Source organism: Sparus aurata, chromosome 9, assembly GCF_900880675.1.
Source record: "Sparus aurata chromosome 9, fSpaAur1.1, whole genome shotgun sequence".
Taxonomy (NCBI): domain Eukaryota; kingdom Metazoa; phylum Chordata; class Actinopteri; order Spariformes; family Sparidae; genus Sparus; species Sparus aurata.
In genome coordinates this window covers 4,466,204-4,610,382 of record NC_044195.1, presented here as the reverse complement: position 1 = coordinate 4,610,382, position 144,179 = coordinate 4,466,204, and the positions used below count along the sequence as shown (strand labels likewise).

Here is a 144,179-nt window from a genome sequence, read left to right as displayed (position 1 = left end):
TTTTCCGCCGTGGTATCGTTTCAGTATCGGTTTCGAGATATTTTAGGGAGGTATCGTACCAAAGTCATATTTTTGGTATCATGACAACACTATACACAATATTGCATTTGGTCACTTTGGGAATGCTGTTGATATCCCTGTTGACTGTGCGTGCTTGCATCTGTCCTCATTTAAAGGACAAACTACTGTTCGGAAAAGAGGAATGTGTAAACAAATGAGGGAATGAAAGAATGAAAAGTGTTCCATCAGAGGAAGTGGTACATACAAAGGACTGAGATGCAGTTGAAGTGGCTGTGTTGTCGTGTTCCTAAGCTCCACCATGTGAATGACAGCCCTTTCATTCACACACTGTACCCTGTCAGTGGAAATGACTAGTACCAGTTCACACAACAAACAAGGGAAATGATTCTGTTGCTAAAGTTCAGTCCCTCTGTTTAACCTCAAACTTGTGTCTTCTTTTCTTTGTTTCAGACTCCAAAAGACCCTGCCAGCTGGGAGATCCTTCGTTGCCATGGACACCAAGCAGATCCCCCAAATACTGCAGCAGATCTTTACATCTACAATGCTGTCCAATGCCTGAGACTGACACAAACAAAAACACACATGTGCACACAGAAACACATATACTCACTTCTTGTCTCACACAGTCCGATCCTCCAAATGACTTCTGTAAGTTCTGAGATTTATCACGATGTGATAACCTTTTTTTTTGTATCAGATTATAAAACTTTATCTGACTGTACCAGGTCTGAAGACTCACCTCTGTACAAGCCTGAAGGGCAAAGACGGTTATGTTTACTATTCAACAGAAGCCTTCAGTCAAAATGTGACAGTGTTGTGTTAGCGTGGCAGAGTTAAATAATATCTAGCTGCGTTGTACCGTCCCTCTGGGAATAGGAACTGTACAGTGTGGTCTAATATCTAGCTGCGTTGTACCGTCCCTCTGGGAATAGGAACTGTACAGTGTGGTCTGTGATTATGTGCACAATGACTGCATTACTGTGAAATGACAGGCACTGCATTGATAACTGCAGTGACATTCTGAATGCCTGGAGCCTGTCTCAACCCCATGTTGGGATCAAGCACATAGTCCAACCTATTGTTGTTTTGTGTTTTGGGCTGATAGTGTGCTGACGCACGCACACGTAAGTTCTTGTCCTGTTTTGGGTTGTGAGCAACTTTACTTAGAAAGGAAGGGTCATGAACTTAAAACAGCCTCACTTATTTGGACTTCCTCCTCATTTCTCATCTGTCACACAGAAAAGCGCACAGACACATGCATGAGGAGCAACACCAACACACTACCTGTGCGACACTTGGATGTGGCTAGCAGCAGTAACTTGGCTCTTTTGGAATGCTGTGACTGTGACCAGGGAATTTCCCACCTGACTGCACACGCTCTTTAAAGGCAGCCGCTGTTGCCCAAGCCCCTGCCGTGTGTGAGTGTGTGTGTGTTCTCCCACAGCATCTATGTCAACACGCTCAAGCCCTTTCCTTCCTGACTGCTGGACCTTGTGACGCCACATGCTTGTCTCAGTCCAGCAAGGAATCTGAGATCGCCTTTCATTGCCAGATCTCAATCTCTCAAACATACTCATGACCACCTTCGCCACTACAAGGCAAATTAGCAGAAAATATTTTGACTTAGTGTGTCTGTGTGCATAGTTGTGTGTGTTTGTGTACATAATTTTTACAGTATGTATTTGAATCAAGCTGTGCAGTCGGATTAATTCTCCCTGTCTGTGCCAACTCCCTGTCATGTGTGTCCAACTGCATATCAGTTTGGCCCCTGGTTGTGATACTTGGTGTTCACGCCTCACTATGCGTCACTGACTGGATCAATAGGACAGCTGTTCTAACTATGAGTCTCCATTGATCCCTCTCTGATAGAGGTCCTGTCAGTGTTTTTATTAAACCACTTCTGTCTCCCTTTGACCCTCCCTCTTACTTGTTTTCCAATTCTGCTGATTAGTAGGATGTAGTAAAATGACCCCATAGTAAAGACTGGAGACATGTTGCCTTCATGAAAAGATTGCCTGTTGAAACTTCATGTTTGGGTTTAATTTAAAGTGTGCATAGAAGCATTTTAATATTATATATAGAGAGATAGATTTTCCATCTCTTTAGTCTTAGCTAATTGTACATTATTTTATGTGATTACTGTGTGAAAAAAAATGTATAAGTATTATAAGAAATTGTAATAAATTCATACTAATATTGCTCGATTGATTCCCACAGTTTTTGTCTTGTAGCTTTTGTTTAGGTTTGCCACAGAATGAGATTCTCATGGTACAATAACCAGGTCAGAAAATATCCCAATTTCAAAGTATTCCTGTATTACACAATTATTACCACCAACAAGAAGACTGTTTTCACCCGTGTCTGTTATTTTTTCTTAGTTGGGTTGGTTGGTTTGTTAGCAGGATTACACAAAAACTACTGAACGGAAACTTGGATGGAGGGTTTAAAATTGTGGGACATTTTTCAACATTTCAGTTTATTTCTCAGGGAATAATGCATGTACCCTGATGAAAATAATTAGGCGTATTGAGGTTGCTGTATCTATGTTTGAGAATTATGCTTTAACGTTTCCATTCGTAGCAATCAGCCCCCGCTGTCACAAGGAAAACTGTAGATTGTGTTATTTTGAATATACTAGACCAGGGGTGTCCAAACTTTTTCTCTAAAAATGGATACCAGGTTCTCTAAATTGACTTCCTGTGTAAAGTGTTTCTTTGCCCGCCATGCTCAAATGATGAAAAAATATTTGATAACAATTAAGGATACAAAGCAGTTGTACCTCACAAAAACTATAACAGCATTTAATTTCACAAGATTTATTTATTTAGTTTTTCATTGGACATCTGGCAGCTGGAACGCTATGGTGCTATGGCCCACTGGCCCCGCTTCAGGAAGTCCTGAAGACAAACTAAAGGATGACCTAGGTCTTTATAGGTTGATAGAATTCTCTGACCTGATGAACCATAAAAAAAAACAACGGATTATCCGAGAAATGCTTTGGTACAAAGCAGTAATCAGGGCTGCTTCTTCTGAGCTCATAAAAAAGTGTTTTTGGATCGATTTGGTTTCCACATGGGAGTAAATTGCCATGTAGTGTGTCATTTTACATCAAATTCCTGAATCATAAATGCACAGTTCTATCAGAAAGAGTTGGTGAGAACACATTTTCAAGTGGTAGTAGAAGTATTCAGTAACACTGATAAGAAAAAAAGGTAATAGATAAAGCTTTGCACTGTGTGTTATGTTATTGTTTTGCATACCAGAGGATCTTAATTCTGAGGAACTAAGTGACGTCTTAGAATCACAGATATTGTGTGTATGCATTACTGAATGTATTGGGGACATAGTGTGTGGATAGATTATTAAGGCAAAATTCATGTTAACTTCTTACTCTTGTTATTTCCTTTTCATTGGGACCACTGACCTTCCATCTTATTTCCTCGGTGATTACTTTTTCCCTGTGTTGTTAATGATCTGTTCTTTGACTATGATCACACAGCCCACCCTCACTGTTTTGACTGACCAAAACAACTCATCACATGTTTTGCAGCGCTTTACAATTTAGATTTAATGATTTGTAGGCAGATACTATCCTCTGTGCCCCTCTCCAACTGAAGCTTCCTCTGCACAATCCTCAACACCACGTCTAATCCGACCCTTTCAATTTAAGGATAACAGAGAGTTATGTCGATTGCTTCAATGTCTTTTTCCTTCAGTGTTCTAGAAGGGAGGGTTTAAAGATTTACGTGTTAAGTCACTGGCTACTTAAGCTCTTGAAAAATGCCCACGGCTGTGTCTGTTCTTTTAGGCAAGAGGATTTTATTCCAGGAAACGTATGTATGACTTATTATTGTTAAGAGTGTCAAAATGTACAATACCAAAAAAAACCTTGCAATTAATTTGTAGTTAGGTCAGTATATCACTTGGAAAAACATTTACATTTGTAATTTATGAGAAATGGTCAGGTTTCGCCCTTGAATAATGGCCATTTCTCACAAATGACACCTGTAAATGCTAGATTAGCTCCAAAACTACAGAGGACAGCATTACCTACTCCTGCTCACTGTACTGGGTTTTTGCTACTCCTTGCTGTTGCAATCTTTGGCTGTAGTGACTAGCTACTTTCTTTTTTTATGTTGTGTGTTTTGTACGACGAGTTAAAGAGGCTTGTCTTAGTTCAGTAAAATACAGTTGTACAGTTGTATTTTTCTGTTCAGTGAGGAAAATGGGTCGAAAAATGACATTTTGAGTTGATATTGTTTACAGTAGCCACCTCGCTGCTTTTGCATCTCCCAGCTTGAACTGCAGGTGCTATCATACTCTCACTTCTTGAGATACAAAGTGGTATTGGGAAACAAGATGGGCCAGCACTGGCTAGTTAGCAGGTCAAGACTTTGCTGTCCTCTTACATCTGAAGGACAACAATCATTCCTTTGAGGACAACAATGACCATCTTGGCCAAAGAAGAATCCATCTTTGTCAAACTGGAACAGCCGTCTTTGAACAGATTAGGTGGCCTACGACAGTATTTATCACCCACCTACAATGCAGTACTGAATTCCCTCCCCAGACAGCTTAACAACCATTCACACCTGGGCTCACCTAGCCCTGGCAACCCACATGAAGGCTGGTTGGACCCACAAGTGGCCCTAATCGCTCTGAAACTCAGAGCTCACATGTGCCCTAACGACTCTGTAAGGACACTCCCACACTGACTTTAGAAAGCCGGCAACTCCCCATCAGTTAGTTTGAACTGAAGAAGCCTTTTGGATAAAACCTGAAACATCTTCAAGAAACTGAAACACGTCCAGTTGCCTACGATACAGCATTTCACACTCTGTTGATGGTATTAAATTTTTTGATTAGTTTTTTTGTTTGGTTTTCATATTATTCACAGTCTCAGCTGTGGCCCTGTCTAGCAGTGTGGTGAGAGTTACTGTCTGCACCACTTTCTTGCCCTGCTTCCTGTACTACACTGTTTTATTGAAACAGTTTATCGCCTTGATTTGAAAAGACAAATTGACTCTTAGAATGACTTTGGCACTTAATAACACACACAGTTCCATAGTGCACACCTGGTGTTCCTACTCTAAAAAGCCTTGTATGATGACAACAAGGAGATAAGACGTCTAGACTAACAGGGTAGCACATGCATTAGTCAGTTTGTGTGTATTTGTTTTGTGACCCCCCCTTTCATCACATGCTCACATACAGTATGAGTCAGTCACATTTGCAAAATCGCGTTGGTGATTCATAAAGTTTAAACTTGAAGCAAGCTATTTTTGGGTACTTTTGGCTGATTACATCACATTTTAGTCAGGACCCTGTGTTTAACACTCACACACAAACACATAATGAGTGTGACCATCTCGTGTTGACTGGGGGCTAAGCTGCACCAGGATTGATCTCCATACAGCCCACAGAGGGACACCACAGTGAGAAACTGACAGGTCAATGTGATTGATTGCTGATCTCGTGCCAACGCCACAGAACAGACAGGGGAGAGTGACTGTCCAAGTGTTTGTCAGAACAGTAGAAACAGGAGCATGTGTTCTTAGTTGACCTGTGTGTGTGTGCATGTGTGTGTGTGTGTTTGAGTGTTCTCTGGTAAAGTGAAAGAGTGAAATCAAGGGTGCAGGAAGCTTTGAAAATGGATAATTGAATAATGTCAGACACAAAGTCAACCCAATACCGTTATGTTTATGGATAGTTACACACAAATGAGGGCGTCAATCCCCTGTGGTGCTTTATGGCAGATTAATTAGGGAGTTATAACAGTACATAGTCAATAGTGCTGTTAATCACCATGTGGTTAGTGAGTGTATAATAAGACTGGCTGGACATTAGTATCAGTCTGTGCCTGAGTCTGTGGAGAGAAATAGTGTGTGGTAAGAAAAAAGAGAGACACTGCCCTATTTGTACTAAAAGATATCCCTCATGGGTCTGGCAGACAACCACACTTTGGACTCTCTCTCTCAAACATGCACACACACATGCCAAATTACCACCTGACACCTGCCCCTGTCAAGTCCTAATTGAATTGTATTGACTCTTGAGAGGAGCCTTATGAGTTGTGCTGCTGACAGACCCAAAGACAGAGTGGCGGAACACCTGACACACAGATATGCTGATCCGCAGATGTACGGGCAGCCAGTCAGACAGGCAGTGTGGTGATGAAAAACAAACTGCTGTAAAGAGAGGATTACAAGGCTGTGTTTCAGCACATCATCCAAGTTCACCTAGAGCTGAGGATGCCGTTTGGCTCTCACAGTTTGTCTGTAGGATGATTTAGGATAAACAAGGGCAAACCTGCAGACAATCTACATCTTAGTAGTGTCAGTGTTATATGTTATAAAATATTACTTGAATGTGTTGTTACACAATGTTTGTAGGAGTGTCTCAATAAAACTTTTGTTTTTCATTTTGCCCAATACACTCTTTTACCTTTAGTATATATTATATAGGTTATTATATGTCACCCTGTGAGAATTTCCACCCTATTTTGGTGGTGGTGGGGGATGCATGCCCCCACAACCCTTGGAGCTGTGTTGTCAGAGGCAACAGCTTCTTTTATTGTCTCCTAAGGCAATTTGGTCTGAGGTGAGGGGCCGGAGTGTTTCAAAGATTTCTTTGGATCAGTTTCTTCAGGAAAGAGCACCTTCCAAATCAAGGGACACCAAGGCCTCTTCTGGATCACAGCCTGGGAGGAGATCTTGCTGCCAACTGGATGGCAGTCAGATATGGAGTCTTGTTATACTGATCCCTGGCTCCACAAACAAATCTTGGCACATGTAATGTCACCTCTATAGTGGGGAAGGAGCCAGAGCTTGTATGGTAGATGGAAGCTGTCATCTGGATATAGCCATGCTCTCTACTGGATACTGTGGCTTTGCAGCTTGTTATTTGTTCCTATGTGCTGCACATCAGTTATGGTAAATGGTAAATGTACCTGCATTAAATTTAGCTTTTCAGGTATACGGACTACTCAAAGTGCTTAAAAAACACTTTCAGTGACTTTTCAGCCATTCATTTAGAGGCTGCCATGCTAGTGCCACCTGCTCATCAACTTCCTATTCAATGCTCAGCCATTCACACACACGTGCACACCAATGGAATTGGCCATCATGAGCAATTTGGGGTATGTGTGAGGATACTTTGTCATGCAGCCAGGAGGCCGGGATTGAACCTACAAGCTAATGTTTAGAGTATGACCCACTCCAACTCCTGAGCCACAGCCGCCTCAAGGGTTTTTGGAGTCTTTATGTGGTGTTCATCAGGACTTCACTGATGAACACCACATCTGAACAGATGTACTGGTTACCTGTATTGGTTGTTAGTCAAATATCATAAAGCAATTTCAGTTAATAGTTGTACTTATAACCTTTTGGTCAAATATCATTGGTTGACTTTGTAATTATATCATCCATTCTATGCTACAGCCATATGTCTTATGGCAAGGGGTCCGCCCCATGATGTGTCTATGCGCAGCCTTGCACACACACTCATACACCGATGTAACAGCCATCAGGAGCTATTCGGGCTTCAGTATCTTGTCTGACGTTTCAATTAAAGGTTTACCCACTCTACCACCTGAGCAAGTAATGAATTAGGGTAGTCACTTTTCTTGGTTGGTCTCAACAATTTTGGCAAGACAACAAGGCCTCATTTGCCTTCTCTGGTCAAGATCAAAACAGCTGGAACTCTCTGAGGAGCTTAAGCCGACACCCTCCCGTTGGAGAAGAAGTAGAGTCATAGGAATCAGGAAGCCTTGCCCATCTCCCTTGCGGAAAGCAATGCTGCAGCCAAAAAGTTGCCTGTCACTGAGCTTGCATGTAGTTGTCATGGACACTAGTTCTAGACACAGCAAGAGTGTGAATAGCGTCCGATTTTGCAGCCTATGAAGTTAATCAGTTTTTTCCTCTGATGTCATTTAGAGCTTTTTCAGTAGTGTTGCATCACAAATAATGAAATGACAAATGCAAAGTGGACAAAAATAACTTCCTTTGCAGGGTGTCTGTGTTTATCCTTTTGGGTCAGGAGCAGGGACACCAGGAGATGGAGTTGAAAGGAACCAGATGAGTGAGTTCCAGCATCTGATCAGTTCACTCCTTGAGATTACATATTCCACCTGTCCTGGGAACACAAACATGAAATGAGTGTGAACTTAACACATTTTATGGTTAACAAAGTTGATCTTCAATTGTTGTTGTAAGAGTATGCTTGTAGTTTAGGTAGAGTTTAATGAACACACACAAAGCCAACTTGATTGGCTCTTATCTTTATTCCCGTTCCACTTTGGCCAGGCTAGGCTTACATGAGCTAATCAGCAACTAAGCACATGGTTTCAGTTGACAAAATGACTTTTCCATTGAGGCTCTGTGTGTTAATCTGCTGAAACTTTAACTGCCTGGCAATGACAAGGACAAACGCAGACAGAGTGGAGTGTGTGTTTGTGAGTGTGTGTATGTGTGTGTGTGTGTGTGTGGCCATGAATATAATTTACTAATGGAAACGGAGGCACAAGGATAGGAAACCTTTCCACTAGGGAATTGGCATTGTCCACTTTCTAGCCACTTACAACTTCCTTGCAGCCGCAGACACCGATTTGAACTTTCCACGTCTGCCTCTAGTCTTCCATTCAAGTCATATTCATAGACTGCTGTTTCATTTTACAAACTGAAAAAATGCAATGAAATGTTAAAAAAAGTGTAAACTGACAAGCCGTCAGTTTCTCTAAAGCCATCTTTCACCGTTATACTCCCTGTGAAATCAGACATCAGCACAGTGAATGCTTCATTACTAATGCTTCCCATTCAGATAGTTGGAGCTTTTATTGTCATGTGATGAGTCTTGCATCATGCAGAGGATGTGGTATTGCAGACTGTTGTTGTGATCAGCTCTCAGAACAGATATGATAATGCTGTTGTTCCTTGACAACTGGTAAACATTGTTTTGTTTATGTGCTTTGTGACTGTGTTGTTAGTTACACTAACTTTTTTTTTACAAACATGTGATATGGGGATTTTTTTTTGTCAGGATCAGTATTATCCCATGATCAAATTTCAAAGAATGCATGATGCAAATGAATATCAAGAAAGTGCATGTGCCCTGCCATGACATTTATAAATGTAATCACATTAAGAAAAAAAAACGATCCACAAGCTAATTCAAAAGACAGCAATTCTGTCTACTTTAAGAGTCTGCTGCATTTTTTATGTGCTCTGTTTTCAACCCTTGTGTGGATATGTGTGTGTCTTATAACAAATGTTGATTTATGGGGCAGGCAGAGAGACTTCCCCTCTGACAGGCTGTTTGTTGAGCAGACGCACAGAGAGGACACGCCTGGAGCTGTAGGGGGAACAACAGAGCTCTTTTAGATTCTTGGACCTTCTCTGAGGGGCTAACATCCTCTTCCTTTGCATCAGACTCCTTTTGCTGTTGAACCAAAGTTAAAATCAAGACAAGTCGATTGTATTCATATTTGATCTTTACACCAATGATTGAGATAAAGTAAAACTCCATAGAAAAATGATTGGTGGGACAGGCTACCCACTTGGCACTGGAGCTTCAACCAATTATTATTACCAATAATTATTAAAGTATTTATGATACTAATGACAAATGCATGTCTCACAATGCACAAATGAAAACAGGATTTACAGATATGTGTGACAGTGAGTAATTTATGGTCTTCACAAATGTGTTTTTCCAATGCACAGAAAAATAAGAGTCAGCTGTCCCACTCTGAAAATCCACATGAATGTGCTGGAAATCCAGGCGTCCATGTTTCCCACCTGCACTGAAACACAACATGTATGTGTGAATCAGGGCTGTGAAAAGGGTCTCAAAACTACCACATAAATGTAACCCAAAATACATTTGTAGAGCATGGCTACTAGACCAGAACCAGCCTGGTAGGCCAGGCCAGGTTTTGACAGATTTTGAAATGATGTCAGCGACTTGGTGATTCCAATTTCTTTTAGTGAAAAGAAGTTGCAAGCATAATGGTGTTTATGTTATTTCTTGTTTTATATCTGTGCATAAAACATTGCCTTTTCATGGCCATCTACAGGGTACATGTAATCAGGGTGAACAGACAAGCTGTAACCATTGTATCATCTGGGTGGTAGGGTAAAGACCTTTTCACAGCAAATCTGATTTTTTTGCGAGTTTTTTTTCATCTGTCTTAAACACAAAAACAAAAACCCACAAACTCCCCACAGTTACCTTGCACACTGAGTCCAATAGGCTTATTATTGCGTTCATTGGGAAACTTCACAATACGAGACAAAACAGGAGTGGTCAAGCAGTGAAGATGATGTTGTTTTCCCCTCACTTCTTGAACAAATAAAAAGGAAATACTGTGTCTATCCAATCCTGCAAACAAGAGCGAGGAGAGTATCACCCGCTGATGAAGGCGCTGTGGAGTTAACACATCCAGGTGTATTTCACAATGTCAGCATGTCCACTTTGATATGTTGCTAGCTACACTGGAACCACATATGTATCCTTGTTTGCTCAAGGTGTTCACTTGCAAATTCAGCCAATTGTGTTTAAAGTCAAAATTTGTGAATACTTCACTGCTCAAAGGCACAGGAGTTGAGTCCAGTAGTTTAAACAATTGACCAGTTCATGGCCACATGAGAATTAAATTAAATCGCACACTTGCTGACTGTGCCTCCATGTTTGCACATGTTGGACAGTGATGTGTTGTCCTGGATACAGGCTGTGACTGACAGCAGAAACCTTTATTCGTTGTTCATTGCTGATTGCAAGTTGTTCCACTTGGAGCATGTGTGTGTGGGTGTGCAACAGATGCGGCGCTGATTTGTTTTGCAGATTTCTCTCTTTTCCTTCTCCTCCCTCTCTCTGTCCCTCCTCCACTCTGTCATTCTTTCCTTCCTGCTTCTTTCTAACATGCCACCATGTCAAAACAAGCTGTTCTGGTAAGACCTGAAACAGCCCTCCATCTTTCTCTTTTCGTCTCTATATCTCTCTTCCGATGCATGTCAGAGATAACATGCAATCATTCTGCTAGATCAGACCAATGCCAATGAATTACTATCATGATGAATGATGTAGGAAGGGATTGTGCTCTCAGACACAGACTGCTTCACTCAGCCTACATGCTGCATATTTGTGTTCTTGTACGTTCATGCTTCATTTGCCTTTCTTTTATTTTTCTCCCCACACGCACAAAACAAGGGTGGAGCTGTGGCTGTTGACCTCAGAACTGTAGTGTCCTGCAGACTGTCTAAGTCAGAGCTTATCCCCCAACAACCACCCTGAGGAGACAAGCAGTAATGATCATAATGATGATGAATGGTGCAGTGAAATGGTGACAGGTGGATTTCTGAAATTTGTTTGAGAGACAAAGGTCAAATGGTCCAGTTTTCCTCAAGTTAGGCTTACCTATAAGCCTTTATCCTGATCTAAATGAAAACAACATTCAGTTTACCACACACCCATACCCAGGCCTGCATTCCTTCCAAGACTATACATCTTAAAGTAAGCACTGCAACAGTGGAGGATTGTGTGTGTGTATATGTGTCTTTCCTGACCTTTACTCCAGAAAGGCCAGGAAGTTCACCAACGTCAAATCTGTTTTGGAATAACAAGAGACGCTTTTTTTTCCTGCCCTGTCCTCTCCCTGCTTCCCTGCATTTATCATGACCACAATGGCTCCTACTGATTATTACTTCTCATCTAATAATAGTCACTAATATTAATTTATTGCCTAATGAGAAGGGGAATTAAAAGCATTGGAGTGACACTCATTTGCTTCCTGTTAACCCCATTTACCAAATAGATGTAGGCAACCTGCAATTCTTCAAAGAGAGGGAGAGAGATAGAGTGGATAAAAGAGGTCTAATTAGCAGCGCCACAGTTAAACTTGGTGAATCCTGTGTGTCTTGATGCTCCTAATTACCTCAACAGTCAGGAAATGCCTCTCTGAACGAGTTTCCTTCTCTGTCAACTGACACAGCCTGAGCAAAGCCCCTGGTTTTCAATCCTAAAGGCCACTCAACACAAGATCACACTGCAGACTCACTGGCTGTTGATGGGCAGAATTTTTCAATAATGGTGCACTTTGTAGTTTTGGAAGAAATTTCAATCAGAAAAGAAAGATAACCCTTCCCTGACTGATATTTTCTGGCTAAACAAACTAAATTAACAAGGAAATTCTCTGTTCATCATGACTGAATAAACAAACTGATCTTAAAGGACAACACAATTTTAAAGGTTTGACTGTGTTCATATGTGTGTATGACCTTTTTGTCCTCTGAGAACAGCTTGTTTACTCAGTTATGGAAAGAATACATATTTCTGTGTTTCTATTAGTAATAATAGAAACTCAGAAATATGTATTTTTGATACTGTAGATATGAAAATTCAGAGTTAGATATTACATTACACTACACTTTACAAAGCAACTCTACTGTGAAATACAAATATTGTGTATAAAAACTGCATTTTAGGTTGACCTTCTCTGCAGTAAGTGCCTGAGCATCACCAGCTGCAACAGCGTCGGCTAGTAAAGTTTCAGTTTGTAAGTCTGTGTCTGTGTGTGTGTCATCATGGCAAAATATGTTCCTGGAGACAACATTTATAGTGGAGACTAACACAGAAAGCATTTTGAATAATTTATGGGCAGATGCTTTAAACCCGACACTTCACAGGTGTGTAGTTAGGATCAGAAAGAAGACTGAGTTCAAAGATGGATGTGGTCTGAAGTTTAACATGAAATAAGTCTTTCACTAGTTCAAATGTTACAATTCAGTAGGGAGGTAAGAATTTAACAGTGCTGTTGTAACTAAGCCAACACTGTTCATCAGGAATTAGTGACTTCCAGCCACGAGTTGACTACAGCTCTCTGAGTTGAACTCTACAGAACTTACCGTCGATGATAAATGTGTTCAGCAGAGCTCGGGAGGACGGGAGGCATGCAGTGTCTTGTTAAGGCATCTTGTAAAACTTTCTCTGTCTGTTTATTTATGGTGTAAGGGAGGACAAAATGATGGAGATCTCAGCTTTCACAGGAAGGATAATCAAATTTTTAATTTGACAGCCATTTATCATCCTTCAAATACAAAGATTCAGCTGATGACCGCTATATTTTTATAAGGAAAACTAATGGATTTTGGGACAAATCCTGGTTTCTTCTCTATTGTATTATTAAGGGGTTTGGGGTTTTTTGGGGGGAATATGTTTAATTATGAATGAAGCTTTGGCTCACACACCTATAATCCTCCTGATTAAGGCTGATTCACATTTTTAAGGCTCATCCTTCTCGGATTTATTGTCCCACTCTTGCTCAAATTTATGGGCAATGGACAACATGGTGATAGAAAGCATTAAACAATATCTTCTTCACTTTCTTATTTTCTGTCAAACACACACACACTGGGGGGCTAAAACAAATGAGTTTGAACACCCCTGTCTTTTGTCAGAGAGAGGACAGTGTTTGACTTGTTTTCACAGCCTGTACTGGGCAGTAATTATGCAAGGAGATTTCACTGATGCCCTGCAGGCTCAGCTGAAAATGAAACAGATTCTTTTAGGTTCTGCTGTCTAAGATAAAAGGGGAGACTTTGTCTTGAGGTGGCACTTGTGGTAGTAGCTCTGTCTAAATGCAAAGTGCTTTAAAAATGCCCACCTCTCTTGAAATGAATGCTGTCATTTAAAACTGTTCATAGCAAATAGTTTGTGGAACACATAATGGTTCCGTATTACCAAATAAACCAAAATTAACTGTAACTAGTCAAATGTAATGTAGAAGGCACTTTCACATTGATTAAACTGCAACAAATCATCAGCTAAATCTGCAGCTGTACAGTGTTTTCAGACAATTCCAGCACATTGTTTCTGCTCAGCGCATTTTCCATATTGTTCAGTCTTACCACTGTCATCAACTCATGTCACAAGCAGCAGAACCAAACAAACCTGGTTTGCCAAAAAAATGTCCAATGGTGAATGAAAGTCAAGGTTTGTCATATTAAAATACAACCTCAATATTTTTTCTCTGCTGCCACTGTGTCTGTCTTTGTAATCTACTGATGAAAGCCTGAATCAGTTTCTGTAATAAACATCTGGAGTCACATCAAATTAACCAACAGGAGGAGAGCTTAATTTAAGACATCTTTACTCCTGTTTATCAACCTGACTGCAGCAGCCAGCCACAGAGGTGACTCCACTGTTAGATGTTTATGTAATTGGAAATGTATTTTACTTCATGAATGTAGAGAGGAGAGGGGAGAAATAAGAGAGAGAACCGCAGTCTCTGGTGAGTGCTGAATTCAGTGAGGTGTTGAACTGGTGTGTGCCACGGCTTAGTAGTTTACAGCTAATGTAAAATGATCTGGCTGTTTGAGGCAAATAAACTCCCTTTGCTTGTAACAACAACCACTGCTGATGAAATTCTGCCATGACAAATGTTCACAGAGGAAATGTTTTAAAGAGTTATACACGTTACGTTTGGGCTCATTTGCTGACTTCCCCCTTCTCTCCCGACTCTCTCCTGGAAATTATAGTAACAGGTAACTAAATGAAAAGTACCTTTTTTGGTCTTGTTGTTGCTTTTGGACATGTTCATGAAGAATCTTTACATACTACATCTATTAAAATGCTCATGTGTATTTACAGAACAGTCATTTCAACGGGAATCTTGAATGTTCAGATGCGCCGAATCAGTGTATTATTTGTCACTTTTTTGTCTTTTTAGTTTGAATGTGATTTAATGTCAGGAAATCGAGGGAGAAAGATGTGAAATGACTTGGCTACCAGGATGAACATAAACTGGGGGCAATGCTATTTATGGTCAACACCATAGCCTCCATGCTACTGGGACACCCTGAATGTTGTATTGTAAGTGTGAGTGTCTGACTAAACTTCAGTCAGTGAAACAAAAGAAAAACTCCGAACTTATACTGGATTTAACTGTGAATTACATTGACTTGGCTTTACATTATTTTCTCTGATGATCCCATTTTAAGGTTGCAGCCCTGTTTAAATCATCATGTGTGAATAATCACAGGAATGAAAAAGCGGTTTGCAAGCAATGTTCCAAACCCTCGTGCAGCTTTCTCAAGGGACATAAAATATGGCTGAGTTATTTATATTGTACAAATGAAATACTGCAACTTATGCAAATGTAATAGCTGAGCTATAAGAGGAGGGGGCAGTGCAGGTTGAGATTTCCCCCATACCTGTACACGATCCATAACACATGTTGGAAACAATAACTACTGTGTGATTGCACATGAGTAAGAAAATTAAATGAAAAAGAAAGTTCTCACCATCAAGTAGGTGAGCTGAGGTGAGGTTTCCCCCTTCAGGCTCTAGTTCCCATGAAAAGTATGGTCACATGTAAACTCAGCCTTAATGACAGGGTGCTGTTGCTGGCCTAAAGCTAAACCCTGACCCACCTTTATAACCTGGCCTTGAGGCAGGCTACACTGAGGGAGGAGGAGACAAACATAGAAAGGGGGTCAAGAGAAGCAGAAAAAGTAAGCCAGCGCTCTGTAAAAAATGCCAGGGGTCGTGAGGAGTGTAGACTAGAAAGATAGACAATAGACAGTTTATTTCTGAAGAGGAGACACGCTTAGACAAAGGAAGAGGGTGGAGAAGAAGAGCTTATTAGGGGGAGGATGAAAGCTAAAACAAGAGGATGGGAGGAGAAGTGAAAGCAGGAGGAGGCCTGACAGAAGTCAACATCTGTTGGAGCTTAATTATTAACAATGGCCAGTGTCTGCTAAAATAATGTCAACTCACTCAAATGGATCAGGATTTACACAGCAGCTGTCGATTAATATTTCATAATAATGCATTTAGAATACTGGATACTGGAACTTCAATAAAGCTGAACCCTCATTCTTGAACCCATTATGACAAATTATTTTCTTAAGCATAACTCCAGGTCAGGACAGTATGATAATCAACTTGCAGTAACATGTAATTGTTTTAATCTTTCATTAACATTGCAATAAAAGTTGTGGCATGGCAGTAGTTCCTGTCAGGCACTGCTGTGTTTGAGGATTCATTTTTTCTTTTTCTTTTTTGTCCTCTTTATTTGTTTCTTTTCAACAGTTTTACAAAAAAAAAAAATCATTGATGATAACACTGAAATAAAGCATACATTAACAAAGAAGTGCTAAATAATCATTATGAAGAAGTTTTAAATGACTGCAGGTAGGGGTGCACCGATACGATATTAAGGTTGGATATCGGCCCCGATATTGACAAAATCCAGTTTTGTTTTGTTTTTTTCTCCGTCGCAGCACATCCTACGTTATTCGTCAGCGTCAGTGTGTCGCATGCTGGAAGAGCACAAGTTGTTGTTTGACCAACTCTTTATTAGTTTATTCTCAGGTTCAGCTGCTATGTTTCATTTTGTATTCTTGTTTGCAGGACATTACACTTACTCACGTCACATTTCTCCGCTGATTAGCTAGTAGCCCCGCCATCAGTTGTTAGCCTCACCGATCAGCTGTTAGCCTAGCAACGCTAACTTTCAAACCGACGTACTCAATACTATGTGGGCTGTCCATCGTTGCTCCGTTCGTCGTCCCTCCACCAGAACCTCAGGGTTATTCACCACCGGGCTGCTTTGTCTCTTCCTCTGCAGCTGCAGTCTCCCCGGCTCGCAGCGATGTTGGATGGTCGCTACTTCGCTGTTGCTGGGGGTGTCTTCAGGTGTTCAGCACAGGAGCACCTGGACCTCTGCTGTCACTTCACCACAGGCTTCATCGCTTGGATTGGATCTCTTGGTCTCCTGCGTCGCCCCCGCTGTGTGCACGGAGCCTCCAGACGCTAGTTTGTACACTGACTTCAGTGCCAATGTTCCCTCCGTGCTGACTGACAGGCGCTCCATTTATTCTTTGTTTTGTTTGTTCCACTTTGTTACGTGTGTCCTTGGGTACCCTACGGTGACAGGCACTATATAAATTAAATGTATTATTATTATTATTATTATTATTATTATAATGTTACACATGTTTACAATGTTCGGTAACTGTTTGATTATTTATTCTTAGTTAGGAAAGTCTGGTGCCTTTAGTCCCTTTCACATGGTGGAAGGTATACAGTTTATTAATTCAATACTAATTCAACAACGGTATCGGATCGGTATCGGGTATCGGCCGATACACTCAGCCCAGGTATCGGTATCGGGATTGGATCGGAAAAAACTGGATCGGTGCATCTCTAACTGCAGGCTACCTGGACATCAAACACTAATTGAAAATGTTTTGCATGTGAAATAAATGATATCCACATGGAAGTAAACATTGTACATTTTTACTCAGTACATTTATTTGACAACTTTAGTTACTAGTTACTTTGCATATTACATGCTGCATCAGAGCCAAAGGGTGACCCTTTTTAAAAATCATTTATCTAATTAACAATCTGATGAAAATAAAAACACTGATTCTGATAATCAGAAATGCTAAATATCAGATCCAATGATCAGCCAGGCAAATAACTGGTCATAGTATTGTGCCATTGATACATTTTTACATTCCATATCAGACTTTTACTGAGGTATTATTTATATGGGTTTCACTTTTACGAAGTAAAACACTCATAGGATATCTTTACTTTGATTCAAGTAAGACTTTTGGGTACCTTTTACACTGCATGGGTATTCAGTATGAGCTGGCTTTCATATTAGGAAGAGGAGCTGATGGTGGTAGAGTTCAGCTCAGTGAGAAGGCTGCTGGGCCAGTGACTGCAGTTTGAGACGGTGTGACTCATTTTTTAAGAAGACCTCTGACAACTCCAGCCGTGTTTTGTGGCGACAAAAATAGGTTTTGTAAACCAAAACATGATCTTTCCCTAACCCTAACCAAGTGGATTTTAGTGCCTCAACCTAACCAAGCACCCTAACCGCAGCATTTCCACAACTTGTGACTGAAAATCAAACCTAAAGAAATGTTAAATTGCAACAATGGTTTGCAGAAACACACATTGACAGCATTTATTCTGGCTGTTTAGGTCAGATACTAGCCTCAGCTGTGCAGAACATGTGTTTGGTCATTTAAAGCTTCATGCAGTGTGGCTCTGAATCAGACTAAGCTGACAGCAGATTCCCCTCTGCTCTTTTTTCAAAGTAGAAAGATGTTGTAGATTATGTCAGACTTGCACAGCATTTCCACAGCATCAACAGCTGTGAATGAAGAGCTCTGTGAGATTGAGTTGTTTATCAGCACTGTGAGAGACTCAGTGTCTTCCCAGAGATTGTGGTTTGAGTGTAATTAAACGAAACTGTGGAGGACAGCTTGTCTTTCACTGCTTCAGCGGTACGTCACAACCCACAAAACCTACAATATCCGATATCCAAATATTATATATTGATACTGATCTAGTTAAAACCATTGAAGAAAATCACTACCATGATGTTAGAACTAGTATGTTCCAAAAGCAGGGCAGGGATTTTGGAAGTTGGAACTCACTGTGGCTGTACACAGGGCCATTTAGGAAATTACTACAAGTCTACAAGACTATGAAACTATGAGAGGACAAATTGCTTCACTGGATAACATTCCTTGAGAGAGTGTGTCACACAGCATGTTAATCTTACTGAGGCTACAGTATGGAATGCTCAGACCTTATCAAGTACATTAAGAATACTTCCAGAATGGCTATCATCCCTCACTGTGCAGGAAAACTCTGTGCACGCTCAACCCCAGCTGTGCAAACTTTAAACCAGGATGTTGTTCTATTAACTGTATAAGTATAGCTAGCTATAGTTTGTCTAAAATCTGCCTGATCTACAATCTGCCTGATTATCTGACTGATAATGTTTCTTCAGCCATATGACTTACTGTATCTCCCAGACCCCAGCAATTAACTTGACAAGTTCATTCTGTGAATGTATCATAGACCTTGATACGATGCTTTTGCTCAGCCTTGCTTCCAATCTTGCCCAGTGGCCATTCATAATTTTGCAGCTTTGATCCCCTTTTCCCCCCCTTCTCAAGCCGAGGAAAGTGATTTAAAAGTCGGAGGCATCCTCACAAGGTAAACTCAATGGGCAGAGGGCGGAGCCAGTGGGAGAAACTCTGCTGCCTATATGCTGTGTATGCTTTGTATCTCTTCTTTCATGTTTGTTGATTCTGGTGGCCCCTATGGACATAACAAGGATGAAACAAAGTCAACTTTGTTTTAATGCCATACCACTACTGGGCAGCTTCTTTCCACGGGTTGGGAGGCTCTTCAGTTATCCTCAACACGCCACCATGAAAAATAGTTCACATTTTTCTTTTTACTCATTCAAGTAGGATACCTCCAAAAAATGTCCCTATGACAGGCAGGAATTACTATAATAATTACACAGAAATAGACAGTTTCTTGCTGGTGGTCTCGCTTGCTTATGCTGGTCATATAGAGCCCTAAGTATTAAACTGATATTCATTACCATTTAGAAATTCCTTGTAGTATGTTTGAAGTTGTGCTCAGATAAACTAGGTCAGTTCCCTTCAGTGTCTTTTTTTCTCTGCAAAAGTGCCAGCTCACAGCACTGAGACAGATTAAAAGCATGCTGGTGGAACACCTCCAGTGATCAAATATGAAAGATGGGTTCCCAGGGACAGCCTGGAGGGTCAGTTTTTGGCTCACAGTACTTTAAAAGAAGCAGCAGAGAGATTTGGAGGAGAAGGAGGGGGGAGTGCAAAGATAGAGGGATGTATTGAACACTGGACATTATAGAGCTGTTTATCAGGAGTAATGAAAAAGCACAGAGGGATAAATGGGAGGAACCAGAGTGAGCAACAGATGGGAGCCAGACAGAGCAATCTGACAACAGCAAGGAGAACCATGACAGCAGAGAGCCATCTGGGACCTGCCTGGTCCAACACACACACTCACACACACACACACATACACAAACACACACACACACCTACACACACACACACACACACACACACACACACACACACACAGTCAGTGTGTTTATATGACACTCAAGAAAACCGAATTACTGTGTTAGTCTGACTATGATCGGATTTTTAAGATGCATGTATACACCTTAGTCTGACTAAAATCGGACTGGATTGGATTTCTCATAGTCGAATTAAAGCACCCAGATTATTTGATTGATAGTCACATTACTCCTGCATGTATACGTTCCATCAGATCAGATTGGATTTTGCATTGTGTGCAGGCGCGAGATTTTTTCCCCGGGGCTGTGAGCTGGAAGTAGATGGACCGCGGCGTCATCTTTCCTCCAAAATAAATGCAAGCAAGAGCGCCATTGTGCATCTAGTTTGTGTAATTATCATGTACACCATATACGAAATGTACAAAGATGAAGCTTCGTCTCGCTCTTCGTACACCATCTTTCTGGAATGCAGAGGCAGCTGGTGACGTAAAGAGGTCAGCCGGAGGTGGCTCTGTTACCACTAGTTGAAATGGGTACATCGCCACCTAGCGTACCGGAGTGTGACATGCTTCGACCCTATAATCCCATTTTCTCACCGGCATGTATACTCGGACAATTGCGGTTGTCTGATTGAGTAGCATAGTCGAACTATGGCTGTAATCCGACTAAGCTGTGCATGTAAACGCACTAAGTGAGAGAGGGATGGTGTAGGTCTGAGGGATTATACTGTGTGGCACTTTGAACTATCACACAGAAGAAGTTAAGTGGGCCGTTTCATTCACTCTGCTTCACAACAACTCCTGGATAAAGATGTCTGTTGTTTTACTTACTTACTCATTACTTTTTGACTTTTTAATGATCTGTCTATATTTTTACAAATGACCTCTGTGTGAAATCTATGTCTGATGAATGCACAAGATGAATGTTTGCTAACAGACAAACTGATTGCACTCTCCACATTTCCTCGTGGGGCTACCACATTTATCATATGTGCAGCACTGCAGTGACTCATTGAGTTGGAAACACAGGGTCACACTCCCCTTTATTCTAATGGACTGTGCACTCTGACTCAGAGTTTGTCTGCAAACTAGTCACTGCCACGTAGATGTCCTGCATGATTCACAAGAATGAAGATTGTCTGGTTTTTATCAAAGCCAACAATGGATTTACTGTACATGTTCGGGTGCATAATAGCAGAATTGCCTACTTGTGGTTATCTGTGACCATGCAGATGACAACCCCCTCCCTTCTCCAGGTGTTTCCCACTCGACTGTTAACTGGCCAGTAAATCCGGTACGTTCAACAATTTTTCTATCAAACTTAAAGTTGTATTAGAGCACACCACTGTTCCAGTTTCTCCTCTTTGAAACTCTTCCAGTGTGAGTCAGCCAAGCTCAGAGGAAGTCAATGCTGGGTTGAGAGTAGCCAAGGGAGACAGCTGTTTCCAAACACTGGCTGGGGAGGCAGCAGGATTAAAGCGAAACTCTTGCCAAAAAGCAACCGAGGCTTTATTTGGGATTGAATATGAGTCAAACCTTCGTGTGTAAGCATAATTAAGACTAAAGAGGCACTTTTAAGATTTACCGTAGTTTCGGTTTTGGGCACGTTAATTTTGAACGAGAGTGCATGGAGCAAGACATGCTAGCATCAAAATGGCTATTTTTAGAACACTAAGAAGGCTCGACACAACATGAAACTTTGCTCGTAGCATCACTAGGGTCTCTATTCATGAGCAAGAGCATTGAGAACATTGTTTGTGTACACAGAGTTTATGAAAAAGAAGGTTTTTGAACTACTCACATTTGCTGCTGCGCTCCTGCGCGTCGCCGTCATGCCAGACAAAAAGTGCGACCTGACAGGCAGGAGAGTAATGCTGAACCGCTCCTTAAGCGTGCCTGTCAGGTCGCACTCAGGGATCGACACTTTTTGCCTGCCATGACGGCAACGCGCAGGAGGTGCAGCAGCTAACGTGAGTAGTTCAAAAACCTTCTTTCTCATAAACTCTGTGTACACAAACAATGTTCTCAATGCTCTTGCTCATGAGTAGAGACCCTAGTGATGCTACGAGCAAAGTATCATGTTGTGTCAAGCCTTCTTAGTGTTCTAAAAATAGCGATTTTGATGCTAGCATGTCCTGCCCCATGCACTCCCGTTCAAAATTAACGTGCCCAAAACCGAAACTACGGTAAATCTTAAAAGTGCCTCTTTCGTCGTAATTATGCTTTCACACGAAGGTTTGACTCATATTCAATCCCAAATAAAGCCTCGGTTTCTTTTTGGCGAGAGTTTCGCTTTAAAGCGGAGTCATATCACCATCTCTATATTGATGAAGCATGCGCCAACATCTCCTCATCTCATGTTCCATCTGTCATACTATGCTACAGCCACATGGAAAACCTGTAGGGTTGATATACATAAGTAATAAGGCAATGGCAAAAAAGAATAGTAGCTGTAGCACTCGACAGGTGGACCTTGTTTAAGCCTACAGAGAGTAGGACTACAGCAGGACGTTGTTGCTGTATACATTCAGCCACGCAAATATAAAAATGCATGAGTTCATATTTACATGTGTATGTACATAATATGAAGGAGCTACACTTCCTTATGTTGTATAATGAAAAAAACACATTGAACCTCAATAATTTTGACTAAAAAAACTTTTCTGGGAACTCCAATATATTCTGCTAAACACTTTATTTTTAAGTCCTTGAAAGCCAAACAAACATGTCTCATGTCTCAACTTGCTCAAGACAATCTTAATATGTCCAAATTTAATGGATATTGCGCAATACTGTCAGCACTAGTCTTTTAAAGTTCCCACATGACTTAGCAGTCACACATCCGTTTTGAGATTAATTGTGTAAGCACTTGAATATAACCAGACAAGGACAGAATGACTCATGTTGTAGAAATAAAAAAAACAAACATTTTTTTCTTTGTTAAGTAACAATATTAAAATGTTTTGCCAGATGTATTCATCCAAAGATTACATAAATCTGTAATCGGTTTAACCCTTGTGCCAGTAACTTGAATTAACTATTGATCCCGCAGTCAAACCTGTAACACTAGGCAAAACATTTCTTCGTTGGTGGTAAACACTTTATTGAACAATCACCATTGCTGATAAAATTCTATCTATGTCTCATGCAGAAGTGTTCATGGATGAGGTAATGTTTTAATTTTATTCACGTTATTCTGTATCTCACTTCACTGACTTCCCTCAGACTCTCTTCCTGAAGTTTTAGCAACAGATGACCCAATTAAATGCATTGTAACTCTAAGTTAAAGCTGTAATCTGTAACAATTTGTTGTTATGTTTACTAAAATTGTCATTATGATCTGACAGTAGATAGTAATAAGATACAGGTCAGCTGTGAAAAAAATCCACTGTCTGTGGCTCCACCCAGTGGCTGTAATTTGATTTGCAAGAATCCACCACTCCCGGATCAACACAACCAATGACGCTGGCAGCCCCCCTCCCTCAGGCAGTGCATACTGGGCGCTGAGCTTGGGATCAATAATGTATAACTATCTATTTATCTATCTATCTATCTATCTATCTATCTATCTATCTACCACAGTAACTAATTCGACCATTAAACTCTATTAATAATAAGCATGGTCACAATCACAACAAATAGACTGAGTTACAATATTGGCATTACAAACGCAATATTCATCAAGTCCTCATGATCCAAATGTAGCTGCAGTGCTAGCAAATGGCAGCTAACTACTACTGAGACACAGGTTACTGAGCTAACTCAAACTCACACAACATATTTCCACCGTTTTGTGCTGTATTGAATGGAAAATTATAAATACAATTGTATACAAACACAGGATTTTAAAGAAAGAAAACAAGCATTTAAATTATATACAGACATTTTATATCCAACCTTGCTATTATCATTGGAACGTTAACTTAAAGTGAAAAATACAAAACAGCAGGTTTATTCCCTGTGTTGCAAGGTAAAACTTTCACAACAGAGTCCAGGTATGGGGATGATGATGAGAGCTCATTCAGTGATAGGATTTTTGCAACTTTTGCCTCCCTTGCATTTGCAGTACTTGCAACAACGGACACCAGCTACTCAACAGGGGCCATTCTTGTGTGCACACTTGCCACATGAGCAGGGATCTGGCAAACCTTCAGGTTTTTAGATTACAATCTCAGGGACTAATAAACTGCCCTTTCTTACAAAATCATAAGCATCTGCATTTAAGATTGAGGTGGCGTCTGTAAATGGTGCTTGGACCCAAAGCTGCTGTTGATAATGGGCTCTTTGTATAGGTTTTCTTGCAAAAGTTGAGTTGCAAGCGATCCTCTCAAAGTCCATCTTAAGGACATTATTATCGAACGCAGCAATGCACAGGTCGTCAAATGTCTCCATGTCCGTTGATGGTTTGAGACATTTGACCAAGAATATTTCCGCCATTTGTATTGCACTTCCTCCTTGAACCGGCACCTTATCGTGGTGGAGGGCTTTGAGCACCTGAATGATCCTAGGAGCTATGTTGTCCGGGGCTTAATGCACCTGGTAGGGTCTCACAAGGCAAACAGGTCCTAGGTGACAGGTCAGACTAAGAACGGTTTCAAAGCCCCTAATGAATATGAAACCAACGAGGAAGTTTACGTCGCCTGGATTGGCGTCACCGGGGCCCCACCCTGGAGCCAGGCCTGGGGTTGGGGCTCGCAGGTGAGCGCTTGGTGGCCGGGTCTTTGCCCACGGGACCCGGTTGGGCTCAGCCCGAACAAGCGATGTGGGCCCGCCCACCAGTAGGCTCAACCCCTGCAGGAGGGTTCAGAAAGGGCCGGTGCAGTGTGATTTGGGTGGCAGTCATAGGCGGGGGCCTCGACGACCCAATCCCTGGACTCTAGCCATGGGGACATGGAATGTCACCTCGCTGGGGGGGAAAAGAGCCTGACCTAGTGCGGGAGGTTGAGAGGTACCGGCTAGAGATAGTCGGGCTCACCTCCACATACAGTCTGGGCTCTGGAACCCAACTCCTTGAGAGAGGCTGGACTCTCTTCTACTCTGGAGTTGCCCACGGTGAGAGGCGGCGAGCTGGTGTGACCTTGCTTATAGCTCCCCAGCTCAGCCGCCATGTGTGGAGTTTACCCCGGTGAACGAAAGGGTCGCCTCCCTGCACCTTCAGGTCGGGGATAGGTCTCTCACTGTTGTCTTGGCTTATGGGCCGAACAGCAGTGCAGAGTACCCGGCCTTCTTGGAGTCCCTGGGAGGGGTACTGGAGAGTGCTCCAACCGGGGACTCCGTCGTGCTACTGGGGGACTTCAACGCCCACGTGGGCAGCGACAGTGTTACCTGGAGGGGCGTGATTGGGAGGAACGGCCTCCCTGATCTTAACCCGAGTGGTGTTTTGTTACTGGACTTCTGTGCTAGTCACAGTTTGTCCATAACAAACACCATGTTCAAGCATAAGGGCGTCCATATGTGCACTTCACACCAGGATGCCCTAGGGCGGAGGTCAATGATCAACTTTGTAGTCGTGTCATCTGACCTCCGGCCGTATGTCTTGGACACTCGGGTAAAAGAGAGGGGCTGAGCTGTCAACTGATCACCACCTGGTGGAGAGTTGTATCTGCTGGCAGGGGAGGAAGCTGGACAGACCTGGCAGACCCAAACGCATTGTGAGGGCCTGCTGGGAACATCTGGCGGAACCCTCTGTCAGGGAGGTCTTTAACTCCCACCTCTGGGAGAACTTTGACCAGATCCCGAGGGAGGCTGGGGACATTGAGTCCGAATGGACCATGTTCTCCACTTCCATTGTTGACGCGACTGTCTGGAGCTGTGGCCGTAAGGTCTCCGGTGCCTGTCGTGGCGGCAATCCCTGAACCCGGTGGTGGACTCCGGAAGTAAGGGATGCTGTCAAGCTGAAGAAGGAGTCCTATCGAGCCTGGTTGGCTAGGGGGACTCCTGAGGCAGCTGACGGGTACTGGTAGGCCAAGCGTGCGGCAACACGGGCAGTCGCGAAAGCATAAACTCGGGTCTGGGAAAAGTTCCGGGAGGCCATGGAGGAGGTTTATTGGTCGGCCTCAAAGAAATTCTGGCAAACCATCCGGCGCCTCAGGAGGGGGAAGCAGTCCACCACCAACACTGTTTATAGTGGAGGTGGGGAGCTGTTGACCTCGACTGGGGACATTGTCGGAGGGTGGAAGGAATACTCTGAGGATCTCCTCAATCCCACTGACACGCCTTCCATAGAGAAAGCAGAGGCTGGGGACTCAGAGGTTGACTCATTCATCACTCAAGCTGAAGTCACTGAGGTAGTCCAGAAGCTCCTCAGTGGCAAGGCACCAGGGGTGGATGAGATCCGCCCTGAGTACCTCAAGTCTCTGGATGTTGTGGGGCTGTCTTGGCTGACACGTCTCAGCAGCATCGCGTGGCAGTCGGTGGACAGTGCCTCTGGACTGACAGACCGGGGTGGTGGTCCCCCTATTCAAAAAGGGGTATCGGAGGGTGTGTTCCAACTATCGGGGGATCACACTCCTCAGCCTCCAGGACCTCCAGCATGTCCTGGGGCGGTTTGCAGCCGAGTGTGAAGCGGCTGGGATGAGAATCAGCACCTCCAAGTCCGAGGCCATGGTTCTCAACCGGATAAAGGTGGCCTGCTCCTTCCGGGTTGGGGGAGAGTTCCTGCCTCAAGTGGAGGAGTGTAAGTATCTTGGGGTCTTGTTCACGAGTGAGGGAAGGATGGAGCGTGAGATTGACAGGCGGATCGGTGCAGCGGCCGCAGTAATGCGATAGTTGTTTCGGTCTGTCGTGGTGAAGAGAGAGCTGAGCCGAAAGGCGAAGCTCTCGATTTACCGGTCAATCTATGTTCCTACCCTCACCTATAGCCACGAACTTTGACCGAAAGTATAACATCCCGGATACAAGCGGCCGAAATGGGTGCAGGGTGGCAGGGCACTCCCTTAGAGATAGGGTGAGGAGCTCTGTCACCCGGGAGGAGCTCGAAGTAGAGCCGCTGCTCTTCCACATCGAGAGGAGTCAGCTGAGGTGGCTCGGGCATCTGTTTCGGATGCCCCCGGGACGCCTCCCTCGGGAGGTGTTCCTGGCATGTCCCACCGGGAGGAGACCCTGAGGAAGACCCAGGACACGCTGGAGTGACTATGTCGCTTGGCTGGCCTGGGAACGCCTTGGGATCCTCCCGGAAGAGCTGGAGGTGGTGTCCGGGGAGAGGGAAGTCTGGGTGTCCCTGCTCAGGCAGCTGCCCCTGCGACCCGGCCCCGGATAACGCGGAAGAAGATGGATGGATGTATTGCACTCTCTGTTAGCTGTTGTTAGACAGGTGAAATTGAGAATCAGAGAAGAGTTGTCTGGTCTGACAGTGTTCAGAGCTGCAAGTTTGGTTGATATTTTGCTGGTTGTATCGCATCCAGTCAGCGCATGTAGTGCTGGGAGACACTGTGTGAGCTCGTCTCCCATCGCTTTGCAGATATCATGAAGTGTTAGGTTGCTCAAAAAAGCTAGATTTAATTTTTTCTACCATAAAATATTTCCCACTTCAAACAAAAGCTGCCTTAAGCATGGCATGTCACTTTTCTAGTTTTTAACCCCCATAATCCACAGATAAATTGAAATTAATGAATTAAAGCTTATTTTACCATGTTTCCCGCTGTAGCCCAGTGAGCCAGTCCAATGAAGTGCTATCTATATGACAGGATGGATAAGTTGTTCTCTCACACTCTCCAGATCTTTTGGAATTTTGTAAAATAAGGTTTCAAATATGAGTAATTGGTAAGTACCAACATATCTGTTCTTTGTGAGGAATAACTTCATGATATGAAGATAGTGTAACTTCATTAACTTGTCTGAGACTATGTGATCACAAGTTGTGATCTACTGGTGATGACATTTTCCCCATTTTGCAAAAAACAAAAACAAAAACACTGGCAGCAAACTAGCTAACAAACTGTAATTAGCTAGCTACAATACACACCACATTAAATATAAAACTGATACAAATTCCTAATAATTATCTAAACACCCAAAATTACAACTCATATGATAATGACACATTATAAGTGTACATGCCAACACAAAGAATAAAGAGTAGATTTCCTTACTTTTCTTGATCTCACAAGTCATCTTGCTTTGACAGCCATGTGCCGTGCTATGACCTCAGGTCACTATGGCTGCCAAGTAAACTTTTGTTGAAAAAAAAAGTTGGAGGTGATGACATGATGACAGCAATATTTAGAACAAGTAGGAAATGTAAGCTTTTTAAGTTTAGGTTAATAAATAACTGGCAATTCCCGTATGTTGCTAGATGTATGTAATAGGTTGACCGTTTTTAAGCCATTTTCTTTATATCAAATCAGAATGCTTACACTCTTCTATGACCTTATAATCATGGTCATTGTGAACATTGTGACTAGCTCAGAAAATCTGTAGCTTCAAGGGTTTATGTACGCATATATAATGAGATATTGCCTCATTTGCATATTTTATAGAATTTTTTAGACAAAGTGTAATACAAAAAGTATTTCTCTTAATATGAAGATAATCTGGTAGAAATTTATGAGGATATCTACAAAGGGAAAAAAAAGTCCCATTTACCTGTAGTGTGATAATAGTGTCACCTGTTTCATTTTCAGGACTTTCGCCCCGGGTAGAGATTTTGGCACACATCCCACGTTGTTCAATGGGGTCATATTAGTCTAACAGTTGAGCTATTCTCCGTTAAATGAAGCGCATACAAATCTTACCCAGGACCTGTACTATTTACATTTCCTCAAGAATGCACACATAATTAGCAAAACACACAGAAAGTCCATGCAGCTTCACACGGTCTGCTCACTGACTGGTCTGCTGCATTTCAGTGTGACTGAGCATGTGCTCACTTGTTTACTGCTAGTTGTCTTTGCACCAATAGAGGGTGCTGTTGGACCTTGACCTGTAGAGCTTTCTTACAGTTTCTGTGGCTGCACACATGCTGGAGCAGTAGCAGAGCCAAAGTTGAAAATGTTCCCATAAGAATGAATGGGAAAACACCTCCCAAACTCCTGCAATTTTTGAAGAAAATATAATGGTTATCACCAAAATAGTTAGTATTGCGTAACATGAGACATTGCTGAACTCTGTGATGTCTTTTTTTATTTCTGTAGAGTGAAAAATCAGGGCGGCAGAGCGTGAGACAAAACAGGTACAGTCTGCTCTCCTCTAGAAATGTAGGCTCAAAATTAACATTGTGGCTTATGGGGGAGCTGCTGGAGTGCTTGTCGCTCTAGGACTTCTGCAGCCAAAAGTGTAAGTCCTACATCTGAAATAAGACCATCAGCTGAAAGCCAACCAGATGTCCTACATTTCTATGTATATAGTGTCTATGTGAAGTAATAGATGTGGGATCCAAATCAAGCTGAAGATAACTTTTTCTCCAGTTCTTCCAGCTGCTCTCCACTGTAGCGATGATGTCACGCATTCTAGCTCATGCAATACGCACCCATTATAAAATCAGAAGACGGCCTAAAAATCCTTAAAACTAAAGCTGTGATGATTTGAATTCTGTAAAAGCTTTTTAAAAACTGAATACATGCCAAATAGTTCAAAGTCTTCTGACTCTTTAAAAGTTGGAATGGTGTCTCTAGCTCAAAGTATAAGGGATAAGAGCCGTTTTTAGACAGAGCACCAAGCCGCCAATTTGCCCGTCCTTTTGGCGGCTCAGTCCGCGGTTTTAGACAGAGGCCAGCAAATTGGGGGTCTGTTTTGGTCCGACGATTTTCCGCCTCGGAGGGTACACTTATTTCCGCCTCTCCTGCTATCTAAAAACGAGGCGGCAATGTGCCGGCCTCTGCGTGAGATGGGCGGATGTGTCAATGACCTGCACTGTTGTGCGACCCACAGCCGGGGAGTTTTAAAACCAAGAAACAGCTGATCACAGCAGTCAGTCCTTCATTTAATCCGCGGACATTAAGATGAGCAACTGGACAGCCGCTGAGATCCAGGAGATGCTAGCGTCTCCTCAGTCTCTGTAGCTGTTTGGTTCTGTTAGCTTGTTGTTTTGTCGGCAAGCTAAGACTGGTCGCTACTTTCAAATTAAAAGCCCCCCGCTAAGAACCCAGTTCTAAACTCCAATGGGGTGCAATGTAAAGCTCTTGTTTTGAAGACAAAATCGTTGTCAACTGTTCACCTACCTACCTACCTCAGAGGCGGCTTTTGGAAAAGGAGTATTATTACGCCTCCATTTTATAAAGATAGGCTGGCACATTGCTGCCCTTACCTTGGAGCAAATGTGCCGCCTTTTCTATCTAAAAAGGGCTAAGGAGAGGTTGAAGGTAGGTGAGTTTTGAAGAGGATTTGAAGATTTCCCCATTTAATCCCATTGACACTAATTAGACTGCGCCACCTATTGGCAGATTTGCACCAAATTTTGCACAAACCCTCATTGGGCCATGGAACACAATTGACAAAAGTGTTGTGGTAATCGGAATGTATTTGGTGAAAATACGAAAGACTGTGTTTTGAACACAATGTGCAGGAATTTGTTGTTTTTCATTTTGGGCCTCTTTGGGTCTATCAAAATTCTTTTGTTAACTTTTTGTCAGGAGGGTCCATAGATGCTTCACGCAAAGTTTGGTGCAAATCGCTCAAATTGCCTAGGAGAAGTTCGAAAAAGTAAGTTTTTCATTTGTCGCGATTTTGCGAATTGAAAGTTAGCGCGAAAGTGGGCGTGGCCTACGCCAAACAATTCAGCTGAATTCAGGGAACACATAGGTATGAGGTTTAATAATGTGCAACATATTAAGTTGAAGTGATGAGCGAAAAACGCTTTTGCATTGAAAATAGCGCCACCTGCTGGTCATTTTTGGTGTGTGAGTCACAGGGGCCATTCTATAGCACCTCTATGAATTTCATTTCCAAAAGTGTTATGACGTGGGCACAGTGCCAAATATTAAATTCGACGGCCACCAGAGTGCCACCTAGTGGCGGATCAATAAACCCTTCGTGAGCTGTCACGCTGGCACTGACAATAAATGTACTAAGTTTCGTGTTAATCCGATGAACCGTTGTGAAGATATAAAATACTTCAATTTAAAGAGCGCCATGTTGTGGTCATTGCCTAAAATTTTGCACAGGGCCTCAGGGGCTCATGGGGAAGTAGTAACCTGAGTTTCATGTCATTAGACCACACCAATTTGGAGATATGCAACACTTCCTGTTTTGAACCAAATCTGCAGGAAGTTATTATTTAATAACTTTAAAATTTTAAAGTTAACTTTTAAAATTAATTGTCCTATTAAAAGTCTTTTGATAAATTTTGTCATGAGGGTCCACAGATGCTGTGTGCGAAGTTTCGTGCAAATCGGTGAAATCGCCTGGGAGGAGTTCGAAAAAGTAGGTTTTTGACATTTTGAGAATTTGCTAAAAAAACCGGGAGGCCGAAATAGGTGTGGCCTATACCACAAGATTAGTCACAATTCACTGAACGCATCGATATAAGGTTTTTGAATGTGCGACAAAGTATATGGGAGTTGTGAGCCAAAATGCACTTTCCTTGATAACAGCGCCACCTGGTGGTGGAAATTCAGAACGACAATAAATACAAAAAAAATATGCCAGATGTGACTTATATTCCAAGTTTGGTGAGTTTTGGGGTATGTTCAGGCAGTGAAAAATGCAATCATTTGGAACAAAGAAAAAAAAAGAAAGAAAGAAAGAATCATTTGGAAAACAATAGGGTCCTTGCAGGTTCCCTGCTCGGGCCCTAATAATAAAATAAAGAATCATTTGAAAAACAGTAGGGTCCTTGCAGGTTCCCTGCTCGGGCCCTCATAATAATCCTTAGAAAAACAATAGGGACCTTGCAGGTTCCCTGCTCGGGCCCTAATAATAATCCTTAGAAAAACAATAGGGACCTCGCAGGTTCCCTGCTCGGGCCCTAAAAATAAAGAATCATTTGAAAAACAATAGGGTCCTTGCAGGTTCCCTGCTCAGGCCCTAAATATCAGTGCGTAATTTCAGAGGTGGAGGGAGCTGCGAGATTTGTAAGGACTCAAGAGCAACGCAGAGTTAGCTGCTTTTCTGCTGATAAAGTAAGGACAGTAATACTCACAAAAGCCTTGCCTTACGATGTTGCAGTCGAGCTATGTAGCTTGTTGGTAAAACTAGCTTGTTAGCTTGTATGCTAACTCTGGTGTTTAGCTTTGTGTTCCTGTCTACTGGTTAGCAAAAGTGTCTTTCAAGTGACCGGGCAGTTATAACGTTAGTTTGTGTTTGTTAGCTCTGAAGTGGTTGAATTGGTTTAGAGAAATAACGTTACTCACGCTTCAGAAAGGCAGCATGTCAAAAATGTTGCACCAGGTAATGATTACATGGTAACTCTGTCTACAGCGATGTTGGTGCACAGCAGGCTCCTCTGTGGGGAGGGGCTTTGAAGGCAGGGCTGCAGGCAGCAGAAAGGAAGAATGAGGGACCTGGGAGCTGTATCATACAAAAATTCTGGCTAAGTCCATTGTATTGTGTAATGTAGGTACACAGCTCGACAAAAGATAGAACAAAGATCAAGTTGTTTTTAGACATTTTAATACAGAATACATATTATATCTTTAAAGTCACACATTGGAATCTGAGATCAAACCAGTAACCCAACAATTACTTTTTTTTTTTTGGCCCACCACCCCCCCCTTCAGAAGACAACTTTATCTTTATTCAAGCATAGGCTGGGGTCTCCCTTAGAGATAGGGTAAGAAGCTCAGCCATCCGGGAGGGACTCGGAGTAGAGCCGCTGCTCCTCTGCGTGGAAAGGAGCCAGTTGAGGTGGTTCGGGCATCTGATGAGGATGCCACCAGGCAGCTTCCTAGGGAGGTGTTCCTGGCACGTCCAACTGGGAGGAGACCTAGGGGTAGACCCAGGACCAGGTGGAGGGATTATATCTCTTCTCTGGCCTGGGAGCGCCTGGGGATTCCCCAGTCAGAGTTAGCCAGTGTGGCCGGGGAAAGGGATGTCTGGGACTCACTACTGAAGCTGCTGCCCCCGCGACCCGATTCTGGATAAGCGGTTGACAATGGATGGATGGATGGAGATTAGGTTGGTCCAATGGAAGAAATGGCAAGATGTTCTAGATTTCCAATTTTTAAAGACTATTTTCATAGCGATAGCTAGAGAGACAAGGACTGGAATTGTGTGTTTTGGGGCAAAGGGAGTATCTGAAGTGTCTCTTAAAAGGCAGAGTGCGGAAGACAGTGGGACTCTGCAGTCCAGGACTGTGGATAGTGTCTCAGTTACTGTGGTCCAGAGAGAATGAACAGGTTGGCAGAGCCAGGTTGCATGAAAATAGGTGTCAGTACTCCCCAAAGTGCATTGAGAGCAAGTATCTGTGTCAGTTAGTCCCACTATAAACAGTGATATGAGTTCTGTGAATGGTTTTGTATTGTATGAGTTGTAAATTGGTCTTGGTGGTCATAAAAAATAAGTTTCTGCAGATTTGTCTCCAGAAGTCCGGGTCTGGAGATAATGCCAGATCACATTCCCATCTGGCTTTTGGGAGTGTTATTGTGGGGTTAGATGAAGAGATTACTCTGTAAAGCTTTGATATAAGTTTTTTAGGGTTGTTAGCAATGTCCAATAGCTGTTCACTGGTTTTAGGAAGTTGTAAAGTGTTGTTAGTTAATTTCGTTTTAGATTTAAATAAAGATTTCAGCTGTTGGTAATGAAGAAATTGGTCTCTCCCGATCCTGAATTTCTGGATAATTGAGGTAAATGGCATAAATTTGTGGTTTTCGAAGACATGATGATGGTGGATGATGCCCCTTTGCTGTCATTTGGGGAAGTGAATAGGTGCATTGTGCAGTCGGAAATCAGGATTGTGCCAGATGGGGGTGAGCCTACATGGTGCTGGGGTTGCTTTGGTGATTTTGTTGGCTTTCCACCAGGCTGTCAGAGTTGTGGATCATTTGATGTTATGATAAAAAAATCAATTTTTTCAGATTGACTGTGGTAGGAAGGGGAGGTCTGCAATTGAAATTGGGGCACATAGTTTCCTCTCTAAGTCAAGCCATGGGTCAGTATGTATCTGTTGTTGAGTCCATTTATATAAGTATTGTAATTGATTAACCAGAAAATAGTGCATAACATTTGGTGCTTCAAGTCCACCTAGATGTTTCCTCTTTTGAAGTGTTAAGAGTAATATTTGTGTTTTTTTTATCTTTCCAGTAAAAGTGAGTGGTGAGAGAGTCTAGTTTTTTGAACCACTTGTCTGTCGGGGTGGCTGGTACCATAGAGAATAGGTAATTGATCTGTAGGAGGGTTTTAATTTTAACCGCTGCAATTCGGCCTATGAGTGTGAGTGTGAGTTTGTTCCATCTTTTGTAATCATTGTGATATTTGGTGAAAATTATGGTACCTAAGTATTTGACATCACCTGTGTTGAGGGGGAGGGAAGGGTCCTGTGCTGCAGAGTCTCCACTGTCTCTAGATAGCGGTAGTACAGTTGATTTGTTCCAGTTAACTGTGTAGTGAGAGACTTTTGAGAAACTGTCGATGATATTGAAGGTTTCTTTGAGTGAAGTGGGTGGGGTTTGTAAGTATCATAATAAATCATCAGCATATAGGCTAATTTTGTGTTTAGAGCTGTTGGTTTGAATTCCTTTAATTTTACTGTTTTGGCGTATTGCTGCTGCAAGTGGTACTCCCTCATCCCTTCAAGAATACGTAGTCAGTGCTTCCTTTTGCTTCCAAAATATATACGCCTGCCCCCTCAAACATGATATATGCAAAGTCTCACTTTGATTCAACTCCCCTGCTTTCTCAAATTGGCTATGCCAGTGCCTCTCAAACTCTTCTAATGCCTCATGTGGGATAGAGAAGTGACACAGATTTATACCACAGAATGATTAAGGCTATTACATAACAGTCAGACATAATTCCGTTGTCATAACAGTCTGTGTTACTGTGTGTTTTGTCCAGTTTTGAATAATGTTTTTCAGTTTACACATTCAGCATTGTTTCTTAGTTACCAAACAAGCCACAAAGTCACAATCCATGTGTTCATGAAGTGAGTCTAACTATCTAGCACCTGCTATTGAGCTCCCTATTCAGCTGCATGGAAGACCACAGCAGTAAATCCACTGCTCTGTCAGCTCCAACACACCCACACATTGTTCAGTGTATGTGTGGGTATGTGTGTGTGTGTGTAAAGCATCTGCCTGCATAGACCAGGGGGACCTAATTCACAAGTTGGATGTGAGGCTAAATTTCATCATGCTCAGAAATGAGTCAGAAGTTGTGTGATATCAACATGGACACAGGAAAGTGTCTTCATTATCTTTAACAAGCATTAACCATCTATACTTCATCCTCCATCCTGTTGTTTTTACACTGTTTTTATGACGAGAACTGGCATGAATTGTCAGTCAGGGCAGAGATTAAGTCAACCTGACGTAGACGAATGAATGAAAATCATAATGAGAGAGCAATTTAGATGACTGCATGAGTTCAAGGAAAGACAATAATTATCCCCAGGACAGCCAAACCTCCCTATCAATCCTAATTTCTTTCTTTCTTGACTCATCTGTCATAGTAGTGAAAGATTTGCGTTGACAGTATTTCTGTCTATGCATGTGATAGACATTTCAAACATACTTAGCATATAAACACAAGAACTGTATCCAGTTTATTTGAGATAGTGTCCTCAGACCATCTCTCATTTCCAATATTCCAATTCCAATATCCCAAAACATTAAGTATTTGACAAATTTCCTGATTTCCCTGCATCTAACATCTAACTATTTGAAGCCTGGTGTGATTTTAACCACTTCTCAGCACTGACAAAGCCACAGTCGGTGCAGATAACACCCGCTAAGACTTGACTTTACTGTCTTGTGACTGTGGGAGGAAATCACAAAACCTAAAGGAAAGATACATGAACACAAGAGGAAGCTGCAACATCCCTTCTGTAAAGCAACACACACACACACACACACACACACACATATATAAACATTGTGAACAGGCCCAGACATGCTCATACACAAATGCATTCATACAAACCTCTCTGTACACCTCAATAGACAATACATGTATGCACACACATAATATAGTAAATATATATTTAACACAATAGTATTATCAGATGCAGACATTTGAAGGGACCAACATGACTCCATGCAAACATATAAATGTTCTCCTGTCTTTGCGCTGCTCGTAGGGACATCTGGACACCAATGATGGAGGACCCTGTGGAAAGCTGAACCTGATATTTGGCTTGGTGTATTTATGTACATCTTTTTGTGATGTGGACACACATCTGTGTGTCTCTGCCCAGCCTATTCATAGAATGGCCACTTCAGCAGTCTTGAGGGGCCTCCCATTGGAATCCATCCTGATGTAAAGACTGAACCATGGTTGTAGGATTTAGTATGTTTGTCTTTCTCGGTCCATTTCTCCATCTATCCACCCATTCCTTCATTCATCTTGGTTTGTAATCTGTAATGGCTCCTTACTGTGTTCTCTTAATCCTCCACCCATCCCACTCCACTCCGATCTCTTGCCTGTGTCTCCTAAATTCCCACACTTTCAACCCTGCATGTATACAGGCTGTCCACTGGTAAGGGACTGACCCATGCTGCCAAATAGATGCCCGCCTCTGCCAAGTGGCACGGTTGTTTCAGAAGAAAGGGCAACTCACCCTATGCCCTCAGGGGATCATGTGTTGTGTCAACGCTGTTTCTCAGGTCCGTGCCAGCAGTCCAGTCGTAACCCACCAAACACCATACCCATGGAGCAGAAGAGCGCAGATAGGTGGACAGTGGAATAGTGCCCACAGCTTCCCTCTGCCAACTGTACTGAAGAAACATCAACAAGACTAGTGTCTCCATGCCAGCTTCCTGCCATCAGATTAGCACAGTCTGGTATGCACTGATAGAAGGCTGGCTGGATCCACAGACTGTGAACAGCAGCCATGCACAGCTGTAAGGGACTCGCAGTTTGTGGACTGAGGTATCATTTGAGCACTTCAAAACATGAGACTTCATAGGAAACTATATCAAAGGCTGCAGCACAAATCACTTCAGATGCAATCAGTCACAGACTGAAGGAAAGCAGGGGCAGAATTTCTTCCTTTACATATAGGTAGGTACAGAGCCACATTACATATTGACAGAGTTTAACACAACTCTTCACTGATTTCACATATGAAAATCAGTTTACTGTGAAATACCACAAAGCCTCTCAAAACTGTTGTGCAATGTCTTGTGGCTCATACAGGAGCTTTCTGGAGTCTGAAAAATAATCCTCATGATGTCATAGTGATGTAAGCAGAGTTGTCTCAACTTGGAGACTAGGATTCATGGCAGAAAACTTGCCATAGTGTTTGAAAGACTGCCTTTACTGGGTATGAACTCTAAACTTTACAGGATATTCATGCATCATTTCAAGTCAAGTTAGAAGAACTTGAAGTTGAAGTGGATTGAAAAATGACATTTTAAGTTTAATTCAAGTGAAATAATTAAAACTTCTACATTACGTTAATTAAACATTTAGAAAATATGAGTTGATTCCATTTAAATTTTGTACAAGTTTTTAGAGTTCACAAAGAAACATGATATATCAGCAGACTCAACTAACTGTGCCACTCGCCGGATAAAAGGCAGTTTTTTTCTCACCACTGTTGCCAAGTGCTTGCTCATGAGGGGATGTTGGGTCTCTGTCATGAGATAACTTTTGTTGTGAGTTGGCACTATTGACTTCCTAGCATGCATTGCTTTTCATAGTTTTTTAAGAAAACATATCTGATGGAAACTAACTGTGTCTTTCATACATTTTAAGATAAGCCAGGGTTGCTTGTTGTCACAATTTCAAAATGTTCACCATCACAAAGGTTAGCACCAAATTCAGTCTTTACCTCCTGGTGCATTTCCGCATTAGTTAAATCACAGGTAGCAGTTTAAAATATTGTCTTTGTACCAATGCTGGAACAAAGTTGCTTCAAAAGGAACGGCTGCAGCTTTACTATTGTGAAATGAAGACGTAACACTTCAAACTGAGAAAATGCTAAAAGGAAATCAAATTTATTTGTGGTATTTGCCAGTGGGATGTTGATTCAACTTAAGGAATTTCTCAAGTTCAGTCAACTTAAATGTTGATTTAACAGTTGAACACACATTTTTTAGTTAAAACAGCCCAACATTTCTTACAGTGTAGACACAATCAGGATATCTTTATCTCTTTTGCACAGATTTTGATTATTTTTTCTCTCTGACAAGTACCCAAACTTTATGAAGCCCTAATACTAAATTGTTGGAATATTCAAGTACATGAAAGAGGATAGAAGTTATTTGATCATGGTCCATCATCTTTTTTCACTTGCTGCACTGCCTGTTCTGCACTGGTATGATAGTACCAATATGGATATGTATCTGCCTGTAGTCAGTGACCTTTGACCTCTAGTGGTCAGCAGACAGAGGGGTGCCTCTGACATTTGATTACTTCAGCCACACCTGCTGCTGGGCCAGGAAGGGGTCACACACCCCATCTCCCTCCATCTCTGGAAATAGACCCTGTTGCTACATTAGTTACATAAGGCCCTGCTTTGTTGAGTGATTGATTAATGAGCACAGACGTAAGAGACATGTAATATCTATTTCAGTATCAGTGGGTTGTTACATGTTTGAGTTTACGATCTTGAGAGGAAGTGAAGGTCCAACCTCTTCAGACTGTACTACATGCAGTCTATTTTGGTGGATCTCTTTGGTGAGCTAGAGTACATAACAACATCCACATTCCAGGAAATAAATATATTGTGCCTAGAAAATAAATGAGGAACTTATTGGGTTTGGCTGCCTGTGCCATCAGCACTATGTCAGCCTTGGTCCTGGAGAGGAAGCTAAAACTTCAGAGGAGGCCCTGCAGCTCATTGAACCACACAGAGAGACAGGGAGAAGGACAGACCAGGGTGGTAGCATTGTTGGGTTACAAAGTGCAGAAGTGGAGAGGAACCAGCTGTCATTCAAAAAGACCAACTGTGTTACCACTCCAATTGAGCCAGTCAGCAGCTCTACACCTACTGAATTAGGGTTAGATCCATGGCCTCTAGGGGACATGGATACCTTCTATGTGGTTTGATTTTTGTATAGATATGAGGAGTTTCTGAATAAAAAAGATCGAAATGCAATGTGAATTGAGGATTCTTTTAAATTTCAGATGTTTTCCTTTACTGTGAATGGCAGAATGTGTGCAGGCTTTAATGGCTAGAGAGAGATAATACAAAATAACTACAGGGTATATGAAGCTGAACAGTACTGCACATTGGAATACCTTACTGACACAGTCTGACAGGAACCCTGCAAGTCCAAAATAAAGAAAGGAAGCATATGTTAGTAAAAGAAAAATATTTATTCCTTTAATATTAACTCTGGCAGACATTGGCATTATTAAATACACATATTGCTTTCCAGTTTTTTCAGGGTGGATTAAGTTTTCAATTCACATTTAAGCATGTAACCAACTTTATTCCAGTCAACAAGAATCAAAACTTAATCTGAATGTTCTGTTAATAACAAGGAAAATACCATTTGGAACAATTATTATTTACAGAAGATACAAAAATATATATTCACAAAAAAGACAATAAGGAGCTCTATAAAATTACAAATATATTTCTATTATAAAAAGCTATTCTTAAATACTCTTCCAGCTCAAGTTTTGGATTAGGGAGTGTAACCTGGTCTGTGTGTTGGGGTGATTTATTATTCTGTCAATAAATGTTCCAGTGACTCTTTGCAGCTTCTCTTCACTCCTTACAACTTTTCATGGAGTCCATTACCTCATGGCTGCTCAAATATTCTTTTCCTGGGGTTCCCTACAAGGCTTATTTTTACCCTCCTTGCAGTCCTCACAGCCCAGTAGCCAGGTGGCCTGGAGTTAGTAGAGCACTGATGGGTTAATTGTAGATGAGTGCTGGCTAGACGTGATGTCGTGGTGGAGCCACTTAGAAGTTGCTGTGCTATCAAGCTGTATCATATTGTGTGTTTTTGTGGTGTGGGGGCCAGGCACATGCCGACACAAGGGGGGTCCAGACATCCTTCCTCCCTCATGGCTTCACTCCAGGATGACTTTGAGCCTCCTCATCACATGCCTTACAACAGACAGAGACAGAGAGATCTCATTAGAACAGGATTCCCTGGCTCCTGGGTTGCTAGTTCTATTCTCAGAGTGGCAAACGTTTCAGTTTTTCAGGCTGGGCATCGTAAACACTGGTGGCGCTAATAAACGCCATTCTCCAAAGCTAACATGGGGCTGGCTGACTGCCCAACTGGCTGACTGAATGTCCAGATTTACACAAAGACTGGACGCCTCCGAGATGTGAAAGACGGACATTCAGTGGCTGAAACACAGAACAGAGGAGTGAAGTAGAAGGAAAAAAATATGGAAATAAGGGCAGCGTTTCAACTCCCACTCCTGTCTCATTCCATTCCTAACATTTACAGTTGGAATTTCAGCCCAGGTTTGCACCAGCACACATTCCTTCCACTCTTACTCTGATGCAGGTTCCAACACTTACAAGCCCCGTAGTAAAGATGAAGTCCAACACAAATTAGACATGTATGTCTATTACCCATGATGCTTTGTAAGGTTACAGTTTCATTCACGTACATACGCAGAGCTCTATGTCTTTGTTGTGCAATAAAGGAAACAGGGATAAGGGCAGAAAAGGATGGGACAAAATAGAAAACCCAGAGTCCTCAGCACTATGTGGTGTGTATATACTGCATTGTGTTTGCAGCAACACTCAAATCCTCAAACCTGAGTGACAGGTGAAAAGAGATACCCTGCCTTTCTTTCCAGTGTAACCCCAGATGCCTCCCGATCCACATAACATGCTCCAGCATCAACTCCTTCATATACCTGACACATGATTGTTTCTTAGAAACCTAAGGGGAGTGACTGCTGTGAGTGGTCGTTAGCATAGCTGACATAGGGAACAAACGCTCCTGTTAATCCTGAGCAGCGGGCTTGCGCCAGCACACAGGCTAATTCATCAGTGGTTCTGACAGCTAGGTTGCCTTAGCACTTACTCTCTAATGTCTTGTCAAGGTCGGCGATGAAGTCCTCCAGTTCTTTGGTGTCGCCCAGTTTGGCTGCAAGGGAAAGGAGGGATTCAGATTTCAGTCTAGTTATTATAAACATCTTCAATCACACATTATAGACGACAAACAAGACTGAGGTTCATGGTATGTAGAAACATTCAACCTTAATCGATCTGATGTCTTATAATGTCTTCAATTATATGATTTATACTTCATATTGATATATCACATTGACCTAGGTCTCATTTCAGTGATTTAATTCTGTCTGTAGCGTATGTCTTTACCAGAGTAAGTAAGTTTTTAATAAGTGTGCATAGTCATGAGTGTTTAAAACTTTAATTTGTAAAATATGGCCAGAATTAGAAGGTAGTCCCAAATCTATATGGGCCAGCATATCACCAGAGTAACCAACAACTGCATGGAATTTACGCAGATGGAGACAATGTTTGCCAAAAATATTCTGACCACACTTTACAAATTTCTCCTTTAAGCCTGAGGACTGTAACTCACGTTTTGGTGACATTAGAGGAGGTGAGTTGGTGGTAGGTGTCAGCACTGTGGGGGAGTTGAGCCTCTCATCACTTAAGCTGAAGCTGTTTCTGTTGAGGGACTCTGCACCTGTTAGAAAAAGAGAGAGAAGACAAAATGCATACAGATTAGATTAGAGGAGTGTTCACTTCTCTGTGTACTGTATTCCACACAACACACTCAAATCTGATCTGTGTCAGTCAATCATCTTCAGGGTGTAATCAGTGCACTCTCTTCTAATGACAGCCTTCCTCCATGGCCTGTCACACACACGCACGTGCTTGTATACACACAAACACTTTGACAAAATAAAAGAGAACAAGCCTCTGGTGTAAAAATTGTACTGCAAAAAGATTATCGCTGTAACGACATCTTCTGCTACACTGGACAACACTGAACAAACACCATTTACAACTACCTCTGTGACTAAATCGCCATTGTGGCTGTTGGTGACAGCAATAAAACAGGTTGTCCAGTTTATTTAAATCTCTGATATGTTTAGATTCTGACATGAGAGAGCACATTCTTGCTCTTGCTGCTGTCTCTGTCTCTCCTGTACCACCCAAACTAAAAACAAATGGGTTACATAAATGATATAATGGCCACTTTGATTCTGCCAGATCATATTTCAAGCCACCACATAACACATCACATTATCATTGTGTGTCTGTCTTTATAAGAGGAAGAGAGAAAGAAGCTTGATCCCAGGACAGAAGCAACTTTTATGTCATCAAAATCTGGCAGTTGAAGTATAAAATCATGGTCGGTCCTCCTGATCATGCTGTCTATGTGAGTATGAAGTGTGTGTGTGGGAAAAGAACAAGATTAGGCAGAATTTAAAACAGTCCTGTCTGTCTCCCACCTCTGTGCTGAACTCTAACAAACCCTAACAGGGTCTCAGATGACCGCTTACTTACTCCCCCCTCTCCGACCTGCAGCACCCCCACTACTCAACACTGAACACACAGCGTGAGAGAAGGGACACCACACATAACAGGGAGCACCCAGGCGCCAATACACACACAGAGTCGTGGCGCTAAGATCGACATTTGACTTGGACGACTAACCCTCTCATTTCTGTTTTCATTCCTGCTCTTATATTCACTTGTGTTGCTCCAGCTCTCCCTCCTCCACCTCCTTTTAATCCCTGCCCCTCACTCCAACATACTGAGACCCTGCACAGTTTGTGCCATTCATCTGCACGTCGAACAGTCCATCCATCCATCAGGCCACAACACAATAGGCCGTCCATGCGTGGGTCAGGTCACTCCTCATTAGACTGCTATGGAGAGGACAGAAGTCAAGTAGGAATCTGATCCCTTGAGCAAATCAACAACCTCATTAGCGCCACAGACACAGGTCTGAACACCTTCCCGCTGCCTTTATCACTGATGTTGCTTACTGCAAGATCCGTGGTTATGTGGTAATTACACATAAATTCTAGCTGGATTAGTAGACATTAAGGGCATTGATGATACTTCATAAACCACTGGTATCCCAGCCATCATGCAGTTGCCATATTGCTGTCCCAAAGGAAAAAAAACAACCCGGAATCAAATTATATTTTATATATTATATATATTATATTCTTATTTTTGAATGCAAGGTGATCAAGTGTGCAGTGAACTGGGCAGTCTCTCTTCGTTGCTAAATGGTTCCACAGACAGCTTTCTCCCAGACTGAAGGCTATAAAGTCCCAAACCTGTTTGGGAAACTATCTTTGTCATGGGGACCTGGAGCATATTTTTCTCTGTATATTAGTAAATGAGACTATATCCCATGTGGATTAGAGGCTGTAACATGTGACAGTAAAAGTTTAGACAAGCAGTCACAATATGGGGGCAGATGCGCTAAATATGCAACAGTATCTGACAGTAATCTGATGCCAGAATCTCTGGACTATGACAGCAAGGACTACTCTCTGACACTTTCTTTGTGTATTCATATGTGTGGGAGAAAACATGTATGTGCTACAGTTTGCCTGCTGTCATCTTGATATAACATGCTAACGTACTGCACAACATTAATGAGGCAAAGTTCTAACCTAAAGACTATTAACTTCCTGATCCTTCAGACAGAGAGGATCTCATGACCTTATCTTTTCTACATTACCTGATCTCCATTCTGGAGTCTCGGTGTCACGGAAGCACTCATAGGGAACATTTTTACTGCACAATTTTAAGTTGCTATCTGGAACCTTCGTTGTGTTACTCCACAGAAATGTATCCATATGACCCAAATTGCAGTCTTTCATAGTTCCATGGTGCAAAGTAATAAGATACGTGTCATAACCTGGAGCCTAAATCTGATGAATATACGGCTGCTAATTCAACTCACTCTCGGAGTCGCTGATGCCGCTGTCGCTGACGCTGGCGCTGCTCCTCCTCTTCACGGTCTTCAGGTGTTCGTCGTACCTGAAGTGTCGCTTCTCCACCGGCGACGTGAAGTCTTCGATCACCGCGTCGAACTCACACAGCACGTCGCTCAGATCCTCCTCGTTGACGAACTTCGCTGTAAAGAAAATGCCACGAAAAAGGAATAACATGAAAACAACTGTCTTTACACTATGAGCAACATTTTTTGACCAGCTAAGGTTTGAATTGAATCAGATATGGACAGAAAAAACACATCAGCAAATATCTCTGCTGTGTTAATAGCACGTTATATTACGGCAGTAAAATGCACGAGAATCTAAAAGTATTCCAATATGAAACACATAAAATGCAGGGTTATAGGCTAATAAAACACATCGTATTTATGACTTAAGTACTCCCTATAAGAACGTGACTGGAGTTTGAACATGAAGAGCCGTATTGCTGTTTCATTATTGTTAATTCATGCAGGTTGAGGAACAAAACAAATTCATATTTACCCTGAGTTGTCAACTTTGGTGACTTCATTATTCCAGTAATAGGGTTTGAGATTATCCAGTATATTGAAACGTGTGTGTAATGTATAGGTATACTGATGTCCCTCAGTGTTAAGTCCGACTGCTTCCCTCTGTTGCGACACCCCCGAAGGTCTCCTCCAGCCCGAGCACTGCCGCGCTTTAATGAGGCCTGCTCAGTGGGGGCGGTGACCGAGGCACAGAGGGGAGGGGAGTGTGTGTGTGTGTGTGTGTGTGTGTATGTGTGTGCAGTGACCAATAAAAGTCTCCCGGCTGAAGTTACACTCTCCTGACGTCTCCCTCATAAAAGCATGTTTGTAAACAACTTGTGTGTCACTTGCCAGCAGAGGTGTCACACGCAGATATTTATAATCATGACCCGGTGCTTATTAACACACAGCCGGCTCAATTGAGGGACAAGAATTTTTAGACCCTTATCTTGATAGATTGCCTCACTTTTAAGTGATATCGGACCTCATAATTAAGCTAACAGAATTATGCATAGTAGTTATGGCAAGCAAACTACAGTGAGGCAAACACTTGATGGCTGATATCATAAATAATAATTCAAGGATTTTAGGTTCACTTGCATGTCACTTTACAACACAGGGTTGTTCAACAGAATGTAAGCTGTAGTCTCCTTAAACTACACAAGAAAGAAAGACATATTTTTCATGGTGGAGTGTTGAGGATGAGTATGAGAGGGAAGAAGCTGATGCTATGGCAGTGGATACTTCTGTATCTTTTGTCAGATGGCAGCAGGGTCAACAGACTGTGGCTGGGGTGGCTGTTGTCTCTCAGACATCTCACAGATCAATTTTACATACAAAGCATGTGATCAGCTAATAAAATATGACACATTGTTAGAGATGAACTACAAGTAGGTAAAAAGGATACATTTTGTTTCACCTTGGCCAGAGTACTTTTACCTTCCATTTATGAGCACATTTTGCTTCTATTATTTTCCTTAAGTTAAGTTTCGACTGTAGAATACTGCATACATGAAGAGCTTCTGGGTCCCAACATTCCCGGCGAAATGAAACATTATTTCATTAGCATATTTGCACAGTAACAACATTTGAAATAGCACAGGAATGAGACTACTCTACTCCCGTAGGATTACTACCATGAGGTTGTCAGCTTTAAATCATCAGATTTGATCTGTTTATTCTTATACCCATAGTCATTACCCATGACTCTTAATCAGGGATTATGCTTCATCCTCTTAAAAGCACAAATTTGATTTTATAATTTTATTTCATTTTATGTCAATATATATAATCGACAATATAATAACTGCACAGTACTCAGAAAGAACCTCAGGCAGGAAGTCACCTGGTTCTGGAACAGATTATCTCCAACAGTGAGCTTATCAAAAAAAAAAAAAAAAAAAACATCACACTGACATAAAAATGAAAATATTTAGTCTAGGCCTGATCCTCAGCAAAGGTAAAGTTGGAGTGACATCTGGTGGTCAACTGTCACAATTGCGTCTTGTGATTTGACCCTTTGAATCTTGGTATATACCAAGGGCGTGACTTTGTGCATGGGTTTTTTGTCTTCACAGATCAGTAGCATGCAGCACATCCATGCTGAGACTGTCACACCTCCAGCGCCCAGTGTAACATGATTAGTAAATGGATAAACATGCCATGTAGTACAGCAGATAAGCAACAAAATCTTTTAAATCTGGAAAGAAGCACCAAAATATGACTGATTGAACCTCTTGGGTCATCCTTGTGAAAAATCCCGTTAGCCAAGTAAATTTCAAAATGGCCGCCATTTTTCAAAATGGGCCATTTTTTAACATAGAATTTCATTGTCTGGGTTTGATGATTCTGGTGTTGAATTACAGGTTTTTAACTATGGAAAATTCAAATTTATACATCAGAAATCCCTTTTATATCTCCTTTAGCCATTTACTCAAAATAGTAATGTGAAAAATATGCATAATCACCATTATTTCCGCAAAGCTTTTATTTGAAGATGATGTACAAAAATTCATCATCATTTAATTTGTACATGAGCTGAATATGATCCTTTGGTTACTACTGTACATAGCATTTGTACTCCGTAGCATAAAATATACAAACTATAAAATGTAAAATGCAGTAACCTGAACACTTAAGAATCAATGTATATTTTTCACACTGATGACATCTGTAACCTGAATAACCTGAACATTCCAGGATCAACAGTTATGTTAGATTAAATGTACATGTATAATTAAATAACCTATGGTCTGGGTTGAAATGCAGCATAATTTAATATAAAAATCTGCAGCTATACAGTGCTGTGCAAGCAAGACCAAAGCTGTAGCATTTGCACCCTCCAAGGCATTCAGATTTACATCCACACTTGGTCAGTTGTTGGCAATTCTCTGCAATAGGGGCGACATCAGTCCACATGACTTTTTCTTTCAGTGGCTGAAATATGGTATACGGAAGCTTTTTAGCCTCTCAAGAGTTATAAATATGGCTTCTCTGTGGTCAAAAATGTATGGTTTGATAGCAAGATCATTCATATTGGACAATTCAACAAAAAGTTGCCCCAAAAATAGTATTTCTGGGCCGGAAATGGCGGCCACCTTGGAAAAGTGGCAGCCATCTTGATTTTTGCGTGGCTAATGGGTTTTATCAAAAGAACAATCCCCAAGGAATATTTGTGCCAATTTTGGTACGTCTTTCCACTTGTGAAAGATTTTCCTGAATACATGCAATTAGCCGCTGCACTAATGTGTTTGCAGCTGCACGTGGCTGTTGATTCTGGAGGCCCTGAGGTGCTGCTTAACGACGGGCCTGGCATTCGCAGAGGTGCTAAAAGTGACACCTTCAAGACACCATGAGAAGATATCAGTGTTCACATACTCATATTTGGCATAACAAGACTCACTATTTGCAAACTGGATCCATTCATTTATGTACTCATAAATCACTGGAGTGGACACTGAAAAATAAGAATGGTAATCATATTTATTGAAAAAATAAATTACATGATCTCTACTTACATATTTACATAAATTTTTATTCATTTAGGATAAAAAAAAATGGCACATATGAGCGTAAAAAAGCTTTTAGTATTTAAAAAAAAAAAAAAAAAACTATTGACAATATGGTTAGGATTACTAATACTTAGTGCACTCACCTATGAGTTTTGAAACTAATTTAACTGGACATATATTTGTATAATAAATCAATTTTCTCTGTATTCATTTGTAAAACACTAAATTTCTTTCTGCATCTTACTGCCAAATTTGAAAAAGAACGTTTCCCACCATATGTTTGGTAGCAAATGTGCATATATCTGGATGTAGATGACATTCGTGTTTCAGTTTGCATGAGTGTGTGTGCGTGTGAGTGTGTGTGTGTGTCATTCAAAGTCACAGCCCAGTAGTTCTATTCTCATGGTGATGGAGGCCATCCAGCTTTTGGGGATGATTCTTATGAAGCGGGAGAAAATTGGAGGGTAGATGTAGTTCTTCACGTGGTCATTGTTATCCGTATTTCCTAAAAACGTCTGGATTTAATAAGAAAGAGACATTGTTTAGAATCATAATTTCTCTACTGTTGTAAAATAAATCTACCAAATGTTCCCAGTGAACTGGTTAAAGTTCAAGGTAATAATACTTTAATATCCTGGCAGCTCACCTTGAAAGCAAGGCCCTCATCATCAGTGTAATGTTTCCAGTGTATCCCATTGTCGCTGTACTGCAGAGAGTAGGAGATAACATACATCTCCGTCCCCAGAGACTTGGCTCCTTGTGTTATGATACCTGTGATCTTCTTAATTTGGGGCAGCTCTACCTGAAGCCACTGGTTCATGTCATTATACTGTGGAAGAGATGGCACAGAGAGAGAGATATTAGAGTTGTACTGCAGATTGGTGTGAGCTCATATTTTAACTACAAAAAGGTATTTGTGTGCTCTATAATTCAAAATAATTTCAAGGAAAAGTTCAACCCAAAATGATGATTCTGTAGGTGGGGATTTGTTTTAAAATATAACAAATAACCATACAGCTTGGTCGGTGTAATTAAAGTCTCAAGAAGCCCCAAAATCCCCAAATCGATTTCAGAACACTCTTTTACAACCTTGACATGCTAGCACTTTTTTGCACCCACTTGAGACAGTATGGTTTTAGCTTAAGAGCTAGAGTGAAGATTTGGCTTTAAAAAAGGATGTAAATAATGTCTTTTCAAAGCGATCAGGGATCTCCAGGCTTCCAAAAATTTGGATTACACTGGAGGAGCTGTATGTTGTGGACTATGAAACTTTTTCATTTTTGGGTGATTTTTTTCCCCTTAGGGTTTTTTTTTCTGTTATCAGGTCCTGCGTTACAAAATCAGCAACATTCAACCTGATCAATACAATAAATGTGAATGCATTCATTGACTGGTCATGTCAGTATTAGGATTTGTACCTTAGCCTGCCAAGCATTGATGGTGCCTTGTCTGTTGAGGCGTGCAAGAGAGGGTTTCCAGGGTCCTGAGTACCAGCTGGAAGCTATGGAGCTGGCTGTGATGTGGTGGTCTTCTATCAGTAAGCTTTCCATCCCCAGAGGCACAGAGCAGCCTGAGTCAGGAGGTTGAAATCGTCACGTAAGGAGTACATTCATACACAGGAATTTAGCTTCCATTTGGAGAAAGTATTTGGAAACCAGGAAAAAAAAAAAAATACTATCACAGTGCCACCTATGTTTAGATTTTAAATGTAACCTCATTGTGTATATTTATTTCAAAAATATATTGCACCATTTTCACCAAATGTTGAAAAGTAATTCCAAGCTTGTTATTGATGTGCTGACTAAAATCCATGCACTTCGAAGAATCTATTGGTGAGTGAGTTTTCCAAAAATTACAGAGTAGAGAGAGACAGCGCAAAGTTAAATGGCTAGTAAACAATGTCTAAACTAAACAATAATAATAATAATAATAATAATAATTCAGTGAGGATGTGGTTTGATTTAAGTTTGCCTCCAGGGAATCCATTCATTCCTGATTATGGACACTTCAAACCATGGTTACTTGCCAGGGGAAAAAATTAAGACCATTAATTTTATTTCCATGCGTTTTGCGATCAAAATACAATGTTTTTCACAAGCTATAACTGTATTTCCCTGGTAACATCTGAAATTCTGTAACATCACGTGCAGTTGACACAGTTATTCTAATCTATCTATATGTTTAACATCATATCACAATTTTCACAAATGGTAGTCCATGTGTTCAGTCTGCAGTAGGGCTGGGCGATATATCGATATATTTTTTAAATTTGATATGGAATTAGACCCTATCGCATACATCGATATAGTTCAAATTTGCTGTGATCCTTGCTCCAGGCAAACCGCTGACCCGGAGCTCTCTGCACTGCTCCCCCCGCCCCTCCTCCTTCATGCACAGAGAGGGGAGGGGCTGGAACAGACACTCCGGTACTCTTCAACAAACTATTGTTGCCCCGCACTTTGGCCTTGATGCCCCATGAAAAAAACTCATTGTACGGCCACAGCGGCCTCTGTGCCCCTGGCCCGGTCAGCGTAGCGGGCTTGCCTTTAATTACAGCCACCTGAGTGCACAGTAGTCACTCACAGTAACTTCAGTGAGTCCGCGGTTTGCGCAGGTGGAGTCTCATCATCACGATGATCTCACGTGAAAGCCTCTCAAACAGCAGCAGCAACGTCTCAAAACAGAAGTACGAAACTTACAGCACAGCGAGCGAGCCAATACGTGTACCCTTCGTTCTTTGGTGTTTCCGTTTCAAAACCAAATTAAAATAGCAGAAAAACTACTTTGTTTTTCTGTTATTTTGTTTTAAAACCTGAACGGAAAAACGGAAAAACAGAATAACACAAAATCACACATTTTGTAGCTGTTATTCTGTTTTAAAACAAAAACAGAATAACGTGAAAATTAAGTTTTTTGATTTTTACTGTTTTGTTATTGTGATATTTGGAAAATTCGGATTCAGGAGCGGCAGCGCAGTAATTGTAATTCATGTAATTCACAGAGAAAGCTGTGCTGCCGCTCCTAAAGAGACGTGACGGTAGACGTCATGATGATGACGTCGGGGTGTTTCCCCTGCGGTTATTTAGTAGGGTATGCTACAGGATGGGAGGGGGAAAAAAATCGGAAAAAAGATTAAAAAACAAAAAATAAAATCACGAAAATTCCCCCCATGTCGAAATGCAAGTGGTTGGACTATTATAACACACAAACAAATCATCCTTCTGGCGACTTTTTTGCCAAAAGCGACTACCGACAAATCTAGCGACTTTTACTGGAGTTATTGGAGACTTTTTTGGTGTTTGGAGACTCTGACTTGGAGGCACGTATCACTCTGCAGTTACTGTGCTCAACGAGCAGCGGGTGCTGCCGTGAGTCCCTCCCCCGTCCAAAAGCGCTCACAGGCGGTCAGTCTCTCAGTAGCCTCCTGCAGCAGTCCAGCCTGCAGTCAGAGCAGAGAGGAGACACACACCACTCCGCCTCCAGGCCTCCGGATGCGCATGGCCGCCGCCGCTCCGGCGTACAGAGCGGAGTGTAAATGTACCATTTATTACCAAATAATAGCCGGGTTTCAATTAACCGCAGGGTCCCTTTAAACGCCGAGTGCAGGTGTATATTTTGATAAATAACCGCAGGGGAAACACCCCGACGTCATCATCATGACGTCTACCGTCACGTCTCTTTAGGAGCGGCAGCACAGCTTTCTCTGTGAATTACATGAATTACAATTACTGCGCTGCCGCTCCTAAATCCGAATTTTCCAAATATCACAATAACAAAACAGTAAAAATCAAAAAACTGAATTTTCACGTTATTCTGTTTTTGTTTTAAAACAGAATAACAGCTACAAAATGTGTGATTTTGTGTTATTCTGTTTTTCTGTTTTTTCCGTTCTGGTTTTAAAACAAAATAACAGAAAAACAAAGTAGTTTTTCTGTTATTTTAATTTGGTTTTGAAACGGAAAAACCAAAGAACGAAGGGTACACGGATTGAGCGCTGCCGGTTTGATATGATACGTGACTGACTTATGTGGTAGGATTTAGTTTGGTAAAGTTGGAAATATATTCACAGATTCGAACTTCCCGGATCAATAACTCATAAGTGAAACCTTGTTAAAACACAACTGACGGCTCTTTCCTACCGTAGTAAGGTAGACAACGAGCTACAACCGTATTTTCATCAAAACGAGCGTCTGGACATTAACTCTGGTCTGTATGATCAGCCAGCTGTGGGACGAGGGCGCAGGGACCGTCTACAAAGTGCAACACCGAAAAGAAATACTACAAAAAATATTCAATAACCTCACTATTATTCAGAGTGTAGTGTCACCAAAATAATTCCACACATCAGTGGTCTCCTGCTGGTTATTCTAAAAATGTTTTGTTTGGAAAAAATGTGCTTTGCCATAATTTTGGGGAATTTCTATTGGGAGAAATATTCAATAACACTAATATTCAGTGTGGTGTTACAAAACTCACCTCACCCTAATCCTACTTAAAAAACAAACTGTTTTCTAATGTAACATCAACTTGATATTGGTATTTAAAAAACGTTTTGATACATAATCCATGTGTTATTATAAATTAGGATGTTATGGTATCAGTCTGAAAGGTAAATCAACAAATTTTACTCAGTGGTCTTTGTGCCCTGTCATGTGGCCTTGGTGCCCCTGAAAACAAAAAAAAGTGAAGGCCAAATGGACTTGCCCCTAAAATGATGAAATTCCCACCCACATGTCATATTTGGCTTTGACTTTGACTGAACATTTGCTCTCAATTTGCAATAAAAATATTGGGATATATATTGTATATCGATATTCAGCCAAAATATATCGAATATGACTATTGGTCCATATCGCCCAGCCCTAGTCTGCAGCAGCCTGAAGTAAAAAGTAGAATAATGAATAGGATGTGAGATGATGGCTTGTGTCCAGACAGTGTCGGCTGTGTCGGTGTTACAGGTGCCATCCTGTGGTGTTCAGAGGATGATGGACTGAAGGACTACATTGTGCTGGAAAAATATTATAATATAAAATATATTGAAATAAAATATAGAATAATATATAATATAAAAAATATTCAGATTTTTTTTCCTGTGTGCAGACACCTGATACTAATGCCAATCATTCATTAGATATATGCTACAGCACATTAATTCAGAACAGTGAACAGAAAGTTTTACTGGATTCTATAGTTGTCCATATATCACAAATAAAACTGCAGCCAATCAGAATCAAATACAAACCCAGACCATGATATAAGAGGAGAAGAAGCTTCAGTAATGAATGGATGGACGTGAAGTCCAAATTTTCATTGACTTGTGGTATGACTTGCATACACCCACACAAACAGCACCATCTTACCATCAAGCTCACAGCCGTAGAACTCCATGCGGATTGTAGCCTTGTTGTACCAGTTGATTGGGTGGAGCCTAATGAACCGTCCAACCACAGGAGGAAAGAAAATGTTTTTCTTTGTTTCATAGGCCTCCTGGTTCCCAGGGAATACCTGGTGAAAGATGGAGACACACATAGAAAAGAACTGAGGTAATCACACACTCTTAGTTTTCATTGATAAAGGTGTGATCAATCGTTCCCCACCTTCCTGAGGTCCCTGCTGTCGCCCTTGTAGAAGATCCACTTCCTGCGATCTGTGCTGTAGGAGATAGCATACTTGGTCACAAACTGGGAATGGAACATCTGCCTGGCTCCCTGGGTGGCCACTTGGCTGATCACAACTGGTCTCTGGAAGTCCACCTGTATAACGGGTAGTCCATAGGTAGCCAATTGTTATCACATAGAAAGCAAATCCCATCAAACACACCCTTATTCCCCTACAATACATACCTGAATCCAGCTGGAGTTCTGTTCTGTGCTCCACGCATTGTATTTACCCTGATTGTTCAATCTGGCAAGATGGGGCTGCCAGTATCCTTTAAAGATGAAATTAGTCATTACTCAAGTGACTTATTTGCTTAATTCAATACTTATTGTATGTGCAGTAGGACCCCAGTGGTGGTATGGCTACCTCTACTGTTGATTGCTGTAATTTGGTTGTCTTTTACACTGCCTGACTGTAGACCCAGTGGACGGTAGCAATCTTGGAGGAGACATGCAATATCTCAATATCAAAAGACAAAATAACAATATGGCAATGTATTCAGAAATCCATAATGCTGCAGAGTGTTTCATTGTGTGTACCGTTATCTAGAACCAGAAAGAGGGTCTGCATGCCCTTCTGTTGGTTGAAACCAATTTCTGTCTCCAGCTGCCATAGGCCAGGTTTGGATGGGTACATCTCTAGAGTATCAAAACTCCCTGCAAAGACAGTTGATGTAGTAATTAAGTTGAAACCTACTGTATATGCTGCGATATCAACATCAAATATTACCTATATAGTCCGGTGGCATAGTGAAAATACCGTAACAGAGGTGATTAAAGCACCAAATTTTGCATGGTGTTTCCTTAGGGTCTATAGTGTAATTTTGGCCTAGGAGCCCTCAGAAAAAAAAACTTCATATTAGCAGTATATCATTATCAATGAAATATGCTTAAAACACAGTGATTTTCAAGTTCCTGCACAAGATAAAGTGTTCAAATGAATCCCAAAGTTAACATTTTATAATTTTATTTATGTGTATGAACTTTTACATAACTAAAGCTTCAATACATGACAAGTATTGAAAAAGTATAATCTTTATTCGCCCTGTAATTGATAATTATGAGTCGTTACAGGTGCATTTGCAAAGAGGTGAGCAGTCTATAGTCTATTTTGCCAGCCCATAGAGCCCCATTGTGAACCTGGAAAGTTTTATGCTAGAAATGTACAGTATGGGTCCCCAGTATTAAGAAACTGCCGGATGCTAACTTGCATATGTTGGGCCATTTGCATAATTAGCATTATTAGCAGTAATTAGCATTGATCGCCTATATAGGCAATATTTCAGCAACTGCTTGGCCGATTTGGACAATATTGGAGTGGTTTTGGGGGTTATTAAGGATGCTGAATCCATTTCTGACATTTTCAAAATTCAAAATGACAGTTTAAACCAAAAGTGACCATATTTCAACTCCCAGTGGGCCGATTTTTATTAATTATGAGTCGATTTTTAGGTTATTTATATGCTTAATATATTGGACCTGCATTTCAGAATCAATAGAGTACAATGTCATTGGTGTGAATGTTGAGACTTAATATTTCTTCAAATTGCTTGAGTTCTGCTTGCGTTTTTTGGCTGCGCAACTTTGTGTGATTGTCACTGTGGTTACTGCATCGGGCAGAATACTGGCTGGATGGAAAGATGGACAAAACAGAGCTTTTAATATTTGGATCATATCATCTCAGTGCAAGTAAGTTGATCAAATAGAAGCAGATAACAGTGATTACAGTGTGTATTTAAATATATATATAGCCTAATATCTCTATAGCCTACTTCTAAACCTTATCTAAAATACGGTAGGAGTTATTTTGAGTAAAATCCAAAGACTTAATCCAGAGTAATTAATACATCAACAGTTAATGTTACCACAGCTACCAAAAGAAGTTAGACTACTTTGCTTCATCACCCCAACCCCAATAGCTCACAAGTTCTGGCGAGCAGAAAGAGAGGGTGATTGGCTGTTGCAACAACAATGCTTTGAAGAGATGCTGCCCTATTTCTTTGCCGCTGGTCATCACAACTACTCAAGATGGATCACATGGCATCTGCGCGACATGCAGCACCTTCCTGCTACTGCCAAGGATGACTTCCTCGCCGGAAGCCATGTGTGCTGCCACTCAGATAGTGCAGCTGCAGTGAGTGGAGATATGTTTGGGGAGCAGACATGCATCAAGCAAGGGAAGGGAGTGAAAGGCATGAAGGGCATCTCCACCAACTCTGAACAGGTCACAGTGTGGATCCAATCTTTCGGCATCGGCTCCCACCTCTCCAAGTCATTGGATGAGATGTATGACGATGCTGAAGCTTTGGAAAAGACAATGAAGCCCAACAGACACAAAGAAGAGGGTAAAGGACGGTGGGAGTTGTACGCAGAGGACCAAGCTAAAATCCTGAGAGTGCTATGGGAAAACTCTCACCCACTCACCACAGAGACTACTACCCTCTACAATATCATGTGAATGTGCAAGATGCATTGAAGATCAGGCAAGACATGAGCACATTGTTCTCTTCATCGCTTACTGGGGGATTTCATGCACCCATCTCAAATAAGGTGGTGACAATGAAATTCAAGACAAAAGGAGTGAAAGTCAATGGGAAGATCATATGTGACCTTGAGGCGTTGTTTGCTTCGGCTGCTGGTGGTGGGGAGTGAGAGAAGAATGGAGCTCTCTCCCCTCTTTAACTACAAGCTTGGCCCGGTCCCTGCATCCATCATCGGTAAATATGGATGCCTCAGAAAGGGTAACAAGTCTGTGATTGTTCAGCGTCTTGAAATCCTTGTTCCCAATCCCCACCCACCAGACGTTGTACTCGCTGATGCATCGCAGCTCATCTATCGCATGGTGTGGCCATTTTAAGGCACTGTGGCTGATTTCGCAGCCAGAATGGGGCGCCGGCTTGATCACTACATCACCCAAATAATTGTTATCTTAGACCGGTATGAGCAAGTCTCTGCCAAAGACCACGAGAGGCAAAGCTGGGGGGAGCTCAATAGAGTACAACTGTCACTGAAAACCCCCCTACCTAGCCGCGATAAAGTGGTGAAGGACAAGACAAACGAGTGGAGGCTAGGCGAGCTCCTTTGCACACACAACACAGGAGATCACATCGAGATGGTCAGCAGAGCAGACAGTATTGTCACTCATGACGAAGCTGATGTCACCCTCATCTCATACATGTTGGAAGCAGCCAGGTGTGGTGCTAAAACTGTCCACATTCTCAGCGACAACACTGATGTGTTTGTGCTCATGGTCTGTTGGTGCTGGAGGGTGGGTATCACATGTCACCTGCAGATGGAGAGGTGGCTATGCGTGCTACCTCGGGTGTGACACCACCTCCTATCCCGTTGGCAAAGGGCAGGTGTCCGCGCTTAAGGCCACGAGAGTAGTACCTGGTGACCTGCTTCACTTCATTGGAGAGGAGGGAGCCACTGATTTGCAAATCACAGAGGCAGTGAGGTTTTTTTTTTCCTGGCTCTGTACAGCCGCAGGAAGTCTGCATCTCTGAATGTCGCCAGATATGACTTATACCGAAAGTGCAAAACCCCCCCAGCACTGAAGACACTGCTTCCTAAAGAGCGCAACGTGCACCTCCATGGACGGCGTGCCCATCTACAAATGCTGCTTTGGAAAGCAGCAGACCGCCCTGATCCACCAGCTGTGGACATCACCAAGTTTGGATGGAACAAGAAGGAAGGTGAGAAGGAAGGAGAGGAAGTCATCATGCCTGTCCTGGATGCAAGCCCCGTTGCTCCTCCTGCCCTGTTGGACATTATCAGCTGTAGCTGGGTTAAAGCCATGTACAACAACAAAGTGTAGCTGCACAGCTGCAGGCCTGTACCAGCTACTGCTTCTTCAATGGCTATGACAGTACATGTTGCACCCCGCTCACACTCACACACTCACAGCAAGAAGAGCAAGACGACAAAAATGTAGTCGAAGAAGAAGATGAAGACAGAGCTGATGATGATGTTGATGATAAATATATGGTTATATAGTGCAGAGTAGCAGAAGTACAAGGTGCTATTGCTTGATAAAAGTTTTCTAGTTTTCTGCTGTGATAATTTTGGGTATACTTCTGTTTTAAAATCTGTTCCAGGACTCTTGTGTTCTACCTGTAACTTGTATTATACTCCTTTCTCTATATTATTTAGCCATAGTCATAGTTTGATATGGTACTTGCCTTTGTTACCTCCAGTGTCACCTCAGAGTGTAATGTTATGTGAATTAAAATGTACATATTCTGCATCATTTGGATAATTGTGTTCATAAATATCCTGCAATTTATTTTTATTGATTCAGTGTCCTCTAAACATCTAAACTGACTCAAAATTAATCAAAACTGGGAGTTGAAATATGGTTTAAACTGCCATTTTGAATTTTGAAAATGTCGGATATTCCTGTCGGCATCAAATGTTGATACTTCATGGAGACCACCTTGATCTATACCACCCTCACAGAAGAAGCACTTGTGAATATCCAGTCGTTGCATTTCATCATTACATCGGCTTTCCCCCTCCAGATTCAACAGCAGTACGTCTAGCTATGTACTGTCACACACTAATAGGATTTAATGTGATGTGATGCGGAACTAATGGCCAAACTATGAACTCAGTAGATGGCTATATGAATAACCTGAAGTTGAATTAAAAAATAAAAGAGAAAACCCAAGATCTCTTAACATTTAAGCAATTTTTGCTGCACTTTACACTTATAATTTAGAAGATCTACTGGCCTGAGCACAAATTAACAAAAGGAAGCTTATTCAGTGGTCTTAAGCCATTACCATGAAAGTTTTACTCGAGAGGAAAAAAACAAAAAAAACGTTTTTCTTGGATATTGTTTTGTAAGTGATTTGACACTAAATTTCAATATTTCAGCTGGGCTCCTAGGCTGAAATCATTCAGGAGGTCCTAAAGAAGCTTCATGTAAAATTTGGTGCTTTTATCACCTCGGTAACGGTATTATTTGATTTGTGCACTATCCCACTGGACTAATAGCTATTCTCTTGGTTTTGAGGTAACATCAATCCAAATACTAGAGGGAGACTTATTTTCTAAACTTGAAAGCACAAAAGCAACAAAAGCAACAAAGATGTTATTCTGAATTAACTTAACAAATGTGTTTCTCACCAGGCAGCAGGGGGTAGACAGCCTGTCTGTAGCTGGTGGTCTTCCTGTGAAGGAACGTCTGTCCGTGGAAGTGGACACTCTGAAAGTCCTTGGGAGAGCCCATGTTGATTAGGTGCCAGCACACAAGCTGGTTGGTGTACATCCTTAGGCCCTTCAAATTGTAGATAATGCCATTGATGGCTGAGGAAACAACAGACAAGAGACATTTTTTATCCGGTTAGGTAACTTTTTTTTCTGTTCTGTGACAGACAACTCTCACATGCATGGAAGAATATGTATTGCAACAAAATGCATTACAATGGAACTTGAGGGTCTCCTTGAAGTTGGAGTCCATAACTCTCCTTCGCTTTTTCCTCTGCATGGTCTCAAGGTTCTTCTCATAGTACCAGCTCTGCGACTCATCAAAGGTCATGAAAAGCAGTGTGAACTCCCTCATGTCTACTAACTCTCTTTTCAGGGTGCCCTCTCGACACACCAGCAAAGGTCCGATCAAGCCCGAGTGCACATCTCTTTCCTAGGAGATAAAGCATAAACTAGGTTTAATATATATTTATTTAGATTTAAAATGTTTTATATATTCCATTGTGCTCAATCCAAATGCATAGTTTAATGTACCAAATTAAGTGCATTCTTCATTTAAAGCTCCTATGTGTAGAATCTGTATGTGACTTAGCATCTTTCAAATTATTATGATGCATCACAAATATTTGATAATAATGGCAGAAAAATGACAATGCTGGTGAAAACTGGTGCAGCGTGTTTTCTATGCTTCTGCTGGGAGATTGCCACAGTCAGAAACTCAAATGCTACATACTGTGGCTTTAATCTTTATTTGTAAATAGAATTTCTTCACCTCCTGCCAAACTAAGATGACTTATATTTAGTTAATAATAATTTTCAAGCTTTTTCAAGTTACTCACAGGATTAACACCCGAATAGTAGGCCCAGGTCCGACACTGAGACTCCTCTGGCTTTGGCCCAACCATAGGCTGGACCTTCCATATGTATGTGAAGTTGGTACCAGGTTGAACCTCATTGTCGTATTTATACCAGTACTTAGAGCCATCCTCATAAGACAGACCTTCTGTCTGCTTGGTATAGGAAACCCCATTAGGATGTAAGGAGTATGGACGGTTGGCATTGTTCTTGAACACCACCTATGAGACAAAAAGACATATTTTGTGATTGGTTGGTGATGACTTTAAAGGAATAGTTGTACATTTTGGGAATACGCCCAGCAATCTATCAATACAACTGTCATGTCTGTATGGTAAATATTTGGTTAATATATATATATATATATGTACACACACACACAAAATTCTATATATAAATGTATATATATATATATATATATATATATATATATATATATATATATATATATATATATATACATATATATATATTTACACATACATTGTACATATACAATTTTCATTCACAATCCCCAACATAATGTTAAATGTAGATTTATCATATATAGCATACAGATAAGAGATTAGTATAATTTTACTCGAAATCTCACTGACATTTTCAGTTAAGGCTAGAGTTCTCAACGGGTCGGCCCGGCCCGACGAACCCGACCGGACCCGCAAATATGCAAATGAGCTGGGTCGGGCCTCGGGCTTCCTTTTTTATAAAACACATTTCATAAAACACATTTGTTGCAGGTTGTCAATTATATATTGTTTGTTGTGAATCATCGCTGTTCACGTGTGGTGAAGAGGTCTGGCTGCCTGCTTCATGGGGAGGGGCAGATGCAGACCTGACGCCGCTGCGTAAAGTTACGATAACAAGTGTATGAGGAAAACAATGCAGGCGCACGGGGGGTCGGGTTCGGGCCCGGTTCGGGCAGACAATTCATGCTGGTGTGTCGGGCTGCGTCGGGTTTGGGCTTAAAAACCTGGCGGGTCGTAATTTTCAGGCCCGTTGAGAACTCTAGTTAAGGCATGGTTACATGAAACAACAATCAGACTGTAGATGCTATAGCTGACACAGAAAATAACATTTGAAAGTGTGAGATTCCAGAAGAGATAGGCAGGTTCAGGAAAAGCAACGGATGACAGTCTTACCATGATGCTTTGTCCAACCTCCGCCTTGATGACAGGTCCCAGAATGCCTAGATGCTCATCTATCTCTCCACGGATTTCAGGTGTGCTGAAGCTCCCGTCCATGTAACTTCGAAAGACCACTTTGGTGAACTTGGTTTCTCGGCTGTTGTGTTGCAACTTATCTTGCCTCCTGTGGGATTACAAGACCCTATTTCAGCTTTGTGTGTGTACGATGTATAACTGCTGTACAGTCAGAATAGTCATATGAGCTTTTATTATGACTGTCTCTGAGCTTACCTCTGTCCATAGCCAGCATAGTCCCACTCAACCTCCTCTGCAGCAATGAAATAAGTTTTGACATTTGTGCCGAAGTTTTTTAAGTAGTATTTCGCGGTGTCATCCAGGTTGAGATTCTTGATGTCTTCATAACTGCTGTAGGGGTCTTTGTACATCACATACTCATATTCATCTGCTTTCACGTCGTGCCCATCAAGCCCTAGATGATCTGGTTCATCTCCAGGAACGTACAGCTCATAGTCACTAAAATCAGGCCGGGGTACACCAATGACAACAGGGATGTTAATGAGCTCCTCTTCATCAGAGACAGGTTTTGGCACATGAGGGGGGGACCCACGTGGGGTCATGCCTGGATTGAATCCACGAGGAGAGAATGGTAGGCCACTCCTGGCCTGAGGCTTGAATTCCTTCCTCTTCCTTGTTTTCATGCCATGGCCCTTCTGGGGCCACTGTCGAATGTTCACCTTCCTGATCTTTTTTGGGGTTGGGGTCTCTCTCCCAAAATATTTTTTCATTTCATCAGGAATGTCCTTGGGTACCATTTGATGAGTTCCATCGTAAGTCCAGTTGTGACCCTGCGTTTTGACTGAGGTGGTTTTGATCAAATTTGTACTGTTCTCTTTAAGGTAGATGAACACTTCTTCACTGCTATCTGAGGCACTTCGCTCCACAGAACTGCTCTTTCTTACTACATCTCTGGTGAGGGACAGGTTAATTGAAGTCTCATTGGAGAAACTTTCCACAGCTGTGTGGTTCAACTCGCCACTAAGAGCTGTGACATTCTCTCTACTGTGCGAAATAATCTCCTCTGATGAATCTAATATGGATGTATTCACTGTGACATTCTGTAAGGGCCTGGTTTTGAGCAAAATATCAGTTACATTTTCAAGGCTGGAGTTGACTGGAATAGTCACAATTTCAGAGGAATTCTCTTGTCCATACTCTGGCTCTGCTGTGGTGATCCGAGAGTCATTGCCATTGGTTTTGTTGCGCATGCTCTCCAAGATGGTCATGTTGTATCTGCCTGTGCTGCTGATGTCACCCTCTCCAGCCGTTTGAATAGACAATGAATGGTTTAGTCCATCTGCTGTCAGGTTAACTTGCTTGGTTGCTGTGGTATTCTCATATTCCTTTTTCAAAATGTGTGACAGAGAGGTGACATTGCCATCTTGTGCACTGTTGAGATTGTCGGTGCTTGAAGTGGGTGGAGGAACAGAGTAAAAGAACACGTCCCCTCTGGTGAGTCTCTCCTCTGAGTCCACCAAGATTTGTGGACGATTGGTGGTTTCTTGTACTGTTACAGTAAGATTGGTAATCCCTGCAGATACATTTTTTACCACTGGTAATGATGTAACATTGTGAACTGTTGTGTTGTTTGTGTCAGAAACTGCTAAATTATCACAGTTTGAGACATTAGCAGAAGCACTGCTACTTCTTGTTAAACTGTCATTCTTTGGTAACATATTTGGGCTACAAACAGTTTTATTTAACATTTTATTCTCAGAAGTTAATGGCATACTGCTGTTTTGCATATGCGTTATATTTTCACTGATGCTTTGGGCTAGCAGATTAACTGCTGTGAGGTTAAGTCCATCAAACTCTTTCCAGTTTGGGAATAATGTGTCATTTAGTGCATTTGGCTTTAGAACAGAAGTCTCATTTTTTCTCTTTGTCTCTCTGAAATTAAGTGTGATATTTGTATCTCCATCAAGCACATCAATAACATCATAGTCGAGGAAAGAGAGGTCCAGCTGCTCAACATCTGTGCTACTAGATTGGTTCTTTAGAGACCTGAGACCTAATTCAGCTGCATACATTGCTGTTTCCTCATCTATCTCCGACGATTTCTCTTTTTCAGGTTTTGGCTTCTCCTCTTCTTTCTTTATTTCATCCAAGCTCATAGGCTTCCACACGTCAAATTCTTTTCCTGCTGCTTGATCATCAATTTCACTGTAATCATACTGGTAGTCACGATAGCACTCAACATCCTGAAACTTTAAACGCATTCCTTTTGTTGTCTCATGGGAATTCAGGGAGGCCAGGAGCCAGACACCTGGTTCAAGAGAGACAAAAATCCTTCAGGAAAGACCTTTAAAAAGCTAAGCAGCTGTCATTTTTGACATACTTAAGTTCTTAATATCTCTCATTCTCACATATAAAGAGCATATCGATGTTCTGTTGTCATAACAGTTTAAATTATCCCCACATTTGACATTAGAAAAATGCATTGTAAGCTCTGACTGACCAATGTTGTCCATGTTCATGTTGATGGTCTCTCCAGTCATGGGGTAAAGGCTGAGAAAGTCCTCTGTCCGCTCATTCAGTGTAAATGTATGGCCATAGAAAGTAGCTGTCTGGATGTAGTCCTGTGCTCCAATACTGGACACATGCCATGTTGCAACCTCACCATTGCAGAAGCCCAAGAGTGGGCCGCTCTCAAATGCATAACCATTAATTGCTGTGAGGAGAAAAAACTGATATGAACAAATGATGCAATGATATCTAATTTCTTTTAGGATTATCTGGTATAAGCTTCAATCTAATTATGGCTAAACTTACTGTGCATAACGTTGGACTTATAAAAGTCTGGGTCTGCCTTGTTGACTCTGGATCGGTCACAGTATTGGCGAATGTTGTCATCCAGGTACCAGCTCTTGTTCTCATCGAACACAGTGAACATGGCATGCTGCTCCTTGTCGGCTTTCAGCTGTAGAAACAAAAGAAAACCTCTATGAATTTTGAAATATTGTACTGTAGGGCAATGTAATACTGTAGGGCCTGTTTTCACTTTGACATTAAAGAGTTCTTCTTTAATTCTTGCCGAAAAAAAGCTAATTATAATGACCAGGATTCCATTTATACAAGCAATAAAAGGGGAAAACATCAAAGGGGATGAATACTTTTATGAGCACTGTATTTAAATGTTATTGTGGTGTTCATAGAAAATTCAAGTATCACCAAGGTCAGTATGAGACCCTGAATGAGGTCCATGTAATAGTTGTTGAGATATTTCAGTCTGGACCAATGAAATGGACCAACAAATTGAAAGACAGACTGACATGACCATTGCTAATGCTATGCTGCCAGCGTGGCTCTGAATTAAAGTTGAATTTTTTTACCTGCACGTTCCTGACATTGAGGGACTGGCTCTTGCAGATGAGGATTGATCCTATCAGTCCTGAGGCAATGTCACGCGGTGTGTCAACTGCACTGTGGTACTGGCGTGTCAGACAACGAGAGTCATCGTCAAAAGGCTCATCCTCTTCAACCACTCTCCATACATAGGTGTGTGTCTCGCCTGGCTTAACACCATGAGACTGGTTGCCTGGCAAAACCATTGTTATATATCGCATCAATTTTATTTTACTCATTTAATATAATCAAGCAAGAGTGGATAATCCACTAGACCCAAGTGTTCAAACATTTTGTTTTACAGTAAGGAGATAGTACCTCCAGCTGGGTAGTTGACTCCCTCTTCCGACTTCTCTATTGTAAGTCCATGTGGATAGATACTGTAGGGCCTGGATGCCATGTTCTTGAAAACTATCTGTAATAAGACAGAGGGATGTGTCAGGACATGCAGTCCATAGACAATGACAGATGCTATGAAATACAAATATTAGAGTTACACGTGATTAATTTATTGTGCTCACAGTCATTTATTTAAAATACCACAGACTGGGGTTAACGTTCTGACTTTCAGCTTTAATTGGATATTGCTTACATCCACAGCAGTTGAAACCTGTAGAAACTGCAGCCATTTTCTGACACATTTCATTCCAATATTAGGAGACAGTTATCCGTATCCCTACGCATTAGCGCAACTAGGCAACAGGTTGTCTGTGAGCGGCGAAATACAGTGAGAGGCCCAGCTGCTGGACGAGACGTTTACTTTCAATAAAAACGAAACAAAACAGACCGTAGAACCTCCCTATGCATTAGCGCAACTGCGAAGGGATACGGAGGTTCTACGGTTGAGAAAATGTAGTGCCAAAAGAAAGGCCGGTCTGACTGCGATGTAAAGCGCTGTGAATTTTCTCTATACAACGTACACTTGAACTAATATAGATTTTTTTAGGTGAGCCTTGTTTTAGGTGGTTAAATTTCGCTTTTTCTCTGGACCCCGTTCACTGCAGTACAAAGCTGAGCGTCTGGGCTGGAGCGGCTCTCTACTTCTCCAAACTGAGGCTGCGCTGATCGGTGATTACGGTAGGAAACAGATTGACTATATGTACTTTATATGACCCCACTTCAAAAAACACGAACTATCCCTTTAATAATAAGAATAATAAACTGTATTTCTATAGCGCCATTCAAAACCAGAATTTCAAGGTTTTGAAATTCTTCACAAAAGACAAAACCATAAAATATTGCAAATACAGTGAGTCATAAGGAAATAAAAACAAAATAAAATGCGAAACTGGAAATTCACAAGCAATGAAACAAGAAATATAAAACTTAGAGAGATAAAAAAACAAAAGAGCAACAAATTGAAAACTTTTGAATAGACAATATCCAAATTCTTGTTGTATAGTGTTCTTAAAGGTATTTTAAATTGAGGCATTGAATCAACTGATCAGATATTTAATATTGTAAGACACTTGATACCTTTCCTGATAATACACCACCAGAGCAGCTTTTAATTTCAATATGCCAGAGCACAGAGCAAAAACAATGCTTTCTGACTACACAGTATTTCAAAGGCACTACCTTATAATGATGGAGAACACACTTTTCATCTATTTTAAAGTGTCAACAGGTGCCTGTTTTAGAATATAGTTTGTGTTTTGTATTAAATCGTTCAATACACTATACACTTGATTTGATTTTAAGTGAATGTGATCTCACCTTGATAACATCCCTGATTTGTGCTCTGATCACCGGGCCCAAGATCCCAAGTTCATTCCTCCTTTGTTTGGTCTCTGACCTTTCGGTGAATGATGCATTTTTGTACAGCGTGTAGACTGCCTTCTTGTATTTCCGACCTATGCGTGTTGGTGACTGTCTCAGGTACTGTAACTTGAAGTCCCTACACAAAAAGATTGAAGGTTTTCTTAAATTTTAAGAGATTGATATTGTTGCATTCATCAAATAAGACCATGTAGAACACTGATGCCTCACAGTCTCAACATGTACACAAAACATCAACACAAAGGTAGTACTTTATTTTGTTAGTCTCTGATTAGTTTGCATGCACACCTTTAGAAATGCTATCAAATCTATATAATACATATATATAATTGCTGCTTACTCATCAACATGTTCATTCATGGTAGGTGCATAGTCCCAGAAAACTTCCTCAGCAGCTATGTAGTATATCCACTCCTTGCTGTGTCGTTTTTGTTCAATCGTCATCCTTCGCCTGGGAGCTTGAAAGCCATCACACTTTGTCACATCCACAAAACCATGCATGCCAGCTGGAATGACAGAAGTGTAATTTTTCTTTTCAATGTAGTTAGACTGGTAAAACATAATAAAACATTTATCCAGAATGCATTTGACACATCTTTCTATAAAAGCACGGAATCTCTGTCTGTCTGTGTGTGTGTGTTTCTGTTAGTCAAATATCTCTGCGGATCAGGAAACACTGACCCGAGACTTTCAACATGGCTGCTGCGTGGTTCAGTGGTGTGCATCTAAGCATTTGCTTGGACTGCAATGATACCGTGACTAAATTATTTCATAAATGCTTTACAAATTCCGCCAAGCATTGTCCACCGGAGCCACCACAGTCACGTGCACACCAGAGCCAATCACTGCACACCTTGGCCATGTGCGCACCAGAGCCAATCACTGCAGAGCTCAAGCACACGACATACCTGAAGAAACAAGCGGATTGATACCTGCAGCGGCGCGAGCTGGACCGGGATTTTGCCGGCGGTTCGGTCCGTTCTGTTCTGTGCATCTAAACTGACTGTTGTGGATTAATGAGATTAAACGAGTCCGGACCGAGTCTGTTCGGGTCTGAGGAGATCCGGAGACACGCAGACAACAAAGTGGAATCGGAATCTGTGGATGTTCGTGTGTAGCTAGCGGCTAGCTAGCTAGCTAGCTAGCTACACGGCCCACATCCCGAGGCGACGGACCGGACGCATCGAACAAGCGGATTGATACCTGCAGCAGTGCGAGCTGGACCGGGATTTTGCCGGCGGTTCGGTCCCGTTCTGTCCTGTGCATCTAAACTGACTGTTGTGGATTAATGAGATTAAACGAGTCCGGACCGAGTCTGTTCGGGTTTGAGAAGATCCGGAGACGCGCGGACAACAAAGTGGAATCGGAATCTGTGGATGTTCGTGTGTAGCTAGCGGCTAGCTAGCAGCTAGCCGCTAGCTACACGGTCCACATCCCGAGGCGACGGACCGGACGCATCGGCACGTCCAAAACCGGACTTAGGGTAAATAATGTCCGCCACGCTATTTCGCGAACATTGCCGTCACGTTTGCTTTGTGTCTGGTGCAGGAAGAAACGGTAAAAACGGGCTTTTGTCACGAAAGTGTCCAAGCAGCAAGTTTGGTTGTTGAGGAACAGGAAGTTGTGGGAGGGACCTAGGTGGATGATTGACAGGCCAAACGACAGTCGGTGTATAGACAGCGATTTTGAGAATTGAGAGATTTGTGACATTTAGCGTGTTTGGAGTGTGTAGTTAGTGTGTTATGTAGTGTTTGGTGTAGTGTGTTTAGTGTGTAGTGGAGTCGGTTTTTTGTTTAATGAGTCAGAACAATGAGGAGAAGCTGAATGTGGAGCAGGCAGTGCAGCTCTTCATTCAGCTGGAAGGAGCACAGGCAGACCTGAGCATTGCCTGCATTTAAATGTAAATAGTTACATATAACTTTGTAAATGTTTAAAATGTATGCACAAATTTAGTAAACAACAATTTATATTTGCATTACAAGTAAAAATGGTTTGTTAAACATATTTGTGGTTTTCACAGTAAAAACAGCCAACTATACCCTGGAATATCGGATTTCACAACAAAACTAAATATCCCTGACGTCCCACCTTCAAACACAGCCTCATTTGGCCATCCATGAAAAAGCTACTTAACCTCCCACTTTTTTATAGGAATACATTTTTCTTACGGGCACTGCACTAGTAAGAAGAGAAACACCTACCTTCCATGTGCTTGTTGGTGTGTGAGGAAAGCAGCCATCGACCTGTGTGAAGAGCCACCATGCTGGCAGTGGTAGAGGAGCCGCTGATCAGGCCCACTGATGACATTTTATGCCCATTCTGCTGCAGCACCTGCCCATTCATATGTACAGAAAATACCTCAGGCTCTGAACTCATCCCCACTAGATGCAGGCTCACAGAGGCATAGGCACACAGACTAACATCTGGAAAGAAAGGAGGAAATTGTTAGTTACTTTGTGTATTTTATCTTTGCTTAGTTTAGTTTATGCTGAAAATCTGGTGTATGTCTTTCCACCAACAGTAAACCAAAGAAACCAATAGGTATTCATCATAAATCTGTACATGACAGCAGTAGTGGAGGAAGTATTCAGATAAATTCAGAGAGTAAAAATAGTGTACATTTTACGTACAGTAAAGCTCAGATAAGTAAGGAAGTAATGTTATTAACATGTAAAAAATTAATAGTAAAGTTTTGTCATGGAGAGACATCTGTTGTGATGAATTAACCAAGTAATGATAAGGTACATTATGAGGTTTTCTAAAACACAGATAATCGGCAAGTTAGAGGCAAAGATTTCCAATATCTTTATATCAATACATGTGTATTATTCCATGTTAAGTGTTTAATTAATCTATCCACAGAAAAGGAATTAACACAAAATAATTTCATTTTGAATTAAAAAATCAATACAAATCTATATTTGCAGCTTTGCAAGAGTGAGAATTTATAGCTTTTCTCATGTTTTCAAAGAAAATGAGCAGTTTTAGTACTTTGTGCAAAAACTGAAAAGGTCATCTGTCTAACAGGTTTAAAATCATACCCAAAAAAGAGACCTTGCAATAAAGACTGATGGAGACAATGTCTGATAAAACGTTGTAAACGGCAGTGACAAAGATGTGGAGGGGAAAAATAATGAGAGACTGCAGTAATGGGTGAAATCATGGATGCTACAGTGACAGACTAAAGGGGCTTTCCCTTTCTTTTTCTTTTTTTTTTTCTCTTCCCTCGTTTCTCTGTTCAGTTACGCACCGACTAGAGCCACAGACACTCACTGACTGCCCTGACAATGTCTGACAGTCGACTGTTGGCCTGGCGTTTGGGGGCTTAAACTCAGCGAGTGACAAAATGACTGACCTGGTAGTGATCCCTCTGTAAATCCATTGATGGTGTATTTCACATGCTTGTCTGGGGCATAGCTGTTTGGTTTGTACTTGCTCTCTTTCTCATCAAAAACCCCAAAGAGGAACACATACTCCTGGTGGACGCCAACCTGTTTTCCAGACTCATCCAGACTGCCTACAGAGAGAGAGAATAGGGGAGAGAGTAAGAGTGACTGAAAACAACAAACAAGTCATTGTTTGGAGCAGTAGCAACTGATATTTTGTGATTTTTCCATTAGCTATAAAATCAGTTTTCTACATACCAGGCTTGCAGATGAGTAAAGTACCAATGAGACCCGAGTTGTAGTCCTCTACAACATTTTGGTGGGAGACATAAGTGTAGGTGAGACAGGTGGGGTCATTTGGCTGTGGAGAAACATCTGGTGTCACCTCCCAGTAGTAAACGTGTTCTCTGTTAGGCCGCACAACATCATCCTCTTTCTCTCTCTGTGATGTGTTGTCAAAGTAGTTGGCTCCTGCAAAAAACAGAGGCGTTTAGTTTGAAATGGCAGACCACCAAGATGCCCTCATTAAATGAAATACCTTTTGCAACAGGGGTCTGAGGACATTACTGACTTTCCTAATATAATTTGATCCACTTTATTCGCACCAAATAACGAAGATTAATGAAGAATACACTGCAAGCTCTTCTTCAATTCTGAATCACTGCAGTGAATTAAGAAGTGCTTAATGTTAATTTCCTGCATCTACAATAGGAAGAATGTATTGTTTTTTCTCTTGATATGAACAGACACAGACAGTGATTTCCTAAGGCTTAGCCATGCTTCCTGTGGACTTCAGTACAGTGTACTTTGATAATCTGCCTGTCCCTGGTTAATATTTTAGAAAAAGACAAACAAGCTTGTTTGTTGTGTTGGCCAACATCATGAGCACCCACAATGACCCCAACAGACAGGCAGACAGCATGGTGGAGTGTAACTGGTGTTTTCTGGTTTGTCACAGCTGTCAGACTCATCTGCAGCTGGGCTAGAAGGTACCCACCCTCTGACTGTTTCCCGTAGGCGACCCCATGTGGGTGGATGCTATGTAGTCCAGTCGCCATGTTTCTGAAAGTGACGACAATTGTCTCCCCCTCCTCTGCCCTTAGTGTGGGCCCAAGCAGCCCTGCAGAGAAAGACAGGCTGAAGTTTATTTAGACTCCATAACACTTGGCACACCATCATGACACACTGGAACAAGTTACAACGTGTCATACTGACTCATTACTGGCTTTCTGTTATTATTGCTGATTCACTGACTGTTATTGAGCAGTAAATGTCATTTCAACATCGCCCAAAAACTATAATGTACACCAATGCAATAAACAAGATAGCCTTTCTTCTGCTTGTTATTTTTCTGAGAAAGGAAGTAATATGTAACGGAAAATGTACTTTACTGGTTACATGAAAAATGGAGAAAGCATTCAACTGGGATAGGGAAGTGAAACAGTAGCCTGGTTACTGTTTTATTGGTGCAAAATGTAAGAAAAATACAATTATAAAGAGAATATGAAGAAATAAGAAACCAATTTTGATGTTATGTCAAAGACATCTATGCATTTTGATGCAGGGTTATCTATTGAAGTTAGCATGCTAACCAGCTAGCCCCTAGCCATTCACTAGCAAACAGGCAACAACAAGCAGCAGTTAAGGATTACTGATATGTTTATTGTATGAATTTGACAGTTAGACTATTCTTACATCTTTGTATACACCTTTATGCCTTTAATAATTCTACAATTCTTCAAGGAAGTTCATCTAAAGTTAACAACCTGCCATATATTCTTCACTGACTTTACTGACTAACTAACTAACTAACTAAAGGCTGGTAATATCTCCTTGTGCCTGGAGAGCAAATCTGGTGACTATAAAGAGCAAAATTAGAGTCACATCATTTTCTCAACACACTATTCAGTGAACCCTAGTTCCCTGTATGGGCATCTACAATTGTTTTGTTTCTACACTCATCTATTCAGGTTTGTCCTTTAGAGTCATACCTGTCTGTTTAATATGTCTAGTGAATATGTTGTTATTTCTTTGTACAAACTAAAATAAAATAGCGGGTTTAATCACATCTTAATTTCCCCTCTTTATACTGCCAGATTACATAGTACTTTTAAAAACCTGCCAAGAAATAACAACTATGCACATATCCATTCCATCCTAGGACATTTTACAGAAGACATTTTTCATATGTGGGTGGAAATTAGTGTGTCTTAGTGATTAGAGCCAGACAGACTTTACTCATGTAAACCCAAAGTTTACCTAACCAGGAGGGATGAGTCTTAGCCTGTTTGAAATCTTTCTCATACTCCCGAAAGACCACTTTCTTATAGGTGGGGCCAAACCTAAGAAAGAGAAAACCACAAAATATTAATCAACAAATGAGCAAAACTCATCCTACACAGCTCACTGTATATTAACAAGATATTGCTTTCCAGATATCAAGTTACAAGTTTACTTATATGTGTGTTACCCACTATGTCTGTGTGTGTGTGTGTGTGTGTGTGTGTGTGTGTGTTTGTGTAGTCTTGTTTTTGGTTTTTGGGGTCCTAAAACCCGGAATCTACTCCAACACCTTTATATGGACCAAAATGCTGCACCCTATAATGTAATTTTTAAAATTTTAGGGTAAAGGCTATAGGGTGAGGCAAGTATTTGTTATGCTTAGGGATAGGTTAAGTGAACGTAAGTCTATGTAATGTCCCCGTGTGTGTGTGTGTGTCTATGTGTGTGTGTGTGTGTGTGTGTGTGTGTGTGTGTGTCCCACTAACACTGCTTATACTATCATAGAATGAAGAACAGACTGCCAAAGGAATTAAACAAGGACAGACTGGGCTGTTCAAGACAAACAACTTGAATTGAAGAATAGATAGACAAAACTTCACAGATGAGGTTACACAGACAGAATTCAGATAAATAAATAGTATTTATGAAACAAGTCTACAATATAAAGGTGTAAAATTGTCAAATATTGTAGGAATCTTATAAGAAAATAAAATGTTGTTGTATTCTTTTCATTTAATATCATGAATCCTCCAAACAGCATCTTACCTGTGTGTGTCATTCCCAGAGTAGTTCCAGTCTATTTCAACAGCAGCTATGTAATAGTGTCTCTCCCTGGTTGGATGCTGGTCTGCTTTGACATGAAGGACAGTCAGAAGAGCCAGGACGAGCAGGAGACACCAGGCTCCAGCCCACGCACAGAGCCTCATATTCTTGGATCAGTCCTACAGGTAAAACTGGTCTGCTCTGTGAGTGAAGAAGCTGTGATCTGACAGAGAGGTCCACTCTGTGCTTTATCTGTTACTGACACACAAGCACACACACACACACAAACACACACACACACACACACACACACACACACACACAGATGTGTGTTTAAACATTATGTCCCAGGGCAATGAACTCTGTCTCTGCATATTTTTTTTCTCTCTTGTAATTGAAACTGTGTGTGCGTTGCTGTGAGTCATCCCTGAGGGGTGTGTTTATTCCCAACATCTCTGGAAATGCACACTGGGGATGAGTGTTGTAAAATTACTCTAACCTCAAAATGTCCCAAGAAAAGTCATCCCATAGAGAAATGACATGATTCAAGAGCAAAACATTACTGTATGTGATATAGATGCCATATGCCATATGCAGGATCCGACCCATCACAAACTTGGCTTAGTTATATTTGTTGAATAAAAAAAGTCATAATGCAAAGTAAACATTAATATCATCCCAGCACACATCAATTGTGGCAACCTATCACATGTAAGTAAGTTATATGATGCCCAAACAACAAAAAACTCTGTTATGACTAACTTTTGTCATTCAGAACTGCTGCTAAATTTAAGCATGCTTCTGATTTAAGAATTTTGAGTATGTTGTGTGGGAGCTGGTAAGCTTTATCTCCCCAGCAGTTCATCCAAAATGCAGCACAAAGACTTCTTATTGATACCAAGAAGAAACAATATGGCTTTCCTATGCTGGCCTCCCGTCGCTGGTTATCAGTGAAATACAGTATTTATTATTACCTTCACCAAAGAGGTTATGTTTTCACCTGTGTCCTTTTGCCTGTTTGGTTGGTTGGCCCAGAATAGACTCTAAAACTTTTGGTGCTGATTTCTCACTTTCTTTTTACTGTTGTGAGACAGGGTGTTTTCCCACATTTCCATATATATCTCAGGGAATAATGCACAGATCTTGATTTTGAAAAAATCAAGTGTATTTACATGGCTGGTATCTATGAGTGTGTACAATTTGATCTGGTGAGCTTTAATTCCAGTTAAGCTTTTCAAATTTAGATACAGGGCTATCAAGTTTGATATTGAATTAGACTATGGCCTCATCTAGGATATGTGCTATGCTGAGTGCCATAGTTCTATTTAAATCACTGCATGGATTGCTCTATTGTCATGTATTATTTTTTTATATGATGGATTATGATTTCTAATGCATTAAAGTATAGATCACCCATTATTTTGAAAAGAGTAAAAACATAGGTACCCTGACTTAAAATGGTTGAAAGGTGTAGGCTATGTCTCTTGAACCACTGACCACCCCAGACATCATCACTGGGTGTGGTCAGGTGTAGTCTCTAGTCATTTTGACCACACCCAGCTGTGATGTAGCATGGTACTATTATATCAAGAGCTGCTTATCATAAGTGTTATGTTATAGCAGTGTTATAATGTTGAAGCCAATTTAAACTACTTTTAATGCTATTGGGTGTTAAATAGCATTACATTTTATAAGCTGATAATATGTTTTGGACATAAAATCTATCTGCAATGTAACTATTAATTGCTTTCAAACTATCTTAGTGTATAGTACTACCCTGATTTCAATAAGATAGGACACGGTGTAAAATGTAAATGAGAACAGTATGCAATCATTTAAAAAATAAACTGTACTTACTAACAACTGTTTATGAAGTGTTCATGAGCCCATGTAGTAATATCCTTTATACAATCATGTGTTTCACACAGTGGTGAACTTCACCCAATGCTTGCTTGTGATTGACTGAGCCTTTCAAGGTTGTCCCTTTCTTACCCAATCACGATTCTATCTGGATGCATGTTTAAACAAAGGCGACCCAAACGCAGGCACCATATAAGGCAGGTAAATAAACAAAAAGCAAGCTTTATAAACGTAAAGTCCAAGTAGCCTACAATACATCCAAAATCAAAAAATGTGGCAAAAAAAGTTAACAAAACTTGAGAAAACCAAGAAACAAAAGCAAAAAAAGTACAAACCAGAAATAACAGGAACCAAAAGCAATCAGGAATCAGGAACCAAAAGCAGGAAACACATGACAAGAAGATGGGACAGGTACACTATGGGACACAAGGGCATCACAGAGCAGGAAAAGAACAGGAGACACATGATAATGACAGTTGACAAAGAGAGAGGGGAAGACAAAGACTTAAATATACTAGGGGTAATTAACTAATAGAACACAGGTGGGGAGTAAATAGGGCAGAATAAAGGACAAAGGGACGAAATGAAAAGCACATGAGAACAAAACTTCAAAATAAAACAGGAAATAACTGAACCACTAACTCAAACCATGACGCTATCACCTATTACCAATAAACCCGTTTACCCATAGATTCTTTCAAACAAGTGTTATGTGGCCCTTGTCCTAACTTCTCTAATGTGGCTGCCTTTAAATTCAGAATAAACACACATTTATAAAAATCAATGAAGCTGATAAAACATGAAATATGTTATATTTTTACTCTTTTTAATTGATGTAGATGTCAAAGAGTTAGCAAATGATCACATTCTGTTTTGTGTTTTAGACAGGGGTCCAACTTTTTTGGAATTTGGGCTTCAATACTTTTCCTAATTTCAGTGAGGAGGAAATAGAAATTTAGTGAATGTCTCTATGGATATACTTGACTTACTATGCTCTGCGTTATGTTTTGTACTCATTCTGCAATCAAAAACAATAGAGAATAAACAAGACGTTACAGAGACACTGTAAAGCCCCACAGTACAGAAAACAACAACAGCTCTGTGGGGTACACAAAATATTAGCGTTACCAAAAACGTTACATATGTTGTAATGTTGGGCTCTTAGCATAAAGAAACTGTTGTTGCCTCTTACAAATAACTTAAGGGAAGTAAGCTTCATTAAAGTATGTGTATAAATAGCAGCTCTTGTCCTGATTCAGGTGTTTCCACTTGTTTGTGCACATTCTTTCTTTCTTTCTTTCTTTCTGTCTCGCGGTCACTACACTAGTTTAAATAATTGTGTAACTGTGACTAAATAAAATATACCTGCCGAAACTCTCTTTTTCTGAACACAGAACATATATCCTTCATGAACATACAGTTTGCCGACACGTACCTCCGTCTTAAAGGGCTGTCACGCGGATCAGCAGCGCGTGAACGATGACGTTGACGCGTCACTTGAGCCAGTACGCCTGCGCAGATTAACCAGGAAGAGCAATGGCAGTTTGAGGCAACAATACAAAACACTTAAGCTATGTCTTGGACGAACGGAAAATAACAAGTAAGTCCGTTTAAATTTGTCATATTGTTGGCGATGACCTGTTAAATGTATACAAGACCAATGAAAAGACGACTGGTGTTTCGTATTTTGGAAGTGTTTAGAGACATGACAGCTGCGGTGCAAGCGATGCTAGCTCTGAGCTGACAGACTTCACTGCTCGGTTGAGATGTGTGAACTGTGTGTGTGAGCAGACTGACCCACGACCCTGACAACCGTGTAACTTTTGCGCTACTGTAGTGAGTACTGTAAGAATACTACACTATGAGACAGACCAAACCCGAAAATTACTTAATTCTCTCAATTGTTTAATTGTGAGGTACTTGCAGTCACCTGCAGTTCAATCAAGTCTAATCCAATATCAAACTTAATAGTCCTGTGTCACTCTAAATTATAAACCACCCATAAATGCTTAATCACAATTTAAGCTTACAGATATCTCTTCATTTCTTTACTCTCTGTAATGTCACCAGGAAATAGGGGTGGGTAAAAATATCGATTCATCAATGCATTGCAATATATTTTTTCCCAATTCAATATCGATTCATAAAATCCTTTGAATCGATTCGGACAAGCGACCACCTGCTGTCCCTCGCCGGACCTCTCGGTCCCCGCCTCAAGCAGCTGGAAGCGTCTCGCCCGCGACCTCGCTCGTGGGTAAAACACCGTTGGAGCTGCGGCGGCGGGTAGCCGATGTCTGACGCACCGCTCTTTCGGAGACAGTAAACTCCCAGCGCAGCCGGTCTCACACTGGCCGCTGCACCGTGCGCCCGCGAGTAGCACTCTCCTCGGGGGAGCGAGGGAGGGTCAGTGTCAACGTTTTAATCCCTCATGTCAAGGCGAAGGGACGGCGGTCATGTCTATGTTTATGTCAGACAAAAATGTACCATGCAGTCTCAGAAACAATGGCACTTTCTCAGCTTAACTATGGTTGCACTATTTTATACCTAAACACATTGAGTACCTTTGTTAACATTTCAACAGTGTTGGGAAAGTTCACTTTCTACATGAACTAGTTCAAAGTTCAGTTCACAAATGTTAAAATGAACTAGTTCAGTTCATAGTTCATAATTCGAAATTTTGAACCAAGTTCACAGTTCCAAAAATGAACTAGTTCATAGTTCTTTTTTTTTTTCAATATGTTGCTGCGAGCTATTATTTTTCTAAATTATTGCCACAACCCATTTAGAACCACAGACAGCAATTGTTCTATCAGTTTTAACACTGAAACTGCAGCTCTCCCACAATATACTGCACAGAAGGTTGTCCAGCTGCCGCTGGGAGATGAAGACAACGGAGCCGCTACTGTACACCGTTAATGTGATTTAGGTGGTAGAGGATCTGTTTTGGCTCGCTGTTGCCGTGTCTTTTGATTTTTCATTCACTCACACAGACCTTGAAAGGCTCGCCGGGTGCTTTAGTACAATGTGCCGTTTCAGGTTCGCTGTTGACGTTGTTGATGTATGGAGTTGCTTCTTGAAACCCGGCAGGCAAAGTTTACACAAAAAGGTCAGATTTTTCCCACCTGGATCATGACTGACCTTTTCATAAAATAGTTTTAAGTAATCATACATATCATCATCAGTCATAGATGGCGTACTAATGGTGGAGGCACAGTCTGAGGTAGTGCTGCTGCCTTCACTTGTTTTTGCCGCCATGCTTCACATGTTGATGACGCATGCGGCGGTGCGACTCCGTGGTGGCTGGTATTGCCAGTGTTATGTCCGTCCAGGACGAATTAATCTGTGTTCGTTTGGTAATGCCTCACTGCATGTTTGGTATGCAGCTGTTTCTGTCTGAACTAGTTAAGTTTCGTTTTGACTGAAAGTAAAGCGAGTTGCGTGCACAAAACTCTCGTCCAGCGTCCTTTTAATACACAACAGCCAGATTGGGTGTTTTTTCGCTACCTGTTCACGATGTGTTTTAGCCGGTTTTCGCCTGGAAGGCTCGGTGGAAATCTGGCACTGTCTTGAACGAAGTTAAACTGTGAGAACGCGCCGTTCACAAACGCCAGAATAAACGCGTTCACAATAACGTTCATCAGGCAGAAATACAGTACGTTCAGTTCACGTTCGCCCAAAACGTTCGTTCATTGAACGCGTTCAGGCACAACACTGCATTTCAATTCGAACTAGAACTTCCTAGAGGAAAGATTTATAATTTAAGATGACTTTTTTTTTCTTTTCTTTTTATTGGTTTTTCACTTTGATAAACACAAACATTATTAAGACAAACACAAACAAACAAACAAACAAACCAGACAGAGCACAAGACAAAATCCCACCCCAAACTAACAGTGAGCGACGCGATATATATGTTTACATATACGTAAGGTAACTAAATAAGTGAAGAGATGACAGGAGACAGGTAAATGAAGAGCACATACAATAAATAAATAAAAAGGGCAGACAGTCCTCATCTTCCAGGGACAGATAATGAATTATAGCTTCTGTAAAAAGGAATGCAAAGATTCCCAGATCCTCCAAAACCTGTCCGATTTGTGATTAAGATCATGAGTCAATTTCTCGAGAGTCGACTGTAGGGACCTGGGGAGTTGACCACCGCAGCAAGATACATTTTTTTAGCCAAATACAATAGAATTATCAACAGAGATTTGGTTTCCGTGTCCAAGAAATTGTCTTGAGTATGGTTAAGTAGACAGAAAGAAGGAGTCAACAGAAACAGTTTACCAGCGACTTCCTGAATTACAGAGTGAACCCCCTTCCAGAAAGTCTGAATGCGATCACATGACCAAAACAAGTGAATAAATGTACCTTTGTGAATCTTACATTTATAACAAAGGTTGGAGGTGCCAGGGAACATTCTACGGAGGCGGACAGGTGTGTAATAAGTTCGGTGAAAAAATTTAAAGTTCTGTTCGTGTATAGAAATCAAAGTACATTTAGGGAAAACCCCGCTGCAGATCTTGTCCCAATCTACACGGTTGAACGTCACCTCCAGATCACGCTCCCACAACAACTTCAGAGAGTCATAGCCTGAAGGATCAGTATAAGTATAAATCTTTGAGATCAGTCCTTTGGGAGATTTGGCCAGAACTACGGTGTTTTCCAGCTCTGACAGTCTCATGCGGATCCTGTCTGCCCTCAAGAGAGACCCTATAAAGTGACGAATTTGGAGATACTTATAAAAATCTTTGTGGGGAATATTAAAATCAACCCTGATTTGATCAAATGACTTAACAGAGTCGGAGACCAACAGGTCTGTAAAGTTTGACAGGCCCTTAGATGCCCACTCCAACAAACCAATACTCCTAATCTGTGCTGGTAGATCTGGATTCAGAGCCAAGGGAGAACAGAGAGAGAAGACAGGGGCGATATTCAAGTATTTCTTCACATCTCGCCAAACCAGTAGTGTGTTATAAACAATTATGTTGTTCTCGAGATGATTTAACTGATCAATGTTATTGATAAAAGGAAGAGAGTTAAGCCTTCTGGGATAGCAACATAGGGATTCAAGGCCCAACCATAAGGAGTCTTTCCTGTTCATAAACCAATGTGACATAATTTTAAGTTGTGCTGACCAATAATATAATTGTAGATTGGGCAGGGACAAGCCTCCCAGATCAGTTGGCTTGGTAAGTAGAGAGAACTTAACTCTTTGGTGTTTGTTATTCCAAATATAGCGAGAAATATGAGAATTCAGTGACTTAAAAAAGGCAGGGGTCAAATAGCATGGGAGATTTTGAAATAGGTAATTGAATCGAGGGAGAATATTCATTTTTATAGTGTTGATTCTCCCAAGGAGAGAAGTTGGTAGGGAGGCCCATTTTGTCAGATCATTCTTAATCTTTTGGATTAAGGGTGAATAATTAATTTCAAACAGATTATTTAAATCAGGAGTGACAAAGATACCTAAGTATTTGAAACCCTTCCTGGACACTTGAAAAGGAGACTGTATTGGCATATCCTGGGGGATATTAAAAGGTGTAGCGACCGACTTCCTTAAGTTAATCTTATAACCCGACAGGGCACTGAATGTGGCTATAGGTTTCTAAACTGATTTCTCAGGATTATTCAGATATAAAAGGACATCATCTGCAAATAAGGAGATAATATGTTTTTCTTCACCCACCCTAATTCCAGATATACCAGGGTTAATTCTGATGGCCAAGGGCTCAATAAACAGTATAAACAATAAAGGTGATAAGGGGCACCCCTGAGTAGAAGGTTTTAATCATATTAATGAAGTTAGAGCCCAGACCAAATTTTTCTTATACCAGAAACAAAAAAGACCATTCCACTCGGTAAAGGCCTTTTCGGCATCGAGGGAGACTATCAGTGCTGGGTTTTTGTGGGTGCCAAGAATCTGAACAATATTAAGAGCACGGCGTACGTTGTCTGTGCCATATCTAGATTACAAACCCTGCCTGATCTGGGTTTATTATTTTTGGAAGGATCTTTTCCAATCTACGAGCCAGTGTCTTTGCAACAATTTTGTAGTCCACATTGAGTAAACTAATAGGCCTAAATGATGAACAATCCAAAGGGTTTTTGTCTTTTTTTAAAAGTAAGCTAATGGAAGCATATCTCCAGGAGGGAGGAATGCCGTCTCTCAAAATACCATTGATGACGGGCATAAAAATTGGGTGGATATCTGGCCAGAATTTCTTTAAAAATTCTAATGGGAACCCATCTGGGCCTGGACACTTCCCATTTGGCATAGACTGGATTGCGGCCAAAACCTCCTCAGGCGTGAATGGAACGTCTAAGCTGGAGCGATCCTCCTCCCCAATGGTAGGCAAAGGAATACTGTTCAAATGTGAGGCGATAGCAGCGGCGTCAGCTTCCTCTGCACTATACAGAGACTTATAAAAATCCCGGAAAGGGCTATTGACAATCACTGGATCACATGTAACATCCCCATTCTATGTTCTTATCATGGTAATTGAGCGATCATTATTTTGATTTTTCAGTTGGTGGGCAAGCAGGCGGCTAGACTTATTACCAAATTCATTATTCCTGTTTAGTGTAAAGTAATAGTTTCTGGACATGACGAGTATGATCCATATTAAGTTCAGTCTTAGCAGCCACTAGCACCTTTAAGTTTGCTGGTGTGGGTGACTGTTTATGTATTTGCTCCAGCCTAATCACTTCTTTTTCAAGGTTTTTTCTGTTTACCTCTAAGGCTTTTTTCTGATGAGAACTAAAGGTGTCCATGTAAAGTGGTCTTAGTGGTCCCAGATTGTGGCAGAGGACACCGGAGAGCTTTTATTATCGAGCCAAAATTGCGATAGGTTGTTCCTGACAAAGGTGCAAAAAGAGTCGCTATTCAAAAATGACGTGTTGAATCTCCAAGTGGGAGTTTTAGGGATGTTAAATACTGGATTAATGTACAGATGTACCGGAGCATGGTCTGATAAAACAATAGGATCTATACAGCAGGTCTGGACAGACTGTAAAAAGTTTTTGGGAATAAAAAAATAGTCTAGTCTAGAATACGAATTGTGAGGATGTGAATAAAACGTGTAGTCCCTCACTTTGGGATTTAAGTGTCGCCATATATCAACTAATCCGGTATCAATGCATACATTTTTAGGAACGGCAGACGACTTCGGGTTAGATATGTTTGCAGAGGAGGATTTATCCAGAGAAGCATTCATTATACAATTAAAGTCACCAGCTAAAAAGCCCAGGCCATTGCAATGATGGTTAAACATCAAAATCATTTGTGACATAAACTGGGGTGAATCATTATTTGGGGCATAAATATTGAGGATAGTTATATGTTGTTCAAGGATCGAACCCGTAATCAATATAAATCTCCCTTCTGAATCTTTTTCTTCGTGTTCCAAGATGAAAGGAAGGTTCTTATTTATGAGAATAGCTGTGCCTTTCTTATTCTGTGAATGGGAGGAAAAGTAAATTTTGCCTGCCCAGTCCCTTTTGAGTTTCAGATGTTCTGTATCAGATAGCCTTGTTTCCTGCAGTACTTCTATGTCAGATTTTTGTTTTTTCAAATATGTTAAAATCCTCTTCATCTTAATTACATGGCCCAATCCTTGAAGGTTCCAAGTAGTGAGTTTAAGTGAAGCAGACATAAGAGCCACAAAGCTGGAAAGTCACTGAGTAACAGGTACTAAGTGTAGAGGAATTAATCGGGGTATAAGCAATTATAGAAAAGAGTGAACCAGGGCCCGTATTCACAAAGACTTTTATCTTAACGTTAGGAGTACTCCTAAATCGGACAAAAAGTTTTTATGTAGGAGTCGTTTCTTAAAAGTAATTCACAAAGCTGCTGAGACCTACTTTTAGTTATGAAAACAGTGAACTCCTAAACTAGAAGTAACTCTCTGTTGCTATGGATGATGTCATTTTATAAGGACGCACTTAGAAGCGGTGACAACGGTGATTGGTTGTTGAGTGACAGGGCAGCCCATTGAAAAGTCATTTAGGCTACGCAATGCATGAAGTGAAAATAAGGAAGTTGCCTACAAGCCCATGACAAAGCCTATGAATAGATACTGGATAAAGAAATGTATTTATGAGGAGAATTCCCCCCCCCCCCCCCCCAAAAAAAAAAAAAAAAAACACTTAGGACAAAAATTACATATTAGAAGATTGCGATGAAAAGCGTGAATTGTCAATAATAGCGGTATTTGCTCGAAAAGCTGCGTCAAACAACTCTCCATTAAAATTCGGGAATTGGGCCATTTCCCAACAATGTCCAGTATATTGTAACATGCATCAAATACAATTTGCGTGTTGATGGAATGCAACTTTTTCCGATTGACAAAAGCCCTATTCGCACGGGACTAGTATAACCTGGGGACCTCCAGTAATTTGTAATAATTGCGGAGGTCGTCTGTGATCTTAATCCCGTGCGAATCTGCCATGTCCTTAATTTGTAATGTAAAAATTCCACCGCAAATTACCTATTATATTTTACCGAACACAGAGGTCATTTGATTATATTAGTCCTGTGCAAATTGGCATTTCTGTGATTTGGGGTTGTTTTTTGTTTTTCTTAAGGTTTTTTGTGTTTTCCACACCTTTTTCTGCCTTTTTCCCGGTCGAGAATTATGGAGGCTGCGTTGGGAATTATAAATGAAAGTTTTGACAGCACTTTGGGTGCTAATTCAGGAGGCTCATCAGAAGAGCGAAATTTCGAAAGATGATTAGATGTAATACATGCATGGCAGCATGCGGTAAGGAACATTTTTCCATCTTTCAACAGGCTCACCAGTTATTATATTAAAAGTATCCATATCTAACCGTTGTGCTGCTCCAGTAAGGGCTCCGGTGCAATCGATCGCGGGGAATATGTCAGTAAATTCGAGTTAAAACACAGACTTCGCTTATCCTGTGCGAATGCGCCGCACGAAACACTGACGTGGTGGGATAATTTCATAATCACTTGAGGTCCCCAGGTAATACTAGTCCCGTGCACAGAGCTGCATTTTCCCGCTAGACAAATACCGGAGTGTTGCCAAACATTTTAACTCTGGCGTTATTGGATTGTTTCGGTTGGTTGGGGACGTTATTGCGTCCCTCACCAACGCAACCACAACTTCAATCCCTTCGCAGTCCATCCGACATCGTTTTAATAATTCCCTGTCATTTAGTGTCTCCAAAACATTCGGCTGTGACCAGGTCTTAGTGAGTTAGGAGTCCTCTGGACTACTCCTAAGGTCTCCCAGACTTAGGTGCTACTTTTAGGTTTAAAATGTTTTGTGAATAACTCTTATTTTCAAAAATTAGGAGTCCTAAAGTTACGACTGACACGCCCATTATTTTTACGAGTTGCTCCTAAATTCGTCTGTTAGGAGCTACTTTTAGCCTTAAGATTCTTTGTGAATACGGGCCCTGGGCTCCGGTCATCTAGCAAAAAGAAACTAAAGCACACAAAATTTAAACAGTATCACTTACCCACCCCAATCCTGTCCCCAAACGACAGGAAAAAACTGCCCTAAAAGAAGTCACTGGGCATTCCAAGCATCTCTCTATAAAAGCAAGGAATCTCTGTCTGTCTGTGTGTGTGTGTGTGTTTCTGTTAGTCAAATATCTCTGCGGATCAGGATCACACTGACCTGAGACTTTCAACATGGCTGCTGCGTGGTTCAGTGGTGTGCATCTAAGCATTTGCTTGGACTGCAATGATACCGTGAATAAATTATTTCATAAATGCTTTACAAATTCCGCTGAGCATTGTCCACCGGAGCCACCACAGTCACATGCGCACCAGAGCCAATCACTGCACACCGTGGCCACGTGCGCACCAGAGCCAATCACTGCAGAGCTCAAGCCCACGACATACCTGTAGAAACGAGCGGATTTATACCTGCAGCGGCGCGAGCTGGACCGGGATTTTGCCGGCGGTTCGTTCCCGTTCTGTTCTGTTCTGTGCATCTAAACTGACTGTTGTGGATTAATGAGATTAAACGAGTCCGGACCGAGTCTGTTCAGGTCTGAGGAGATCCGGAGAGGCGCGGACAACAAAGTGGAATCGGAATCTGTGGATGCTAGCTAGCTAGCTGCTAGCCGCTAGCTACACGGCCCACCTCCCGAGGCGACGGACCGGACGCATCGGCAGGTCCAAAACCGGACCTAGGGTAAATAATGTCCGCCACGCTTTTTCGCGGACATTGCCGTCACGTTTGCTTTGTGTCTGGTGCAGGAAGAAACGGTAAAAACGGGCTTTTGTCACGAAAGTGTCCAAGCAGCAAGTTTGGTTGTTGAGGAACAGGAAGTTGTGGGAGGGACATAGGCGGGTGATTGACAGGCAACGACGGTCGGTGTGTAGACAGCGATATTGAGAGTTGAGAGATTTGTGACATTAAGCGTGTTTGGAGTGTGTAGTTAGTGTGTTATGTAGTGTTTGGTGTAGTGTGTTTAGTGTGTAGTGGAGTCGGTTTTTTGTTTAATGAGTCAGAATAATGAGGAGAAGCTGAATGTGGAGCAGGCAGTGCAGCTCTTTATTCAGCTGGAAGGAGCTCAGGCAGACCTGAGCATTGCCTGCATTTAAATGTAAACAGTTGCATATAACTTCATAAATGTTTAAAATGTGTGCACAAATTTGGCAAACAACAATTTATATTTGCATTATAAGTAAAAAAAAAAAAAGGTTTGTTAAACGTATTTGTGGTTTTCACAGTAAAAAAATCAAACTTTTTCTACTCGGATTTTATGTTTTTTTTGTGTGTCCATTGTGTTAATACAGTATGTCAAAATAAAAAAATAACTGTACAGTTACACATGTGAGGTTGTGCTAAAAAATAATGACACCAAGTAAATCGTTTTTAAGGTGAAATATAATGGCAAAATCAAAAATAGTCAAAAACGGCCAATATACCCTGGAATATCGGATTTCACAACAGACCTAAATATCCCTGACGCCCCACCTTCAAAACAGCCTCATTTGGCCATCCATGAAAAAGCTACTTAACCTCCCTCTTTTTTATAGGAATACGCTTTTCTTACGGGCACTGCACTAGTAGTCCAAATCCTAACTTAACAGTTAGGTCACAGTAACAACTTAGACACCCGAAACAGTGTCCATACTCCAGGCTAACTAATGAGCACCACCGAGAAACACCCCAGAACGATGGCTTTCCGGATTATACCACAACATTTGTGCAAGGTGTACTTTTAAATTAAGATTACACATTAAATTGACACAAGGGCATATGAACTGTTAAAGCTAAATTAAAAATGCAAGTGCTATACTTGTAAGAAAACATCATGGAAAATAAAAAGCACTGTAAAGTGTGAGATCAAACTGAATACAATGCAAAATGATTAGTTTTTATGTATTCCGAAGAAGAAACTAAAATCACCTTATTTCCAAGGGAGAGAGCTACAAATTAAATCGGCACCCTTGTATAAACTGTTCTCTCCATCTGGTGGTCACAAAAGAGTCCACATTGTTCAATGGGGGCTCAGTGTAAATATTAGATTCATCCTTCTCCGTTACAAATGGTAAGAAATTACCTAATTTAAGAGTGTCCAGAAATGCAGCCGCGGACTCAGGGGTGTCAAAAAGGCGGGTTTGACCTTCGTGGAGACACCGGAGGCGCGCTGGGTAGGCAAATCCACGATATTTATTATGACGAGCCAGCGATTTCCCCACGGTGTCAAACTCTCGCCGCCTTCGAAGGACCTCCGCAGACAGGTCAGGGTAGAACCGTAACTGGGAGCCGCCATGATGGATGTCGCGTTTCTTCATCGCTGCTCTGAGCACAGCCTCTCTTTGAGAATATCGTACAAACCGGACGAAGACGCTTCTCGGGGGCTTGTCTGGAGCCGGAGCGGGAGCCAGGGCTCAGTGGGCACGCTCGATCTCCAGCGGGAGATAATCAGCAGGCAGGCCGACCAAAGTCGGTAATGTTGTCTGGAGAAAGCCCGCAAGAGGGGTGTTGACCCCCTTTTTCTCTGGAAGGTTGATAATCTTCAAGTTTTTACGTCGGCCACAGTTTTCTAAGTCGTCGATTTTCAGCTGCAGCTGCTTCACTGTTTTTTCCATGGCGGCTATGCAGGTGCCGTGGGCGCCGTGGTTGTCCTCCGCCGCGGAGACCCTCTCCTCGACCTCATCCATGCGCTTTTCCAGGTACGTCACTCGGTTAGAGAGAGCCGAGGTGACAGATACTTTTATTTCGGTCAGTGTACCGTCAATGATGTCCAGGCGAGCGCCAACTGATTCATCCATGTCGTTCACCGACACCCGGGAGGCCACAGACTTTATTTCAGCCAGGATCTGCTCCATAGTTGCTTGGTCAGATAGCATTAGCTCTGAGGTGTTAGCATCACCTCGGTTAGCCTCGCTCAGGACACGTGAGGCCGCTTGTTGAACAGTTTTCTTCTTAACGGCAGAGGCCGACGGTGAAAAGATAGGGAAGTCCTTGTCTCGCTGCAGTCTAGGCATCTCTGAAGTACAATTTTGCTGATATTGTTGAGTTTACTTGGAGAAAGTTAAGGATTTATTTGAAGCCTGGAGCGGAGAAAAGTCTCAAGCATCCATCTTGATCCGGATCACGTGACCGCCCCCCAAGATGACTTTTTTTAATTAAAAAATTATCAACAGGTAGTCTAATGAATTATTTGTTTATTACTACTTATTACTGAATCGATATCGAAGCATTTAAGTCAATATTGAATCAAATCGATATTGAATCGAATTGCGACCTAAAGAATCGCAATCGAATCGAATCATGAGGTTCTTAACAATACCCAGCCCTACCAGGAATTAAAGCACATTTCCCCTCCAGCTCCAGTCAGCAGTCATCATTACAGTAATGAATCCTCTGCAGATCAGAGCAGATTTCGATGTGACTTTTATTCATCAGGTCTTTATTCCTCAGGTCTGGCTTAAGCCCCGGTGCTCTATCCTGCTCTGGGTAGCTGAGCAGTATCTCCTCTCCAGAAAATGCTCTGCAAGTGTCTTGTGTTTTGTTTTGATAGAGAGTCCCCAAGCAGAGGTAATGCCAGTTAAGTTACAGTAGTTGTATTCTCTGCTACTTTGAACTGTGGCGTAATGTTGCTGAGCCTTGACATCTTAAACAGTTGATAATAATGAAAGTAGCTTTTTGCTGCATTCTTGTTTTTAGCTAGGTGTACCTTATAAAGTGGTGCTGTATATAATTTAAAAATTCATATATTATATATCATATATATATTTTCCAGCATTTGTTGCATAAGGTAGAACTGTTAGTGGTGGTATGTAAAATTGTTATGCTGATTTCGATAATTTGATCTTTTTTGATAGTCAAGTGTGATGAAGCTTTTTTTGAGCTCCTGATTAGATTTTAACAGATATGCAATCATGGGAAATTTTCACGCCTAAGTAAAAAAACAGTCATAACATTTCTACATAGCTCAATCTTGTTTTCAATGTTTCAAATTTGTTTTATTTAAATTACTAATATTTTCTTCAGTGACAGTAGCTTTTCCATCATAACCTGCAGAGCTCCGACTGAAGATTGTTTACAGATTTTTTTTTTTATTGAAGGTGCTTGAGCAAAATGACTCTGTTGATCTGGTCAATATGGGATACACCATCTCCTTAGCAATATGTATTCTGAAACTGAAACTCAGTCTGTCACCAGCACTGTGCACTAATGTGTTTACTGTGCTCCAGCAGGTTTGATTGCCTCCAGTCCCAGTCCCAGCCATGGTGCGCTGCCAGTCCTGCCCCAAGCTGTGCTCCCGCTCATCAGCTTACACGCTGGCCCTCGGCCTGGGCTTTGTAACCTTGGGGACCAGTCGTGTAGTGCTGCTCAAATTCTCTGCCAATGCTGGTGACTGACCGACAATGAGACACACTAAACTTTTTGTTTCAAAGAGATAATCTTCAAGTCAACAGCACACTTTTAAAAGACATGCTATAAAATGGTTTTAATGTTTCCTCTGTGTATACCACTGAAGTGCTTGCATCTTGTTGACGTTGTGTCTTGCAGATAACAAATATGACTTCCTCCCTGCGTCGGTCAACCTACTTGCTGAGGCACTCAAACTGCTCTTCTGTCTGGTTATGTCATTCAGGGTCGTAGTCCGAGGTAATCATTGAAGCCTCAGATGTCTCGGTGGGTTTCTGTCTGTGTGTGTGTGTGTGGGTGTGATGGTAAGGTTTATTGATTGTCTCTTTTCGTCTGTTCCTTCAGAGGGACGATCATGCAGGGAGCTTTGCTGTTCCTCCAGCACTTCGTTCCTCAGTTCCCTGAAGTGGGCTGTGCCTGCTTTTCTCTACTTTCTCGACAACCTCATCATCTTCTATGTGATGACTTACCTGCAACCTGTTAGTCAAGATATCTGTATTCAATATGACGACTACCGGAAGAAACTATTTTATATGGCAGCTTTACAATGGGGTTTCTGAACGACATAAATTCCAGTTATTCAGATTGTGTATTTGTAATTCTTTGACACCCTGTTGGGAGTTTACTGAAAAAAAAAGATTATTTTAAAAGATTCACAGTACCTTCTCATATCATACAGGCTTTTACAGAATGTCCTGTACACAGTCTTCTGCTATCACTCTACTGTTTTATATTCAGACCAGCTGTTCCTCCTTTTGTTCCCAGGCCATGGCAGTGTTGTTCTCCAACTTTGTTATCCTGACCACTGCTGTACTCTTCAGGATTGTTCTGAAGTAAGTGGTTCGACTGACAACTCTGTAATGTTTTGTTCTTTTATAGGATAATGTGATTATCAGCTGATTCACTTTTCTCATTGCCCATTTCATGTTGTTGCTTTTCCATACCCTTTACCGATTTGTGAGCCTTGTTTAGAATTAATGTCTTCCATTAAACAGATTTATACGGTATCAGTCAAAAGTTTGGACACACCTTCTCATTCATTGGTTTTTCTTTATTTTTATTATTTTATACATTGTAGATCAATACTGAAAACATCAGAACTGTGAAGGAACACATATGGAATTATGCAGTAAACAAAAAAGTGTTAATCAACCCAGAATATGTTTTATATTTTATGTTCTTCAAAGTTGCCACCTTTTGCTTTGATGACAGTGTTGCAGACTTCTCTCACTCTCTGTCACTTTCTATCACTCTTCCTCAACGCCGTCTTTCTTGAGTTTCTATAGTTATTCCAGTTGTTCCACTTTTACCTGAGTATAGCGACCAGGGAAAAACAATTTTTTTTCCTGTTTTTGTTGTGCAGTGGTAGATGGGCTTCCTTAATTTGACCTTCATTTTTCAGGAAAAAATCCAGCTCAGTGGTAGACTGATTAGCATAGTGAAAGCAAGACTTATAGGCAGTGTTGGGAAGATTACTTTGGAAATGTAGTTGGTTACAATTACAAGTTACCCTGTTGAAAATGTAATAGTAGTGTAACTATTTCAATTACTTTCTCAAAGTAATGTAACTAATTACATTTGGTTACATTATGATTACTTTTCTTAATTTTGAATGAAATCTCTCAACTGCTAACCATTTTCACATTTTAAGACCTATAGTGTGATAAACCTTTCAGTTCAAAAGGTTTAACCATATATTATGAGTCTGATCTTAGGCCTGTAGGCGAAGGAGGCTCACTTCCTCACTAAATGGAGCGACAACGGGCTGATTTCAGCCAAGAGGAGCAGGTTGTTTTAATGGAGAGAGTATGAGCGATACAAAAAAGCCTGATCACAGCCTGAAGCAACAGTGTTGCTGCAAATATGACAAGAGAAGGCTGATTTTAATTTCTGACAGCTCTACATTGAGCTGCTTTTAAATATGAAGCTTTAGAGCAACAACAACTGTTGTTTTAAACTGTGTTTTATATTGTTTTAATATATTTCACTGATCGCAATTATAAAATGCCAGTGTGTGTTTTATTGAAAGCGAGGCTGGGTGTGCGTATGAAAATAGGTTACAGTGGGTGTTTTAGGTGCTGTAGGTACAAGCAAATCTCATGTTGTCTCTGTACAAAGACCTTTTTAAATGTGAGAAAACAGAGTAGACCTACTCAAGATTTGCGTTTGGGCAACACATAACAGGCGAAACAATTAATTTATTCATGGCCACATTAAGTTAAATTATCTGTCCTGCTGCGAGCGCACAACTTTCAGTGGTGACTGACTGTATATAAAAGTAAATAGGCTATAGCCTAATAAATGACCTCCTGACGCGAGTCGGATCAACAGCTGAGCAGCGTATCCCCTCAGCTGAACATCTGTAGGCGGAGACGCTCAGAGAGAAAGTAAACAGCAGCGGATCAGCGCGATCTCTCCCTCCGCACAAATGCTCCGTTCTGATCCAGCTCCACTGGACTTTCAAAGTAAAGGTGACGCCAGCTGTAAATGAGTTAAATAGTGACACAGCGGCGCTTTTATAGCCGATTTTATGATTAAACTCTGAACAGAACCTGGTCGGGACCAGGTTGTGAGCTAAGTATAAGTTACCATGGTGATCTAGCCGGGTTAAAAGAGAGCCACCTTTGTATACAGGGAAGCCTGGCTTCTGTCTGTAGGAAGTGTTTTTGTATTTCCAGCTTAGGAACATCTTGTGTGCCGCCGACACTGTTGCTGCTGAGTCTGACTGCCGCCGTACGGTTTGTAGGTTGAGTCGAATGGCACAGAGAGCCAATCACAAGCGTCAGTTTTGGAAGGAGGATGTTGATATGAAAAAAACTAAAAACAAATTTGATAAATCCGAGCTTTTGCGGCGATTTTTCAAATGTAACTTAAGTTGTAATCATTGACATTTCCAAAAGCAACTGTAATTTAATTACATATTTTCTCCCAGTAATGTAACGGATTACAATTACGTACATTTTGTAATTAAATTACGTAACGTCGTTACATGTAATTCGTTACTCCCCAACACTGCTTATAGGGAGCCAATGTATCTGTGCATCAGTATTTACTTCAGAATGATAAGTTCAAGCAAAAAACATTGTCCATGTTAGTTTAAGTTTAGTTTAAGACACATTTAAGTTGAATGAAATACTCAAAGTCCCAGTTTTTGTTTCTTCATCTTTTCATGCACTCTATCATACATGTTAGTTACATATTTTATACTTTTAGAATCACTGAGAATTTTACATGAAATACAGCACATGTTGAGTCCAGATGAAACTAAAATGTTTGTTTCTCATCTTTTCCCTCAGGAGGCAGCTGTCCTGGGTTCAGTGGGCAGCATTAGTTGTCCTCTTCCTGTCTATCGTTTCCTTGACGACAGGATCAGGAGGAAGCCAAAAAGCCCTCGCTGTACCAGGTCTCCACTCAAACCCCCTCTCTACCCCTTCCAACTCTTGCCTACTCTACACACAGCTGCTGGAGCAGATGAGGAACAGCAGGTAATATGAATGCAGAAATACATTAAAGGTGATGAATGGACAACCTGAAAAGAGAATGCAGCAAAACTAGGGATATCCTTCCTTGTGAAAACCTGCTGCCTACATTACCCACAATACAACTTGACCACCAACAGTTCATCTGGAGATGTTAAGATGTTAGGTGCAAGTAGTAGCTAATGTACCTTTAAGGCAGCTGGCAGCCATAAAGATTGGGCTACAAAGGTCACTTGAGCAAACTTATCATGCACCCCAAGAACTGAAATCTGACTTTGATGGTCCTTTGAGTTCCCCTTCAACAACTTAAAATAGAATCTAGTGAGGATAATTTTTGCCCCTTAGGACATACTATTTACAGTCTGTCTGGGTTTTATACAGTTATTAATCAATCTGTATGATTCTCCAGATTGCAGTGAGACTTTCGCAGCCTATTTTGGAATACATTTGAGGTACTTTTGTTGTTTTAATTTGTCTTGTTTGTATTTCTCTCCTACCACAGTGCCAGTGACTCATGGGCGTCGTCCCTGTCTAGACCGGCCTGGAGGGACAGGTTAGTGGGGAAGCTTCAATCGCTGGGAGTTGGTCACATCCTGCTACTCCTCCAGTGCTTCATCGCTGCCATGGCCAACATCTACAATGAGAAGATCCTCAAAGAAGGCGACCAGCTCACTGAGAGCATCTTCATCCAGAACAGTAAATTGTGAGTGCGACCTAAGGAAAAAAATAGAAGGCAGAAGACGCATAACTACAGTCAGTTATTCCATTCTAATCTTAGTCTGTATAATTTTGTAGGTATGCCTTTGGAGTGGTGTTTAATGGTCTGACCCTTGGGCTCAGCAGTGAGGCAAGAGGTCTTACCATGCACTGTGGCCTCCTCCATGGACATAACATCTACTCCCTGGGTCTGATGGTAGTGACTGGTGAGTTAGTGGAGAAGTTACAAGTCCTCACATACCTAAATGACAAACAAGCTCATTTGTCAGTCTCCTCTAAAAACAACTGATGTATCTAATGCCCCAATGGTTAAGTTGAGGCAGCTTAAACTACTCAATTAAAGGAATAGTAAGACACTTTGTGACAAAGGAGTATTTGCTTTCTTACCAAGAGGTAGCAAAGAAGCCTCACCCCACTTTTCTGTCTGTTGAATATTAAGCTCCAGCCAGGAGAAGAGTATCGTAGCTGAGCAGAAAGGCCAGAAGCAAGGGGAAACAGCCTTGGAAATGGCCTGATTTTGTCCAAAATAAAAAAAATTAAAAAATTTCAGCTCACTAGTTAACATGTAAAATGAAAAAAGACGTGTTCATACCACATCGACAAACTTAATATAATGTGTTAATTTGTGGCTGGTAGAGGGATTCTTTTCTTCTTTGGATAGAGCCAAGCTATCTGTTTTCCACCGTTTCTACTCTGTATACTATGCTATGCTAAGCTAACCAGCATAAAGGTAGTATCAGTCTTCTCATCAAACTTCTCATAAAAGAACCCAACTTTTATGACCACGATCTTGAGTTTTCATGTCAAACACTTTCCAACACCCAATAACCTTATTCCCAGGACTGTTTGAAGTCATATGACAAAATCACACTTTACCGACCCTTTATATAAAGTAAATATAAACAGATATTAAACAGAAAAATGAGGATCACACAGGCTTTTTGCTGTTGTTTATACTCCTTTGCTGTCCACAGAATGCCAACAATGTAAAAAGAAATATATGCATCAAAAATATACAAAATAAAGCAATTTTAAAAGGAAGCATGTGAAAAATAAATCAAAAAAGCAACAGCAATGATAAACCACCCTAACCCTAACCCAAGGCCCAACAGTACCCTTTCATGCAATCAAACCTAATCCAATATCAAACTTGATAGCCCTGTATCACTCTCAATTTGAAACCACCCATAACCGCTTGATTTAAGATGACCAGATCTGTAACAGGCAACCACTAGAACAATAAAACAATGCAGATGAATTCAGAATTTCGTTTGTGTTGTGGAAGAATAATAGGTTCATAAGAGAAACAATGTTAAAGTCCAGCTGAAGTTAAAAAGTCCTTTTTTTTAACTATTTAGAGCACATCCATGATCATTAAACTATTTAACAACATATGACAACATGTGACAAAAACTAAAGATTCTATTTTTTTAATTTTATTTTAAAACCAAGTTGTGTGTTCATCCTATAAAACAAAATGTCACGATTGCTTATGTAAGCTTGAACCAACCAATTTCAACCAACAATGTCATGTCATCCACCCATCAATCAATAATCACCAGTGGGCAAGTGACTTCATGTCAGAAAGATGCTGCTGGAGCAGTTTCTGGGGGCTGCGGCACAAAGATTACTGTACAAAACCATTAATTTATAACTTTATTTAGGGATTTTCATAAAACTGGATCATATTTTAGGGAGACCCTATGTTCTAGTTTTCCTTCTAATGTCCTCTGGCTGCTCTGCCTGGACCCACTGTGATTCATGGAGCTTCCTGATGAACTGATGGCTTTACTTGTTGCTAAAGTAAACTCTAACAGTCGCTAACTGTACCGGGCTCCAAGTGAATGAGGCTGTGGTTGGGAACCAAACCCAAACTCGGGAGACAAACTGCAGCCAGTTTGACGATATGAATGCAGTACTGAGGTGGTTTACAAATTTAGCAGTTATAGCTTGCCGCTGGTTGCCAGGAGCAGAATCCGGCAAGGAAACCACCTTGGACCTCTCATCACTTAACTGGTTGTCTTTAATTGGTACTCCCAGTGACCTGGTCAGACAGAGTCCGCTACTTTAACATAAAGCTTCATGGCGGGTGTTGTAATGCACATTGAGGGCTAATGGTACAACAACTGCCAATCAATACCCTCTAATACAAAGTCCGTCCCTCTCTGACATTAAGCCTCATAAGTAGTCTATGAGTGTATAAACTGTGCATTTGATATACTAAGACTATTCTCTATCTTCTCCTCAGCTGCCCTGGGTTTATCTGTGGCCTTCATCTTGAAATTCAGAGACAACATGTTCCATGTACTGACAGGCCAGATCACCACAGTTCTGGTTACATCACTCTCCTTCTTCTTCTTTGACTTCCACCCTTCGCTGGACTTCTTCCTGCAGGCTCCTATGGTCCTACTGGCCATCTTTATCTACAATGCCAGTCGGCCAAAGGACCTGGAGTACAGCCTGCAGCTGGAAAAACTGCGGGTCATCAATGGAGAGGTTTTCGAGAGGTCCAGAGGGGTAGGGAGCAACCCACAATAAACACAGATCTTCACAATCCATGCACATAAGCCCACACACTCCTCTTCTCACACAGTGTCACTCACCTAACCATGCCATGTTAAGCCCCATCCTCTCCTTCCACACATACCACTTCTCTGTCAGAAACTTGACTCTCTTTTTTTCTGTAATGTGATTCCTTCAGTGTAGGAGGAAACCTGATTGTCTTCTCTACTGAAAACAGCATTCAGACTCATGCTGGTGCTTTACCTCATTTAATTTCATGAGGTCACTGTAATCTTTTGGATTTGGAAGAGGAAGTTTTTAAACAAACAGATTTCTATGGGGGCCATATGAGGACACTGTCCTGGACTTGCAGGACTTGGAGGTTGTATCCATGACCCACACTCAACTTAGAGAATTGGTGTGTCATGATGATAGTATGATGCTAAATGCCTTTGTGTCTGCAGGTTTGTCCTCTGAATTCCATCGTCACCACGCATTCTGATTCGCTCTTTTTACATTTTCTTCCATAGGACGGCGAGGAGCTGGAGCTCCTAACAAAGACCAACACAGACAGTGAATCTGAGGAGGAGTCTTTGTAGTAATGACTTCCCCATAGGACAGAAGAGTTTTTCTTCACTGCCTTTATATTCCAATACATCATAGACTTGTGGTCTTGGACATAGCATGGTTGCAGATTCTTTCAAACCATTTACTTGAATGATGTTCAGCAAGTGAGCTATGAATGACAGAGATGAGAGATTGTGTCCTTAACTCTGTCAGACTCTTGTGATAACTAAGGCTATTGTGTATATTTTGAAATGGGCCTGTCCGTGTATAAGCGCTGTCATTTTACGTAGTGAAAGAAAAACACCAGACAAACATTGTTATATGTGAAGGGAAATCATTTCTACCATATTTGCCCTTTTGGATCTATGAGGGATTATGTTGTTGATAGTTTACTTCCTTAAATGATTTATGTTGTTTTTACTGCTATTTGACTACTTGCAGTAGATTTACTGTATAAGTTGAATGACCAGCATCCACAGTTCAGACAGTGTTATGATTGTAAGGCTTTACGCTATTTGTATTTGTTGTTGAAACTGTGAAAGGAGTATTTATTCAACAATGGTCAAATTTAAATACTGACGCTTTCAGATGGTGGCCGACCCGACCTACAATCCTAAAGCGTCAGTATCTGACGAGTTGGGAAACCCAAAGCGTCAGTTTTACCATCTTACAAACAGGAGCTTTAAAAGGTGGAAGACTTAAGCACAGTACAACACAAATTCACCACCGTAGCTTCAAAGATTTCCATGTTATTGTATGTAAACACATCAAGACAGTTGTTTCAATTCCAGTACAGGGCTTGCTATTTTTTTGGCTCAGGCTCAGTGTATTACTTAAACATGAACCAGAACTATGAGCTTTAACATAATAGACCAGTTAGTATGCGTGACTTTCTAAAAGCACAAAAAACAGGGTCTTGGTTCTCTTCTTGGCCCTGAACATTTTCTTATTTTATATTTTTGTTTACCTTTTTTAGTACTGATGGATTACATCTGTGAAATAATATGAAATATTTTTTTTCTTATGATTCTTGCTTGTGCCGTGAATTTCTATCATGTCTGACTGTTCTGAAATAAACTGCAAGTAAACTGCTTTAATTTTGTCTGCGTTTAAGTGACATCAGTGGCATCTAAAAGTTGAAAAACCCCAGCCTTATAGGAGAGGAGATGAACATGTGATAGAGGACACATTTTGTCATTACCTGGTCAATTTGAGATTTTGCATTATTTTGCTTCCATAACATCTTCTGTCAGATTATTGGCAAGAAAATGTTCAACATACACATTTAGGTGTTTAGTTCAGTTGCACATTTAAGAAAATAAATGCATTTTTATTAGGTATCCTCATTGCATGTTTAAGATAAAATATGAATATGAATTCATATTGCATTATGAATTTTCATAAAACAGATATCCAAAATTCCCTCAGTAAGAACTTTGACTAATGCGTCAACAAAATGAAAAAGGAATTTTGAACCTGATCATATCCAAAGTTCAGATTTCCATTCTGGAAATCAGTTTCTATATGAAAATTAATCATTTGCATATTTAAACATATTTGAACATAACAGTTCAGGAAACTCATACAAATATCATCTCGGGAAGTTTTGTAATTTCTATTAGTTAAATAGGATTGATGGCAAGCATTTTTGTATGTATATATCACACTGTTACCTTTATTAAATGGCCAATAAAATATACTGTCAAGTAGTGTCCCTTTATCATCTTAATAAGCCACTAGGAGGAGATGTAGCTTAAAAGAGTTTGAAGTGAAACTCAACAGGTGAGTGCTGATATACTGCACAATAAGCAATTCCAAGACCATATGTGGAAGTAAACAAATGTTTATTTGTCATGTTGAACAATTGAGTATAAATAGGAACATAATGTAGCAACAGAAATTTTTCAAAAGAGAAATAATGTGACAGCTTCTTTTCATAAAATACTTGATAAATGCACCTCAAATGCAACAGATGTCCAATAAATACATATGTCTTATTTTAGCTTATTATCTACAAAATAAAGTACTGTGCTGATAACATGAATAAGTAAATTTGACTGGGAGGCAAGTGAAGCAGACAGATAATATAATAACGTGCAAAACACTCTTTGTCTAAAGTCAGAATTGACTTGTTTGAATCCATAAATCAAGAACTAAGTAAACAACAGATCCCTGAACCTCCTGGCTTATCTACACAGCACACACTTACTAACTGGCTCTGACTGAAGCCCCCTGTAAATTAACATCACCTGCAGCATACTATGCTACATGCTATATCAAAGAACTGGATAGGTGAAAGCAACAGTTTTAAGGCTTTCACTAAGTGCTACAAAAAATTCAAGGACCTCCTTCCATCTGAGCCACCTGCTTGCTGGAGGAAGGGGTAGGAAAGATGTTAGCCATTAGTAACCATAGCCCTGGTGATAGCCATCCTGGTAACCATGTTCGTATCCATGTTGATGGTAGCCATAGCCACCATACTCATCCTCAGGGCAGCGCATACCCAGTGACTGCTGGATGGCCATCTCCTGTCTGCGCAGCTGCATAGAGTCCACCAGGTCATAGATGATAGCCATGGACCACATGGGTGAGGGGTACCAGGACTTAACGTTGCCGTCCTTCCCTACCAGAAGCATGGAGAAGTATTCCGGGCTGATCTGGAAGTAATTCCTCATGTCCTTCACCAGGGTGGCTGACAGCCCTTCACGTTCCACAGTAGCACTCCCTGGATGGAGCAGAGACTCAGGTTAGCAGTGGAATATTTAGGACAGATTTTTCTTTCTCTCTTTTCTTTTTACAGCAGAGAGAGTAAAGCCATATTTCCTTTGCTGGCTTATTTGACATCAACTGTATGTCTACATGCTGAGCTCAATTGGCAAAAGCAGATAACCACTTCAGTCTACCGGCAATAGCTCTAGTTTCTACAGTCTTGCATAAAGCCTGACCCCAATTTCTTATATCCCAGTAAAGTGCACACCTGGTTTGATTGACATTTTTCTTGAGCCACCTCTATCAGGAAATATGAAGAAATAAGAGTCTTCTTTCTGAGTCTCCCTTCACAGCAGACGTACACATTGCAGCCATAAGGTTATATAGAGTATCCTTGTTATATAACAATTCTTTGAGGTTCCTCTGGGGACATGGTGAAACAGTCAGTGCACCTTTAAGCTAAGGTTCTTTTGAACATGTGATGGATTACTGATGAGTAGTGGGATACAGAAAGAGTAGCTTGTACAGGGGATTTGTGGATTGGCTGCGATACTGGTTCTGAATCAGGGGTTAAGATCTGGGGCAAGATTTTTCGGTTGTAGTATGAGGAAACACAGCTGCTTTTGTGTTTGTGGGCATAGCCCTAAGAATCAGGTACTATGTGCCCAAACACATGTATTATGTGTCTGTTAATGTGTTTGCTACCCATGCTTGATCCACACTCCCATTAATCTTTTTTTCATAAGAGAAAGTTCTTACCGTTGATTGGATACAGTTCCAAGACTCCACCCATATCCAGCGTCTCTGTTCCGACCAACCTCAGAATGGCAATGTGCCTCAGACCTATGTCACCATGACAACAACCACAGTCACAACACACATCAGAGAGGTGCAAATATCTTCCACTAAAAGTCAGACTGCAAACAAGGACATTGTGTCTGTAATATGCTGACCACGCTTTTTTATCCTTCTGCTTATCTGAACCGATTTCATTGTGCGTGTTTATTATTTGAACCATCCTCAGCACTGGTTTCTAGGTAAAGGGAGGAGAACGTGGTGGTCCGGAGAGTCCTGCCAAAGAGCTGTTTCCTCTGAAGCGAGAAAGCCCACATTAAACACAGGAGAACGCAGGCTTTACTTGGTGAGAGCCAAGTGCTGAATACCAGGATCAAACCTCTCAGGCCTTCAGCCCAGTCAGCAGGACAGGCCTTTGTCTGGGGCAGGGAGGGAGGGAGCAGCCCTGGCTGCCAACCCAGCCAAGAGCAACACATTAGGGGAAAAAGTGCTCAAAGGCCCTGGTGTGGGCCTGCTGATAAGCAAGACAAACTTTTTTATTCAGTCACCTCATGGAAAAAGAGTGTACAGACATACTGATGTCACAAATGGGTTTTCTGATCAAGAGACACTTATTTTAAGAGCTGTAAGTAATTATTTATTTTAATGGTTAAAGCTAGGGTTGGTAAGTTATTCTGGAAGCATGTTTATTATATTTGTAGAAAATCTCTTTATCATCACAACAGCAATCAATAAATCAAATGCTATGACAAATAAGAGAAAACAAATCAGTATCTGTAGCCTCTAATAAGCTCATCCCATCATTGGGCCATATGAAAAGACTGCAGGGCTACCTGTCTGTCTACCATCGTACGGGCTTGTGGCATACGAATGGCAGAAACAGTGTGGCTTTTTAGAATCTAGCTAAGTCATTATCCAAAGAGTGAGTGAGGAGCAGCAGCAGTGACACTCGTTCAGCCGCTAACTGAAGCACAAAGCACACAGCCCCTGAGCCTGCAGCAGCAGCATGTCCCTTTTCCAGTTGGATTTCAGAATGTAGCTTGCTCTTACTGGTTTCACAATGAAATGTGCACAAATAAAACATTAAGGTTGTCAGGTTGCAAGAATACCTGCTGCTGTTTTATCTGTTTGACCACTTACCTGGGAGAAAAGAGCCACAGAGGAGCAAAATCTTTACTTACATTACTTGCAATTACTTGCATTTATAACATTTACAATTCCAAACTTTAGGGTTAGGGTTAGGGCATTATTTTAGGAAAGGAGCCTTTAAATATTCTTAAAAAATCACTTAGGACCCCTGATAATCTTGTTTTTGCTGACCTCCAGTTGTTTCACTTGGGTGTGGTTACAGGTGCAACAATGCACACTGCTCACTACACCCGATTACCATTCAGTCATCATCATGCTGCCTGTGGCAGGAGGAGGCACGAGGTTAACAGGGCAGTAGAAGACAGATTTTCAGCCTGGTGTGGTTAAAGACAAGAACTGAGCATGCTGTCATTGACTGCCCATTTCATTGTTTGCTATAAAGACATGAGAACAATGAAGAATCAAATAAAACGTATGGAGTTGCAAATAATAATAATAAATTGTCTACCTGGTAAAACGCTCCACAAATAGTCTAAAGACAGAGCAAAAATCCATTATTTACAACCTATAAATCTCTACAAAGCATGCCAAATCAGAAAGAGGCACTGATATCAGATCAATGAGGGCAGTTGAGTAAGTTGAAATTCCTGTTGAAATTCCTATTTAACATATAAACAATATAGTAGTACCTTAGGGGCCCTTACAAACCAGGCAGCTTTATCAAAACAAGAGTTTGTATATCCGGAGTCCTGAGTCTTCCACTTGGCAGCACTAGTTTTTTTGATGTTGGTTTCTTTTGCCTGGCACCATAGTGGTGAGCCTCTTTGGCCCTAGTTGTTGTGGTGTTTCTTGCACGTTGGCACTAGTCAGCCCTTGTCTGAGGCTTGTTTGAAGGATCGGTGGCCATGGCATCCGGTGAAAGAAGTCATTCCGACTGGCTGTTTAGCTTAAGTTTAGCTTGAGGTGCAGGTGGAGTGAAAGGGAGTCTGTCACTACAGTATCCATGATTTCAGTCATTAAGTGCGGATTCTCTTTATTTTTTGCGTCTGCATCTTCGCCACTGTCGTACGCAACTTTTCATCAGACATGTTCTTGATTAGAGGTGGCTATAATAGGGAGAGTGGTGGAAAGAAAACTGTTTTTATATCCTCATGCCACTTCCGGTTTACATTTTTGAATGACGGATACAGACTACTGCCACTTCGTATGGAGAGGTATTTCCTACAAACTAGTTGGCTGTGTTCAATTGCAGCTTTTTTACCAAGACGCAGCCAGACATGAGGCTACGCAACTGTCAGCCTTTTTCAATGCTAGATCTTTGAGGTCTGGTGTTTGTAAGGCCTAAGGTTTTAAAATCTAGTTGAATGTGGGCATCATTGGAATTAAATGGCAGAAGGTACAAGAGTCAAAGTCAGAGATGGGACAAAACATATACGTTCCCAGCCATCTTAAGCCTTTTGAGAGAGTGCTAAAGAAAGAGGTAAGAGCGAGGAGAACTGTAAGAAATCTTGAATTGATATGAACAAGACGGGAACAGGTTCAAATAAGGGAGAAACTCCAGATGACAGCATTTATTTGGTTTCACTGAGAGTTCACTTTATAAAGGGCTGTATAAAGGTTACATCTATCTTACGTAACTCTGTTAGACACATCAGCTTGTTGAGATTTGCAAAGTTTAGATAAATCACTCTTTGAGATAGTACCATTTAAATAACTGGAAAAGTTGACTTACTGGCATGCTAAAGAGGTCAATGTCAGAGAGAAAAGAGCTTGTCAGCCTCAGCCAGAAAACGTCTGTCATCCCTCTGTGCACAAGCATGCATTCACACACACATTTGACATTTTCTTCAGGTAGGTCTTTTCTAGGAGTTAAGCATACTTTGTTTCTGGCTGCAGTAGCAGGAAATTATTTGGAGCACAAAGACTGCTCAGTATAAGCAGAGCCACTCTTGCTGAGTACACACAAAGTGTCATAATTCTGGTTTGGAATTTATGGTTTCCTGTTTTATTTTGCAATTCGTCTTGCTTTTCATTTCCTCCTATTGTGTCATTTTCCCTCCTGTTTTCTTGCTGTCCACACCTGCTCTGCATCTCCCTCTTTGACCTTTCCCTCCGTCCTTTCAAGCCCATCACCCCTTCCTGTTTTCTTTCTGTTTCTGCATTTTCCATTTATTTTCCTCACCTGTGTTGCTCCACTTCACTCTACCTGCACTTCATCTCCTTGTTAGTTGTGTGCATATAGTCTTTGTGCGCCCTTTTGTCTTTGTCAGTTCATTCTGTTACACTTCATGAAAAGATAAAGACCCAAATGTAAAAACACATGGGAAGCAGGCAGGATAAAGAAACAAAAGGCTAGCCTTAATAACTAAAGCTGAAATAATCCAAAATCCAAGAAGTGCAAGATGCCTAAATACAAAGTAACATGCAAAAAAAAAGCAAAGCAAAAACCAGAAAACAAATTACAGGGAGATACTAGAAGACACTGGAAATAACACGGGTGAGAAACACAGGGTGCTAACATGGGAAATAACTGACCAAGACAAGAGGTGGCTCAAAGACTATTATACAAGTGTCTTTTATGATGAATTAACGGGGTAATTAAGCTCATATTAACTTAGCAAAAGAGAGAAACTTGAGTTCAGATGGAGTAAGGTTGTATTTTTCTGTTTAGTAATGAAAATAAAAGTAAAATATTTTCATTCTTTCTTCTATAGGGGTGATCAGACTCCCCTCTTGTGGTACAAAGTGTTATTTAAAGATAGGATGGGCTGGGGCTGACTGGTTAACATGCTAGCGTCAGTAGATATCTCTGCAACACAGTACATAGAGTACATAGAGACACATCTGTCTATGGGTCTCTCAAAATGACTTCAGCCTACCCACACAGTTAAGAACCTAACAACTTGCATGTGGGTTTGTCCTTAGTGACAAACCCACAGAGAATTATCACTCAGTTTTTTTTTTCAGTTCCTTTTGGCCCAATGGAGATTTATAATGTCTTTTAAGTCATTGTCATAGTCTCATTTTCAGCCATTGCAGACAGCTATTTTCTGCAGCAATGCTCTCAAAATCCACTGTCAACCTCCTGCGAAGTACCAAATGGCAGCAGGAAACCATATCTGTCTAGCTGGTGAACATAGAACAAATTTTAGCAGCTAAAGAGCCAGATATTTCTCTCAGGAGTTGTTTATACACCGCCAACTATTTGCCATATTGAATGGTGTGGATTTAAACGTTTTAATCATTTCAGTCTATAGTTGAACAAAGTCGTCATACTCTTCTTAATACCTCTGCAAGAGACATTGTCAGCATGCCGAGATTAATGTTAAAAAATGATTGTTTTTTGGGGGGAACTGAAAAATAGCATGAACTTTAAAGGAAAGTGAGTTAACTGGTCAGTTACAGGTTAGTTTTGGAGTGACTCACCAAGATTGCAGGCCTGGCTGCTCAGACCATACAGCTGCTGCTGATAGGCCCACTCCTCATCGCTGGGGGAGGAGATGATGAACAGACGACGTCTCCAACGGAACCTACAATCACAGAAACTTTTAGCCTGGATTTAAATGGCACTTTGCAGCAGTGAAAGCTCTGTTTTAAGACAAGGAGCTTGTGCTCATACAGTAACATATCCCCATACTATTACTGCCAGATGGTGACAACCCTGAATTATGGTCAAAAACCTGCCAGATCTCAGCACTGATCAAGAGCTGAAATTCAGGTCTCCATGGTAACAAAAGACAGCCTGTCCGGTTGAGACATCTCAGGAAATATGTGATTGCAATGATTCAGCATTGAGCTACAGCAGTGTTTATGCTATTTTTAATATCTGTGGAGCACACACAAACAGACTGCTGCAATTTGCCAATGCTGCTTCCAAATGGTATAAATTGCGATCCTGCTGATTATTGAGCAAAGCAACAGATGTTGGACGGGGATGGAAACAATCTGATGGGACCACCCAATAATTCTACCCACAATGGTTTTATTAAAGTCAATTCCACTGAAGCAGAGATATTTATATACAGTATACCCTTTCATATACAGTATACCAATTTTCAGCCGGCTTTGTACCACTACAGTGTTGGTCGTATATTCAAATGAACAATGGTAAACTTCTCTCCTTTTGCCTGAACCCTGAGCACCCTACCCTTTGTCCAATGATGTGAATCACATTATCTGTCAGATTTTAAGAGGTGTTCCACTACATATCAAAGCTCTGTATGTGTGCATCAACTCTCTAACCTTTATTAAGTGAGTGTCGTCTCACAAAATTCCAATCACTGTCAGAGCTAGGCAGTGCTAATAAACTATCAGCAAAGATCCTGTAACTACACTGCCAGTTTCTTACCTAAAATGTTATCAGAGACTAATTATATTTTTGTTGAGCTGCAATAGAGAGAGTTTGTGAACCTGGCGCGGCCACCATATTGTTTGTGTATTGGGAAAACGGAGGCTACACAGACTGTACAACAAGGCACAGTGATCCTCTTCATTGTCCATTCCAAGCCAAAACCAGGCACCACCCAACTGGCAGTATGTTACCCATCAGTGTTTTTGACTGTGGAGTGTTTATTGGTCCAGCGTGGTGCAGTGCATTCTGGTTGTTGTAGGTTTTCAACCTTTTGAGTAAAAGGGAATACCACAACCTTTTTTCTCTGATTTCTCTGGTCATCTAGCACCAATTTCAAAAATATTGAATCTTTCTACTGCATAGACAGTCCACTTTCATGCTGAGTGATAAGATACTTTTAATCAATAAACACGGTCTACAAGAAGGGCCTGAGCCGGCTTTACTTCCATAGGAGGCTCAAGGTCTTTAATGATTGCAACCGGATGCTCCAGATGTTTTACTAGTCTGTTGTTCCAAGCACCATCTTCTTGGCTGTGGTGTCCTGGGGTGCGGGCATCATAACAAAGGACGCCAACGGACTGAATAAAGGTTGTGCCAGGATGCTGGCGAAACTGCTGGCAATTATGGATGATGTCTCTCAACCCCTCCACAAAACTCTGGACAAGCTCAAGAGCAGCTTCAGAAACAGACTCATTGAACCCTGTTGCTTAAGGAACGGCACAGGAAATCATTCCTACCTGCTGCCATCAGACTTTACAACACTCTCCCCAAACACACAAATAATTTTTGCACTTTAAATTATTATTGATGTAAATAAAACTGCAATTTATCCTCTTACACCTTATGTTCCACTTACCTTTTCTCTTCAATACCTCAGTATTTCATTTTATTTACCTCAGAGTTTTTCTTTATAGATACTAAAGCATTTGTATACCGTACATTATGTTTCTATATTTGCCCTTGTATTTTGATTGCAATGTACTTGAATGTACCTGCTGCTATGATAACCTAATTTCCCCTTTGGGATTAAAAAAGTTATCTTTCTCCTGCGATTTAAGCGAAAGTTGCTGCATCAATATTTCAGACAACACCGTGTATCTAACTATATGGCAGCAGTTGCAGGAAATCATCAAATAGCAATGATAGTGTGCACAAAGACAGGTTTAAGGAAGAACCCTGATCTGAAGCAAATCTAATATCTTTAGGAAGAATTGGAACTGCAAGCCAGACCTGACCACCCAAAACTCGTGGCCGACCACAGTGTGCTCTTGTGGCTGGATGGAAGTTCCAAAATATTGTGGAAAGTCTTCCCAGATAAGCAGGCTGTTACAGATCCATATTGGTGTAATGTTTGGGTGTCCACATACGTTTAGAAATGCATTTAAAATAGTTTGAAACAACTGTACCTGGAGAGGAAGTTTTCCAAGGATCTGGGTTTATCCTCTTTCTTACAGACAACCCCATCCCTCTTCTGCTGCTCCATCTCTCGGATGCGGGAGGAGAAGGTGTCGATGTAGTCAAATACAGCCTTCATGGCGATGGGAACCTCATAGGATTGCTGACAAGAGAGCAAGAACCAGTTAAACTCTTCCAGGGGTTAATTCCAAATATGGTGAAGCCACAGGATAAATAAACCAATATGCTCATGCAAAAATTACAAAGGATATGAATATAGCATTCCATTGCTTTAAACAACGGTGAAGCTGTTTCCAATAAAGTGATGAAGTGAAGTTTTGGACAGGCTTAGCAGATGTGGTGTGGGCTTGGCTACATCACAAGCATTGTTCATAACTTCTGGGAAGAAGCACACAGATTCCCATTTAATTTACAAAATGCTGAGCATTCTCAGCAGGAATATACATGCAAGTAAATGGAACAGAGCCACACACTCTCACACCTTCCTCGGGATATGCTGAATGTGCTGCACAGCTCGTTTTCACTCTTTCACACCTCTCTCCACTCTGCTGCCTCTGCCACTTTATGTCTCATGCCCACACCCACATCCTTGCATGTTCACAGACTTCCTTGTCTGCGCCTCTGTCAGCAGAGAGCTGAACACTGGCCTCTTTGATGAATCTGTCCAAAAACAGCCTGCTGATTTACCCTGGCATGCACACACACTGATGCATTGGGCAAATGTCATGTTGTATGAATTAAAACAGTGTTTTAGCAAAGGCAGCGTGTTTACAGTACAGGACAAGTCAGTACACATTCAAAGAGAAAGAGGAGATGAAAGTGTTGGGCAGATGGTAGTGAAACTGTAAACAGAGAGTGCAGACAAACAAACCAACAGCAGTGCTGTGAATGAAGCAGAAAATCTTCATTTAAGGGAAGTCAGAAGTACAGCATTAAAAAGACTAACCATTCTAGGGACTAGCTATAGAGGGGGGTTTTTTTGTAACTGATAACGGTGCCAGATTGGAAGGCCAGAAGTGAAACTTACTGTAGTAGTTGGCCACAGGCCAAAAGCAAAAACTTTTGTCTGCAAGCCTGCAAGTCCTTACCTTGACTCTAATGTCAGTGTCAGTGAGGACCATATAGAAGTCCTCATATGTCATACTAAACTCTTTCCTCAGCTCTGTGATCAGATCCTGGTTCACCAGGTCCTCCTGACGAAGACCCTTCATAGGCTTGTCATTTTCTGGAGAAAAAAGAGACAGTGGTAAGATACATTTAGAAAGTTTGTATTTGTCACTTTACGCTATTTGTGTAGAGTGAGGTGGAGGTAAATGAACACTGAAGTTTTTAAAAATGTTTCACACAAAGAAAATGTTTCCCATCCCATGAAATATGATCATACAATAACTTGTGAAATCTCAGCTCTTGCTTTAATATTTTTACTCCCTGACAAAAGTCTTTATTCATGAGACAGTCAACTGTAACATCCGACAAAAATAAGGCTCTTACATAAGTACAGATGTGATGATTTCCCATCAGATGTGTCATGATCTGGGTCTTGGCAGTATCTTCTCTCCCTGTGTTGTCTCTCTCCCTGTGTCTGTCTGATCCTCCTGTCTCCCCCTCCCCTGTCTGTGTTGTCTGTGCATGGGCGTGGCTACTCTCTCCTGCAGGAAGCACCAGGTGGGACACATCCAGCAATCAACTCCTCCATAAAGCCTCTGGACCTTCAGTCACTCATCGCCAGATCCTACTGTCAGTCATAGCGGTATACTGAGTTCTCGATCCTGGCTCCTCGTGTTGAGTTCTGCTCATTCGAGTCATTAGCATCTACGTGCCCGCCCGGGCTCCTGTGCCTACCTACCCAGCCGTGAAGGCTCCACTGCCCACCAGACCACCAGCGGGACTCAAACCGCGTGGCTACGCGGCGCCGCCATTCCCTCCAGGGGACGCCAAGCCAGGAGTTGTCGTTTCTACTACCCACTACGATTCCTCATATTATAATAAATACTGACTGTGCTATAGCTGCCTGAGTCTCGAGTCGTGCATTTTGGGTTCGGCCTCTGTTATCATAACACAGATGAACCATTTTAACACAAACACAACGTGAGTGTTCAGCACACATTGTTTCCAAGTAAAATGTGTTTTCCATTGCTAAGCTCAAAACAATGTTCCTCTAAAAAATGAGTGTGACATGACAGTGAAGTCGACTCATAATGGAAACATGCAGAGTGAAACAGAGACACACTCCACAAAGAGCAGCTTTTATAGACCGATATCTGACAGGGATGAATTCCTTACAAATGTACTGTTTCTGCTGTTTATACAGGCCAAAGCAAAAGCCTTTAATCACCACTCCCTCCATGCACGTTTGCATAGAACACACACACTCACAATCCTCAGAACAGTGCTTTTTGGGGGTTGATTCGTCCACTCTGTCCTGTGCAATGTGTATGAGTACTCAAAACAGGAAAACCTCAGCACGTGCTAGAGACAGCAGACACAGACTGTACACAGCACAGAAATATACGACATGCTGGAGCCCATCCCATAATATCAATTAGACCATTTTATCAGATGATATACACTGCTGATCAAAATTTGCAAGAATTTACATTTTGCACTGTTGGATCTTAAAGGTTCTAAGTAGAGTTTCAAAATGCAAAAAGGAGAAATGGGAGTGACACAAAAAAAAAAATTGAGTAAGCAATTTATTGAAAACAACAATTAAACTGAAATGGGCTGTTCATCAGCTGATCAAAAGTTTAAGACCATAGCTTAAAAAAAACCCCAAAACCCCCCTAAAATAGAAACAAAAGTTTCAAAAAAGGACTCAGTAATGAGTAGCTCCACCGTTCTTGTTGATCACTTCAAAAATCCGTTTTGGCATGCTTGATGCGAGTGTTTCCAGGAGGCTAGTGGGAACGTTGCTCCAAGTGGTGAAGAGGGCTTCACTGAGGGCATCCACTGTCTGGAACTGATGTCCTTTTTTGTAAACTTCCCTTGCCATCCATCCCCAAATGTTCTCAATTGGATTTAGATCAGGGGAACACGCAGGATGGTCCAAAAGAGTGACGTTATTCCTCTGGAAGAAGTCCTTTGTCAGGTGGGCATTGTGAACTGCAGCGTTGTCCTGTTGAAAAATCCAGTCATTACCACACAGATGAGGGCCCTCAGTCATGAGGGATGCCCTCTGCAACATCTCCACATAGCCAGCCGCCGTTTGACGCCCCTGCACAACCTGAAGCTCCATTGTTCCATTGAAGGAAAAAGCACCCCAGATCATGATGGCGCCCCCTCCACTGTGCCGCGTAGAAAACATCTCAAGTGGGATCTCCTTGTCATGCCAGTAACGTTGGAAGCCATCAGGACCATCAAGGTTACATTTTTTCTCATCAGAGAATAAAACTTTCTTCCACCTTTCAATGTCCCATGTTTGGTGCTCTCTTGCAAAGTCCAAACGGGCAATTTTGTGGCGTTGAAGGAGACAAGGCCTTTGAAGACGTTTTTTTGTTCTTAAAGCCCTTCTCTCGCAGATGCCGTCTGATGGTTATTGGGCTGCAGTCAGCACCAGTAACGGCCTTAATTTGGGACGAGGATCGTCCCGTGTCTTGAAGGACAGCCAATCGGATCCTCCGGCTCAGCGCCGGGGAAATTTTTTTGGGTCTACCACTCGACTTTTTTGTTCCATAACCCTCAGGATTTTTTAAGAAATTCAAAATGACTGTCTAACTGCGTCCAACCTTAGCAGCGATGGCATGTTGCGAGAGGCCTTGCTCATGCAGCTCAACAATCCGACCACATTCAACGAGAGAAAGCTTTTTGGCTTTTGCCATCAGGTCATGACAGTGTGAATGCCAGACAGAAAATAGATAGATAGATAGAATTACTTTAATGATCCCAGACTGGGAAATTATTTGACATTGAATCCACATTTTTGCGCAGATTTTGGCTTTTAAAGGCTGTGGTCTTAAACTTTTGATCAGCTGATGAACGGCCTATTTCAGTTTAATTGTTGTTTTCAATAAATTGCTTACTCAAATGTTTTTTTGTGTCACTCCCATTTCTTCTTTGTGCATTTTGAAACTCTACTTATTATCTATTGTTATTTGACTGTAAATTACATGCTTTACAGTTGAGGGCCGTCCAAATAATGTTTTGATAACCACACTTGGGAATCATTGTTAGAAATCAAAATGTCTTTACTCCCTAATATCGGTGTCCGCATCAGCCCCTAGAAATACATTAACAGTCGGTCTCTCTAAAAAAATAAACCCACATGTTCCACATCGAACACACGCTGTTGACCAACCAGGCAACTGAAAACTCCAACACTATGAGGTCACCCTAAACACTGAACACTGAAAGAACCAGTTGTTGTATACAGTACATAGACACACATACTGATACACACACACACACACACACACACACACACACACACACACACACACACTGAACTTCTGGCCGGTGAGTGGAACAAAACTGTAATCAAGTTCTATCATGGGTGGGGGGTGAGTGACGTCAGATCTGTACTTTTTTCAGCATTCCATCTGGAAAAAATCTTGTTGTTAAGTGGAGTGACATACTCACAAACTTTTACTTAGTGGGTTTGCATGTCAGGATGTTTACACACAGGCGGGTTTGAGACTATAAAATGTCTCAAAATATAACTGGCTGCCAAGCACAAATGACACAGCACAGCTCATAAAAACAGCAGTGTTCGTTCCTTTTGAGCAAATCGTAAGCAGTTTAAACAAAAACTCTCTGTGTGTGTGTGTGTGTGTGTGTGTGTGTGTGTGTGTATCACTGTCAGCTACACATCACCTCTACAGGAGGAAGCCTTGTTTACAATGATGGGAAGATATGTATTCCATGGTCCGCCTCTTCCTCTGATACATGTGATACAGACAACTGCACTGCCGACCTCACTTATTAGCGGAAGTTCCACAATCCACTCTCACCACTAAGTATACAGTAAGAATGTAACATTTCAAAGTGATATAAAAATACACCACATGGTTACATGCACATTAACGTCAGAGTACAGAAGCCAGGATCGCAAGAGTCAGAAGTCAGCTCTGTCTATCACCTGCACAGAGGAGTACACAATACTGTGGCTTTGGCAGAGTCCGTGATCATTCTGAATGTTATACTTGGAGCAGAGATTGCTCCTGAAAGCCTCTACTTTGACATCATGCAAAGAAGGTAAAACAAGGACTGGACAGCAGACGTGGCAAGAGAGACCTCTCTTGGCCTCCCTCTCAGTATGGAGCACATTCACACAGTACATTTTCCCTGAAGTGCTGTAGCTTCAATAACAATGACTGACAAAATGTCAATGTTCTCAAGCCACTGACTACTACTGAGTCTTAAGATAGTAGTTTTTAAAAAAAATATATAAATATTAATTGTGTATTGTTAAACATAGTGTAACTGGATCAAATTTAAAGAAGTCAATTCTAAGTTTTGAAATAGGGAATATCACAAACATTGAATTACTAACATTATTTTACAATGTAGGAAGATAACAGACTACTTGATGCTGTTTACTTTAGTAATTTGAGGGTAGCAGAGGAGAGCAGCATAGACAATACTGTGGCAAAGACTACAAATAAGAAAAAAATGGGTACTCTCACGGAGACAGTAGAAAACTATAAGTCTTTTTCAAATAAAGGAGCTCCTTGATGCTATCTGGTATAGTTGGGCAGTATGGCCTTTAAATAATGATGTAATATTTTTACATTTTATTTGATACACAGTATACATCTCAATATTTTGAGATGTATAATATCTCCCCAAAGCAGATCATAATGCTAGGAGTGGGAGGCAAAATCCAATATTTGGGTATTTCTGACCAAATACCTTAAACGGATATGCAACAATATTGTAGGTATGACTATTGGTGCCGTCACAAAAATGAACATAATGAGATTTTTGTTAAAGGATCATCAGTAATGTAGTTATAATGACTAAGTGGGTGAGGGCAAGTATTAGAACTGTCTGGTAATTTTTTTAAATTACATCACTTTACTGAGATGCAGCCTTTAAATATAATTTAATATGTTGGAATTTTGCATTAAAATGTCTAAAAGTTGAGCAGACCTTTCTTGTATATGTTGATGAATTGTGTACTTACATTATCCCAAATGTTCCCATAAAGTTTTTCTTTGGACGGCTGTCGCTATTAATTCAAGGAGAGAGTCAGAGAGGAAGGAAGTCGGCGAACAAGACAAGACATAACGTAAATAAAATCTAAGCTCATATGTGAACATTTTTGAGCCTGAGTCACATCAGATTGGTTGTTTACCAACAAAGAGAGAAACTCGTATGTCTCCATACTGCTTAAGTCTTTCTGTTTGTTATGATTGAGAGACCCCTAGTGGCAGAAATTACATACTGTGTTTAAAACCAGGAAAAGAAAGCACTAATGGTAACATCAAACCCGAAGCTAATACATAGCCCCATTACACGATAACGCCATATATTGCATACGATGCCCAGCCCTAGCTCCCACCCCGTTCATTAGCACAAAGACAGCTGCCATCTGATGATAAAATGCCATATTTTGATTCAGTTTGGAATGTTTATGACTTCTGCAGACTGAGAAGAGGAGAGCCAAGCACAGAAGAGTGCATGAATCAGTGACTGCTAAGAACACTGTCTAATGAAGGATGCAGTTGCCTGACCAGATGGAAGGCTTTGATGGGTTAACACTGATGTCTGACAGAACTGACAATCATTTACTGCACTGAGAGAAGCAGAACTGTGTGGGAGTTACATACCGAGCTGGTAGTGGTCAATTTTCATGGTGGAGTTGGTTAGGGAGCCAAAGATGGTGATGATGGAAACTTTCCTGATGGCCATTTCACAGACAGACTCCAGGTACTCATCCCTCTGCTGAACATACATACTGTTCTCCTCACTGGGGGACGTAATCAGCTGGAGGGAGAGACAGCAAGGGCGGTTCCAGTGTCATGTATATGCAATGAAACACACACACACACACACACACACACACACACACACACACACACACACAGATATACACAGTGGGCTGCAGAGGTGGTGTTTACATTAACCTGCAGGCGGAGGATGGGGCATATTTTCCCAGCCTGCCCACCGCACTGCTGTGATAAGAATCTGTGCTGGCTGCAAAACAGAGACACACAGTCTGTTAGCACACAGCTGTGCAGCCTGTCAGATAGCTGGAGGATGGCTGCTCCACATAGTTTGTGCCTGTTCACATTACATACCACTACGGTACATACAGCCATTGCATTAGAAAGAGAGGAAAGGAGGGAATCATTTGCTGCCCCAAAGCACAGAAGTGTTTACTGGCTTGTTGACTGGTACAAACTAATCAACGCTATTTTACTTATACTTACTTCTGATTCTTTGGCATTTATGCCACTCTTTTATTCCAGTACTCTGTTTCGGTAAGCAAAATCCTTCTTATTGGGGGTTTAACATACCGTAGATCATCTCAACCTGCTCTACATTCCCAGATGATCAGTGATGGAGTCAAAGGCAGTGAAGGCATTTCTGTTGCATCATTGCTCTAATTATCTAGTTTACTTTTCTTCAAGTCTGTTATTGTGAAAAGACAATTTAATGTTAACAACACACAATTTGAAATTGGAAACTTCTATAGGTGAACAAAGTCATAGTAAAAGTGCATTAAAGTTCCAGTCACTGCTCATGTAGAAACTCAATCAATGCTGAGCATATAATTAAAAGAAATAGGTTGACATTTTGGTAAAATGCTTTCTTGCTGAGAATTCAATGAGAAAATATGGGTAATATGAAGCTTCAACCAGCAGCCTGTTATATAGACTAGAAGCAGTGGGAAAACAACCAGTAATGTCAAAGCTTATAGTGCAATTTTAAATAGTGCCATCCACTGGACCTCTTTATAGTCTCCAGCCGTTGCCAGCTTACCGATGGCCGTAGACTTATAATCAACACAATGATATGAAAGTGCTATCTGTCCACTCATTGAGCTCTCAGTAAGAAAGTAAACTCAATCAAAGTATTGTTTTAGAACTGGTTTGGATATGTGCTAGCAGTTGGTAGATAACACAGTTTTGACATATCTACTGTATCTGAGCACTAATATTTCCCTCTGACTGAATCCTAAAACAGGAGATTTGCCAGGAGAGAGTGGTAGTAAGTCTCTTATGAACTGTGAGTTATGTCATGCTCTCACCAGCAGCCGCCTCCTGTTCTCAAAGTAATCCAGGAAGGAGACCAGAGACCCCTTCGGAGCGGGTGTTGGCTTCTTAGTGGGCTTTGGGTAGTCATCTTTTTCAGTGTACTTTAACAGCTTCTTTCCATTTTTCTTTCCACCGATCTTCCCCTCTTTCCCTGCTTTCCCTCCTCTCCTCTCTGCTTTCTTGGCAGCCTTGTCACCCTTTTTCTTCTTCTTATCAGGCTTATCGTGCCTGCCCTTGACCTTCTTGGTGGGTGTGATGTCAGTGAAGGATTCTGTCTCCTCATGGTCACTGACTGTTGGGTTGCTGGGTTCATACTTGTCCTCGTACTCATTAGTCAACACCTGCTCAGATAAAAACATGTTGTTTATGAGCATTTTTATATTACACAGTTAGTTTCCGCGTTAGAACAATGAAAATACCAGGTTCACAAGAATATCAAAGGAATTAATTACCAAAAATGAAAATTCAGTCATTATCTCTCTCCACACAAAAGCACCTTTCCAGAACCATATAAACTCTTTAACTAAGTAGCTTTTTCTGAAAAGATGAAGAAGAGTATGATCCTGATAGAATCTTCATCAATACACAAACTGATAAGATAAACCATGTCTGGGAAAGAGCAATGCATAATGACCCTTAAACTGACATTTTAGTAGCAAAAATGTCACAGATTCAAAAGGAATCAACAAGATGATTATTTGCATATAGCTCACCAATATAAGTGCTTATATTACTAATGTTCTTCACAAGTTTAATAGCCTGTATCCATATTCCTGTGCAAATACAGTACATTGTGCAGTCAATTAACATAAATGCAGCTACATTTTATTGATTCACCTTCTCTCCCCCGTTCTTCTTCCTGGAGGGTTTGATCCTGGAAGGTTTATGTGTGGCAGGTACCAGCTTGCGGCTGTGTGGATCTCTGTTGTCTTTGTCAGTGCGGTTATCTCCAGCTGGAGTGGTTTTAGCCGGGAACCTCTCCCTATCTCTGCGGTTGTAGTAGTAAGGATCAATAGTTGTTCTGGGGGCTGGGAGCCACAGGGCTGTGGTGTGGGCTCTGGTCGGTCTCTGGGTAGTGGTGGTGGCGGTGGGGGGTTTTGTGGTGGTAGTGGTGGTTCTTCTGGTGGTGGTGGTTCTTCTGGTGGTGGTAGTGGTGGGTTTGGTGGTTGTTGTTGTTGTTGTTGTTGCTCTGGTTGTAGTGGTGGGCCGGGTTGTAGTTGTTGTGGTGGTCATTGTAGTTGCTGTGGTTGGTCGTTTAGTTGTTGTGGTGGTGGTTGTAGCAAGTGTGGTTGTTGTCATGGGCTTTCTTAATATCTTCTTCCCTGGTTTTCTTTCGACTGGTGTATCTACTGCTCCATTAAACACAGATAATAGATACAAGATTTTCTTCACATACTATCTATAATTCAGTATTATTAAATTAGTCCAACAAAGTTTGACTAAAATTATTTTGTCAAAATGCATTCTAGTGGGAAAATGTTCTGTTATTTTAAAAAAACCCTTTTCAGGTGTTGCCAGGTGTTATTCACAACAACTTCTGCTAAAATATTTGAGGTAACACTTCACTTTACAGGTCCAGAACTGTCACGGTAAGTAGTTGGTTACTATGTTGGAAATGTATTTGAAAAACCAAAAATGATGACAATAATTACATGAAGATTTATTGTAAATTACCCCAGAATGATTTATTAATACTATTCAGCTTTTAAAAAAACTTAATAAATAGCTGGTACTTCCTTTAATAGGCCTACCCTCCTGGAAAACATCCAACTGGTTTCTGCTGAACATGTCTTGACCACTAAACTGATGTGAGGTGTTTCAGCTTGATTTCCAACTACGTCCAGCTCAAAGGGCAGGTCAGTAAATTGAGAATTGTTTTTGAAGTCTCCTGGAAATATATTCAAGAAATTATAGCCTATTTACAAACTGCATTTGAAAATGTCAGACTATTATCATTAAAGCTGTAGTCTGTAACTATTTTGTTGTTATATGTGCTAAAATTGTCATTATGATCTGACAGTAGAATAAAGGCTCCCCCACACCGCCCAGACTCAAACCAACAGCCAACTGCCTTTATCTGACCACTCCGCTGCCTCTCGTCCAACCTGTTCGGCAGAAAAGTTGCATTGAAACATACTGCCTCGATGGCTGCCAGTTACACAGTAGCATTTACGTTCTGTGCTTGTGCGAGGTCGGGTGGCACTCGTCTCATGCCAGCAATCCAAAACATGAAACCAGGAAATGACGGAACGGAGTGCATAGAAAAACAAATCGCACACGCAGAATTCTGCCCCTCCCACACACTGCGCTGATTTGCTAGCACACCGCCAATCAGAATGGTCATACAGCTAGCACACAACCAATCAGAATATACGATGGCTCAGACGGCCAACAGCCAATGTTCTCCGACTTCGCAAGTTGAATCGGAGTAGACGCTGTCCAAGCGGTCCTAACAGCTTCCAACGCAGCTGAACACACTGAACAGATTTGTTCCCGAACTCGTCCGAGTCTCCCCAAATGCTTCAGATGGCCAACGGTTGGCCCGGTGTGTTTCAGGCTTAAGATACATGTCAGCTGTGTAATAATCCACTGTCTGTGGCTTCACCCATTGGCTGTAATTTGATTTGCAAGAATTCACCGCTCCCAGTAGAATACAACCAATCAGAGTCAAGGAGAGTGTCTGAGAAGTGTCAATCACTGTCGTGCATACACTGCTGGCAGACGCCCTCCCTCATACAATGTGTACTCAGCAGTGTCCCTCCCCAGGTGACCGGGCAGTTACAACGTTAGTTTGTGTTCAGTAAGCTCTGAAGTGGTTGAATTGGTTTAGAGAAATAACGTTACTCATGCTTCAGAAAGGCAGCATGACGTTGCACCAGGTAATGATTAGCTGGTAACTCTGTCTACCGTGATGTGAGGAATATTGTTTGTATATCTACAGTGATCTGCATGAGGCACTCGTCATTGTAACTTAGTCGTATTGGTCAGAAATAGGACAATCGGGGCTTATGTTGTTGTTGTTATTTTGAATGAAACATCTTGGTTATCTGGCGTCGTCTGTTACCGTGGTTACAAGCCTGCTCATGCATAGCATGGAGCTTTGAAGGCAGGACTGCAGCACAGCAGAGAGGAAGAAGGAGGGACCTGGGAGCTGTATCATTCAAATTTTCTGACTAAGTCCACTTTCTTTCTCAAAACTCCAGACTGAAGCTTTAAATCATGTTTTCAATATATTTTAATGTAATTATTGTTGAAATTTTTAGTATGTTGCTTGATAATTACCAACTACTTACCATGAAATTTGGTGCATGTTACCACTACTGTTTTTTGTTTGTTAGTATCACAGTTCAACCAATAAAATTCCCATAACAGCATGTCCTCTCTTCTCCTGAATTCATAGCTACAGATGCAGATAGCTTTTATGTGACTGTGGATGAAATTACCACAGTAACCCTATTTTTCTATGAAGAATGTCCCCTCAATCTATCCACAAAACGCATTGTTCTCATGTAAAATGTTTATAAGAAATAGCCTCAATATAAACAGTGGTCAGAGTAAAGGGTAACATTGAGTGAGGAGCAAACACTTGTCTTTCTGAAAAGAGATGCTGAAATTGTTAAATGTGAAGATTGAGTGCTGTGAGAACTACAAAAGCACAGTCACCACCATTCTGTGGTAGAGGAGGCATAAGTCCACTGATCTATTTATAAATAAAAATATTGTAACATGAAACCAAACCTAGAGATCTAGCACTAGAGAAGAAAATGAGAGAAACTGTGTTTTATTTTTTATCGTTTGAACTGTCCCTTTAAATATATATTCTTTAAATATATATTCTGTAAGAAGTATAAATTATCATAATTACTTGTGAGTGTTCCCTCCTCCACTTGGCCCTCCACACCTGCTCCTTTGCACTTCTGGACAAAGCCCTTCTGTCTGAGCCTCTCCAGCTTCCTCATGGGGGACTGGTCGATCACCTCATACATGGCCTCCAGCCTCACAGGGTAAGGGTACCTCTCCTCCACCTGCAGGGTCTTCTTCAGCAGCACCATCCCAAACTTACCTGCAGGTCATCACATCACTGGTCAGATTTGGTTACAAGCAATGTTGGGTATTCTGATGAGCTGAATGTGAGGTGTGTGCTGCTTCAGCTAACACTCAGACATGATTTCTGGTTAAGATTCCTTGAGAAGAGATATCATTAACCACCTTAACGTAACTTGATCTAAGCCTGAGCTGCTTTCCAGAAAGTAAATTATTAAGTCATAACTCCAAAGAAAAACTGAAACATGTAAAAACTCCCTCAGAACCCCAAACACATTCTTGCCTTTCTCCAGTTTTAGGAAGCTCATGAGTCTGGGGATGAGTGCTGTGTCCAGCGGCTCCTCCATCACCTTCCCCTCTGTGGTGATCCTCCTCACCTTGCCCCCCATCTCCCCCTCCTGATGAAACATGACAATCTGGTGGACATGTCTCTCGGCGAGCTCGCAGTAAACATCTGGTTTCAGTAGAGACATCATCAGTCGGTAATAGCCATCTGAATCATGTGGCGCTGAGATCACCAGGACGCGGTTCTTCCCTGCGAAACTTGCCAGCAGATTTGGTGACCCGGCGCTGCTGGGCATCCGGGTGACCCTGGCTCTCGCTCCTGGTGTGCCCTCATCTTGCAGCATGGTCGGCTTACTTGGCAAGCCGATCTGCCCGGTCCCCCCTCTCCTTGGCACGAGACCCTGACCTTCTGCTCTCTTGCCCTGCACAGGACCTGTCCTGGCGGAAGCTGGAACACCCTCGTCAGCCTGCACATCTGCCCCGTCCCTGGAGCTGTGCACCGAGATTGCCGAACCAAACCCAGGACGCACACGTCCGAAGAAGCGCTCTTTGTCGGTTGCTCCCGACTGGACACGTCCGAATCTTGCGCGTCGGTGCAGTGACCGTTTCAGGTGAGTCTGTTTGTCGGCTTCACCTGACCATGTTAGCAGACATATCAGAGCTACACCGAGTATAAAAGCCCTCCGCATTCTGGCGAGATGTCAAATAAAGTAACACTCACTGCGGAAAGGATATAGATCCAGAGGTGGAGCAGCGATCCTGGCGCGCCTTTAGTGCATCTGTGGCTGGTGATCAGCTAATTAAAATTGAAGACAGACAGTGTGCAGGGTCGCCTGCCACTATTGTGTTTCAGAGCATGCCTTCTGCCGAAGAGATCCACTTCACTGTCTGCTCTTCGACAGACGAGGCGAATAATAAGAGAAAAGATTGGTGGTGACTGAAAAGTTACATCCACAACTTCATACCGGCAACACTTCCGTTTTCAAGTATTATAATCCCTGATCAGGAGTAAAGAGCATCTCTTTTATACAGGCACGCCAAACTCACGAGTAGTTCCTCAGTCCCCAGAGGAAATAAATTAAGTTTTTCGGCGAAAAAGTCTTTGGACCGCGTCACGTCTCTGAACACTAAATTACGTTTACATCCTAACAAGTTAAGCTATCCATATGATCTTCAGGTATGGCTTGAATCCATCAAACTGTGAGACGGTCTTCTGGGCGCAGGAAGGACAACTCTTCCCAGGTTCTCCTTGGCAAAACGGGGCTTTAGAGGTTTTCCCAGAAATGTCCACTCAAACCTCAGCCTCCGGACTCTTGGCGACGCAATAGCAGGACCTGCCCCGGGACTGTTGGTTGCCAGTTCAGTCTGCAACACCCATCTCAACAGAAATACATCTGTACCAAAGTTTCTGTCCCTGCGCTGGGATGGTTTAAGGTTTCACTGAAGCACAATGTACTAAGAAGCTGACTCAAAGTAAATATGTCAGGAAAGTTAGACACGCTGCCCCCCTGCTGGACAGATTACCGGGAAGAGAAATGACCATAATCAGACTCAGTGTCAAGTTCCTCCTTTACAGCCAACAGAGAAACGCCCCCAAGTCTCACTCCCATCCTCCATGGTTCTCTCCAAGCGGACCGTTTTTTTTCCCATCCGCCTCCAGAGAGCTGCCCCTTATTTTGCAGCGCTGTGTCCACAAAGAGATGATTTAGAGGGAAATTTAGTGCGGGTGTATATTTAAACTTAGAGGCTGACCCTACATTTACTTTTGTCCTAACTGAGAAAAAAACAACAACTGAATGTTGTCTTTACATGTTTATTGCAAAAATAATGTAATTGCAGTGACCATCTTTGCTCTTGCTGACGGCTCTTTGGCCAAAATCAGACTCTTTCCATTTCCTCTAAGAAAGTTTCCCAGTTTGGCTTGTAATTAAGGTCTGAGTAAAGAAAAGTAAACCACTTGCTCTGAGCCAAATCCACTCTCGCTGCAAATGCAAAACACTATAATATGAGCCACTGCTGCCTCATGCTGTGTAGCTGCTAGTTTATTTAAAACGTCTGTCTCCACCTGTACAGAATATTTTATTTTACTATAATAACCACAGCATGTATTATTAGAGAAGTGTCATCACTTTTCCTCTTGTTTTCTCCCACAGTGCTGCAGGTGACATTTGTCAGTGGTGAGATCCAACACTAGACCTGAGTTGTCCGGAAACAATAGATAAGATTAGTCCTGAGCAGCCTTTGATGATGCTGTAAATTAATAAAAACAATTAAAAGCATCTGAACTGTGAACCAGCTACACACAATACTTCAGTCTAAATACATTACATTACAAAACACTCACCACTTGACCACATAGGCCCTGTTTACACTTTGTATCACCATACATTCTGATTGATCCCATCACAAATGGACAACATTAGAGCAAAACTCTTGCCAAAATGCAACCCAGGGTCTTTTTGTGAATGTACCAGAGTCAAACTTGAGTTTAAGATTGACCGTATTTTCGTTTTCGGGTCAAAATTTTTAAAACACTAAGAAGGCTCAATACAACGTGAAACTTTGCTCGTAGTATCACCAGGGTCTCTACACATGACCACGAGCATTGAGAACATTGTTTGTGTAACTTTACTAAAAAGAACATTTTCGAACAACTCACGTTACCAGTTGTTTTTTCCACTCGCAGCCATCTTGCCAGTCGAGAAGTGTCGATCTCCGAATGCGGCGTAACATGGAGGAGGATTGAAGATTTCCCCTCCCTTATAAATTGGACAGTGCTACAAACTTTTTCCCATGTCCCCAAAATCATCTGGAAGCGGCGACCCACCACAGCAGCAAGCTTTAGGAGCTTCTCCCTGTTACGTTGCATTCAGAGATCGACACTTCTCGACATGTTGAATTTTACAAATTAAGTCAACAGTAATCAATATAGGCTTCTTTGTTGCTAGAGGATAAAGTCCCCAGACTAAAAAATAAATCAGTTTCTTTTGTGAGTTGTTGAGTTAGGAGAAACTTTGTGAAAAATACTGTGTCTGTTTGTCCCACCAATCTACATGTCAATTTGCATTGAGCAGGGAGGTGTGATCCCTTCCACTTGAGAGGCATGTCGAGATGCCAGGTGTGAACTGACACCTTTAAGCTGTCCGAGTGATTGGATCACTCAGGACTTGTGTTCATACCAGCTCTGAATTCCTTCATAGTCACTTTAGTCTCAAAACCTCCAGCAGGAACAAGAGAGTGCTAGCTGTTTATTTAAATCATCACACCAGGGAGTCAACACACAGTCAGCTGGCTACTGGGTTGTGTCTAGAAAACAAATGAACCTGTACAGTTTATACACAGCAAAATCAAAAGTGTTAAATTTCCAGTGTTGGTGTTGTGTGTTAAAAATACAGTGTCAATTCAATACATGTTTAGTCTAATTCAACCATGTGAGAGTTAGTTCCTCAAAAGAGTTGGTATTAATCCAGTGAGTTAAATCTAAGCAACTCTGTTAAGTGTTGATTTTAAAATCAACACTTAACAGAGTTGCTCCCAGAATTCCAACGTATCTGTGACGTGTTTGCCTAAAGAGCGGGGCGAATCCAGCGGGGACAGCCGACGACTAGCGTTACTTTGTCTTCGCTTCGTTCGACTCAACCAGTATCTTTGTGTAAGTAAATGAAACGCAGCATGTCTATTTAATAATACTTTCTATGCAGTAGTATTTTATGTGTCTATAATAAGTCTCACGGAGTCCTGTCTGTATCGTGACCATAGACTGTGATCATGACAAAGTCCCATGTTAAGGTTAACGTTAGCATGATTGTTGTAACGTTATGCTATGTTTTGATGGGTGCTTTAATGTTCCTTTTGCACAAGAGTGTCGATGAATATACATAATTTGCTTAGCGTAAGTATACACGTTTGGATAACACGGTATATATGTACAACTGCACATTTTTTTTGTGAGGGGTTAAAGCTAGCTAAAGTGATGTAGCACGTGCGCGAGGCGTCCCATATTAACTGAATATTAAAACAGTGACGGATAAATCTGAAGGCCATCGAGTGCGCATATTAATTAGCTATGGTCTAATCTTAATGAATGACGTTGTTGGCTTTACACGGCAAAATGTCAAGCTATGGAGTAAGAGAGCCGGTGTTATGCCGAGAAGTGTCTGCATGCCGGGCTGGACCGGGGGATTGTGCTCCTGCTTGCCGAGGGACAGCTACTGAAAGTCGGTCAAGTTCTGAGAGCCGGGTGTTGCTGCTGGAGGAATACAGCTGGAGGCTTCCTGGCCACCACACCAGCCACACCAAGTCCTGCTTTAAATCTGGAGCTTTTTACGGACAGTAGTAGTTTATTTTTAGAAAAACTTTTGGGATAAAAAACTTTAGCTTCTTAAGCTAACGTTAGCCGGAGCTAACACCGGAGTCACACACCCCCTCAGCTGCTGCCAAAATAATATACGTCTGAAATGCCGGTGAGTTTATGTAATTTAAAAGTTACACCGAGTGTGTGAAGCTATCTATGCATATAAACAATAACGTCGCTGTCATGTTTATGCCTTCAGGTTATGTTTTGCCAAACTAACTAAGAGATGAGTTGATCATGTATCTCTGTGTTTACGGATAAATGTCGGTGTTGTTAACAGGAGAACTAGTTAGCCGTCATGATATCAGGCAGGCTGAAGTTCAGTTACAGTGTCACTGTGCTGGTTCCCATTGTCCACGTGAACACTAGTTGGCATGACTCGCGAGTAAGGCTAGAAATCAAAACAAACCTGACCGTCGAACTCAGGCGAGTAAAGAGGAAACAATTCTCCTGTCTCCACACGTCCATGGTGAACATACTGTAAATGATGGCAAAGCGTGGATGTCTTTTCTTTTTTTTTTCTTCATAGTAGCCTACATCATGTTGGTGAAGGTGAGATTTGGAGAAACGCAGAAGTATGTCAAAGTGGCTGAGACTGAAGATGGCTATGATGACTTCGACACATTTCTTCAGAAAGGTTGGCATCACTTTTCATACAGCCCAGAATGTTTGTGTAAATGTATGTAATATTTAAATGTCTTATATTATGGAGTTGTGTTTATGATAGCTAATGGTAATGCCCTGTGAAGAAATCAAAAAGTTGACCTACAATGTTGAAAAACAAGCGTAGCAAATTTCTGGTAATGTCCTTATTGTAATTTTGCCATTGCTCTAAATCTAATATTTTTATCAGTCATTCAAAAGCTAGATCTTCCACTTGAGACTGAGCTGCACTTGACACATGAATCAGGGACAGAAGTCGATGCAGATGTGTTTGAGGAGCTTTTGCAAGCAGGGAACCTTACTGACACCTGAGAAGTCAACAGGTAAGACTCAGCCTTGTTAGGGAAGGAGTGGATTCAGTAATGAGTATTGTGGAGAACTAATTATTTTTTCACCTTGTGTATACATTTTTTAAAACTGTTTACAGTTGTGCTTCAACAACAGAAATGTATTATTTAATTTCTCCTATGTCAGAAATAAATATTAAATGGCTAAAATATTTTACAAAAACTAACAATTTGAGAGAGACTAAAACTCACTGAAGCTAACAGCAGTAACATTTGTATCTTTTAAACACTGAAGGAATTGTAGTAGTAATGTCATGTTTATATTTCAGGAGGAGCCCACCCGTCTCTGTGCAAAGTAAATATGCTTTGGGCATCATCTCCCTATTTCCCAGCCTCACAGATCCATACTCGGACAATGGATATGTACGTTTGTAAATGAAAAACTTGTATGTCAATTTATGGAGTAGTAATATGCAGGGTTTCCTGCAGACCTTATTTGGCCAGGCGCCCCGCCCGGCCTGAAATCTGTAGCGCCCGGGCTAGAATGTCGGGCAAAAAAAAAATAAAAAAAAAATGATGCAATGCATGCAAGTGACACGGCAGCGCTTGAGAACTAATCTACCAGCGCACATAGATAGATTTGTGTTATAATGAATTAATGTTGATTCTTTAGTGCTGCGCTGTCTTCCTGCAGCGCATTCTGCGCCATCTCTCTCTCTCTCTCTCTCTCTCTCACTCACACACACACACACACAAACACGCTACCAGTTAAGACGAGAGTATTCCATCCGATGCGCTCCCAGATAGCAAAATTCTTCTGGCCCGTATCTGGCCCACACCTGACATGTTCATTCGGCCCACATACCGCATAGAATGATGGCACTTGGGCGCTCCACTTCTGTTTGCCAAAGGTGGGCCACAACCGAGCCATCACAATGCCAGATGTCAGCCAAAAACAGACCATATAAACCAGCACTCAACCAAATGTGGGCCAGATAGCAAAATTCTTCTGGCCCATATCTGGCCCACACCTGGCATGTTCATCCGGCCCACATACCGCATGGAATGATGGCACTTAGGCGCTCCGCTTTTGTTTGCCAAAAGTGGGCCACAACCAAGCCATCACAATGCCAGATGTCAACCAAAAACAGACCATATAACCTAGCACTCAACCAAATGTGGGCCACTGTGCATTTTTATTCTGGCCCACCTACCACATGGAATCATGACACTTGAGTGGTCCACACTTGTTTCCCAGATATGACCCACAGCCTAGTCATAATGCTACGTAGCGTTATGACTAGGCTGACCACTCAAGTGTCATGATTCTATGTGGTAGGTGGGCCAGAGTAAAAATGCACAGTGGCCCACATTTGGGTGAGTGCTGGTTTATTGGGTCTCTTCTTGGCTGACATCTGGCAGTGTGTTGGTTTGGTTGTTGCCCACTTTTGGCAAACAGAAGCAGAGCGCCCAAGTGCGATCATTCCATGTGGTATGTGGGCCGGATGAACATGTCAGGTGTGGGCCAGATATGGACCAGAAGAATTTTGCTATATCAACCAAGAGCTGACCATATACATTAGAACTCACTCAAATGGGCTCTCAGACTTAACCAGAACTGGTTTACAGTCTATGAACTTGTCTAGCCTGCACACATAAGGAGTCACAACCAAACCATAATAAAGTTTTATGTCAAATATGAACAAATACAATAAACCAGAACTGGTCTGAATTTGTGGCTACATGCCATTCTGGTACCCCCAGATACTGTGTTGAATGGTGACAAGTCCAGCCTTGTTGGGACTCATCTGGGGGTCTAAGATGAAGAAACCCACTGAAGAATTGAAGAAATGACCAGACATGAGAAACAACTGGTGAACAGAAGAGGACTATGATTTTTTAATTTTTTTTTAACCTGTGAGACAACAAAACAAAATTCAGGCCAAATCAGTGGAACCACTGAAAAAGGTGGAACAGTGGAGAAGCTCCAAAAAAATCTTGCCTGGGTCCAACATCATGGCTCATCTTCTTGTGGCCCTTGAAGAAATACACAAAAAAAAAACATATTTTGTTGACTCAGTAAAGCAGTACTGTGGTTACTGAATATGGTGGCAGTGAAGTAAAAAACACAAAACGTTATCAGGAGACCAAACAAAAATGGCCCTGTAAAATGATATAAAAGTTATACAATATTGTGTTGATGTCTTTCAAAACTTAAATCCATAGTCTGTTTTTATTTACAATTAATCTGAAGCTATAGTTGATATGATGTCTGATCACTGACCCAATATCTGCTTGCTCAACCTCATTCTGTTCAGAAAAAAATGAAAGATGGGATTGATAACAAGCAAAGTGAGCTGGAGTAAAGCAGCTTCATCAAACACACCCTCTGCATACAACTACATCGAAATAACAGCAGGAGAATACAGCAACGTCACTTAAAAAAAACAGTTCAATTTGAAGAATCTAGCACACATTTATGAAGCAGAAAATAGCGGCCAAATGAGTAAGAACCACAATTTTCACTTTAAAAAAGAGAGCTGATCCATATTACCTCAGATTCTATTTTGAGAGCAGGCCAGAGGTCCATGAGCTTGTTCACTGCTGGGCAGGACATCACTATGGTCTGTAGGCGTAGGGAAAATGTGGTCTCCATCATCTTTCTAATGAGGGGGAAACGTACAAATGCAATCAGTATAGAGATGTGGAAGAGGGCTGATTCTGTAATAATGGCTGTGCTGCAGCCTGTAGTATCTAAATAACTGTATTTTGGAGGTGAAAGAAGCTGCGCACAACTTACACGTCCAGATCATTTTGGAACCAGCAACCTAAAAGGCAAAGAAAGAGATGATAAAGTTTAGACCACCATCTAAAACTTTTAAAACAGAATTGCTTACACTTACTACTTAATATAACAAGTTAATTACTATTAGCTTATCAAAATATTATCACGGACTACAGCTATCACGGCTTTAAAATGACAACATGTTTTCCTCAAAACTATTTGTTTTATATAACATCTATAGATGGAAAATAGCTCAAGTAAACTTTTAGTTTTTAACAAGTTTTTAAGACAAATCTTGATTTAAATTTTGGACTCTTTAGACCAATCATCTTTCTTTTTGTTAAGTAAAATAATATCTGTGCAGTGCAAAAGGTTAAATATCAATTAGGAAGATGGTATGTATGAACAGAACACATTGATGGCTTGTTGAATTGAAGACGGCAAAAAGTTTTATTTTGACCAAATTGGCAAGAAGAATAAACGATGATATGTGTATGCGGGAGTGCGTATGATTTAGGGTTACCACATTAAAACATTGTCTGAGAAAAAAAAAAATAAAGTTATGTTATTTAGAGAGGGGGGAGTTGTGGTTGATATAAGAATTCATTCATTGGATTACCTGGTATCTTTATCATATCTCCAGTTATCTTCCTTAACTCTGTCTTAACTTCTTGAAACTGGAACAGAGAGATACAATGATGGGAAATACATTCATCACATATCAAAATGTACTGTTTGTGAGCTTGGATCCTCTGAGAGATCAGGTTGTAACCTAGGTTAGCTAATGTTAGCTGTGTTAATGTTAATGTAGTGTGCTAGCTTGTTCTAGCAGCTAACCATTACATTCATTGTAAATGGTTCGCTAGTTAGCACCATGGTGGCTAGCGGAGTTTTGCCTCTGCTGTAAAATTACTTTATTAAAATCCATGGGGTTAAATAAGTAAAAGTGAATAAATATTAACATTCAACACTTACAGTAAGTCCTGACTGCTGCCGAGTAGGTCGAGCTTTCTGCCTCCTGTCGCTTCCAGCCGGCGCCAACCGTCTCTGCAACGTTCAAACTTTTCTTCTTCTGCGTTTTTTCAAAGAGCGGTAAGGAATCAGTGTAGTGTGCGCATCAGCGCCGCCTTCTGCTTCGGAGGGTGAATCAGAAATTAACTCGGAATAAAAAAGTATCCCTGCAGCTGCACAACACTTAAGTAGAAATAAAAAAATATATAGGCTACATCAAACTGATGCCAATAAAAATACAGAAAATTCAGTAAAATACATTTTTTGTCTCCCACTAATGTCAAATGCATTTCAGACCATTTGCCCCAATCAAATTGTTACTGTTTTAATAGGCTATGATTGCAATTTATTTGTTATGATCGATTTTATTGTGTTTTAGCATGTGCTATATAAATTAAGTTTATTTTTAAATCACCCCTATTTAAAACAATATAAATAACAGGACTTTATCATTCTTAGCATGTTTTTACTTAATTCTATTACGTTTTGCTTAAGTGATGTTTTTAAGTTATGCTACTTATCCACAAAATAGCTCCATTTAATCCAAAAACACTTTACACCAACTTGACATAATTAAGTTAGTAGAACTTTTTCTAAAGCTTCGAGTATACAGTACTTAATATGTTTAATTACTTTGAACGTTCGGGTTTACAGTTGTTTATGAGCTGAAGCTTATTTTTTTATGTGCATTCATGTTGTGCATTTAGTGCATATACTCAAATCAGAGAAAACACTGAAAGACATTGTTGGTCATTACGTTATTGTAAGACTTAACATTTATTTTTTTATGAATTATTTAATTTATTTAACCTTCGTTTATCCAGGTGAGTCAACTGAGAACTAGTTCTCTTTTGCAATGACGACCTGTAAGATTCAACATCTCAGACAAAAAAGATTTTATTGATCCCATATCAGAGAAAGTTTCATTAACAAACAACAAATTCATCAAACAAGGCACATGATTTATACTCTTAGATATGAGAGATAATATATAAATATATTGCACTAAGAGAAAAAAGTTAAACTTGACTAGGCCTACTATATGTTGGCTAATTCCTGCTGGTATTAAAGAGTGTCAGACTTGTCCGACTAATCAGACTCTGTAACGACTCCCAGAATTATCTATCCGCTTGTTGTGTTGTAATATCTTTTTTTCTCTCAGATGTACTATATTTTATGAACAGTGGTGTTTTTCCTTGTATCATGGGTGCAACAGACGGCTTGTCCTGCACATGGGGATGAAGGGTGTTGTACATGATAGACATTGGCTTAGCTAAAATTCTCCTCTCACCCACCTCCATAGCCAGCTCCTGGCACCTATATATTTACATACTGACATTACCTAACGTCAGTATAGCAACATATATGCGGGCCACTTTAGGCTCAGGTCCAGATCATCTAATGTTGATTGTGCCATATTTTGGCCTAAAACTGGCACAAATATGTTTTAACGTAGCTGGGCCACGTGTGCTACCTTATATGTGGGCCACTTTAGGCTTACATCCAGATCAGTCGATGCCAACTTGGCATATTTCGGCCAAAACTGGCCCAAATATGTTTCAACAAAGGTGGGCCACGTGTGCTACCTTATATGTGGGCCACTTTAGGTTTACATCCAGATCAGTTGATGCCAACTTGCCATATTTCGGCCAAAACTGGCCCAAATATGTTTCAACAGAGGTGGGCCACGTGTGCTACCTTATATGTGGGCCACTTTAGGCTCACATCCAGATCAGTGGATGCCAACCAGCCATATTTCAGCCAAAACCGGCCCAAATACGTTTCAACAAAGGTGGGCCACGTGTGCTGAACCACATGTGGACCAGCCTTGGTTCACTTACAGAATAACCATTGCCTACTCTGCCACATATTTGCCGAAGATGGGCCATATTTGTTTTGTGATATTTGGGCCAAATGTAGCATTAACTATGTGGGCCAGTTTAGGTTCACATCTGCTTTGTCTGGGCCAGAAGAATGCCTATGGTGCCGGATCATTGCCTGAAGTGGCCCACATCCGTATGCTATCTGGGCTGCAAGATGAGAACCTCAGCAAAAGATTTTCATCATCGGAAAAACTACCATCCTGGCGAGTAAAGAGTTTGAAAATGCAGGTCCTACGTGCATTAAGTGTTTCCCATTAATTACTTAGACTGTGGCGGGCTGCCATGGTCTAATTTGTCCCGCCACAGTCTGAGAGTGAGCCGAAAAAATCTGTAACTTGTGTTTCGCGCTGCAGCTTCAGCAAAGCATCTCTCACTCCTGGTCAGTCGGCTCTGCGCCCCCTGCTGTACGTGGCGCGCGCACACTCATACGCACTTTCATTACTTACTTTCATTTTTCAAAATTGCGTCTGTCCAATTTTGCCTCGGGTCCGGGGCGGTATCAATTTATTGTGGGCAGCTGTCTGTGTATCGTTGGCATGAGTGGAATGTAGGGAGGGTTGTATAAATGTGTGTTTTGGATGTTTTCTTTCCACTAGTCTGAAAGAAGACATGTTATGGAAGCAAAATAGCCCAAAATGTTTTTGCCTGCCATGTCTCCCCTTAAGGCTGCAACTAATGATGTTTAATTACAGTTTAATTATTAATTAAAAAATAAACTAATTCAACACAGGTAACCACTTTTGCTTTATTTCGTTGATGGCTCAGATGTATGCTGTAGTTGATTTTGTGTTTTCACCATTCGTATCTATACAACCAATGTGTTTGTGATTAAATTGTGTACATGAGCACACAGTTCTTCATAGATCTAGCCTCTTAATTTTGCTTTCAAAGTGCACCAGATTGATGCATTTAACTTTAAAATGTTAAAAAAAATCTTCCGGGGGAGCATGCCCCCGGACCCCCCGAGAGGGTCCAACATCCACCCACCACAGTCTCACTTTTCCTCCAGGAAACCCTGATATGTTTTGAACTTACTCTACAATTTATTGTTTTTTAAATTACAGGAACACTTCTATGACCCACAGAGTGGATCTGGCTACTTGGCTGACTGTTCAGCGCTACACTGAAGCTCAGTCCCGGAGATCCTCCACCAGCACAACCTATCAAGATAGTCCAAAGAGAAAGAGGGAGGTTCTCTGCATTGATAAGCAGCTGCTTGGTGAGCACTGTCATGAAGCAATATCCTTTTTGAAACATTCAACTGATGAATCGGCAATCAAAGAGAAGATGAGGGCCACATTTCAGTACCGCCAAACACTGGTTCAAGATCAGCAGTGCTCTTCGACAGTCTTTGATGTCTTCCCACGATTCCTCGACATCACTGGCTTGGTAAGACTTCTTTTTATTAAGTGAATTGTCACTCAAGGTGTACACTTTTAAGTTGCATATGTATAAAAATGCGTGTTCTTCTGTAGATTGAGCAAGACATCACCATGATGTTTGGAGAGGAAGTGTCGGGCAGATTTTTGGCAAAATGGCCTTCTTTTTTCAAGCCTAGGATCCTGACAGACTGCAAAAAACTGACCTCTAATGAGCACATTGAAGACCTCGTCTGTGCAGCACGACTCAGGTGGGTCTGGTTAGCTTGGCTCATTCTTCTCTTTAAGATATCTCTTACTTATGATGTGAATGTGTCTGATATTTCTCCTGTTTTTCCCCTAGGATGGGACAGTGACCTGTCAAGCATTCTACTGTTGGTTCACCTGCTTCCTCCTACCTCCAAAGGCCACAAGAAGAGTGCTAAAATCAGCTCTTGTGAAGCTGTTGACCATGTTGTGAGATATATACAGGTATGCAAATAGTAGTGTACCTATGCAGTTATTCTGATGATCCTTTTATTGGCTTAGTCATTCGAATGTAGTGGCGCTACATTTCATGATTTTCTCACGATTCTTCTTTACATTTTCTTAAAGATGGGAGCCAGTGTTGAAACCTTCCTTGCTGGTGTGGAGCCGGGACAGCCCTTCCTCCTGTGTGTTGGTGAGAAGAAGAACAGCATCCAAAGACACTATGTCATCATTGATCACAAGGCCATCCCTTGCAAGGCACAGACATCCTTGGCAGCTTTTGATGAGCTCTTCAAAGCACACTTCGTCTTCAGTGTCAGCTACCAGGAATCCCTCTACAACTTCTATACGTTCATCCAAACCACAGTTTTTAACATTGACGTGGGAAGTGCCAAGGAAAGTCCCAGAGTCAAGGAGCTAAGAGCAAGATTTTTGCACGACGCTTGAGCTGATAAAAATCCTTGGATGCAAATATGTTTCTTTGTTATGTCTGTAAGGCACACCACAAAAGTTCTGCATTGCTTTGTCAGCATTTAAGACTTCACCACGGTCTATATCCTGGAAAGACATTACGTTTGAAATGTGGACAGCCGGGATGTTGTTTATCATTTTGCACTTATTCAGGTTTCAAGAAGCATCTTGTTCATTTCCATAGAGATGTTGCTTTGACTCATACTGCTGACAATGTGGACACTCAGAATGAAGTTGGTGAGCCCTCAACTTCACAGGCAGTCAGTACAGACTCTCCAATATCTACCCAGCCCTCTGTTGACAATAATCATGTGTTAAACATGTGTGCTTCTGTTGTAGCACAGTTGCAAGCATCTGGTGTTGCTGAGAGCACAGTCCAAGCAATGGTGGGGTCCATGGAGGAACTTGTAAATGACATTCATAGGCAAGCGAGAGAGGCAGTTCTCAGCTGTACTTCAGAAATTGAAGGCACAGATTTGGAAAAGAAGGTGGAAAAGTGTTTTGAGCAACCAGAAAATCCTTTCTCAACCTTGAACACAAGAGTCAAACGACAGAAGTTCTTTGAGGAAAAATGGGAAATTGTTGAACCTGTTGATTATGTTCTTGGGGTGCGGTTTGATGTTAGCAGAGATAAAACAACAGGAGTTTACAGTCAGGTCCCTGTAACAGATAAATTTGTGTATACACCCATCCTGGGAACTCTTAAGTCTATGTTCAAGAACACTGAATTATGTGAAAGTTTCTTACAAACCAAACAATACGAAGAAGGCATTTATAAAGACATATGTGATGGTTCATACTTCAAGAGTAACATTTTGTTTTCCCAGAAAAAACATGCTATACAGATTCAACTCTATTTTGATGAGTTTGAGACAGCAAATCCCTTAGGTTCAAAGAAAGGGATTCACAAACTTGGTTGTATTTACTTTATATTGAGGAACCTGCCCCCAAAATATAATTCTGTGTTGATGAATATAATCAGTGCTTTCCACAAGCACCGGCTGCCGGCCATATAGCCGACTACACAGTTAACTCCAGCCGGCTACTTTAATGACTATTATTTTTCGATTTTAATAAAGTTAAATGTTTTTCTAACAGACTGACAATAATGTCAAACTGAACCGCACTCATTAAAATTGTGATTCGCTGTGCTTGTACTGATAATAATCACAAATTACTCCGATCATCGCCGACTTCATTGATCACAAGGGAGAGAAACTCATCCGCGGCCCCGACACGCGGTGTGTGTGCGCGCGCACTCAGCGGAGTCAGTGTGTCGGCCGTCGGAGGCGAGAAGCAGGGCTCACCATAATACGCTTATTTTGTCACCAGTAATCCACTCTTCTCTTCCAGCGTCCATTTAGCAATTCCTGCGACACGTGCTGGCATCAAAAAACACTGTCGGTTGTACAAATGAAACCAAACGGACTCTAAGAGTGTATTTTCATTAGTTGCTAAGGGAGAAACGTTCACTGACTGTTTAATTGAGTAGCCACCACTGCAGACTGTGAAGGTGTCATGCACCGACAATAAGATATTTACAATCCAGAACGCCTCATGATGCAATATTATGTGAGCTTGTATAGCCTATTATTTATTATTTTCAGTGCGCAAATCACAGTTTTTATTGGTGCATTAGCGTCTGGCATACTTAGTTACACTAATGAATAAAAGAAGATGCGATATTTTGTAATAATAATAATATAATATATAGAGTAGATATTGATGCTGATAATAATAATAATATTAATAATAATAATAATAATAATAGAGCAAATGTCTGAGAAATTAATATAGGCTGCCTGTTCTGCAGGCACACTTAGGGTAATAATAATAATAATAATAATAATGTAATAATAATATTAATAATGTAACATTATTATTATTATTATTACATTTAAGACCAGTGTATAAGATCGTACCCCCCCCCCCCCCCAGCTGGCTACTTATGTATTATGGCTGGCTAGTCTGTGTCTTAGTGGAAAGCCCTGTATACATGTTGTGGCACTCTTTCACTCACAAGACCTGAAGACTTATGGATTTGATAACATCCTTAAGCCTCTTGTTGATGATCTTAAAATACTTGAAACACAAGTAATTGAGGTGCCTTTCTCAGACTTACCATTGCTTGGTTCTGTAATACAAGTAACAGGGGACAACCTAGGTTTACATGGACTGTTTGGTTTTGTTGAGTCCTTCAGTGCTACAAGTAAGGATGAGTCACAGTCTGTCTTTACTGAAGATGACCCTGGCATGATTTTGACCCTGGCATGATTTTTCGTACAAAAGAAATCCATGCAGAACATTGTGCAGCTCTACAGGAAAATCCCATGTTGGGTTCAACATTTGGTGTCAAAAAGACATGCTTGCTCAATACATTGCATTTTTTCCACACCTCTGACAACTATGCAGTTGACATAATGCACGATTTACTTGAAGGTGTAGTACAGTACGAACTCAAACTTGTCTTTCAATACCTTGTCAACCAGAAATATCTGTCATTAGAATCATTGTCACAGAGGATCCAAAGTTTCAACTATGGTTATATTGATTAAATAGATTAAATAATTTCCCAGTCTGGGATCATTAAAGTAATTCTATCTATATTAAGAGAAAAAATGGGCCAAGTGGATTGAAAATGGATGAGGCTAGCAAGGATCTTGGATTAAATGTAATTCAGTCGTGGTGTCTTGTGAGAAATGCTCCTCTTATTTTTGGTGATGTATTGGAAAGAAATAATTGTTACTGGAATCTGCTCCTCCTCTTGATTCAGATTGTGAATATTGTGTTTTCACCCATTGTAACTAACGGTATGACATACTATTTGAAGAACTTGATTAAGGACCCCACCACAAGCTATTTAAATGTTTGTTTTCACAGAAAAGATTGATTCCAAAGCATCATTTCATGCTACATTATCCACGTTGTATTAGAAAAATAGGTCCACTCCTTCATGTATGGTGCATGAGGTTTGAGGCCAAACATAATTTTTTTGTAAAAATTTTATCACAAAAACATTGGTGAAACAACACCAGAGACAGCTAGCTTACCACTGGGAGAATTTTGATTTTCAGAGATTTGAGTTTGGTCCAGTGAAGAAAGAAATTATTGATAGCTTGGAGGGAGGTGCTGTTTTAAGTTCTGTTTTTAATGTAAATGCATACTGTGAAGTGTCAACCACTAATTGGGTGAAGAACTATGGAACAGAATATCAGATTGGTATGTTTGTTTGTACTGGAACAAATACAGAAATTCCCATTTTCAGAAAGGTCACCAACATCATTATACATGATGAGCAAGCTTTCATTTTGACTTGCAGAGTGGATACTCTTTATTTTGATGATAATTTCAGTGCATACTGTGTCGATGAGAGAGCAGATTCATATTCTGCTTTTCCAATTAAGGAGTTGATTTATTACAGACCGTATGGCAAACAGTTTTCTAATGAGATGTGTGAAAAAACATACATTGTGCCACATTGTCATATTGTGTGACCTGTGTTGTGGTTATTGCAAAGCCAGTGCTGTTTTTTATGTGGTGTGCTTGTTTGAAATACAGATTGATTCAGACTGCAACTTGTGTGGTTTTCTTTGTAAATTCAAGTGGCATGTATTGTTTTTAGGAGTGAAATTGGAAATTATTAATTGACTCCCAGTAGTATTTTTAAAATGAAATTAACTATAAAAGACTTCTATGTTGAATTATATATAACACTCTACAGTGTTAATATAATCTGAACCTTATTCAGTGTTAAAAAAACACACTGATAGTGTTAACTTTTGACACTACACACTAGTGTTATATAATTCAACACTGATGTGTGTTAAATTTCAACTATCGAGAGTGTTGTTCCAACTCTGTCACAGTGTTAACTGTTTAACTCTTTCAAAAGTGTTGTTTTAACTCAATCTAGAGTGGACCAATATAGACACTTTCAAAGTGTTGAATTTAACTCCCAGGGAGTTGGATTAACACTTTCAAATTTGCTGTGTATTAGAGTCACATGTAGGTTTTCCAGACAGTGAAACTATACCGTTGAATAGATGTGTTTTTGTAAGATGGGAGCAGCAAAGGGGCCTCAAGCATCCTGTGCTCCTCCTGGTGTCAGCAGATATTAACAGTGTGTTATTGCTCATGTGATTTAAGCATTTTTGGATTCAAGTCAACTGAAAGGCAGAGCCTGTGCTCCTGCTATGGTGGGCCAAACTTGCCAAGATGGGCTTGGATATGCTTGGTCTCTCTCTTTATAGTAGCTCGTTGTGCTGTAGGCATTACACAGAGCACTGATTGCTGCATGAGTTCTATTCTAAAGCCCACAGAGTATCTATGGTGTACTCTGTAATTACATTCTCTGTGTGCAAAATCACTGCAGTCCTCTGCCCACTACACAGACTGTTCACTTCGCTCTGAATGAGCCAGAGTGCAAATCATTACCAGGACTGCCAGCTGAACCTTGTATTTTACTTCCATCAGATCTTTATTACATTGAGACAAACCAGTAAAGACACAGAATGTGGTCCACATCCTATGCAAGTACACACACATCATACATGAGGGAAGCAGATGTGTAAGCCATAGCGGAAGTTTAAGATGCAACTTAAATGTTCTGCATGTGGTTTTCACATGTGCAATTGATACTGACCCATCAACCCCGACAACCAGCATCCAGCAGAGCTGATAAATAAAGTGTTCATTTATATTGTGAAATTTTACAACATGATTTTTTTTACTCAGCAGGTCACAGGACATGATATGTGTGGTACATACTTTGTATCAGATCTGTGTCTATAGCAGCTTTCGTTTTGTACCTACAATGTTTGTTTGTTCCTGTAACAGAAATACATTAACACTGGGTTTTGAGTATATTTTAACAATAAAAATTAAAACTATTTTTAATGGACACTTTTGTCCTACAAAGCACAAAGGAAATGGTGGAGATACTCGCAGATGGAAAAAATTAAAAGAATCTGAAAAAGGTGGTGAGACCTTGGAAAACCAATAGCACAGTAGGAACTTGGGGCTTGGGAAATCAGCTTGTTGTTTCTGTAAAGATAAACTTGTAATAACTTTTTAAAACTTCAGTCTGATTGACACCATTAGAATAAGTGTCAATTTCCTGTTTTTCTACTCTTGTAATTTAACTTTATGTACTGTATGGAAAATTCCTACACAGGATGCTGTGAAAAAGATTACATAGTACATATTTTATGGTATCAGTATGCCATATGGATCCTTACACAGTCCAGGACTGAGTTTTGCCTCTGCTGTACCACCCTTTTTCTGTCAAAATCAAACTTTTTACAAAGTCTGACATCTTAAACCCATCTGTGTTTTACATGTGCTGTTCAAAGGGTTTCTAATTGAGAATAACATGTCTGAAACCTCACTGACATAATCTTTCTGAGATTTAGAGCGCAAAGGTCCACATAATACTCATATGCCTCATAAAACAGTTAATGGGTTGTGGATGAATGGCAGCCTGCAACATCCATGATTCTGAGATGGTCTGGGTTCAGTGGATAGTTAACCCTATCTTGGAGTCTGACCCCACCCTATTTTCAATCAAAATGTTGATTTGTCATTAACTTGACAATGTTACAGACACACCATGAACTATTTTCAAATATATGAGTTCAATGGGATGCCCAAGTAGCTCAGTTGGAGGAGCATGTGCCCCATGTACAAAGGCTCACTGCAGCTGACCAAGGATCGATCCTATGAATAAAACCATGAAAAGGCCAAAAAATACATTTCAGTATATATCAATGTCTTTGTATTTTTGAGGTGTCAGATGAAAACATCAGCCATTCAAGGCATTTCAAGGATAGAAGAAATCCTGCTCTACTCAGAGTTTGATATTGAGAAATTTGGACTTATCTTGTACATCAAGTTTGGTACGGACCAACCTGTTAGAGATAGGTGACTCTGTTTAGAAACAGTGTCCCGCACCACAGTAACATCCTGTCCCTAATGAATTTTTGTTGATGCAGCACATCCAGTCTAGGGCTGCATTCATAAACACAATGACCTCTGACCCTGCCCCTTGACTTTTGAATTCTCCTTCTATTTTATCAGCCTGCTGACAGGTCAGTCAGAGAGTAACCTGTCTCTCAGTGAGATTGTAACCTGTAACCATGCTGCACACCGACACATTTATGACACATCAGTGCACACAGACAAACCTGTCTAGATTTTAACAAGGGGAATTCCTTAAACTTAAAAATGACTGAGTGGACGGGCCTATGAGGAACCAATAACCATGAAGATATTTACATTTGGATTTACATTTAGGGCATTTAGCAAACGGTTTTGTCCAAAGCAACTTACAATAAGTACATTTGTCACAAGAGAGAAACCACAACAATTGTCAAGCCCTCATCTGAGGATCATAACTGCTATTTATCAAAGAGTCTTTAAGTGCATAAGTGCTATGATTGAAGTGCTAACGATACGAACATACAAGTGCATACATTTTTTATAATTTTTTTATTTTTTGGGGGGTGGTGGGAGGGAGTCATGCTATGCGGGGTCGAGGTGGAGTCTGAACAAATGAGTCTTGAGTCTTTTGCAGAAGATGGAGAGTGATTCCACTGTCCTGACATTGACCGGGAGTTCGTTCCACCACTGAGGTGCCAAAACAGAGAAGAGTCGCAACTTCGCTGAGCGGGCTCAGCGATGGGGGTACCAGTCGGCCAGCTGATGTAGATGATGTGGTGTGCTCTCGCTGGGGCATGTGGTCTGACCAGTGTTTGGAGATAGACGGGTGCAGTTCCATTGAAGGGCTTGAAGGCCAGTACCATCATCTTGATTGGATAAGGGCCACAACAGGAAGCCAGTGGAGGTCACAGACGAGGTGGTTCACATGGGAGAATTCAGGAAGATTGTAAACAAGGCGCGCTGCGGCATGCTGGACACACTGCAACGGTTTAGTTGCAGAGCCGGGGGGAGCAAGAGGGAGTTACAGTAGTCCAGGCAGGAGATGACCAGCGCTTGGACCAGGAGTTGCGTCGCCTCTATTGTAAGGAAAGACCGGATCTTGCTGATGTTGTAGAGGGCAAATCTGCAGGATCGGGCCACAGCAAGTTAGATTTCTGTCTTTATTGGCTCCCACATCACATAAAACCCTCATCGTAGCCAAAAGTCCATGTTCATATGGTGACCATTTTCCTCTGACATCATGCTCTGGGAAGGAAGTGCAAATGTCCTAACATTGTGTTACAAGTTGTAAGTTTTATAAATATAGGGAATCTGACAAATGTTTATCATTTCACAGCGTCTTGATTCATGGTTCAAGATGATTTAATTTTCATTATACAACACAGGGCTGCATAACATAATTAAAGTCAGTAAATTCATGCTACATAAACATAGAACACATATAGTTATTTATATACTTATATGCATAAACAGGTAGTGTTATTTTCTTCATTTGCGTCTGAGTTAATGTAAACAGCAGCAAAAAGCACTGAGTTTGAAAGAGAAATTGTGTGGTATGAGCCTCGTCAGCTGTCTGAAAGATCTGCTGTTCTAAACTCCAAACCTGCACTTTCTTCTCCAATGCTGATGAGTGTATTGCCATTGTACTGTAATACTTGTTTTAGCAACAAAGCCTGCTGTAGGCCCTCTGTTCTACTTAGAACACTTCAATGTAAATCTAAGGTATTCAAATCATGTACTGTGTTGTTACTCCTTTATCTTTTAGTATTCAGTATCCGCATTGATCAGTCTTTTGATATATGATCACTTTAAACAGGCTTATTGCATAGCAATATAAAAACACACAATGAAAAGCATAGGTAATATTTGTTTTATCAACAAAGCTGATAAGAAAATAACAATTAAAAATACTTAAACCAAAACCATAGCCAAGTCATGATCAGCAAAGGGAGGGATATCAGGCCGTATTTCAAGGTATAACAACATATTTGATCATCTATTAGTTTTATGCCATCAATTAGGAAATACATAAATTAATTTTAGAATATTAACAAACATCTTGGACACATTTATTTAAACCTGGAAGTAAAACATATAGTGTAATCAAATGGTAATGTTAGCTCGGACATGGTTGAATGCAGACACTAACTAATGGGCTATCAAATATGTTGTTTTACCTTGAAGTACGTCCAGATGGCCCTTTGGATTTCATTGTCATCTTTTCAGTTGCTGATCAGTCAGATGGTAAAATTATAACAATTTGTCAGATTCTGTACCTTATCACAAGTTCCTACCTGGAACACTACAGCCATGGCCTTACCCAGCATTGAGGTCACTGCCCGGACCTCGGTTTCTTTTTCCAAGGACACATCATAAAATTTGTTCAATAATTTCCTAAAAATAACTCTACTTGAAAGATGCATATTTACAGCGCTAAGATAACTGATTTAATCATCTGATAAGCGGCACAGGAATGACGATGGTTTATTAGCCCACATAGACAGAGAGAATCATTTCAGTAGCCTCTGAATTAAATGCTGCGGTCAGTGAAGCGAAGTAGTACTTTGTCACTTCTATCAACTGACGATGGGGTTCACTGCAAAAGCAAACCAACCTTACCTAAAAGCAAGAACGAAAGAGAAAAACAATAGCAGATCAATACAAGTGATGTTTTCAATATGGACAGAGACACCAGAATATTTATAAGTCATCCCTCCCAGCCATAGACTTATAAACTATGAATATCGATGGATGTATGCTATGAGGTAGGCTACCCACTGGCAGAGTTTTGTGACAGTCCAAATGTCTGTGAATACTTCAGAACCATGGCTGGTGTAACATTAGACTCAAACAAAGTTTCTTAAAATTGACTCACCAATTACAGGCAGTGGGCCAAAGCTTTTTCATGTATGCATGATATGAAATAAGTATTAAATCTAAGAAAAAAATTTGACAGCCCTGGTATGAACAAATATTTTTGTAAATGTATATTTTAATCAGTCAGACGTCAGGTCAGTGTGTTCACCTATAAGAGAAGAATATGTGTAATATGCTTTAGTGTACGAAATGAAGTTTGATAAAGTAGATTCGGGAACTAAGGCCACGCCTCGAACGCGTCCCATTTCCGCACCAGACACATTTAAGCGCCGCATCCGTTTCTTTCTCCTTGACCCCGACTTCACATCCCTCCCCCCCAAACCCCTCTTCTTTTTTTTCTTCTCTTCTCTCCTCCTTCATCTCATTACAGGAACCACCGGGGATCATTCCCAAAAGAGGAAGCATGGAGAAGGCTCCCCCACCCAGAGTCTCGGCTTCCCAGATCCACTCACGTCCCACCGCCACCAACCTCCTCCCTCATCGTACTGCCTACAACCCTCGACCCTTACCTCTCACCCCTCCAACCCTCCTTCCCTCTCCTCCAACCCTCAATCCATCCCTCCTACACATCGTCGATCCTACCAAATTCATACTGTTCAATAAACCTTTCTAAATTCATATCAGTATTTGGCGTGGTCTGTGTTAGTGAAATATATTTATCTCAAATTATCAGTTAGTTTTCACAAAATTCACCAGAAGTCATCATTTAAGGGGTAATTTAAATGCGCCCCCCTGCATGGAGGGGGCCCAGAATTTCTAGTACCCTCTACTACACAGAAACTGTTGAACTGTTGACCTTGTTATTTCTAAAATCCTGCGTATGGCCCTGACTACAGCATAACATTACCCCAGCGGTTGAGCTTCCGACCCTGTGTGGCATCAAAGGACTAAGGCTGATATGTGAGTATGGCCTAATGCAACAACAGGGCACATTTAAAATACTAGGTAGAACATTTTATTGACCATTTGGGAACATTATTTACTGGCTAGAAACAGTAATACAAGAGAGACTGCATCATAGAAAATCCCGTTTACATAAAAATAATAGCTGATTACAGAGGTCAACAGTGTCCTTTAATTGGCATCTGCTATATTCCTCCCAATGTACTTCAGACGTAGACTCCTTGACCATCACCACCAACACAGTTTTTAACGTGGAACTTAATGAAAGAGAAGAGCTGATTTAGATATAAAAGGGGACTGCTTACACGTGACTGCAGTAACCTAATGAATCTCATATGTCATCATTTAGTGTAGCTCTGCAGGAACATAAAAACTATTTGACTGAGCAACATGCAGTGGTTGTTCCAAGTCAGACTGACTTGAGTGGGAGATTGTTCTTTTTAACATATCAACGATGCCTTTTTTCTCACCCTCAGCCCATTGTTCATTTTGAGGTTGTGTCCTCTATGTAGTACTGTTGTTTTCCACTTGAGCAGACCATTTCACATGTGAAAACACAGAGCAGCTATGGAATTATGTGAGCGTGCATATATGTGTGTGTGTTGATGGCTCCTGGGTGTGGAGCTTAATCCCAACCACAGGTGTTTTGCTGTGACCAGAGAGCCCATCCACTCCTGTTGTGCAAACACTAACAGCACGAAATGAAAACCCACAGGAGACTATAAGAAAGATTTACAATATTTTCTTTAACATTTTAATTGTTTATATTGTACCGTAGAGGGAGAGAGAGAGATGAGGCCATGGCCAGGAGAAATACCTGAAAGTCTTCAAAAGAAAAACAGCAAATGCTGCAGTTCAAGTTTTGTGGAAACACAACATTTTCTGATTTTTCCTTATGGCAATGTTATTATGATACTTAGCATTCCACTTCGAAGATGAGCTAAACCAAAGTTAGCCCAATCATCAGAATTAATTTGTGTTTTACTGTGAATTTACTATTTGCAAAAATTACAGATGTGTATGAGTTAATTATGAACAATGCATTCTGATCCTATTTCATGCATATAATCTTATTTGCTGATTTGACAGTGTTGTGTGTGTTTTATTAAAAGTACACCAATTAACTTATGTGTATGCATGGTCTCTTTTTCCTCATATAAACTAAACATAAATGTTCACATTTTCATCTTTGGGTTAGGGTTAGAATTTTTTTTTTACTCTTTTGGCCATCAGAGGATGTTTTAAGGGGTCCAATGTGAATGATGATACTATGAGAGATAAAGGAATTATAATATTGGAATAATTTGGTGGTATTTAAAAACTTTTAAACACATAAGCACTCTGCAGAGAAAAAGCAATAAAATGATTCTCAGTGCCAGTTCTCAGGTACTAAATCTTCACCATTCTGAAAAACCTCTAATTATATCAACCAACATGGCAGACAACCTGCCCATTGAGACATGTGAATAGATTCTTCAGTGGAGTTTGCTTAGCTAAGTAGCCTCTAAGTGTGTTAACCCACTGATACCTATGGGTGTATATTAGCGTGACTATGCTCACGTGTGAAGCAGACTTGGACCGTCGACCTCCTGGCTGTGACTCGTTTCCACCGAGCTGGACCGCGAGCCTGACGCTATTCATCATCTCAATACTGAGCCTTTCATGGGGTGAAACATCATGGAGGGCCTGTGGTGTAGGAGGACAGACTATGACTCAATCCCCATATGGGACTGCTCAGGCCATGGCTTCCCAGCTAATGACCTGAACATGTGGGGCTTTCAAATCCTACTTGTTCTATTTGCTCAGTGGAGCATAGCAGATACTATGTTAGAGCAGAAAAAAACTTGTTTTAGGGTGGACTATAGGCTCTTCCATGAGGTTCAGCTGCATGAGCGAGATGATTACAGGCTGAAAATGATTCTGACACAGTTGTTGAGGATGTTTTTCCTTTATTGTGGAATTTGTCCGTATCTAAAGAGAGGGTCTAAACATAGATAAAAGATGTTGTGTGTAGTACAGATTGTAAAGCCCCGTCAAGCTTTTGTGTCATTTAGAGTTTTGGGTTATATCAGAGAAGCTTACAAGTCTTTTTTTGGAAGTCTAAGTTAAGACTTCAGTCTTCGAGCTCAAGTCCCGTCAAGTTTCAAGTCTTTGGTCACAAGTCCAAATCTCTTATGGCTGTAAAGAGCAGTCGATCATTTGCTGTATGCCTTCTGTTGTAATTAGAACACTTCAATATATATCTAAGGTATTCAAGGCATGTACTGTTTTGTCACTCCTTTATCTATAAGCCTTCAGTATCATCTTTGATCAGTCTTTTGGTATATGATCACTTTAAACAGGCTTATTGCATATCAATATAAAAAACACTCAATGTAATGTTCCTTTAGAGTTCTTTAATTGTATTTTGCCTTTTAACATGAACATACAGATTCAGTATAATAGGGGGTATTGAGGTCTTCTTACCAACTTAGCCAGCAGATGGTGGCAGCAGAACGTGGACTATTTAATTACCTGATCATTTTTACGGTGTTCGTCATCAGAGTCAGCACTTGTGGCAAGCAAACACTCATCTTTTCAACATATTCAGCCAATGCCAATCTGAACAAGCAAGCTAACCTTAGCTAGCTTATTATGCTGAGCTAAACATCTTTGCTTACCATCAATGGATGCGAACGTTGACTTTTACAACTGACTAAGTGGCCGATGGCTGATGCTAGAATGGGATGGCATGCCGAGTGAGCACAAAGCTGTGTCTCTGGAGGAGAGGTCAAGCTAGTGCAAATGAAATGTTACTTGGTTTTGGAATGGCAGGTTTTGGCACAATATTGTAGTGAGGAGTTTAATATAGGAGCTATTTGTTGTAAACATTAATGGTGTCACCCTCAGCTTAGTGGTAATGTTCACTAGCAGTTAGCTAGGCTTGTCCACCAGTAGTAGCTTACTTTACCACTATCTGTTGGCAGGTGGAGTTGGGTAAAATAGAAAAAGTTACCACATGAAACTGCACACAACAAGGCCTGTGAATTAACCAGGTCATGGTTGCTGCTAAGAGACACTGCTGTTGAGTTTTGCAAATGTATTTTCTGGCACTTTGAACACCACAGATTGAGTGCCATCTAGGACCATTATAGTTCAGAGATGGCAGACTTTGCTACAGCTGATATCTCCAAAACTCTGCAACTCACACTTCAACTATCTAGATGGACAAATAGCACAAACAGGTTGTGACTGCACCACAGGTCGTGACTACACCACAAGAGTTAGTCAAATGTGGCTGTTTAAACTTTCACCTCCAAATCTATCTCTCAGTGCGTTTACATGACTCTCAAGAAAACCAAATTACTGGGTTAGTCCGACTATGATCGGTTCTTTAAGATGCATGTATACACCTCAGTCTGACTAAAATCGGACCGGATCAGATTTCTCATAGTCGAAT

The 144,179-nt window shown here is 41.1% G+C and overlaps 6 protein-coding genes across 16 annotated transcripts in view; 3 read left to right on the top strand and 3 right to left on the bottom strand.

Annotated features, from left to right (window-relative positions):
• The window catches only part of vwa8 (von Willebrand factor A domain containing 8), a 129,446-nt gene extending 127,211 nt beyond the window's left edge, over positions 1-2,235 (top strand). Inside the window, exons 45-46 of one of the 2 annotated variants that reach the window (XM_030427980.1) lie at positions 472-669; positions 1,261-2,235. In XM_030427980.1, coding sequence (XP_030283840.1) covers positions 472-580 — 109 coding nt within the window. In that variant the 3' untranslated portion in view covers positions 581-669; positions 1,261-2,235. Of the gene's footprint in view, positions 1-471 lie in introns of both variants that reach the window. The other variant, XM_030427979.1, reaches the window with a different exon arrangement.
• A 37,001-nt stretch (positions 2,236-39,236) lies between these two features.
• rgcc (regulator of cell cycle) lies at positions 39,237-44,549 on the bottom strand. The gene is made up of 5 exons (XM_030428823.1): positions 44,350-44,549; positions 43,815-43,988; positions 41,460-41,567; positions 40,938-41,000; positions 39,237-39,997 (listed from the first exon to the last, which is right to left on the bottom strand). Exons 1-5 carry the CDS (start codon positions 44,375-44,377, stop codon positions 39,990-39,992), a joined length of 381 nt encoding a protein of 126 aa, XP_030284683.1. The 5' UTR covers positions 44,378-44,549; the 3' UTR covers positions 39,237-39,989.
• Positions 44,550-46,319: 1,770 nt separating this feature from the next.
• f5 (coagulation factor V) lies at positions 46,320-72,053 on the bottom strand. 2 transcript variants are annotated; one of them, XM_030428821.1, is made up of 25 exons: positions 71,849-72,053; positions 71,060-71,142; positions 69,798-69,920; positions 69,059-69,271; positions 68,770-68,931; positions 67,616-67,837; positions 65,755-65,920; positions 65,352-65,532; positions 63,954-64,050; positions 63,623-63,828; positions 63,063-63,210; positions 62,749-62,961; positions 60,504-62,556; positions 60,228-60,396; positions 59,073-59,309; positions 58,450-58,666; positions 58,153-58,332; positions 53,563-53,679; positions 53,390-53,482; positions 53,209-53,294; positions 52,963-53,118; positions 52,726-52,870; positions 48,784-48,935; positions 48,012-48,194; positions 46,320-47,880 (listed from the first exon to the last, which is right to left on the bottom strand). In XM_030428821.1, exons 1-25 carry the CDS (start codon positions 72,007-72,009, stop codon positions 47,734-47,736), a joined length of 5,910 nt encoding a protein of 1,969 aa, XP_030284681.1. In that variant the 5' UTR covers positions 72,010-72,053; the 3' UTR covers positions 46,320-47,733. The 2 variants fall into 2 exon arrangements, with proteins under 2 accessions (XP_030284681.1, XP_030284682.1); XM_030428822.1 differs by having other exon boundaries at positions 53,390-53,461; positions 71,849-72,052.
• A 3,133-nt stretch (positions 72,054-75,186) lies between these two features.
• Positions 75,187-95,932, top strand: slc35a5 (solute carrier family 35 member A5). Of its 6 annotated transcripts, none has more exons than XM_030428818.1 (11): positions 75,205-75,305; positions 86,617-86,733; positions 87,396-87,552; positions 87,712-87,810; positions 87,916-88,049; positions 88,336-88,403; positions 90,867-91,055; positions 91,552-91,752; positions 91,845-91,972; positions 94,015-94,283; positions 94,799-95,932. In XM_030428818.1, the coding sequence occupies exons 3-11, from the start codon at positions 87,426-87,428 to the stop codon at positions 94,865-94,867; spliced, it is 1,284 nt and encodes a 427-aa protein (XP_030284678.1). In that variant the 5' UTR covers positions 75,205-75,305; positions 86,617-86,733; positions 87,396-87,425; the 3' UTR covers positions 94,868-95,932. The 6 variants fall into 6 exon arrangements, with proteins under 6 accessions (XP_030284675.1, XP_030284676.1, XP_030284679.1 ...); XM_030428817.1 differs by having other exon boundaries at positions 87,393-87,552; XM_030428815.1 differs by lacking the exon at positions 86,617-86,733 and having other exon boundaries at positions 75,187-75,305; positions 87,393-87,552.
• A 730-nt stretch (positions 95,933-96,662) lies between these two features.
• On the bottom strand, positions 96,663-119,276 carry ccdc80 (coiled-coil domain containing 80). Its single transcript, XM_030428814.1, has 10 exons — positions 117,721-119,276; positions 117,259-117,456; positions 114,231-114,742; positions 113,387-113,734; positions 111,963-112,119; positions 106,284-106,420; positions 105,186-105,337; positions 102,855-102,958; positions 98,304-98,387; positions 96,663-97,560 (listed from the first exon to the last, which is right to left on the bottom strand). The coding sequence occupies exons 1-10, from the start codon at positions 118,409-118,411 to the stop codon at positions 97,238-97,240; spliced, it is 2,706 nt and encodes a 901-aa protein (XP_030284674.1). The 5' UTR covers positions 118,412-119,276; the 3' UTR covers positions 96,663-97,237.
• Positions 119,277-121,282: 2,006 nt separating this feature from the next.
• On the top strand, positions 121,283-132,168 carry LOC115587599 (uncharacterized). 4 transcript variants are annotated; one of them, XM_030427516.1, is made up of 8 exons: positions 121,283-121,374; positions 122,606-122,713; positions 122,930-123,062; positions 123,356-123,449; positions 129,770-130,094; positions 130,181-130,335; positions 130,428-130,555; positions 130,679-132,168. In XM_030427516.1, exon 8 carries the CDS (start codon positions 131,026-131,028, stop codon positions 132,037-132,039), a length of 1,014 nt encoding a protein of 337 aa, XP_030283376.1. In that variant the 5' UTR covers positions 121,283-121,374; positions 122,606-122,713; positions 122,930-123,062; positions 123,356-123,449; positions 129,770-130,094; positions 130,181-130,335; positions 130,428-130,555; positions 130,679-131,025; the 3' UTR covers positions 132,040-132,168. The 4 variants fall into 3 exon arrangements, with proteins under 4 accessions (XP_030283376.1, XP_030283379.1, XP_030283378.1 ...); XM_030427517.1 differs by having other exon boundaries at positions 121,296-121,374; positions 122,609-122,713; XM_030427518.1 differs by lacking the exon at positions 123,356-123,449.
• The last annotated feature ends 12,011 nt before the right edge of the window (positions 132,169-144,179 follow it).

Excerpts from the sequence above, each read along its gene's own strand:
- rgcc (XM_030428823.1), bottom strand. The coding sequence starts at position 44,377 with ATGAAGTCACCAAAGTTGACAACTCAGG. Across the intron at positions 41,568-43,814 it reads CGGCATCAGCGACTCCGAGA|GTGCAGAGTCCCTCAACAGA; the intron begins GTGAGTTGAATT and ends TTTTTCTAACAG. Across the intron at positions 41,001-41,459 it reads TCCTCTAATGTCACCAAAAC|CCAAACTGGGCGACACCAAA; the intron begins GTGAGTTACAGT and ends TTTCCCTTGCAG.
- f5 (XM_030428821.1), bottom strand. The coding sequence starts at position 72,009 with ATGAGGCTCTGTGCGTGGGCTGGAGCCTGGTGTCTCCTGCTCGTCCTG. Across the intron at positions 53,295-53,389 it reads TACAGCAATCAACAGTAGAG|GATACTGGCAGCCCCATCTT; the intron begins GTAGCCATACCA and ends TCATCTTTAAAG. Across the intron at positions 48,936-52,725 it reads CTACGGCTGTGAGCTTGATG|GCTGCTCTGTGCCTCTGGGG; the intron begins GTAAGATGGTGC and ends CTCCTGACTCAG.
- slc35a5 (XM_030428815.1), top strand. The coding sequence starts at position 87,426 with ATGGTGCGCTGCCAGTCCTGCCCCAAGCTGTGCTCCCGCTCATCAGCT. Across the intron at positions 91,753-91,844 it reads TTCATCCAGAACAGTAAATT|GTATGCCTTTGGAGTGGTGT; the intron begins GTGAGTGCGACC and ends ATAATTTTGTAG. Across the intron at positions 91,973-94,014 it reads GGGTCTGATGGTAGTGACTG|CTGCCCTGGGTTTATCTGTG; the intron begins GTGAGTTAGTGG and ends TCTTCTCCTCAG.
- ccdc80 (XM_030428814.1), bottom strand. The coding sequence starts at position 118,411 with ATGCGGAGGGCTTTTATACTCGGTGTAGCTCTGATATGTCTGCTAACA. Across the intron at positions 102,959-105,185 it reads TTGGAAAACTTCCTCTCCAG|GTTCCGTTGGAGACGTCGTC; the intron begins GTACAGTTGTTT and ends CTGTGATTGTAG. Across the intron at positions 97,561-98,303 it reads GGAACTGTATCCAATCAACG|GGAGTGCTACTGTGGAACGT; the intron begins GTAAGAACTTTC and ends TGCTCCATCCAG.
- LOC115587599 (XM_030427518.1), top strand. The coding sequence starts at position 131,026 with ATGTTTCTTTGTTATGTCTGTAAGGCACACCACAAAAGTTCTGCATTG.